The sequence below is a fragment of the Lithobates pipiens genome, unplaced genomic scaffold (assembly GCF_037356315.1).
Source record: "Lithobates pipiens isolate NorthernLeopardFrog02 unplaced genomic scaffold, aLitPip1_a1.2 Scaffold_13, whole genome shotgun sequence".
Classification (NCBI taxonomy): Eukaryota; Metazoa; Chordata; class Amphibia; order Anura; family Ranidae; genus Lithobates; species Lithobates pipiens.
Genome location: NW_027507718.1, coordinates 403538651 through 403682829, shown reverse-complemented (window position 1 = coordinate 403682829; position 144179 = coordinate 403538651). Strand labels below are relative to the sequence as shown.

The following is a 144179-nucleotide window of genomic DNA, read 5'->3' as shown; positions in this document are numbered from 1 at the left end:
CAAGACAATGTACAATGAGAGTCTTGATAAGAGAATGTGCACCCACCATTTCAGATGTCAAAAAAAGACCTGAGGTAACTATACTACTGTGAAAACTTAGAGCGGAGGAACCACTATTTCTGGGTCCTAATTTGACACCAGTAACAAACAAATGGCCCCTGCCCCACCTATAACTGGCCTTCACAGCAAGGAGCACATGAAAGGGAAAACGCATAGAAGACAAAAACAGAACATCCCATAGCTCAACTCACCAACCAGTCTGCTGACCAACTAGATTAACCTGTCCAACAGTCTGCGTTAAAAACAGGGGTTTAGTTAGCACGCATTTGCAAACGCATGCGTAAGCTGCAAGGCCTCTTCACTGAATTTATAAGCGTCTCCACAGAGGGAGACACATGCATTCAATGTATAGATGAGGGGCAGGTGAGCTATGGAATGTTCTGTTTTTGTCTTCTATGCCAGTGGTCATCAACCCTGTCCTCAGGGCCCACTAACAGGCCAGGTTTTATGTATTACCTTGGGGAGATGGAGACTAGAACACTGCAATCACTGAGCAGCAAATAATATCACCTGTGATGTATTTCAGTTATCTTGCAAACCTGGCCTGTTAGTGGGCCCTGAGGACAGGGTTGATGACCACTGTTCTATGCATTTGCCCTTCCATGTGCTTCTTGCTGTGAAGGCCAGTTATAGGTGGGGGCAGGGGCCATTTGTTTGTTACTGGTGTAAATATGGTCCAGGGACACACTGGGCACCTTTGCTGCCACTGTGCTACTACTGGGTGTTCCTGTTCCTTTAAGGGGGATTGAGCTGCCTCCAGGCCCATCTACCCCTCATCTATCCACTTAATGTATGTACTCCCACTGTGGAGATGCTCATAAATTCAGTAGCGTTTAGGATTGCAAGCATACACAGGGTGCCGTGAAGAAGCCTTGCAGCTTACGCATGCATTTGCAAATGCGTGCTAACTAAACCCCTGTTTTTAATGCAGACTGTTGGACAGGTTAATGTGGTTGGCCAGCAGACTGGTTGGTGAGTTGAGCTATGGAATGTTCTGTTTTTGTCTTCCTAATTTGACAGTCCACACTAGGCTTTGCCCTCCGGAGAGAGAAGCGGAACACAAGCCACCCTCGAGGGACTAGCCGACTTGTACATGCTGATTACACCTAGAGCCAGGGCAGGCTCGTGAACATGTGAGTGTAACTGCTTTTCCTGCTGCTGCTGTTTTTTTATTACATTTATTAAAATACTACAATATGAGACTTTTATCCATGTCTCCTGTGGAGTCATTTTTTACCTCCTAATTCCATCTTGAGCAGCCATTGGAGTGGAATTGTGCTGTCAGTGGAATCAATCTGGTATTCCAAAAGCACTTGAAATGGATATTTTATAGATAGGCAACTCCTATCCTCATATTGATTAGTAGTTCCAAATTAACATATAACCACCAATCAATACAGTTCGATTAAGGGGAGTAAAATAGGTAACCTTTGTCCCGAAAATGCCTTACCGATCAAGGAAGTCTGATAACTCAAATGTAAGCAAAAAGCTTACCTCAGCCGGCTGATTATCAGAAATTCCCGGATTGTCTCAAGCTCCTCGTTTCGGATACTCAGGGTCACCTGGTAACCCCTGCTGGCCAAGCTCGCCACCTGAAATGGATATTTTATAGATAGGCAACTCCTATCCTCATATTGATTAGTGGTTCCAAATTAACATATAACCACCAATCAATATGAGGATAGGAGTTGCCTATCTATAAAATATCCATTTCAGGTGGCGAGCCAGCCAGGAGGGGATACTCAGGGTCACCTGGTAACCTATACCCTCTTGCCTCTAAAACAAATAGTACAGCAAATCTGCAGATTTACAAGAAAAGTCTCCACTTATCTACGTGAAGAGAAGAGACAAGGAGGGTCTCTTAATGAGTGTTTTGTCTATTGTCATAAACCCCTTCTATCCATGTAGATTAGTGGAGACTTTTCTTGTAAATCTGCAGATTTGCTGTACTATTTGTTTTAGAGGCAAGGGGGTATAGGCACAAGTAGAGAAGACTGGCCAGTCATTATGGGCATTAAATTAAGTAAGGGAATGAAGGGAGAGAGGCCTTCAGAAAATGCCCAGCGCAAGATGAGCGCTAGAGAATATATGAACCGAAGGTACAGTTCCGCCTATACTAAGCCCCTAGATAAATGGGTACAAGAGGAGGGTTTCTTAACCACTTCAGATCCGCGCTATTGCCAAATGACGGCATTAGCGCGGACCTACATTTTCAGGACTACGTCTATTGACGTCGTCCTGGTTACGAGCGGCCTGCGCGCCCCCTGAGGGGCGCGCGCGGCGCGCTCTGTGATCGGCGAGTCCGTGAGACTCGCCTGATCACCGATCCGTGTAAGGGGTCGATCCCGACCCCTTATCACGTGATCAGCTGTCAGCCAATGACAGCTGATCATGTGATAGAACGGAGCCGGTAATCGGCTATTATTCCTCCTCGCGCTGACAGCGCGAGGAGAGAAAAAAAAAGCCGATCACCGGCGGCCGTGATCGGGACATCAGTCCCGATCACGGCCATCAATACAAGGGACCACCTGCCACCTGCCTGTGCCCACCTGCCTCCCGCAGTGCCATCCTGAAGTAAAATAAAAGAAAAAGTAAGTGCCCCCCGTCAGTGCCCCCTGTCAGTGCCCATAGTGCCCACAGTGCCACCCACAGTGCCACCCACAGTGCCACCCCACAGTGCCACCCACAGTGCCACCCAATCTGCCTCAAAGGTGCTGCACCCCAGTGCCGCCCATCAGTGCCCAGCAGTGCCGCCCATCAGTGCCCAGCAGTGCCGCCCATCAGTGCCCAGCAGTGCCACCTATCAGAGCCACCTATCAGTGCCACCTATCAGTGCCCATCAGTCCCATCTATCTGTGGTACCTATCAGTGCCCATCCGTGCCACCCATCCGTGCCACTTATCCGTGCCACCCATCCGTGCCATCTTATCTGTGCCCATCTTTGCCCATCAGTGCCGCCTTATCTGTGCCCATCGGTGCCGCCTTATCTGTGCCTATTAGTGCCGCCTTAACTATGCCTATCAGTGCCCACCAGTGCAGCCCATCAGTGCCCACCAATGCAGCCCATCAGTGCCCACCAATGCAGCCCATCAGTGCCCACCAATGCAGCCTATCAGTGCCGCCTAATCAGCGCACTTCAATGAAGGAGAAAAATGACCCGTTTGCAAAATTTTATAACAAACTATTAAAACATGATTTTTTTTTTTTTTTTTTTTGCATCTTTTTTTGTTTGTTTAGCAAAAAATAAAACTCCGAGCTGTAACTAAATACCACCAAAAGAAAGCTCTATTTGTGGGAAAAAAATGATAAAAATTTCATTTGGGTACAGTGTTGTATGCCCGCGCAATTGTCACTCAAAGTGCATCAGCGCTGAAAGCTGAAAATTGGTCTGGGACTGAGGGGGGTTTAAGTGCCCAGTAAGCAAGTGGTTAATGAGTGTTTTGTCTATTGTCATAAACCCCTTCTATCCACGTAGATAAATGGAGACTTTTCTTGTAAATCTGCAGAGTTGCTGTACTATTTGTTTTAGAGGCAAGAGGGTATAGGCACAAGTAGAGAAGACTGGCCAGTCATTATGGGCATTAAATTAAGTAAGGGAATGAAGGGAGAGAGGCCTTCAGAAAATGCCCAGCGCAAGATGAGCGCTAGAGAATATATGAACCGAAGGTACGGTTCCGCCTATACTGAGCCCCTAGATAAATGGGTAGAATGGACAAAGGGAACAGCTAAACCTTTAAAATCTGAAGGGACTTTTGATTTACAAGTATGGCAAACTTATCTGCACGATTATGGCCCACTACTGTGCAGTGAAGGAACGTGGAGAATAGCTTGCACATGGGAGACAGAAGCTAAAGTAGCAAATCAAACTGGATTGATGGAGATGTTTAATAAAAGTACTGCACAAATTTACTACGTTTGGCCAGAAGACTCTATAGAGGAGGACCCCCACCTTATGTGGCTGCCAGTTTGGCTTTAAGGGGGACACGCACAAAAGCAAAATAATTAGATTACATGGAACACACAAAAGATGAGCTGGGCAATATAGTAGAGAGCAGAGGTTTAACAACCCCATATCAACCTACAAAGAGGGATTTGGCTTATATCCTAGAAACAGATAATTGGCATAAATCCAAAGGCACATATGCAAAACTAGATCTCTTTGAACTTAAGGCTTTGGCCAGAGAAAGAGAGATAGAGTCTGAACTTCCGGATAAAAACATAATTTCCACATTATGGCAGCAAGATGAAGAGAGAAAGAAAGGAGATGCCACCCCTTCTGCCCCGGTCACAGAGCAATCTGTTGCAGTTTATCCTGTCAGAACCCAATTCGTTTTTGAAGGTAATGCTGTTGACAGTAATTCTCAAATTAAATGGCATGTACCTTTTAGTCCCCAAGATATGAGATCCATATTAGAGGGATTGGGAGACCCTAGAAAGAATCCAATTGGGTTTGCAAACAAACTTAGCGCTGCACATGAAGCATATGAGGCTTCTGCTACTGACATTCATCAGCTTCTTATTAAAGCAGTGGGAAGCAACATGTCTGGCTATATACTTAAAGAATGTGGTGTAGATGTCAAAAATCTAGGTAAGATGGTTAGTGAAAGGGAGGTTTGTGAAAAATTTAAGGAAAAATTGCCCCAAATATATGGACAACCCAGACATGCTGAATTAATGAATGCTAAGCAAGGGCTTATTGGAGGAGGTTAAATGATATGGCTGAGGAAGCAGGCATTAAAATAGAGGAAGATAAGGTGGGAGAAACTGCAAGTCCATCTACTGAACTGGTGAAACAAAGGTTTCTTGATGGTTTAATACCCCAGTTTAAAGAAAAGTTGTTCACAGCAAGGCCTGAGGCAGGCAATATGTCTATTCGAGACGTCCTGCCTATCCTGTTATCCATAGAAAACAGGATTAACCAAAAAGACAGAAAACCCAAGGTTATGTACGTGATGAAGCAGAGAGGAAGAGGCAAAGCCAATTTCAAAAATTGTGGCAATTGGGGACCAATTAAATGCCACAATTGTGATGGGGAAGGTCACATAGCCAAATTCTGCCATCTTCCTGACCGTAGACTGGACAAGAGCTTAGAGGCACCTCATGCTGATCCCAGTTCTCTGCCAAAAGCAGTGGATCAATCATAGGAAAATGGCATGCCAGTATCAATCATGTTAAATAGGGGAGATAATGGTCCCGAGGCCAGAGTAAAAGTATTTTTACAAGAACTCCCCTATCCTGGAGGAGAAACAGAATTAACCTGTTTAACCACTTGCTTACTGGGCACTTAAACCCCCCTCAGTCCCAGACCAATTTTCAGCTTTCAGTGCTCTCACATTTTGAATGACAATTACTCAGTCATGCAACACTGTAACCAAATGATTTTTTTGTCCTTTTCTTCATACCAATAGAGCTTTCTTTTGGTGGTATTTGATCACCTCTCGGTTTTTTATTTTCTGCGCTATAAATGAAAAAAAAACGAAAATTTTGAAAAAAAATGAATTTTTCTTCGATTCTGTGATAAAATTTTGCAAATTAGCAATTTTTCTTCATAAATTTTGGCCACAATTTATACTACTCGACATCTTTGGTAAAAATAACCCAAATTATTGCATATTATTTTATCTGTGTGAAATTTATAGAGTCTACAAGCTATGGTGCAAATCATAAAGATTTGCAAAAAAAGATAACATCTGATGTACTAAGGCCTATCTCCATTCTTGAGACCCTAACAAGCCAGGAAAGTACAAATGCCCCCCAAATGACCCCTTTTTGGAAAGTAGACATTCCAATGTATTTAGTAAGAGGCATGGTGAGTTATTTTAAGTTGTCATTTTTTCCCACAATTCTTTGCAAAATTAAGATTTTTTTTTTAACAAAATTTTCATTGTAATAGCTTATTTCTCCCACACGGAATGTGCATACCACAAATAACACCCCAAAATACATACTCCTACTCCTCCTAAGTATAACGATACCACATGTGTGAGACTTTTACACAGCCTGACCACATACAGAGGCCTAATTTTGAAGTAGCACCTTCAGGCATTCTAGGAGCATAAATTACACATTTTATTTCTCAACCACCTATTACAGTTTTGAAGGACCTGGAACACCAGGGCAATGGAAACGTCCATAAAATGACCCCATTTTGGAAAGCTAACACCCCAACGTATAATCTATGAGGCATAATGAGTCTTTTCAATGGTTATTTTTTTTCCAGAAGTTTTCGGAAAATGTGGAAAAAAATGAAAACGCATTTTTTTTTTACACAAAGTTGTCAGTTTATAAGATATTTCCAACACATTGCATTTACATAGCAAAAATGGCACCCCAAAATACATTCTCCTACTCCTCCTGAGTATAACGATACCACATGTGTGAGACTTTTACACAGCCTGACCACATACAGAGGCCTAATTTTGAAGTAGCACCTTCAGGCATTCTAGGAGCATAAATTACACATTTCATTTGTTTAGGTGGCACAGATGGGCGCTTTTGAGGTGGCACAGATGGACGCTTTTGAGGTGGCACAGATGGGTGCTTTTGAGCTGGCACAGATGGGCGCTGTTGAGGCGGCACAAATGGGCACTGATGGGTTGGCACAGATGTGCACTGATTTATTGCACAGATGTGCAGATTTATTGCACAGATGTGCACTGATGAGACAGAAGATGTGCACAGATGGGCACTGCTGAGGCGGCACAGATGGGCACTGCTGAGTCGGCACAGATGGGCACTGGTGAGTCGGCACAGATGGGCACTGATGGGTCGGCACAGATGTGCACTGATTTATTGCACAGATGTGCAGATTTATTGCACAGATGTGCACTGATGAGGCAGCAGATGGGCACAGATGGGCACTGCTGAGGCGGCACAGATGGGCACTGCTGAGGTGGCACAGATGGGCACTGAGGCGGCACAGATGGGCACTGCTGAGGCGGCACAGATGGGCACTGCTGAGGTGGCACAGATGGGCACCGATTGGTACAGATGGGCACCGATTGGCACTGGCGGGCACTGGCAGGCACTGGCGGTGCACAAATGGGCACTGGCGGGCACTGGCGGTGCACAGATGGGCACTGACGTTGCACAGATGGTGCACAGATGGCACAGGTAGGCACAGGTGGGCCCAGGTGGCCACAGGTGGGCACAGGTGGGCACTGGCGGGGTAGAGATGGGCACTGGCAGGGTAGAGATGGGCACTGGCGGGCACAGATGGCACAAAAAACATTTTTTTTTTAACTCACGGAATCTCTCTCCTCACACGCTATCTCTGTGTGAGGAGACAGATTCGGCAATGGGTGATGATCTCATTTGTTTACATTTGAGATCATCACCCATTGGAGGCGGCGATCGCGCTGTAAACGGCCGCTGTGATTGGCCGTTTACAGCGATCTGTGATTGGCTGTGTCCAGGGGACACGGCCAACACAGATTTTCCCCGATGCACGCTCCCGGGAGCGCGCGGGGAGCCATTAAAGGGGACAACATCAATAGACGTAGTCCCGGCATTCGAGATCCGCACTGTAGCCGTCATTTGACTATAGCGCGGATCTCAAGTGGTTAATAGATACTGGTGCAAGCCGAAGAGGACTTACCTCCAGGATTATTATCTACAAATGTTATCTCTGGTGTTGGCCTGATTTGGTTGAGTCCAAGCCACTTAAACTCAGGCTAGGAAAGCAAACAGAAATTGTCACTAAAGTGTTCGTTTCAGACACAGTTCCTACCAATCATTTCGGAGCTGACATTTTGAATCAAATTTTAGCAAACATAGACAGGAGTCCAAGTGGTCAGTAGTCTGTCAGGAGATGTTTTTAATACTGCGTGTGGAGTATTTTTAATCCAAGACTCCACTCCGCCATTTCCACCAGAATTGAAAGTGATTCCTGCTGAATTATGGGCCACCAGCAAATATGATGTAGGTCTGCTGGATTGCACCCCAGTCATGATAAAAAGTAAACCAGGAGCCCATCTCCCACAGATTAAACAATACCCACTGAGTATTGCTCAGATTGAGGGGATAAAGGATTAAATCACTCAACTGAAAGCAGCAGGGGTTGTTGTACCAATTAAGTCCCAAGTCAATACACCCCTGTTCCCAATTGCAAAGAAGCCAGACAAGAAGGGTGGGCAGGTGACATACCGCATGGTGCATGATGTGAGAGCAATTAACAATATAATTGAGGCAGATACCCAGATCGTGCCCAATCCCCACACTTTACAAAGTGTAATACCTGCCTCCAGCACCTGCTTTACAGTGATTGATCTTGCAAATGCTTTCTTTTCGGTGCCCCTGCACCCAGATTGCTGGCACCTTTTTTCATTTACCAATGATGCCCAAAAATTTGCATGGACAAGACTGCCCCAAGGCTGTGTGAGTAGCCCCTCTGAATATAATACTGCGTTAAAGCAAGTATTGGACCAATGGTCCCCCTCACACCCAAACACAGTCTTGCTTCAGTACATAGATGATTTGCTTATTTGTTCTGATACAAAAGACATTTGTAGCAAAGAAACAGTAAGCCTTCTCATGTTTCTCTATAACAATAACAACAAAATTAGCAAAGATAAGCTACAATACTGCCAAGAGAAAGTGATCTTCCTGGGTCACTGCATTTTACATGGAATCCATCACCTAACCCCAGATAGTGTTAAAACTCTACAAAAATGTGAAAAGCCAAGAAATGTATGGCAACTACGTGCCTTCCTGGAGTTAGTGGGATATTGTAGGGATTGGATTCCAAATGCAGAACTTATGGCTCCTCTACATGAGGCTACCACTAGAAACCCTTTCAAACTCACATGGGACAATGAATTTCAGATGAAGGAGCTTATTAAAATTTTGTCTGAAGCTCCTGCCATTGGACTTCCTGACTATACTAAGACTTTCTCGTTGTTCTGTTATGAAGTCAATGGATTTGCTGCAAGTGTACTCACCCAGCTACCTGGAGACAAACAGAGGCCTGTGATGTATGTATCAGCCTCATTAGACCTTGTCATCAAAGGCTCCCCCAGTTGTATGCAAGCCATAGCAGCCTGCATTTTGCTGCTAGACAAAGTAACTAAGTTTGTACTAGATTCTACTCTGATCCTGTATGTGCCAAATGCAGTACAGGAAATCATGAATCAAGTAAATACCAGACATGTGTCTGCTAGTAGATTTGACAAGTACCAGTCTGCTCTTTTTGCTTCATCGAATTTAACAATCAAATGGTGTGTTACTTTAAATCCGGCTACTCTTCTTCCTATAACTGATGAGGAAGATGCAACAAATGGTACTGATGTAGAATCAGTGAGTTTTTCTCATGATTATATGGCTCTGATGGAGGTAGAAAGGGCCTCTGTCACACCAGCAAAAGATGAGCCTTTATCAGATTGTGACACACACTTATTTGTAGATGGTTCCAGATTTTACACCGATGATGGTCAGCCACACACAGGTTTTGCTGTAACCACTACAGACACCATTTTACATCAGGAAGCATTGACACCCCAGATGTCAGCACAGGAAGCGGAGTTGTGTGCTGTAGTCAAAGCATCTCCTAGAGAATCAAAGGGGAAACATTTACACTGACAGCAGATATGCGTTTGGAATCACTCACGATTTTGGGTCTATTTGAAAAGCACGGAATTTCCTGACTAGTGCAGGGAAGCCAGTGAGACATGCAAATCTCATAGAGTGGCTATTTGAGGCCTTTCAGAAACCAGCAGAAGTTGCCATCTTGAAGGTAAAAGGGCATGCAAGGGGAAATGACATGACAGCCAGAGGAAATGTTTTAGCGGAACCAAGCGGCAAAGGTTGCTGCCCTTATGACATTTGGAGTCACAACCACTGTAGGGGTTGCCCAGGTAGTGGGGACAGATTCCCCTCATCAAGAGCAGTGGGATGTATAAACTCTAATTCAGTTGCAGAACCAGGCACCTGATGAAGAGAAGGATAAGTGGATCAAATGTAATTCTACCCAAAATCAGCAGGGCCTGTGGAGCGCTGACAACAGGTGGTGTCTACTCAGGAGTTTGTAACCAGTTTTAGCACAACTGGCACATGGCGTCAGTCATCTTGCTAAGGGCGCGATGGTGGCACATACTGACTGCTATTGGATAGCACCTGGATTTAGTGCATTTGCAGCCAGGTTTTGTGCTTCATGTCTCACTTGTGCTCTTTACAAGGGAGGCCTGTCCATGTTCCCCAAAAGCATTCTCCTAAGCCAGATTTCCCTTTCCAAAGAATTCAAATAGACTACATTCAGATGCCCAGAATAGGCACCTATGAGTTCGCTTTAGTTTGTATTGACATGTTCTCAAGCTGGCCAGAGTGCTGGCCGGTAGCTAAAGCAAATTCAAAAACAAGAGCAAAGAAAATTTTGAATGAAATAGTTTGTAGATATGGAGTTCCTGAAACTATTGAGAGTGACAGAGGAACCCATTTTACTGGGGAAGTAATGAAAGAGGTACATGGAAGCCCTTCACATACAGCAAGCTTTCCATACACCTTATCATCCACAAAGTAGTAGTAAAGTTGAGAGACTTAATAGAATTTTGAAAAAAAGATGTGCAAAAATTAAAACAGATACAGGAAAAGGATGGGTGGAAGCTTTGCCATTAGCCCTATATTCTGTAGGAACTACCCCTAAACAACCACATGGGCTGTCCCCCTATGAGATTTTATTTGGAGGGCCACCCAAAACAGGGCATTATTTTCCCCAACAGTTGCAGGCTTCTCACTCTCGTCTGTTAGAATATGTTCAGATTTTGCAAAGAACTCTGAATAAAATACATGAAGGTGTTTATAAATCTATCCCCGACCCAGATTCTGTTTCAGGTATTCACAGAATCCAACCAGGTGACTGGGTGGTGGTCAAGCGACACGTCAGAAAGCCGTTAGAACCAAAATTTGATGGACCACATTTGGTGCTTTTGACAACTGGTTTCGCTGTCAAGTTGGAAGGAAAGCCCACCTGGATTCACGCCAGTCACTGCAAGAAAATCCTGAAGTGATGATATCCTTTGAAAAAATGATGATGTTGTTCCTTTTCTTTTTGTTGTTTGTGAGAACTGAGACATGGAAACATAACCCTTTCATCCAAATGTTAAAATTGTATGTAACCCATAGCAATGCTAGTGACTGCTGGGTGCGTTCTCACTTACATCCCCAAACAGGAACAATACCCATGATAGTAATGCCTCTCAAATTCACTGATCTAAACAGGACCAGAATAAATGGCTCATACATCGTCTCCACAGCTAATGAGCACAGATCAGTAATTTTGATGGTTACAAAACAGATAGACACTCCACAGATTTGTTTAAACATTACATGCCCATTTAACACTAAATGTACACGGTTGGGCAATTCAGATTGCACCGGAGCAAAGATTACAGTTTATGGAGGAAACCATGGTCAATATTATTATATCCCAGATCCTGAACTAAATAGAACCCTTGATAGTACAGATTGCTCACAGTTCCCAATATGTGAAAATATCGGTTACCTGAGATTCCATGTTATTGCTTCCAGTTTTTTAGGCGCAGGCATACCGTCCATACGTAGAGGGTTATATTATTTATGTGGAAATAAAGCTTACGCCTGGCTTCTTACTAATGTTACAGGTATGTGTTTTATTGGGAAGTTAGCACCTGCTTTGGCTGTTCGCAAAGATACAGTGCGAGCAGATCAAAGTCCGGAATACCCTTTAGTGTTCAAAAGAGAGCTGTTCACTGAAGGTGACATGGCATGGTCATGGTTCCCTTCCTGGACAGGATGGGGAATTGAAGCAATGAAAAGAATAAATAATTACACTAGAATTGTAGATGAGATTATTAACCTTACTACCACTGGTAGGTTTATTTAGTGAAGAAATGGCTCAGATTAAAAAAGTAGTATTAGAGCACAGATAAACGCTGAATTTTCTCACTGCAGCTCAAGGTGGGATGTGTAAGTTATTTCGCACCGGCTGTTGTATATACATTTCTGATAATGAGGACATTATTAAAGGGCATCTTGCTAAGATAAGAGAACTACAGAATAAGGCCAGAGATATTGCTAAAGATGGATGGAACCCCTTTAAGGGTTTAGGAGGTTTTGGTGACTTTTTATATGGCATAGCAACATGGTTACAGAAACTAGGCGCTTACATTGTGATGTTCCTATTTCTCATATTTGTTATTTACTTCCTCATCAGGCTGTGCCTCTGTGTGACTACCCGCTGTACCAACAAATGGTCCACCAGCCCTGATGAACCCATTATTGTGAGAAAGTTAGGAGAGAGCTGAACAGGATGCCGTCTCTCTGCGCCAATGTAACAGGAGTTACCAGCAATCGGCTGAATGTAACGCAGAGAAGAATGGTGTCAAATAAACAAAAGGAGGCAAATGACATGGACATTCACTGTACTGTTCATTTAAGCACAAGAGACCCCATTTTGTTCTCGCTGCTGAAATGTGTTCTGCAACCTTCACCTAACACACAGAAACATCTCCAACTAAACACTCTCTACTCCCCCCTCCCTTCTCAATGTTTTACTTTTGCAATTGTTCTATTCGCTAGCTTTTAATAATATATTTCTATTTGTTAGCTTTTAATAACATATTTCTATTTTTTAGTTTTTAATAACATCTCACACCACCCCTTTCTTATCTATGTATAAAATAACATATAATAATAAATTTTGACAAGGAACGGACATTTTAAACACAGTGATTGAGTCCGGTGAATCTGTTCCTGCAGCTGCAGTATTAACTTTATTTTAGAGTCCCAATCAGAAACTAGTCATAACACACTTTTTGACCATTGTGTAAAAAGGGGTCAACCATCTCTGGTGAGTGACCATCTTCCCATTGAGCACTCGTAGGAAGAACTAGGAGTTTTATCTGAGAGCACTTCATTCTGGTGTTGGGATTTATCATATATGGACTTTTAGCTTCCTACCCACACAATTTATTTCAGCTGTGTCACATTTATTTGTTGGATGTTATTATTTTAAATATATTTTTTTCACAGCCATTCATGGTATTCACTGAACATTTATAGTGCCTCATCCTTCCACCACCTCATCATAATTTTTTTTTATTCACAAATTTGGTGAGTCGTTCACTCTTAAAGGGGCAGCTGTGTTTTGTATTTGTTCTTATTCTCACAGAGCGCCATTCCTGGTTTATATATTTTTTTTCATGAAAAATTAGATGGTGAAATGCACAAAAAGATACATACAACCCAGGAGATGAGAGCTAATGTAATTAAAATCATTATACAGACAGGAACAGTTGATGGCAGTAAATGTAAATACACAAAACACCCTCAACTCGAACATTTGCGCCATAGTTGTATAAAAATATGGAGATCCCAAAGCACAATACATCTAGAGATTACAATGACAAGTACATAAACGGGTACATAAAAGACAAGACATATGTTATGCTCTGTTATATGTTGGACAATATGCTCCATATAATTCATGCAGACTGGAATGTGGGATGAGGAGCAGGTGCAATTGAGGGCCAGTTCACACTGGTCTGATATGCGCTCCGTCTTGCAGAGCATAAGTCGCATGACATGTCAAAATCAATGGTTCCCTATGAGAGCCAACTTAACTGGTCCGACTTGTGTCGAGCCAACTTTGAAAACGCTCCCTGCACTACTTTGGTTTGACTTGGGCATGATTTCAGCCCATTGATTTTAATGTAAGTTGCATCCAGGTTGTATCATCATCTGAAAACTAATCTGATTGTGGCATGCGACTTGTGCTCTGAGGATCTTGAAGAGGAAACACTTTATAACACTACACTTTTTTTTTGGCGAATGAGTAAGTGTACAATGTATCCCATACTCATTCACTGAAGGGTCTGGTATGGTCATGGAGGGGAACACCACATGTTATTTTAGGTGTGGGGTCCCCCTAATGACCATACTAGACCCTTCGGTGAATGAGTATTGGGTAAAATTTTTCCCTACTCATTCACCCCCAAAAAAAGTGTAGTGTTACAAAAAAACAAGACAGTTTTGGAAAAGTCTTTTATTAAAAATGAAGAATGTCCCCTGTCATAGCGCCATGTCTTCTTCCTCCGGTCTTCTCTGCTTCTGGTATGGTCATGTGGGGGGGCTGGTATGGTCATGGGGGAGGGGACCCCACACCATAAAAAAACATGTGAGGTTCCCCCCATGGCCATACCAGACCCTTCAGTGAATGAGTATGGGGTACAATGTACCCCATACTTACATGGGGGGGAGAGATCTCGGGGCACACTTGTTAAAGGGGCTTTCAGATTCCGATAAGCCCCCTGCCCAAAGATCCCCACAACCACCATTTAGGGTTGTCGGGCAGGGGCCACTGTCCTAATCAACATAGTCACAAGGTGCTTTGGGGTGGGGGGCCCAGAGCTCTCCTGCCCCAAAGCACCTACCCCCCATGTTCAGAGAATGTGGCCTGGTATGGTCAAGGAGGGGAGGGGCACTCTCTCATCCCCCCCCCTTTTCTGACATGCCGGGCTGCATACTCGGATAAGGGTCTGGTATGGATTTTGGCGTGGAATTCCCCCTCAAGATGCAAACCAGACTCAAAGTCGGATCCCGTTCATTTAAGTTTCATGGAAGTCGGACATTAAGTCGCAGGGCAAAGTCAGATCAGAAGTTGTGCAATATTTACCATTTTCTTTTTTTTCTAATTTAAATGCCACTAAATAGCATTTCATTCAACTCTATGCACTGCAAGGTGTTGATGTGCCCTAGATTGCACTGCATAAAAATGCAGACATGATTCCTCTTTATGGCATGTACTGCAACACAGTTTTAAGGTTTTAACAGGGCACAAAAAAATGATTTTTTTTTGGTCTTGTGTTCTTGTGTTGATCCTGATCAATTCAGATCAACATTGCTCAATCTGGTGTAAACAAACCCTTATGCTGCGTACACACGAGCGGAATGTCCAACAGAAAAAGTCAGACGGAATCTTTTCATCGTATATTCCGATCGTGTGTATGCCTCATCTGACCTTTTTTTTTCAAAAATTGTGACGGATCTAGAAATAGAACATGTTTTAAATATTTCCGACGGAACTAATTCCTATCGGGAAAACAGCTTGTCTGTATGCTGTTCTGACGGACCAAAAACAACGCATGCTCTGAAGCAAGTAGGAGACGGAGGCTATTGGCTACTGGCTACTGAACTTCCTTTTTCTAGTCCTGTCGTATGTGTTGTACGTCACCGCATTCTTGACGGTCGGACTTTGGTATGGTCGTGTGTACGCAAGACAGTTTCAGCGGAACTCCGTTGGAAAAACCTTCAGAGTTTATTGTAATGGGAAAACCAGTCATGTGTACGCGGTATTAGGTATGAAAGTATACAATATACGGATAAAATTATGTTATATGTTATAATTTAAGTTTTTACAGTTATATATAGTATATTTAATTAATAAAATGAAATCTGAACTTTTGATTAGATGTAAAATTGGATAATGAAATTGGGCTAGTATTCTGTTATTATATTGTATATAATTAACTGGATCACCTTATCAGGGACAGGACCCTGATGCTGCTATGTGTTATAATGAAACATCTGGCTATTAAACTGATCCTAATACGTTTTTTCTTAATTAGGAGGTAATTAAGTCTTATCTGCAACCAAATAAAAAAAAAGAAAGTGTTTCTAAAAAAAATAAAAAAATGAATTGCTATTGTATGAAAAACATAAAAAAAAATGTTTTAATTAAATGTATTCTACTCTATGTTAAGCATTTGGAAATCCACTTATTTAGTATAACCTTGAGTTTAAATTCAGGCAATTCAAAATAAACTAACAAGAAAAATATGCAGAGGTAATATCCAGTTAAGGCCCCTCTGTCAACTCATATAAGCAGATAAATCTATATACAAATCATGTCTTATCCTACCTCTTCCCACTGTTAAGCTTTCTTCTTTGGCAATAAGATTACCCATTACATTAAAGGGCCAACAGGCAGGCACAAGTGGGCTGAATCAAGGAAATATTAAGATTTGCATATAACATCAACTTCTCATATCTGTGGATTGCCTAATTGGTTTGACATCGGTAACCTTTGCATAGTTCATTTTTTTTTATCGTATACTGAATTGTCCAAGTTCTTGATGGGTTTATTCTAATGCTATCATGTATAAATGGTATGCCAAATACTTAACATGGTTTCCATTTTTGACCAGGGGCGGACTGACCATTTGGCCACGCGGCACTGCCCGAGGGCTCTGGGTCACTAGGGGGCCCCATCAGAGTTGCCAGCCTCAGTAAAACCAGGGACAGTATGTAAAAATCTGTGTTTTTTTTTTTTTACATCTGTCTCTGAAATGCCCCTTACCAACATCCTTTTGGTATAAAAATCCTGAGATTATAGCTGCCCCACCTCTCCAGTACCTTCTCAGCCAATAGAAACATGTCTGTGTATACTGTGTGTACATGTATGTGTATACTGTGCGATTATATACTGTGTGTGTGTATACTGTGTGGCCCCATAATATCTGATTGCCTGGGGGCCCCATAATCTCCTATTGCCTGGGGGCCCCATGAGTTGTCAGTCCACCCCTGCTTTTGACACAGTTTATTTATAGATTTAAGGAGTCTTTTCGCTTTCCTTTCTATTGATAACATCCTCTGTGCTGGCCATTTCCGTACACTGAACAAACTGCATTAACAGTTTCCTGGAAGACTTTCTATAATGAACACAGTGCTTATATAGTACTGCATTCGGAATTTCAGATTTAGTGCTTATATAGTATTTGAATTTTCAGATTCAGTTCCAATTCTACAAGTCAACAAGTAAGTTAGCTTTTGTTCTTCATTAGGATTCTATACATCAGTATTTTTGTAAATAAGAGCAAAATAAGCTTTAACATTGATAAAGAGTTTATTATATATTTGACAATAAAAATGTTACAACACAATTCTTTTTGTCACTGCACACGCATTGGAAGGTGACATCTCTGTGACATCTAGCAGCCATACAATTCATCTAATGAGCGCTATCATTCTTGTTATACTGAATTTCCATTAGACCCACAAATATTATTATGCAAAACAAGAGCTCTGGATTCATTAAATATCTTTCTAGCCATCAGATGTAGAGGGGAATAAACAAAAGCATATACAGTGAAACGTGCCTGGGAAGATAATAATTGATATAGGAAAACTTCCAGCTATATAACAAAAAATTGACCCAGGATATTTATACAACCACAGGTTTATATTTTAGCTAGTACCAAGATAATCAGATTATAGTGTAGAGTGAGCAGTCAAGTCAATGGAAGTTACAGTGAAAGGGCTCAGATGTTGACATTGAAAAGGTGAGCATTTGTCTTATAATTTGGTACACAGAGGGGGATTTACTAAAGGCAAATAGACTGTGCATTTTGCAAGTGCCATTGCAATAATTTTTCGCAATGCTTATGTAGTGCTATCCTTGCAGGAGCCACTTGAATCTTTGTGCCCAGGTCTCCCACTGATTAATCCACAGCCAGTTACATGGTATTTTCACACAGCCAGGTACACAGGAGGACTTGGATAGGAGAAGGGTTTGAGTAGGATACCCCAAATTAACTATTGACAATTGAGGACAACTTTCTCAATAGAACAGTGTAGCGTTTGGCAGTAGAACTATGCAGCAGGCTGTACAAAATAAAGCAAGTCCCTTACCAGACCCTTCAGTGAATGAGTATGGGGTACAAGGTACCCCATACTTACATGGGGGGGGGAGAGATCTGGGGGCACACTTGCTAAAGGGGCTTTCAGATTCCGATAAGCCCCCTGCCCAAAGATCCCCACAACCACCAGCCAGTGTTGTTGGGAAGGGGTCACTGTCCTAATCAACATAGTCACAAGGTGCTTTGGGGTGGGGGGCCCAGAGCTCTCCTGCCCCAAAGCACCTACCCCCCATGTTCAGCTCGCTCATGCTGACTTCTAGCACCAAGAGGGGGATTTTAGCAACAACATTCTCTAAGATCCCTTTAGGGGGGCTGTACTCACAAGGCCCTGGCCACAGGTCAACTTCCTCTGTGATGATAACAGACAGGATCCATGGACATCCTCCCTCAATCAGCTTTAACGTGAAGCATGGGTTGCAGCTTCGGTGTTTCAGGCCCTCAGGTCGACCACCTGAAGCCACATGGTAGCCTGTGCTGGGGAGAGGCAGAAGCACCTTCCTCACCTGGACCTCTTTCTTCAGAGGAAGACTGGACGATGAGCCCATGTGCTCTGCAGATATAAATACGGGTACACAGCATGTCTTGGGGCACATCTCCTTCTAGGGGGGTGCTACATGTACTAAATGTGATAAAGCTTCACTTTGTAAAGAATTTTCAACCAGGTGCAGTTACATAGGTTGAAAAAAGACACAAATCCATCTAGGTCCCTGGTGCCCAACCTGCGGCTTGAGGGCAGCATATGGTCCTTTGGTATATCATGTGTGCCCCTTGAACCTCAGCAGTCTGCAGTGGGAACTTTGATTAGGGTAACAGCATTAATCTCTACTAGTCTCCTATAACATGTCCCCAGTTTCATATTGTCTTCTGCAGCATACCCCCAGCCAGAAATGTAGCATGGCCACACATTTTCAAGCATTATATATATGTAGCACTAACCCCCGAATGAGGTGCTGGTTATTTTTAGGCTTACCGTTACCTTCCACTTCTCCTTGTTGCACATCTAGGGGATGTCCCGTGGTAGATGACCCAGTAACTTGAGACTGACAATAGATTCAGTTGAATGGATTTTATTTGCAAACTATCAACCATTGAACAGTCTTTCAACTTGGGATCAGAGGGTTGGAAAGGAATCCAGGTACTCTCAATGTCAAAGTCTATAAACGTTTAGGAACTTGCTTACTTTGACTACATCCAGAGAATAGCCATTCGCAGCTGGATGAACACTCAGGTTGGACAGTCCCTCTCTCACAAGGCCTATCAGCCAACAAGGTGCTTACTCAGGAACAAAGCCTTTGTCACAGACGTTGTTACAGAACACGTGGGAAACTAAGCTGTAGAACACTTGTAGGATACCTGGATCTTTCAGCCTGCTTGGCGATATCCACGAGACCGGATTCTCTCGGTTACTTCAGCCCTTCCAGGCTCTTGTTAAGAAAACCAAACTCACACATGGTGTTCTTCTAAAGAGTCCTCCCCTGGAATGCTCGAAGTCCAATGGGTCTCTCCCGGACCGGAGACGGCACTCATCCACCTCAGAATCCTCCTCTAGTTTCCATGCCTTGGGCTAGCCAGCCATGGGTGGAACCGCACCCCAGGCCATAGCCTTCCTGGGGACTGGTCAGGAGGACCAAGACCATGAAATCAGCACAGCGTACTGGAACGGAACCCCAAACCACGTGACGTCCGCATCTTAAATACCCTCTCCCAGAGGGCACAGCTAGAGGGCCACTCCCACTGACCTGACTCTTAGAGAGAGTAACTTATGCGCCTGACCAGACCATAGTTCCACGCCTGCCACCAGAGACAGTGCCCCCTGTGGCCAGGCTGAACATCTTACAGTCCAGTCAGACTGACACAGAAGTCAAATTTAGACAAATAGACCCAAACCAAACTGTAGTTTGGGTAAAGTTTTAACTTTGAAAAACATAGCGTGTGCTCTTCAGGAGCCCGCCGCTACATATATATTGAATGTTATGTCCTTTGGTAATGTCAGGGACTGCATTTGAGGTCCCCTTTATCTCATAGGTTGCCAACCACTGATCCAGTCCATCCAATAGAGGAAAATAAAAACAAATGATTAGAAAACCAAATATTAGCTGGTTTCTGAGCAACTGGCCGAAATTCTGTACATGCTTGGCTCTGTTGGCAGTCTTCTCCCTGGCATCTTTCGACTGAAAAATGAAAGGAGTTGGATGAAAAATGATTGTCCTTACAGCAATGCATACAATCAGATGCAGCAGTTGCCTAAGTATTCTGGCAAGCGTTCAGACTATAGTAGCCACAGTGCGAGATTCCTTTATTCATGCTATATAGCCTAGATGGGGAATCTGTTTGGATATTTTTGTTCAGCTTGCGGGTATAAACTAAAATAATCTACTGTATGTACTAGCCTAGGATGTCTAGGGTACGTCATCTGGGGTACATTATCAGACCACTCTGGGCTCAGATGAACATGCTGCCGAGACTAGCACCACATCATTAGATAGCTCAATTCTCCACAACATTCAGGGATTACCAAGTGCCAGAGGAAGAAGAGGAGGAAGAGGACATGTGCAAATTAAGAAGACCACAGACATTGCTTTAAGTTTTCTTTTAGCTAATATTAAAGTATAACAGTTCTGTTCATGGAATGGGACTTTTTTTTTCAATTATCATGGAATGCGACTTTAATATGACTTTACACCTCTGGCACCTCTGGTAGCATCAAAGTAGGCTAGTATCAAAGTAGTGCAGGAACCTTTATGTGTCCAAAGTCACTAGGGTTAGGGATAAATATTAGGATTAGAGTTAGCTGTAATTAGAACGCTAATCCTAACAATTACTGCTAACTCTAACCCAAACAATTACCACTAGCCATAACTCTAACCCTTAACTCTAAAGCCCAATACACACTATCAGATTTTCTGCTGATTTTTTCCTTCAGATTTACCAAAACCGTGTAGTAGAAGGGCCTGCCTGATTGCATACACATTGAAAATCCTAAAGGTTTGACCTCATATTATATGGCTTTGGTAAATCTGAAGGAAAAAATCAACATAAAATCTGATATTGTGTATGGGGCTTAACTCTAAAATTGACCCTAAACCTTAACCATAACTCTAGCCCTTAATCCTAACCCTAACATTTAACCCTAACCCGTAATCATAACCCTTACATGTAACCCCAGCCCTTAACTCTAACCCTAACATGGGACTTTGGACACATAAAAGTTCCTGCACTACTTTGATGTGACTTTGATGTTACTTGACTGTCAAAGAGTGTAAAGCCACATCAAAGTCAGACTTCATGAACAAAACTGTCATACTTTCCTATTAGCCAAAAAAAAACCACATAATGCACCTCAAAACATGCCATTGGATATGTAGTGGGGCTTTTTTACTTTAATTAAGAGAAATTTAAAGTTGAACTATAGGAAAAACTTTTTTTTTTCATTTTGGACAGAGCAAGGGATGGTTATAACTTCTATCAGATTTTTTTTTTTCCATCTGCGTCCCACTGAGATTTTCCTTCACTTCCCATCCCATAGCCAAACAGGAAGTGAGAGGAAATCTCTGCAAATTAAGGTAATTCAACGGGGATCCCCAGGTCACCAGAACTAGATTTTCCCACTATTACTTTTCTGGGGACAACCGAAAATTTGGGATTATCTTTTCATCTTTTTATATTTTACAGAAAATGTGGATATTGTCTTGTTTTTTCTTGTGTATTATTTTATATTGAAAATATACATTTGTCAAACAGTTGCCTAATATTGTGCAACATACAAAATTGTAACTACTATCTTTTAAATCATTGGGCCCATTTGGGTTTTATGTGGGCATTTGGGTTTTTACTCATTAACCACTTGCCGACCGCCCACCGTCATTATACGTCAGCTGTTTGAAGAGGAATATCGTTGTTATGGCAGCAGCTAGCTTCCATAACCCCAGTATCCTCTTCTTCAGCGAGCGGTTGGCTTTCAGATAAAAGTAGTCTCTCCAGTGGATTTATGGCAAGATCACTTTTATCGGTGGCGGGATAGGGCCCCCCCTCCCACCGCGCTCCGGTGCTCTCTGCCGCTTACCGGAGCCGTCGATAGAGGCGGAGGCGAACGGATCCTTCTCGGTCTGTTGTATGAAGCTGACTGAGGGGAAGATGGCTCCTGCTCAGCTCCATACCATTGCAGGGAGGAAGCAACGTCAAAATGTCACTTCCACCCATAGTTCTTAAAGGGCCTTTTTTTTCATTGCATTTTAGTGTAAATATGAGATCTGAGGTCTTTTTGACCCTAGATATTATATTTAAGAGGTCCTGTCATGCTTTTTTTCTATTACAAGGGATGTTTACATTCCTTGTAATAGGAATAAAAGTGACACTTTTTTTTTAAAAGAACAGTGTAAAAAAATAAATAATTTTATTTATTTTTTTTTCCAAAAAAAGTGCACTTGTAAGACCGCTGTGCAAATACGGTGTGACAGAAAGTATTGCAATGAACGCAATTTTATCGCCTAGGGTGTTAGAACCCCCAAACATTATATATATTTTTTTCTAAGTAATTTTCTAGAAAAAAAAATGATTTTAACTTGTAAACACCAAATCTCAAAAAGAGGCTTGGTCCTTAAGTGGTTAAAAAGTGCCACAAATGTTAGCATGTGTGCGTTCCGGCAGCATAAGGGTCAGGTATTCTGATAAAGCAAGAAGAAAAAAGCAGGTGTACTGTTTAATGAATCTACCGTTCACACCTATAATTTTCACATACCAAAGGATTATATTACACCACGACAATGACAGAACTGCCTAAACTGAGCTGGGATTACTGCATGAACAGCAGCTATGTCATCTTTAACTATTCTGAATATATACTCATATATTTATTTATATTGTATTCCTGCCATATTTAGATAAATGATGATATAACTACACCTCATAAAAATAGTCTACCCCGACCTCAGGTAGACAGGTCTGGACTGAGGCCAAAGAGGCACCTGCCTTGGCCCGGCATTCTCCCTGCCTCTGCATCCCCTCTCCACCTCCTGCACTGTACAGAACTAAACTGTCAAACTGATAACTCAATCCTGCAGATTTATCATGTAGATCATTTCTCTCCCTGTGCATCCAGTGCAGCTCCCCTCTGAACCAGCCCCTGCATGTCTTGTTTAGGTGGGTAGAAAGAGGTGGTAAAACCGTAGCTCAGTCGCTTGCTTTTATACCTCCTGGCAGCCCATGTAAACAAGCCCTTAGTGTGACAGCTCCACATTTTTTTTTAAAACAACCTTTTAGTCCTTAGTGAGCCATTTTAAATTTTGTTCGATTTTTTTTTTTTAGGTACAATCCCTTAGCATTTTGTGCTTTTGCTTTTCTTTTGCTGATTTTTTTTTTGTTTTTACGGTTATTCATGTTTGTAACGGCATAAAAAATGCTTAGTACCAAAAACCTGATTCTAGTGCCTTTTATAAAAAGGGAAAATCACAGATTAAAATCTGTAGCTAAGGCAGAGTTCCACTAATTTTTGTGTTTATTAAAAGTCAGCAGCTACAAAAAGTGCAATATAAACACACACTGTCCCGGGATCCAGGAATGCGACTGCCCAAAGCCTCACTTCTCTCCTCTCTGCGGTGCTGGCATTGCAAATGTGGGCACCCGGTTGTGACAGCTTGCGGCCTCCTTAATTTATACATGCACTTGTCCATAGAATCTGTGATCTGCTGTTTTTCAGGTGCTACAACTTGGTTCCCACACCGCCATCTACCTTTCTGATGTCATCAGGAGCCAGCCGCCTCTTTTGAACTTAGGGGGTTGGCCTCTGATGGCCACTGTGTGTCCTGGTTCCTGCATATCCCAGGAGGCCTAAGTGAGGAGGATACGTCACTCTAGGGCCCTCTTTAACATTGATTGGACCCTGGGCAAAACTTTTCTTGCCCCCCCCATGTAGTTTTGCTCTCCACCTGCTCTGAGACATACAATAAATAGCAGCTAGACTCAAAATCAGTTTACTGAATCAGATCCGGCAGCTATTGTGATTGGTTGCCAGAGGTTACAGTGTATCATTACCGCTCACTGATTGGTTGCTAGAGGTTACAGCACTCATTACAGCTCACTGATTAGTTACTAGAGGTTACAGCACATGATTTCTGCTTGTCGAGATTACTGTACAGTAATACTGCTCACTGATTTGTTGCTAAAGGTTACAGCACATCATCTCCTCACTCCAGGGGTCATGCTATACATATGGATGTCGCCTTTATTTACATATCTATGCTGCCGGATGCAGCTATTTACATATGAATGCTGGTTATTTACATGTAAACACAGGGTCTGCAGGTGAGCCATCTGTACATAGCAGTAGGGCAGAGCTGGGCAGCATTAGTAGCAGCACTTCACACTGAGATATCAGGACACAGCAAGAAACTGGGATAGTTGACAAGTATGAGGCAGTTGCTTTGGGCCCCACAACAGTGACAGGGCTCAGGGCAGCTGGCCCTTTTGCCCTGCTATAAAAATGGCCCTGCATCACTCTCGCCTAGGTAAGAATGGCGACCAGGCAGTGGGGCAAAAAAAAAAGCAAAATGTCAACATTTATTTTGATTGCAGAGGAGGGTAGGAGTGCAGTGATGCCTAGTGCAGACCCAGAGTGGGTTTAGATTTTTTTCAGGCTAAATACTCAAGAACATTCTCCTTGCTATGAGGTGTGCACATCGCTGCTCCTGTGTGCACAAGCCTGCAACCGTGTGCTGAGGACCAGAGTTGCTCCAGGCAGATCCAGAAGTAATTTTACATCTGAACAGAGGGACCCTTGTGGCTGTATCCCTGGGACTGGTGAGAGGACACTGCTGCCATTAACCTGTTTCTGCTAGCAGAGGCCAAGCACATAGAGACTGGCCATCTAACTAGCAGCATTATTTACTGCATGCAGATTTCACTGGGACTGTGCTCATGTGCACCACCATAAAGACTGGGCCCCAACACTATCAGTCTGAAGAACTAGGGTCAAATACTGCTCAGTCAGAAAGCTGCTTCACTAGAACATTGACTATTGTCCATATTAAGAGGTACCTCTTTAGGAAGTGTTAAATATCATCTGGAGTGTACTCTAAAGTGGATATAGCCTACTGTTTACAGAGGAGTTATCGCAGTATTGATTATCGTTGCCGTTAATCCTTTTTAATGCATTACTTATTGTTGATTTTGATTACCAGGTTTACTCTAATTTAGCTGCATGGAACTCCATTCTATGCTGCTATAGGCTAGTGACCATATTGTCTAGTGAACTGTGATTGACCTAATCCTTTACTTACTCATTTATGTGCATACTACTATTCACTGCAACCCATGACAATATATTGAGTTCATTAACCACTAACCAGTCTGATGTTTGCTTTTTGATACGGAACCATCATTGTGTGCAGGGTATGTATATTTGTGTTCCTAGTAGCAGTGCAGTATGCATTTGCTTAAAGATTAAAGCATGCATACCTCCCAACTGTCCCTGATTTCGAGGGACAGTCCCCGATTTGGAGCAATGTCCCTCTGTCCCTCATTCCTCCTCATTTGTCCCTCATTTTGGTCTGATCTATATAGCTGTGTATAAAATGCACTTTTTATCTGTCAAAAAGTGTTTCCCAGTGCTAAACCTTTCATCTTATTTCTAAATTGCTGCATTTGTAAAATTCCAAAAGCCAATATAAAGGAATAGTAATGGTAAAAAAAGCACCTTTGTGTTTATCTGTTTTTTTGTACAATTCTCCTTTAAGGGGGTGTGTCCTATTCCTGCATACTTTTACTGATAGGTGTCCCTCATTCCCATCTCAAAAAGTTGAGAGGTATGAAGCATGTTTGCCCCAAGTAGTGGGGCTGTGCCCTCATTGCATGGGTTAACTGCTCGTTTTTGTTTAGGGCAGGGGTGTCCAAACTTTTTTCAAAGAGGGCCAGATTTGATGAAGTGAACATGCACGAGGGCTGACCATTGAACCATTAAAATTCGGTCTTAAGCCCCATACACACGGTCGGACTTGTACAAACTTTTCCGTGGACTTTTGTACAAAGTGTGTTGTCCACAAGTTTGTATTGCATACACACGGTCGGACTTTTTGACAACAAACACGAACGTGGTGACGTCACAACGTACTGACGCCGCTTCAAAAGAGGACGTTCAATGACTCCAGCGCCACCTTTGGTCAACTTCTGTATTGTAGTCTGATCGTTTGCAATGGTTCTGAGCATGCGTGTTTGTACCTTGTACAAAAGTCCGATGCTTTTGCATACACACGGTAGGACTTTGCTCCATCGGACTTCTGTTGTCAAAAAGTTTGTCCGTTCGCAGAGCCAACAAAAGTCCGATGAAAACAGAAAAAGTTTGTCCGATGGAGCGTACACACAGTCGGATGTTGCTCCAAAACAGCTAATTTGCATGTTTGTTGTCAAAAAGTCCGACCGTGTGTACGGGCCTTAAGTGTGTTCATCCAAGCACTAATACACTGCCCAGGAAGAATTCTCTTGCCTTTGTCATGCTCGCTCCCGACACACAGACGAACGCTCTGCTCTTTAGAGGTACCGTTAATTCTTAATGGAAAACGTGGGGGGCTTTTGGTGCAGTGCAATTAAAAAAAAAAAAAAAAAAAGCTCGGGGACTTCTTTCCCTTCATTTTTGTGGGTAGGGATCCCATTGAAATGAATGGGCTGCCCTACACGCAGCATGCAGCCACGCAGATGTGAACCAAGGGCTTGTTCACATGTCAGGTTGGAGGGGCAGTAAAACTACATGGTTAAGCTGTTTTTACCACCCCCAACTTCTCCCCCTTTAGCTGCAGAGGGAGCAGATGGGGGTGTACACATGCTGTGGCTGCAGATGGAGGTATACCCAGGGTGAATGGGGATGCACTTCAACTACCCAGCCACTGTGTGGATTGCACAGTTGTGGTATAGTGATGCTGCATTTATGGGCTTAAAACAGGTGGTGATGAGGTAACATGATGCCTCATAAAAAGAGAAAGGGTTTAGGACTTTGATTGAAGCATGCAGCTGGAGAGCAAGGAGGCACTAAAGGTTATCAAAATTCATTTTATTCCATAAATACAACATACAATACAATACATTACTGGAACAGAGATACATTGAGACCTGCAAGCCATCTAAAGTTGAGTTGCATAATTTATAATATGCGATATAAATACGTAAACATAAAATACAATTGTATTTGACGTTCCCATACAATAGTGGTAAAATAGTCACTGACTGTAAACATAAGGTAGTAGCATTGCTGGCTCAAACAACTGGATGTATAACCATGATTGTAGCATCTATATCTCGACGCGTTTCGTGACTAACTGTCACTCATCAGGAGAAGACGCTGTAGGGATGTCTAAAATATTGAAAGGTGAACAGTGAGTAAACTGAACACACATAAGATGGGGAAGGGGGAATGATGGAACATTCACCCATACTTACAGGTCAACAATGAACGTGGAGTGCGGCGGTGGATGCCAAGACGAATCTGCGGTCAAGAGTCTCCCACGGGAGCAGAGGTGGCAAAAACAATAGAAAAGCAACGGGGAATCCTGAAGGGTGAAGTGTGACTGGGGGAGAGGACCCCACCAAGATCCATGTGTGTGCATGGTTTGTGAATGAAAACATCTGTAAATGAATATAAAAGTGTGTATGAATATATGAGCACTATGTGAGATATTATTATATTACTGGTGAAGCAATAATCCAAATGTATTGTAAGAAAGTGGTAAAAGATGTGGGAAGTAAACGTAAATGTGGAATAGAATGTGAAAAAAAAAAAACACACACACTATAAAGGAAAGACCAATATTGTTGATGTGCCTAAACTAAATGAGATGGGTGAAAAGATGAATGGAGATAAAAAACTACAAATGCAAAAAAACTAAAAAAGCAGGGATGAAAGATGAAAATGACCTCTTAAGTGGATGTGCACGTATGTGAGATAGCCGTGTATGATAACCCAGAGAGCACCAGCCCAAACAGAGAGTGCCCGTTCAAACAGTGAAAGTATGAATACTTCACTGCAGCCATTATTTGCCACCAACGTCACGTCGGCAGATATGGGAGAGAGGGAAGGTGTCAACCCGAGCGATAACCGCCCAGCGAATGGCGCCATACACACTCACTCATCCAAAACGCTGGATGTAAAGCCCAGGAAGCCAGCACACCGACGTCAGATTGACGTCATGCACTCATGTCTGTATGCGTGTGTCTGTATGTATGTCTGTATGTATGTGTGTGCATGTGTCTGTATGTATGTGTGTGCATGTCTGTATGTATGTGTGTGCATGTGTCTGTATGTTTGTATGTATGTGTCTGTATATGTGTGCGTGCATTTGTCTGTATGTGTGTGTGCATGTGTCTGTGTGTATGTTACTTTTAATCCGGACCCCCCCCCCCCCCCATTCCTGTACCATCAGAACTGCTTTTGTAGGGCTTGTATGTGATAGCAGCCAGGACTGCTGCTCCTCTGCAAAGCAATCTATGCACAGATCGCATTTGAGAGGCGGTAAAGAGGCATCATGTGAAAAAGAAAAAGAGTTTGGGACTTTAAATGAGGCCTCTGAAGTAGAAATCAGAGGTACCTCCATCCTGGCTTTTGCGCAGCAAAAAAAGAGAAAGGGTTTAGGACTTTGTTTGAAGCCTGCAGCTGGAGAGCAAGGAGGCACTAAAGGTTATCAAAATTCATTTTATTCCATTGGCTCCTGCTGCTATCAATCACAGCCAGCAAGCCAATGAGGAGAGAGCGGGGGCCAAGCAACGGCTCAGGATCTAGCATGCATCAGTGCCCCCACAGCAAGTGGCTTGCTATTGGAGGCACTGGTCAAGGGGGAGGACTGGTGGGGGACCCAAGAAGAGGAGGATTTGGGCTGCTGTGTGTAAACCCAGGTCTCTTGCATGCTGCAGCTTGAAAAAGCTCAGTACAGCCTTTTTTTTTACTGAGCTAAAATACAGCCCATTAACCACTTGTCGACCGGCTCACGCTGCTGCGTCATCCACGGCTATTGGGCCCGCGTACTCGATATCTGCCGGTGGCCCCATGATCATGGCACGAAGAGGCAGAACGGGGAGATGCCTATGAAAACAAGGCCTGTTCTGCCCAGTGATCCAGAGCAGTGATCTCTGTCATGTTCTAGTGAGCCCATCCCCCCTACAGTTAGAACATGCTGAGGGAACAAAGTTAACCCCTTGATTGCACCCTCGTGTTTAACCCCTTCCCTGCCAGTGACATTTACACAGTAATCAGTGCATTTGTATAGCACTGATCGCTGTATAAATGACAATGGTTGTGAAATGAATTGGGAGTGATGTCACCCATAGACTTACTATGGGTCTTCCATTGTCGGATGTGTCCTCTGCACAGCAAAGCCGTGGCTGACAGCTCAGCGTGGGATCGGATCGGATTGGCTACAGAAAAGGTATGTATATGGATTTCTTCTTTACAGGGCTAGATAGGTTAGTGTTAGATCGTGGATGTCCGTAGAGGCAGGGATTTTAGTGTTAGCATGGACTTCTACTTTAAGATGAATTATGTATAAATTGTGTTTAACCACTTGCCGCCCACCCTCCATCAAATGGCGGTGGGCGTGTGGCTCTCCTTCTGGGACGCCCTCATATGACCGCCACTCTGCGACGCCGCTCTCTGTAAAGAGCCACAGCCCTTTAACCATGTGACCAGCTGTGTCCAATCACAGCCGGTCACATGTAAACACGGAAATGCCAGTAATCGGCGCTCCTCACCTCACACTTAGAGTGTGAGGAGAGCCGATCAGTGGGATCTCTTCACAGAGGACATCTAGGTATGTAATCAGGGTACTGATTACACTAAAGCCCTCACAGTGCCAGCAATCAATGCCCACCAGTGCCAGCAATCAGTGCCCATAAGTGATGCCAGTCGGTGCTGACTATCACTGCTGCCCATCCATGCTACCCACCAGTGCCATCCATTGGTGCCCACCAGTGCCACCTATCAGCGCTCATCCATGCCACCTATCAGTGCCCATAAGTGCTGCATATTCATGCCTCCTCACCAGTGACCATAAGTGCAGCATATTCATGCCTCCTCATCAGTGCCCATAAGTGCAGCATTTTCATGCCTCCTCATCAGTGCCACCTCATCAGTGCCCATAAGTGCAGCATATCCGTGCCTCCTCGTCAGTGTCACCTAATCAGTGCCCATAAGTGCAGCATATTCGTGCCTCCTCATCAGTGCCACCTAATCAGTGCTCATAAGTGCAGCATATTCGTGCCTCCTCATCAGTGCCCATAAGTGCAACATATTCGTGCCTCCTTATCAGTGCCGCCTAATCAGTGCCCATAAGTGCAGCATATTCGTGCCTCCTCATCAGTGCCCATAAGTGCAACATATTCGTGCCTCCTTATCAGTGCCGCCTAATCAGTGCCCATAAGTGCAGCATATTCGTGCCTCCTCATCAGTGCCCATAAGTGCAACATATTCGTGCCTCCTTATCAGTGCCGCCTAATCAGTGCCCATAAGTGCAGCATATTCGTGCCTCCTCATCAGTGCCCATAAGTGCAGCATATTCATGCCTCCTCATCAGTGCCCATAAGTGCAGCATATTCGTGCCTCCTCATCAGTGCCCATAAGTGCAGCATATCCGTGCCTCCTCATCAGTGTCGCCTAATCAGTGCCCATAAGTGCAGCATATTCGTGCCTCCTCATCAGTGCCCATAAGTGCAGCATATTCATGCCTCCTCATCAGTGCCCATAAGTGCAGCATATTCGTGCCTCCTCATCAGTGCCCATAAGTGCAGCATATCCGTGCCTCCTCATCAGTGTCGCCTAATCAGTGCCCATAAGTGCAGCATATTCGTGCCTCCTCATCAGTGCCGCCTCATCAGTGCCCATAAGTGCAGCATATCCGTACCTCCTCATCAGTGTCGCCTAATCAGTGCCCATAAGTGCAGCATATTCGTGCCTCCTCATCAGTGCCGCCTCATCAGTGCCCATAAGTGCAGCATATTCGTGCCTCCTCATCAGTGCCCATAAGTGCAACATATTCGTGCCTCCTTATCAGTGCCGCCTAATCAGTGCCCATAAGTGCAGCATATTCGTGCCTCCTCATCAGTGCCCATAAGTGCAGCATATTCATGCCTCCTCATCAGTGCCCATAAGTGCAGAATATTCATGCCTCCTCATCAGTGCCCATAAGTGCAGCATATCCGTGCCTCCTCATCAGTGTCGCCTAATCAGTGCCCATAAGTGCAGCATATTCGTGCCTCCTCATCAGTGCCGCCTCATCAGTGCCCATAAGTGCAGCATATCCGTACCTCCTCATCAGTGTCGCCTAATCAGTGCCCATAAGTGAAGGAGAAAAATTAAAAATATTTACAAAATTTACTAACAGAATCTAAGAATTTTTTTTTTTTCGTTTTCGGTCTTTTTTTGGGGGGGGGGGGGGAATTAAAAAAGCCAGGAGTGATTAAATGCCACCAAAAGAAAGCTCTATTTGTGTGAAGAAAATGATAACAAATCTCACATGGTTACAGTGTAGGAGGACCGCACAATTGTTATGTACAATGCGACAACACTGAGAGCTGAACAATGGCCTGGGCAGGAAGGGGGGGCAGTGCCCAGTATTGAGGTGGTTAATAAATAAATGGTCATGTCATTCAGATTGTATAAAGTGATTTTTGATTGGCTCCTGAGGAAGTGGACCATGTCGAGGAAACGCGTAGAGCCTGTATAATTAGCAGATATGGAGAAGATAAAATAAAGGGATGAATTGCGCCCGATCTCCAACCATCTATTGCAATATGAAAATGTTTGTGTCGTTCTTCTACATTTTAGTATGAAATGAACACACGTTGTATTTCAGGATGTTGTGATCCTTCTAGGAGTTTTTGGTGGATTCGGTTGAACACGGAGGACCACACACACACAGATCTCAATGTATCTGCTTCATCACGGACTTTCCATCGGTCGTGTACTTACCTTTAGGCTTTTGGAGCCATTGATTTGTGGTAGTGGAGGAGGGGAGTGTAAGGACACATTGTACAGACATGACACGTGTGACCTCAGGAAGGTGATGTGTGTGGAAGGTGTGACGTCATGTAGTATGGGCACACACGGGCCGATGTGTGTTGGAATGGACCTGTCACGTCCTGTCACCTTGTAGAGCTGATCATCACACAGGCAGGAAAAGAGAAGCGAGGTCACATGAGCAGCCCTCCCCTCCCCCTCCTCCCCGATCGGCTGTGTGATGAAGCTGGGACTGGAGGAGACACATCTGGACCGAACCTCGTCCATCCGACACCGGCCACAGCCTGACCTTCATCCGTCCACCGAGCTATGGAGGGGCCACCTAGCCATCCGTGCGGCCACTGACCGTCCAAGCCATCCGCCGCAGGTAAGTCACAGCCCCGGCTCCTGCTGATCTGGATGGGGGATGAGGACACATACCGGACCTGGGATCACACAGCACCGCACGGCACCCCCAACTTTTCATTCATTTCCCGGAGTTGATGAGCTGTGCAGGACACGGCAGTTCTCTGTGCCGGGGATCACATAGGGATCATCACATAGGGATCATCACATAGGGATCACTGACCTTGTGATCACATAGAGATCATCACATAGGGATCATCACATAGGGATCACACAGGGATCATATAGGGATTACTGACCTTGTGATCACATAGAGATCATCACATAGGGATCACACAGGGATCATCACATAGGGATCACACAGGGATCATCACATAGGGATAATCACATAGGAATCACTGACCTTCGGATCACATAGGGATCACTGACATAGAGATCACATAGAGATCATCACATAGGGATCACTGACCTTGGGATCACATAGGGATCATCACATAGGACATAGGGACCACTGACCTTGTGATCACATAGGGATCATCACATAGGGATCACTGACCTTGGGATCACATAGGGATTACTGACACAGGGATCATCACATAGGGATTACATAGGGATCACTGACATAGGGATCACATAGAGATCATCACATAGAGATCATCACATGGGGATCACTGACCTTGGGATCACATAGGGATCTTCACATAGGGATCATCACATAGGGATCGCTGACATTGGGATCACATAGGGATCATCACATAGGGATCGCTGACATTGGGATCACATGGGGCTCACTGACATTGGGATCATCACATAGGGATCACTGACATTGAGATCATCACATAGGGTTCACTGACATTGGAATCGCATAGAGATCACTGAAATAGGGATCACATAGGGATTATCACATAGGGATCACTGACAGGGATCACATAGAGATCGCTGACATAGGGATCACGTAGAGATCACATAGGGATTACTGATTACATAGGGATCACATAGAGCACTGATGAGCTCCAATCCTGGGGGAGGAGCATGGAACTCTGGGTATTTCCATCAGATGACAGCTGACATACATCCCCATCCAGTGACATTCTAAATATGAAATTGCCCCGTGTGTCACTGGTAAGTGCCCATGTTTGGATGTGTGCCCCGGGCAGAATTAGATTAGAGTGTAAGCTCTTTTGAGCAGGGCCCTCTTAACCCTCTTGTATGTTATGGTATTGTAATTGTATTGTCTCCCTTTTTACATTGTAAAGCGCTGTGTAAACTGCTGGCATTATATAAATCCTGTATAATAATAAGAGCTGACATACATCCCCATCCAGTGACATTCTCAGTATGAATGTGTCATTGGACTGTCACTGTGTTTGGATGGACCCTCCGGGGTGTCCATTGAGATGGGAAATGGAACGACTGTAATGGGACGATCGCGGTGAGCAAATGTCATTTATCTGCCTTGCCAAATTCTAAAGGGCAACATTTCCACTTCCAGTTAATGAATTTATATTCTATATGTTATCAGATTTATTGACCCTCTAACATGTTTCAGCCCCTTCATTACCCGGCCATGCATCAGTTTTCACTGCTGTGATACCTTGACTGACATACAACACTGTACCCTAATGGACTTTACCTTATTTTTTTGAAACACGTTCTCATAGAGATCTGCTGAGCCCCAGTTCTGGGAGAGCAGCATGGAACTCTGGGTATTTCCATCTGATGTCAGCTGACATACATCCCCATCCAGTGACATTGCCATATGTGTCATTGGAGCGTGCGTGCTTTTGGCTCTTTTCCCCCGAAATGCGTTCATTGAGATGTGAAATGGAATGAGTCCAGTCTAAAGGGAAAAGATCATGGTGGGCAAGTGTCATTTATTTACCTAGCCATGTCATAAAGGGCAGCGTTTAGAGTCCCAGTGAATGAATATGTTATCAGAATCAGGGCCGGTTCACACTGCAGGCGAGGCGAGGCGACTCCGACTTGCCTCGCCGCGACCTGCAGCGGCCTCGGCGGCGACTTGCAAATGACTTCTGTATAGAAGTCAATGCAAGTCGCCCCGAGGTCGCCCGAAAGTAGTACAGGAACCTTTTTTCTGAGTCGGAGCGACTCGAGTCGCTCCTTTCAGAACGGTTCCATTGTACAGAACGTGGGCGAGTTGCGGGAGCGAGGCGAGGCGAGTCGTGTCGCCTCGCATCGCCCGCTGTGTGAACCGGCCCTCATTGACCATCTCCGCCATGTTTCACCTCCTTCATTGCCCGGCCTTTGAGGGGTTTTCTGCACTCTTATACTTTGACTTACAATTACTCAGTCATACAACACTGTATTCTAATGGAGTTTATATCATTTTTAGAGACACATGGAGCTTTCTTTGGGTGGATTATAACCACCATTTGTTTTTGTTTTTTTACTTTTTAAAGAAAAAAAAAGACAAAAATTGAAAAACGCGGTGTGAAAATATCAGGACAGTACAACCCCGCCCCCTCCCCATAGCAAATGAAAATGCCAGGACTGTACAACCCGCCCCCTTCCCCATAGCAAATGAAAATGCCAGGACAGTACAACCCCGCCCCCTCCCCATAGCAAATGAAAATGCCAGGACTGTACAACCCGCCCCCTTCCCCATAGCAAATGAAAATGCCAGGACAGTACAACCCCGCCCCCGCCCCCTCCCCCATAGCAAATGAAAATGCCTGGACATTACAACCCCGCCCCCTCCCCATAGCAAATGAAAATGCCAGAACAGTACAACCCCGCCCCCTCCCCATAGCAAATGAAAATGCCAGAACAGTACAACCCCGCCCCCTCCCCATAGCAAATGAAAATGCCAGGACAGCACAACCCCGCCCCCTCCCCATAGCAAATGAAAATGCCAGGACAGTACAACCCCGCCCCCCTCCCCATAGCAAATGAAAATGCCAAGACAGTACAACCCCGCCCCCTCCCCATAGCAAATGAAAATGCCAGGACAGTACAACCCCGCCCCCTCCCCCATAGCAAATGGAAATGCCAGGACAGTACAACCCGCCCCCTCCCCATAGCAAATGAAAATGCCAGGACAGTACAACCCCGCCCCCTCCCCCATAGCAAATGGAAATGCCAGGACAGTACAACCCGCCCCCTCCCCATAGCAAATGAAAATGCCAGGACAGCACAACCCCGCCCCCTCCCCATAGCAAATGAAAATGCCAGGACAGTACAACCCCACCCCCCTCCCCATAGCAAATGAAAATGCCAAGACAGTACAACCCCGCCCCCTCCCCATAGCAAATGAAAATGCCAGGACAGTACAACCACGCCCCCTCCCCCATAGCAAATGGAAATGCCAGGACAGTACAACCCGCCCCCTCCCCATAGCAAATGAAAATGCCAGGACAGTACAACCCCGCCCCTCCCCCCATAGCAAATGGAAATGCCAGGACAGTACAACCCCGCCCCCTCCCCATAGCAAATGAAAATGCCAGGACAGTACAACCCCTCCCCCTCCCCATAGCAAATGAAAATGCCAGGACAGTACAACCCCGCCCCCTCCCCATAGCAAATGAAAATGCCAGAACAGTACAACCCCGCCCCCTCCCCATAGCAAATGAAAATGCCAGGACAGTACAACCCCGCCCCCTCCCCATAGCAAATGAAAATGCCAGAACAGTACAACCCCGCCCCCCTCCCCATAGCAAATGAAAATGCCAGAACAGTACAACCCCGAATTGAGCCCTTCTTGGAAAGTAGACTTTGATTGGTCTTACTATGAAATGAAGAACTGTGCTGGTATTGAGGGGCTTCAAACACGACGCTTGGTAATGGTGATCTAGATACAGTAAAGTGACACTAAATGATACCCTTATTCTCCAAAAACAATCCATACACAGCCCACTAATGGCTCTGTAATCTATTTTTTCATGAATTGTTTCTTACTGTATACATTACTTACCTTACATACAGTGGGGCCATAGAGAACGAACGTAGCCACCTTCTACCAGGAATTTGGATAACAGCAGAAAAAAATAACGAATTGAGAGATTTGGAGTTAAGAATTTATATACAGGGCCTTGAAAAAGTATTCATACCCCTTGAAATGTTACACATTTTGTCATTTTACAACCAAAAATGTAAATGTATGCTTTTGCAAAGAAGAATGGGCAAAAATGCCACTCTCTAGATGTGCAAAGCTGGTACAGACATCCCCAAAAGACTTGCAGCTGTAATTGCAGTGAAAGGTTCTACAAAGCATTGACACGGGGGGGCTGAATATACATGCACGCCGCAATTTTCATATACTGTATTAATTGGCGTATAACACGCACTTTTTTCCCCCCTACGATCAGGGGAAAATCGTGGGTGCGTGTTATACGCCAGATCCCCGCCGTCTCTGAGGGGAAGAGGAGCGAGCACCGCCGAAATACACATAGCTCGCAGTCACGCCCAGTCCCGCCATTGGACCTGGGTTATGTCCATCATAGGAGCCGAGCCAAGGGGCGGGACTGGGTGAGAGAAGCCAAGTACACAGGACATCCGGCTCTGTCTATCTCGGCGGTGATAATTTTAAACGATCTTACTGCAGTGACACTGGGCAAGGCTTCAATGACACTGGGCAAGGCTGCGATGACACTGGGCAAGGCTTCAATGACACTGGGCAAGGCTGCGATGACACTGGGCAAGGCTTCAATGACACTGGGCTAGGCTGCAATGACACTGGGTAAGGCTTCATTGACACTGGGCAAGGCTTCAATGACACTGGGCAAGGCTTCATTGACACTGGGCAAGGCTTCATTGACACTGGGCAAGGCTTCAATGACACTGGGCAAGGCTTCAATGACACTGGGCAAGGCTTCAATGACACTGGGCAAGGCTTCATTGACACTGGGCAAGGCTTCATTGACACTGGGCAAGGCTTCAATGACACTGGGCAAGGCTTCAATTACACTGGGCAAGGCTGCAATTACATTGGGCAAGGCTGCAGATGGACACTGATCGTTCTGCAATGATGGACAAGGATGCAGATGGACACTGATAAGGCTGCATTGATGGGCATTTAAATGTACGTTTTTTTCCTTATACTTCCCTCCTAAACTTGGGGTGCGTGTTATAAGCTGGCGCGTGTTATACGCCAATACATACAGTATTTATTTGTAAAAAGATGTTGAAAAACATTTATCATTTTGCTTCCACTTCACAATTATGTGCCACTTTGTGTTGGCCTACCGCGTTTCCTGGAAAATAAGACCTACCCTGAAAATAAGACCCACTGTTATTTTCCAGGAGGGCTGCAATATAAGCCCTACCCCGAAAATAAGCCCTAGTTTAAAATGCTTGTAAAATCCTATAATCCACTCTATTACAGTAGTATATAATGTACAATGTGTGTGTTTCTATAATATAATTGTCCCAAATACCTTAGTTACAGCTGACCTCCAGCTGCTCTCCTCCTCTTATCCCAGCTGTCAGCAGGGGATCTCACCCCCCCCCCCCCCCCCCCCGCAGTGCTTGGAGCAGGGACGGCGCAATAACAGGTATTTGGCACAATTATATTACAGAAACATGCACATTGTACGTTATATACTACTGTAATAAAGTGGATTATAGGATTTTACAACCATTTTAACTTGGTTCATTCTGGGAATTCCTGACAGGCAGGGCGGGAGAGGGGGAGAGAAGACGTCACATTACAAGACCTACCCTGAAAATAAGCCCTACAGTGTCTTTTGTTGGCGAAATTAATATGACCCGGGCGTATTTTCGGGGAAACACGCTATCACATAAAATCCCAATAAAATACATTTACGTTTTTGATTATAACATGACAAAATGTGGAGAATTTCAAGGGATATGAATACTTTTTCAAGGCACTGTACTTAAATAGATATTTTTTGTTTTTGCAACCAGAGTTTATTGTCACTTTAAATGTACAGTTCATGCGGCCTTATTAGGTCAATGATGTCACAAGCAGGGGGCGGCCCGGCCATTAAGGGCACACAAGTGCCGCCATCCCCCCTGCCCATCGCCGCCTCCCCTATTCATGCATCCGGCCCCTTTATGACACCGGCGCATGGATACCAATGCGGAGAGGCTGTTTTTTTTTGAAGCACCGATTAGAGCCACAGGCTCTAATAGGCTTCAATATAGGGTGGGCTCAGGTTGCAGATGGGTGGGTTCGGAGCCCACCCAGGTGTATTACAACAGCGAATCAATATTCACTGTTGTAACAATGATTTTCCTCCCGGCCAATCAGAAAGCGGATTTTGACACTGGTCACCCGATTGGCTGAAAGGACAGGCAATCCGCTTGAAAAATACATTCTGCAGCTGCTCTTTTCAGTGCTGATCCAGATGACTATCCTACATTTCAAATAACATAGGTCAGAATGTCATTCTCTAATAGAATAAGAAATGTCAGGATAGTGGAATGCAGAGTGTTCACCATTGGATATATTGTGACCATGTTAGTGCATGTCTTGTATTATACCTTCATGTAAATATGGTACAAAAAACAAATGTATCCATAACATCTAAGGATTGATGAGCTGCAATATATTACATTTTTGTTTTTGGGTTTAATGCCACTTTAACCACTTGCTGTTCGGGGCAATTTTTTATTTTTTCACACATGTTAAAATCACAATTTTTTTCCTAGAAAATGATTTAGAACACCCAAACAATATATATTTTCCGAAGGCAGAAGCAGTTTATCAAGCGCAAATTTTCAGGAAAATATACACAAACATGTATTTTATTGTACACAAACACAATATAATACCCATTTTTTTGGTAAAATATAAGATAATGTTGTGTTGAGTGAATAGATACCTAACATGTAAATACTGAGAGTTGCGTGCGCCCAGGAAATGGCGTCAAACTACAGTACCTACATTTTTTCATGGCGACGTTATCATTGGAAATCTTGGCCCTAGAATTATTGCTATCACTCAGGCGTTTTCAGTGATACTTCACCTGTTGGGTGCAATCGCTGTTTAAATACTGCGTGTATTTGCATTTGTGTGTATGGACAGGGGTGCTTTAACCACTTCAGCCCCGGAGGATTTTACCCCCTTCCTGACCAGAGCACTTTTTGCGATTCGTCGCTTTAACTGACAATTGCGTGGTCATGCGATCTTGTATCCAAACAAAATTGACGCCCTTTTTTTCCCACAAATAGAGCTTTCTTTTGGTGGTATTTGATCGCCTCTGTGTTTTTTATTTTTTGCGCTATAAACAAGAAATAAAAACAATTAAAAAAAAAATGCAATATCTTTTACTTTTTGCTATAATAAATATCCCCCAAAAATATATAAAAAAACTATTTTTTTCCTTCAGTTTAGGCCAATATGTATTCTTCTACATATATTTGGTAAAAATAAATTGCAATAAGCGTATATTGATTGGTTTGTGCAAAATTTATAGCATCTACAAAATAGGGGATAGTTTTATGGCATTTTTAATTTATTTTTTTATTTTTTTTATTAGTAATGGCGACGATCTGTGATTTTTATTGGGACTGCAACATTATGGCAGACAGATCGCACACTTTTGACACTATTTTTGGACCATTGTCATTTATACAGCAATCAGTGCTATAAAAATGCACTGATTACTGTGTAAATGACACTGGCAGTGAAGGGGTTAAGTGTGTCCTAGGGAGTGATTCTAACTGTGGGGGGGAGCTTGGCTTCAACACACAGGACAATGATCACTGCTCTCAATGACAGTAGTGATCTCTGTCCTGTCACTAGGCAGAATGGGGAAATGCTTTGTTTACAAAAGCATCTCTCCGTTCTATCTCTCCATGACACGATCGCGAGCACCCGGCGGACATCGAGTCCGTGGGACCCGCGGTCACGGTCACAGAGAACGCTTCTTAAAGGGGGCGTACCTGTAAGCCCCTTCTGCCAACGTAAATCGGCGTGTGCTGGTCGGCAAGCGGTTAAAAACATTTTTAAAACAATTTTTATTTTATTTTTATACATTTATTTTTTTTACACTTTTTAAATTTTTTGTTCAATTTAACTTTATTGCTTTCACAAGGGGGCTAACAAATGCACAGGTGTCAAACTGGCTGCCCTCCAGCTGTTGCAAACCTATAAGTCCCATGAAGCATTGCAAGGCTGGCAGTTACAAGCAGGACTCCCATAGGCAGAGGCATGATGGGACTTGTAATTCCGCATCAACTGGAGGGCTTTGAGCAGGTGACAGGTACACTTTATGGAGACATAGAGGTCTATTAGAGCTCTAAAGTCTCCCCTGCTCTCCAAAGCAACTAAAGAAGCACCGATCATGCTTGGTTAGCTGTAACAACCAGGGAATGACAGCTCTGAAACCTGAAGTAATAAAATTGTTACAAGACCAATCTCCTGCGCTCAGGAGAAGTGCCCTGGCCAAAGACAATCTGTAGTCTTCAGGAGATCCAAATTTTGCACTGGTTTTGCTGCCCCCTGCAGGCCGGGGAAACCTAAAGGAAATACGGCAAGAACAAGAAACTGGGGGTGCACCAACCTAGCACATTACCTTTGTGATAGCTTTATTCAGTTTTTTTTTTTTTTACACAAATAAAGGTATCGCAAAGGTAATGCGCTAGGTTGGTGTGTTCATTGTTTTTGGAGTAACAAAATCATTGTCACTTCCGGCTTCATTAGTCAAGGAGGAGATGAGGGAATGGATGTTCCTCCATCTCCTCCGTGTGAAGCCGTCCTGGCCATATAGTAATGGGAGGTGGTAGGAGGAGTAGGGAGCCCACAGTTCTCAAGGAGGGCTTATTATTGAATCATAACAGGGCAGATCTCATACAGCGAAGGTGTGGGAGCATCGGTGGGCCGCCACACAACAAGAAAGAAGAAGCTGTCTGACGATTATGTCATCTTCTGAAAATGGTGGCACGGGCCACCGGAGGGGAAAAAGTGCCACACTAACATGAGGCCACACAGAAGGAAGAAGCAAGCTTTGAATGTGTTTATATATTTACAGTATAGTAGTGGTGTTAGTAATAAATAGGAAGGGTCCACTTTAAGGTCTTCCAAACATTTTGCATTGGAGGTTGTTTTGGGGAGTACACTGCTGTACAATTCAACAAATATAAGGCAGACAGTCTATAAAAAAAATTAAAAAAAAAGCAATACTTACCTTTAGTTTGGAGATGCCCATATGCAGTAGCAGCATTGTTTAATGTACTTTCTCTGACCCCACGCTGTCATTTGCCCACACCAGCCTGTAACTGGACAGTGAAAAAAGAAGCAGCACAGTGATGATCTCATCTCCCAGTCTCTCTGTTTTTTCCTCCCATCAGCATGCTCCTTGTCAATGCATGAGCTGATTGGCTCATTGTGCTGCTTCTCCTTCTCATACTCTGAACTCTGCTATACAGTGATTGCCTGCTTGCCTTTAGAAAGTACATTTAATGATGAATTATTATTATTTTTTTTTAAATCTGCCTAGAATTTATCTTTAATAGTACATGCAATACTATCACTATGTACTGTGTGTATATATAATATATAGTATATGTATATATATATATATATATATATATATATATATATAATTTTTTTTTTAATTAAAATATAAATAAAGCTTGTCAAAATATCAGCTCGTATTTGCTATTTGCTATTTAGCATTTCGTTTTTCTAAGCCTCTGTGTCTGGTGTTAATGGTATGTACTATTAAATCCCCAACTAAGAAGACTTCTCTTGTGAGGACAAACAAGGATTAGAGATTCATGCTGCCAGCATGGAGCAATTTATCTTTCATGTTCTTCTTCTATAAATATATTCTACTTTATCTGCTTCCTGCATGTCCCAGAAATACATTAGGGCCTGAGAAATGCCTCTGAATGACACATAGGTTTTGTTTGCTCTGTCACATTTGAGCAATCCATTTAGTATTGAACAATTTATTGTTTGGAGGTAAGCAGTGTGTTTGACAAGATACAAAAAAAAAAAAAAACTGTTCAAACAAAAGCCTATATATGGAAAAGCCAAGCACACCATAGAAGATGACTTGCGGAAAGTCATAGCAGGAGGATGGTGTGCACTATGTAACTTTATAACCTTCTCAGTTGTAGAAAGCCTGGTGTCTCAGTGCTGGTAATTAAAACTCACCCCAGAAGACTAATTGTGCCCTATATTGTAAGACATGGTCTTGATGCTATTATTCGCCCAGCTCATTCTCTCTGCACTTTGTCTTTTTCCATTGAATTTATATTCTCATTATATGGAAGCTTTAGGTGAGCTGGTTCGCTGGTCCTGCATAGTTAAGTTCCGATAATTGGCTCTTCCGCTAAACCCCAAGAGATTTGGTCTACATACCTAAAATAACCTAAGAAGGTGATATGCGGAGAGTAGATAAATCAATTTGAAACAGCAGCTCATTTGTAGGGAAAAAAAACCTTCTTTTAGTTCAAATCTCATGTTTGTGCTATGACTCAGATTTTAGTATATACTGTATATAGTAATTTTCCAATTATTTTGCTTGTCAAATTTTAGTGTGCCGCCTTACATCAGGCAACCCCATCAGAGTGTCCCCTTACATCTGGCGTCCCCATCACAGAGCCCCCTTAAAACAGACATTCCCATCAGATTGCCTTCCGTACACCAGGTGTCACCATCATAGCCCCCCCCCTTACATCAGGCATCCCCATCGGAGTTTCCCCCCCTTACATTAGGTGTTCCCATCAATCCGCCACCTTTATATCAGGTGACTCCATCAGAGTGCCCTCATACATCAGGCGTCCCCATTAGAGTGCCCGCTTACATCAGGAGTCCCCATCACAGTGCCCATTTATATCTGTTTTTTCAATCAGAGTGCCCTTCTTACACCAGGTGTCCCCCATCAGTCCCCCCCCCACATCAGGCACCCCCATCAGACTACCCCCTTTACATCAGGTGTCCCCATCAGAGTGCCCTAATAAATCAGGCGTCCATGTAAGAGTGCTCATCTTAAATCAAGTGTCCCCATCACAGTGCCCTCATACAGCGGGTGTTCTCATCAGAGTGGCCCCTTAAAACAGGCGTTCCCATTAGAGTGCCCATTTTTATCTGGTTTTCCCATCAGAGTGCCCTTACAGAACAGCCTTACAGTAGGCGTCCCCATCAGAGTCTTTCCCCCCTCTTATAGTAGGCATCCCCATCAGAGTCCCCCCTTTACATCAGGCACCCCTTCAGAGTTCCATCCCCCCTACATCAGGTGTCCCCGTCAGAGTGCCCCCCTTATATCAGGTATCACCCATCAGAGTGCCCCCCTTATATCAGGTGTCACCCATCAGAGTGCCCCCCTTATATCAGGTGTCATCCATCAGAGTGCCCCCCTTACATCAGGTGTCACCCATCAGAGTGCCCCCCTTACATCAGGTGTCACCCATCAGAGTGCCCCCCTTACATCAGGTGTCACCCATCAGAGTGCCCCTGTACCTTTTGCTGCCAGGCTGACTAAAGACAGGAGGCAGGGCAGGCTGCATATCTGGACAGGGGAAGTTCAATTTCTCTCTTCCTGTGGTGCTGATGGTGGTGGCTAACTGGTGACTGGCTGGTGGTCCACATAGAACTGTCTGCGTTCAGGGCCACTCACCCACATCCATATGCTTATTACATTAGGATGAGCTTCTGTGCCCATGCAGCACCTGAAGCCCTAATAGACTTCAGTGTGCTGCCTGCATGCATGCAGCACTTACATTGGTTCTAAATGCATTCTATGCATTAGGGTAAAAAACCTTATTCAAGCAGATCCCCTTTGCAAAAAACGGGCTATATGGGCACCATTGCCAGTGTGAATGAGGCTTTTAAAGCATTTGTAAGGGAAAACAATAACAAACATGTTATACTTACCTGTTCTGTGCAGAGGTTTTGCACAAAGCAGCCCTGATCCTCCTCTTCTCGGGTCCCCCGCCAGCACTCTGGGCCCTTCCCCCCTCACTCCTGAGCCAGCACTCTGTGTATACAAGGCAGAGTGTGGCTCAGCCCCACCCCACCCCCACTCCTGCCTCACTGGTTGTTATTGACAGCATCAGGAGCCAATGGCTCCTGCTGCTGCATCTCAGTCAATGAGGAGGGAGTTCCTCGGTTCTCGTGCACAGCACTGGATCGAGACCGGGCTTGGGTAAGTATTAGGGGTTACAGAGGGGAGAGCTGCACATTTTTTTTTACCTCCATGCACAAAGGTAAAAAACCTTTAGCCTTTACAATCACTCTAACTGTTTTGTGGACCAAAATGATTTTCACGTTAGGTAAGTTTATAAAAATACTTTAAAAATATTTTTAATATAATATAAGCAGAGAAATGAACAAAAATGTAAAAAAACTGCAGTTTTAGTTTTCTTTCTGTGGGGAAGTAGTAATCTCTCTGCAGAGATCCAACATGCTCTTCGGAGTCAGAGCTCGCCAATAAGAATAGATACATAGTTGGTGAGGTTAAATAAAGACACCAGTGCTTCCAGTTCAATCTGTGTGGGTGTGTGTATATCCCATATCCCTGTATATTGCATTCGTTAAGATGGCCATCTTAGCCCTTATACACACGGTCAGACATTCCGACGGAAAATGTCCGATCGGACCGTGTTGTCGGATAATCCGACAGTGTGTGGGCTCCATCGGACTGTTTCTGTCAGAATATCCGACGGACAAAGTTTTAGAGCTGGGCTATAAAACTTTCCGACAACATGATCCGATCGGACTTTGTCCGATTGTGTGTAGAGAATTCCGATTGGACAAGGTGCCACGCATGCTCAGATCAAATTCCTAGACCAAAGCTATTGGCTACTAGCCTGAACGTAGTCCCATCGTAACCAAATAACGCCATCATGTTACTTACGATCGGATTTTCCGACAACTTTGTCCGACCGTATGTATGCAACACAAGTTTCGGACAAAATCCGTTGGGATTTTGTTGTCGGAATGTCCGACCGTGTGTACAAGGACTTAAAGTTTTTTTTTTCTTTAAACTATCGAGACTTCCCCCTGACACCACTGATCGTGGAAGTGAGTCCCACAATCTTACCGCTCTGACAGTAAAGAACCTCCTACTCAGCTTAGGGTTAAACTGCTTCTGCCTTCATATCTTCTTTAAAGCAGTAGTAAACTGGAATATTTAAAAAAAAAATAACCTCACCTGCAAAGCAATGTTCTAATGTGCTAGTATGCATCACATACTAGCACATTATGTGAAACTTACCTTAAAATGAAGCCCTCCAGCGGGTACTGTCACCACTGACAGGGCTTCCATCTTCACCAGGTCTTCCTTCTGTGTTTTCGGTCCTTTGAATGGCCAAGCTGCAATTAAGTTACTCCATGTGTGGGAGTCCCTATTTACCACATAGAGCACAGGTATGCCGTTCCTTCAGTGCGCATGCACCGGTAACGTCACTGGCTGCAACACAAGTAAATATCTCCTAAACAGTGCACGTTTAGTAGATATTTACAATACCTACAGATAAGCCTTATCCTGTAAGTAAAGCATTAACAATAGGACTTTACTACCATTTTAAAGTGGAACTTTACTCTATCAATCAACATTGACTATTGTTAATACTTATTCTGCATTAGTAAATAGATAGGAAAATATATCATATTCACTTGTTTTAAACTTTTACATTTCTTCAGTTACTTCCTGGTTTCCAGGCCTAGGCATATGATGTCATACATCCCAGGAGTCTTCAGGAGGGGAGGAGGAGTTTACCCTCCTGCTTGCATACCCTTCTGCCTGCATGCCTGCCTGAGCTAAGGGCAGATGGTTCCAGGAAATAAATGCTACTTGAATAATCTGCCCTTACTCAAGATGGCCACCGCTAGAAATGCTAGAGGATGTTTTTCAAAGTATTTTCTCGGCAATGAAGACATGGATGGATGGGAGAGTTTGCTTTAAATATTAAAAATTATTTAAATAACGGTTTTGGTTTGTGGTGCTCAGATTTAGCCACTTGACGAATGGTGTGTACAGTGCGGACGGCTAGTTCTGGTAGGCCGTCATATGTAGTCATTCCTCCTAACTGAGATCCTCCAGTCCCTCTAGAGCATGGGTCTTCAAACTATGGCCCTCCAGTTGTTCAGGAACTACAATTCCCATCATACCTAGTCATGTCTGTGAATTTCAGAGTTTTACAATGTCTCATGGGATGTGTAGTTTCGCAACAGCTGGAGGGCCATAGATTGAGGATCCTTGCTCTATTGGCTTTGTTGCCCTTCTATGGGCTCTCTTCAGTTGTGTTGCTAATTGGATATCTAAAGGGCTGACACAACAGGGGGTATGTCAGACCTTTGCAGAGAGACCACTGCTTCTGCACATAGGAAGGGTGCCATTCTGGCTAGGAACAGGCTTCTCAACTTGGATTGTAGCTGCCACAAAAAAGCAAATATAGTGTAAGACATTGAAAACCTTCTGTTTTAATGCACCTGAATGCATTTAGCTAATTTAAACAAGAAGGGCCAAAGCACTTTTGTCCCTAGAGCTCCTGTAGGTCACAGGAGTGCAGAATAAATTGCATTCAGCCAATAGTGGGCTAAAGTCCGCTGTTGTCTGATCTCGCTTCAGCCAGTCCAGATTCTGGAGAGATCCCGACTTTAATGTCGGGATGCACCCAGATGTCTAACCCGGGAGCTGGCTCATCCTCTTAGCGCACCGCTGAGAGCCTGAGCCAGCCTCTCCAAGAGTGAGTACTGGAGGGGCAGAGGAGGGAGCCGGCTGATCAGCTCTCTGCTCACTGAAGACTGATAACTGAGCGATCAGTGGTCTTTGAATGTTTAGTTCTCGGTCTTAGAGGCGGTGGGGGATAGATGCATCCAGCTAGGTCAGTATGTATGTTTATTATTTCAAAACCCACACTTCTCTTTTAAATTTAACATAGAATAGATACTATTATATTATATATATTACAGTACAATAATTTTTCTACCTCTGGCCTTCCTGTGAAATAACTGATGCGTGATCTTTATTAGGACCATAGGGGCTGCCTAGCTGCTCTGAATACCTCTTGGCATTTTAGTGTGCCCAGTAAGGACAGGTGCAGCCTCCAGCCCCACTGCCTACATTCTGAAAAGGCCTATGGCAGGTACTGAACGCTGTGCCCAGTTGTACCAGTGTTTGTCCCTACACTTTCAGGAATGTATGCCCAGAATGCAGAAGAACTGTGTGCCATGCATTCCTCTCTGAGCGCATAAAGCCCTAAACATGAGTACCACTTTGTACAGTGTTCAGCCCTGTCCAGCTGCAGCTGGATCCTCAGATATTCATCACTTTTGGATTTTTTTAATAGAATGTTAAGTTTTTTTTTTGGTGGTAAAGCACAATGATGCACGATGATGTCTAAGTGTAAGATACTTGTGTGCTGCTATGTACTTCAAAATGAAAAAAGTGACAAAAGTATAGATAAAGTTGGAATATCCTTACTGCAACTGAAATAATTAAACACCTCAAAAAGAAAAAATCAAAATATATGTTATATGGTGACATTTATTGTCACCTTTTTTCAAGATAAACAGCTGCAACTATTTAATAGCGAACTCAAACATTAAAGGACAAGTAGTAATGTGAAAAAATTGGTGCGCCTGTTCTGAAGGGAACATATATAGCAATCAAAACAATATTAATGATATAAAAATGTGCTAAAAAAAATCCAAACATGAGTACTTAGTCCAACACTGTTGCTGATAAGTATAATAAAAAAGTTCATGTGGTGATAAATGGGTGAACTAAAACCGCCACCTGTAGGTGAAATAGCCTCTTAACTTACGAGCTGACCAAAAAGGTCAAAATACATCTTTAAAATAGACAATGGGGTCTTCAACTCCTGATATATATTACATTATATAGGATTATATTATTATCCATTATATTGGAGGAGAAGGAGTAGGTGAATATGCATTTACACATTTGTAATGTAAAATGGCATATAACAAAAAAAAAAATATTATTTTTTAATACCTTTAAAAAATATTAGGCAGAGAGGTCATTGTCAGCATTGCAACACTACAAGGAATGCAATAAGAAATGTAAAAGCACACAAAGCACAATAGACCACAAGAACCACATATCGAAGGAGAGTGAAAAAAATTCCCCCCAAAATTTTTAATATATTAATAGTAAGAATAGCTAGGCCAGAGAAAATTGGCTCGTAAAGGGTGATCAGGGGAAGGCAACTGTAATAAATGTATTCTTCCTAATTTTTACAAAGGAAAAGGAGGCGTATAGTAATTAAAACTGTGTTGTTAGTAACACATCACTGAATGTACCCTTACGGCTAACAGAAGCCAGTGTCCGAAAAATAATTGAAAAACTTAAGGCAAATAAATCATCAAGACCAGATGGCTTACACTCAAGAGTCATTCAAGAACTTAGCTAGTTAATAGCCAGGCAGTTATTCCTAATTTTTATGGACAGTTTAGTGACTGGAATGGTAGCAGCTGATTGGCAAAAAGCCAACTAATACCAGTATTTAAAGAGGAAGTAAATTTCCTCTGCTGACATTTATTTATAGGTAAGCCTATGATAAGGCTTACCTATAGGTAGTGTAAATATCTCCTAAACGTGTACCGTTTAGGAGATATTTACATTACATGCAGCCAGTGACATCACTGGCACATGCGCTCTGAAGGAACGGCCACGGGTGCGGTTCCTTCCGAGCCCTGTGCTGTGAATGGAGGCTCCCGCACATAGAGTGACATCATTGTGGCTCTGGCCAATCACAGAGCCAGAGCCCGCGTACCCGGAAGTAAGATGGGTGAAAATGGAAGCGGCTGACCCTCCGTGGGTTGCGTGTGTGTGGTATGTCTCTCATTTTGCATAATAAAAGGAGCTGTTTTTATTCTTTGGACATGCCGCCATCTCTTTATTTTCTACCTGCATATGAGGTTTGCAGACCCAGGCAGGCACGCAGGATTTTATGGCAGCTGAAGATCTTTTGGAGTGATGCTCACCCCATTTTCCTTTCAAATCGCTGACATTGTTTCACCTAATGTGCTAGTATGCCACATTATGCCTTTGCCTTGCAGGAAGAAAAAAACTAAATACCCTTCAGCGGTAATTAACCACTTTAAAAAAGGGCAGAGGTATATACTGTTCCTGGGAACTACAGGCCAGTCAGTCTAACATCAATAGTATGTAAACTATTGGAGGAGACTATATCCAAGAATTTGCTGATAAAAACAGTATTATTAGTAGCAATCAGCATGGATTTCTGAAAGATCATTCTTGCCAGACTAATCTGTTAACATTCTACGAGGAACTGAGCTGCCATCTGGATAGAGGAAGGTCTGTGAATGTAGGGTATCTGTATTTTTCAAAATTGTTGGATACAGTTCCCCATGAGCGCTTAATTTACAAATTGAGGTCTGTTGGCATGGACCTCAGGGTATGTACATGAATAGAAAACTGGTTACGGGGGCACATTCAAAGGGTGGTGATAGATAGTGTGTACTCCGAATGGTCTGTAGTGGCAAGTGGGGTGCCCCAAAGCTCTGTCCTGGGTCCAATTCTGTTTAATTTATTCATAAATGATATAGAACTTGGCATAAATCATAAATAGCTCAATCGCAGTGTTTGCTGACAATACAAAACTAAGCAGGGCAATAACTTTACAACACAATATAGAAACTTTACAAGAAGAACTAAAAAAAGGTGGGGGGGCAACTACATGGCTTTAGTGAGCTTTACATTGGGAAATTTGTAATCTACTGTCAATATGATCTGCTCTCAACAAGCACATTCATTTTCTCCTCTGGCAAACAATTTTGGTAGTCGGGGGGTTGCAGCAAATTCAATTTTACATCTGTATTAGTCATAAGCAAAGTTATTTGGTAAAGGCTCTTCAGTGCTCATAGATGTTTGTGACTTTGGTTTCTACCTTTAGACTGCCTTTGACATCTAATCATTTCAAGTCTATAAATGTTTTAATGTGTGAAACGAATCCCCTGCTTTCTGTTGTTTTGGGTGTTATGATAAAGATTTGTAGGGAAATTCACACATTTTTATGTAAAAGTATGAATAACGACACAGTTCCTAGTTATTTGTAGCTTTCCATTATAAAGTGCTATTATCTTAGTCATTTTTTTCCAGGGGCATATTTTAATTTTGTTCAATGTATATAGTATAGAAGCTTACGTATATCATCTCCCAGCCAGATGCCCATGGGTATGTGTCAGAAACCATGAAATCAGGCCCGAGACAGAAGTACAATTCAATGAAAGTAAAAAGAACAAACATAGTAAAAACATAGCCAAGGTTCAGTAACTGGAAAGGATAGTCAGCCAAGCCAGAAGTCGGGTATCAGTGTAGAGGAACAGCAAGCAGGATCTGGAGCCAGAAGGGATGTCAGCAAAGCAAGTCTTAAACAGGATCACAGTAGATAGTTTCTGTGATGTTGACCAAGGCAAAAGCAGAGATCCTTTGGGCTGGATGGCTTAAGTAGGCAGGACTGAGAGATAGGAACTGGCAATTAGCCGACAGGTGAGGGGCCAGCTCTGAGAAGGAAGGGGTGAGCAGGTTATGGGTGCCAACTGAAAGGATGAATGGGAAAAATCTAAGTAATGTACCGGTTAATTCTTTTTCCAGTAGTCTTCCATGATAACAGGTATAGCTGCTGACTTTTTAAGAAGGATACTTACCAGCCCATGGAGTCCAACACAGTCAATTTTTTTGCTGGGATGACCCTCCCTGGCACCACCATCTTGGATTTGGGATCTGGCTGTGATTTTCTGATGTCTCCAAGCCGGCTCCCCACTGTGAAAGCGTGAGGCACATCAATGATGTCTTGCAGGCTCCTAGAACATGTCCCAACATGGGCAGGGAGGTCATTCCAAATGGACATCATTCTTGCCTAGGCGAGTATTGAAGAACCACTTGACCCCTGGAAGATTTTACCCCCTTCATGGCCAGAGAATTTTTTGCTGGTCAGCACTGTGCTATTTTAACTGGAAATTGTGCAGTCATGCAACACTGTATGCACATGAAATTTTATGTACTTTTATTTCACACAAATAGAGCTTAATTTTGGTGGTATTTGATCACAACTGGGTTTTTTGTTTTTTTTATTATAAAAATAGACCAAAAATTTTGAAAAAAATATATACTTTCTGTTATACAACGTATCCAATAAAATCAGATTTTTTCATTATTTTTGGCCAAAATGTCCTTCCATGTAGATAAAGTCGGGAAATAGGTGAGGTTGAAAATAATTTCTTTATTTCACCCAAGGAGTACACGTGTTCCAAACAGAGCCAACACTAGTTTTGGCTCTGTTTGGGACATGTGTACTTCTTGCATGAAATAAAGACACATTTTATTCATCCTCACTATTCATCCTCACTATTCATCCTCACTATTCATCCTCACTATTGTGTTGCAGGATGGAAACTGCAAGTTTGGCACGGTTAGTGGAAACAGAGAGCTCTTGCCAGCGCTGATTGCATGATTGGGTTGCAGTGCCATTATATTGCATGTATGTTTAGGCAAAAAGTATTCAGCTACATGTCTGTTAAAAAAGAATCCCAATTAATGTACAATAATTGGTTTGTATGAACGTTATAGAGTCTACAAACTATGGTATTTAACAATTGATTGAGCCTGATGTACTGGTGACCTATCACATTTCTTGAGGCCCCTAAAGTGCCAGGACAGTACAAATACCCCCCAAATTACTCCTTTTTGGAAAGTAGACAGGCTGAGGTATTTAGTAAGAGGCATGGTGAGTTTTTTGAAGTTATAATTTTTTGTTCCAATTTTTTGGAAAATGAAGTAGTGGGCGGCACAGTGGTGTAGTGGTTAGCACTCTCACCTAGCAGTAAGAAGGGTCACTGGTTCAAATCCCAACCACGACACTACCTGCCTGGAGTTTGCATGTTCTCCCTGTGCCTGCGTGGGTTTCCTCCGGGTACTCCGGTTTCCTCCCACTATCCAAAGACATGCAGGTAGGTAAATTGGCTTCTGTTCAAAATTGGCCCTAGGATATGAATGGGGACCTTGGATTGTGGGCTCCTTGAGGGTAGGGACCAACATGAGTGTGCAATGTACAGGGATAGGGACAATTGTAGACACTCACTCAGGTTGAACTGGATGGACTGGTGTCTTTATTCAACCTAACTAACTATGAAACTATGAAACTATGAAGTAATTAAATAATAAAATTTGGGTTTATTTTTATTTTTATTTTTTTTACATACCATCACCAATGCAGTACAAGGTCATCATATCACTGATGTGGTGGCTATCAGGGATACTGACTGGTGACAGTAGGTACAAAAAAACTATTAATTTTTTATTTAATTTTTTTAAAACATTTTGTTTCTTTTTTCTTCACATCTTTTCTTCTTCTTCTTTTTTTTTTTTTGCTATTTTTTTTACATCCTGTCATCGGAGTAGTTTAGTGTCACCATAGTGGCATGGTACTACTCTGAGGGGGTAATAAGGTTTTTTTCTTTCTTACACTGTTATAAGCAATAATTTTATCTGTCTTGACTGGGTTAACATTCATGACAGCTTAGTTACTTTTACTGTTGACATGCTGTGATTGGCCACAGCTAATCACATGGTACAGATAGCCAGGTACCATATGATAGCTGTGAGCCAATTGCAGCTTCACAACTCTAAACAATAAGTCATGAATGGAAACCATTCATGACTGTTTTGTTTACATTGGTCATGGTGATCACATGATACCCTGGTCGCTCCAAGCAGCCAGGTACTGGTAATGGTAATCCAGTACCCCAGGGGGCAGGCACAACTGGCATACATGTATGTGACTGTATCTGCTGCCCGCTCGCAGTATAATTACTATGAGCCGTTGGCAGGTGGTTTAAGGCCCCTTTTAAATTTGTGGTCTGATCAGATTCATCTATCATTTTCTCAGGTGGATCTGAACAGAAGTTCCTTATTTTAGTCCATGGGCAGGCAGATGGGCATCCAAGTACTTTCGAGTCCCATCTTGGGCCAGAAAAAAAAGCAAAAGGTCTGGATACTTTCCTGTTTTATCGGACATGGCAGATCTGAGATAAACAGATGTAAACAAACATGCATCTGTTTACATCTACCTTCCCATAAACCTAACATGTGTCCGTTATGCTTCAGGAGGTAAAAACTGAAGAGACATGGATTTCATAAAAGTGACTTCTGTACTGTCTAGCTTGGAATCAGCAGGAGATCTCTTTTCAAATCCCTCGCTAATTGAAACGGACACGGTTGGTACGAATAGAACTTCATGCTGTTATTTGTATTGTGTATGGAGGGTGTAAGGAAAAGTATAACAAGGTTAATACAATAAATGGGAAATTCATCAGTGAAGTCCTTGAGCCTGAGTTCACAGTTGTGCGGTGCGGGACACATCACATGAGATGTCTGTGTGGTGTGATTTGAGCCAAGCTTTTTGTATGGCTCAGATTGCATCGCGTCCGCACCTTTTTTTTTTGCACCTGAACCTGTGAACACCCATGCGATGCAATTCTGGCAATCGCACTGCATTTTGCAATCTGTTTCGGGATATTGTTAATCTGACACCCACAGTGCGATGCGGGGAAAGGCAACGAATCTTGTGCGTTTCCCTCATCGCATCAGTAAAACCTAGGAAGCACGATTTGCACTGTATATACTGCATTGTGATTCTGTTTTGTAAATACATTTAAAGATTGTGCGTGAAAGATACAAGAAGTGACATTCCAATGCAGAAAGAGTGAGATAGTATGTTGTTCTTAATACAAAGACATACGCATTGTCCCTACAAAGACATGCATTAGAGGGATGTGAGAGAAGGGTGGATCAGGCTTTGCTTCTCATGTCTATTTCAGGCAGGCTTCAGTGGGCAGCATGCTTGCTAATGCCCGGTACACACGATAAGGTTATCGGATGAATGATCGTCCTTTTTTGCATGATAATCGCAGATCGAATATGATGAGTTTACTGATGACAGGAAAATTCTCGTATGACAGAATAAAAATTCGTAAGTGATTGTATTGCATTTTCGAACGACAGTTGTACCAATTAAATGAAAATTGTGTGATTTGGCATCGTACGGAAAAAAAATGTGTTCATGTCCGATAGAATAATATCGGATGAACTGCCATGATCGGCTCTCGAAAGCACTGTACTAACGATCCAATTATCGTACGATCACTTCAAAAGCGGTATTTCTCATACGATTTTCTGATCGTGTGTATACGGGGCTTTAGTGATTAGCACTCTTGCCTTACACTGGGTTCATTTCATGATCTCTGCATGGAGTTTTAATGTTCTACCTGTGTTCTTAAAATTTCATTTGTGTTTTTTTTTTTTTATTCGCTCTACATTTCCCGGCCCTCCTACTATAGTGTTTACCCAGTACGGTACCAGATTTTACACATGTACACTGGTTCCTAGGTCTGCTGGATTTTACCATTGAAATAAACTTTTTTTTTTTTTTGTGAAAATCCTCTAACAGGTGTACCTTTTCTTCTCTTTGAAATATTATAAGCTATACAATTCTAGAACTCAAAGGTAAGTTAATCTGTTTCTGACTAATTTGGCGCCAGCGTTCTGTTGTTGGAATTTTAGATTGTAAGCTCTGATAGGGGCAGGGACTGATGTGAATGGTTCTATATATGACCAAACCTCTTTAGGACTAGGGAGAAAGGCAGGTGCATTACTTAACACCTATCAGTAAGGATTAGCTCAAGCGTGTTTGCATGGAACACGTGCAGAGCCCGCCAGGAAGTTGGCGCAGCGCAGCGCTAATCACAGGCAGCGAGACATTGCCCCGATGTACGGCTGCAGAGATTGGGCAATGTCTCACTGCCTGTGATTAGAGCAGCACTGCGCCAACTTCCTGGCGGGCTCTGCACGTGTTCCATGTGAACACGCCTGAGCTCATCCCTACCTATCAGCTCTGGCAAATAGTCAATTGAAAAGTTTTTCCAGTCTTTTCAGTTGCTCCTCCTTCTGAGATTCCTCACCCAGCGTTGGTGATCAAAGCCCATAGACATGGTCTCAAATGTGAGATGGAGATCAATCAGTGCCTATCCCAAAAGAAATATAGATTTAAAAAATGTAAGTTGGCAGGGATGTTAAAGGGCAAAAACACACAAATGATTATAAAAAAAGAGAACTACTTTATTAAACGTGTATTAAACTAAAAACGCATAGAAAACGCTTATAATTAAGGTGTGAACAATAACGAAAGGCTCAAAAAGAGATAGTTGACCATATGATGTAATACAGAATCCCGTAATGTAGCAGAGGCTGGGGAATTGGTTATAATAATTTTGTTCCTGTTGCTGATGATATTGTTTGCTCCCGCAGCTCCCATGGATCTCTGTTGGCGTCGCCTGGTCCTGCCTGTTGGCTCTTCCTCGCTGTTGGCTTGATTGAGCACATGCGTATCACATAGGGTTGCCTCCTCATCCCTTTAAACCCGAACACATATTAAAGAGGAAGTAAACCCTGATGAGTTTACTTCCTCTTTCATTCCCTGCAAAGGTAAAGCATAATAGACTACTGTGCATCGCATAGTAGTCCATTATGTGTCACTTACCTGACACAGGAGCCAGCGAAGTCACCGTTGTCCCCTGTAGTCCGAGCGTCCATCTTCTTGGAGGGTCTCGCTGCTCCGGCGCTGTGATTCGCCGGAGCAGCGATGACGTCACTCCGTGCACACTCGCAGCATATCGCCGAGATCTGCGGCTTACACAGTGTGCCTGCGCGCCGCTGTCTACGGCGCATGCGCCGTAGACAGCGGTGGCTGTCTTCAGGTAAATATCTCCTAAACCGTATAGGTTTAGGAGATATTTCTTGGACCTACAGGTAAGCCTTAATCTAGGCCTACCTGTAGGTCAAAGTGGTTTGTAAGGGTTTACAACCACTTTAATTACACAGGTTTTGAGTCTGGTTAAAGTGGTAATTAAACTCACTTGGTGCCTTATCTGCATTAAATTAGCCTCAGAACCTGTGTAATTCATATGTGTTTGGGTTTAAAGGGATGATGTGGCAACCCTAGTATCACACAATATGCGTTTTTTATATATAGCTCTGGCTGTGTATTTAGGGTGGTTATCATGTTGGAAGGTGAACCTCTGCCCCAGGCACAAGTCTTTTGCAGACTCTAACAGGTTTTCTTCTAAGATTGCCCTGTATCTGGCTTCATCCATCTTGCCATCAGCTCTGACCAGCTTCCCTGGCCCTGCTGAAGAAAATCACCACCATGTTTCACAGTGGGGATGGTATGCTCAGGGTGGTGTGCAGTGTTAGTTTTCTGCAGTTTGCTTTTAGGCCCAAAAGTTACATTTTTGGTCTTATCTGACCAGAGCACCCTCTTCCACATGTTTGTTGTGTCCCCCACATGGCTTCTCGCAAACTGCAAACGGGACTTCTTATGGCTTTCTTTCAGCAATGGCTTTCTTCTTGTCTCTATTCCTAAAGGCCAGATTTGTGGAGAGCACAACTAATAGTTGTCCTGTGGACAGATTCTCCCACCTCAGCTGTTGATCTCTGTAGCTCCTCCAGAGTTACCATGGGCCTCTTGGCTGCTTCTCTGATTAATGCTCCCCTTGCCCAGCCTGTTAGTTTAGGTGGATGGCCATCTCTTGGTAGGTTTGCAGTTGTGCCATACTCTTTACATTTTCGGATGATGGATTGAACAGTGCTCTGTGAGATGTTCAAAGCTTGGGATATTTTTTTATAACCTAAACCTGCTTTATACTTCTCCACAACTTTATTCCTGACTTGTCTGGTGTGTTCCTTGGCCTCCATGATGCTGTTTGTTCACTAAGGTTCTCTAACAAACCTCTGAGGGTTTCACAGAACAGCTGTATTTATACTGAGATTAAATTACACACAAGTGGACTCTATTTACTAATTAGGGGACTTCTGGAGGCAGTTGGTTCCGTTGGATTTTAGTTAGGGGTATCAGAGTAAAGGGGGCAGAATACAAATGCACCCCACACTTTTCACATATTTATTTGTAAACAGTGTTGAAAACCATTTAGCATTTTCCTTCCACTTCACAATTATGTGCCACTTTGTGTTGTTCTATCACATAAAATCCCAATAAAATACATTTATGCATTTGGTTGTAACATGACAAAATGTGAAGTATGAATACTTTTCTTTAAGGAACTGTATATAATATGGCCAACTGGCTCTTTTTGATTGTTTGGGTATTGTTCACACCTTAACTATAAGCCTGTGTTTTCTATGTATTTTTAGCTTAATACATGTTTAACCACTTCCCGCCCGTATGATGTCATATGATGTCCTCCGGTTAGAGTGGTTATACCGGGATGATGCTAGCACCTGCAGGCATCATCCAAGTATAAAATCTTTCATCCGGTGCTTCCCCTTACAGCAGAAGTTTATCGAGAGGCTCAATAGCAACTCAATCACTTCTGCAGGCAGCTAAAGGGGGTGCTGAAGACATTCCTCCCTCTCTGTGACCCTGGAAACCAAAAGTGACAAGGGTTTCATCACTAACGGTTTTGGCTCTTTGTTTACCTGGCTGTTACTGGCAAAGGGAGCAGCTGATCCGACCGATCTGTTTCTGATCTTCTGCGTTGGATGCCAGAGAAGACATTTGGGGTCTATTAGACTCCAGATCTCTTCATAAAGAGGACCTGTCACGGCCCATGCTTTCACAAGGTATGTTGTAAATCCTTTGTGAAAGCATTAGAGTTGATCAAAAACAAGAGACAGTGTAAAAAAAAGTTTTAAAAGAAATAAATAAAAATAAAAAAATGTATAATTAAAGTGCCCCTTCCCACCGTGCTTACGAGTACATGCAAACACATACGTAAGTCCCGCACGCATATGTAAACGGTGATCGTACCACACATGCAAGGTATGGCCGTGAACATCAGAGCGAGAGCAATAGTTTGATCTCCAGACACCCTGTGTAACTCTAAGCTGGTTACCTGTAAAGGCTTTTAAAGCATCACTAATAGAGATTTTTAGGTACTGTAGTTTGGCGCTGTTCCATGGTACGTAATTTTAAAGTGCGACATGTTCGGTATCTATTTACTCGGCTTAACATTATCTTTTATATTTTAAGAGAAAATTGGGTATTATATGGCGTTTGTGTGCAAAAACAGTTCATGAAAGTGTATTTTTTCTCCAAAAAAATTGCGTTTGAAAAATCGCTACACAAATACCGTGTGACATAAAAAATTGCAACACCCACCATTTCATTCTCTAGTTTGCTAAAAAAAATATATATAATGATATATAATGTTTGGGGGTTTCTAAGTAATTTGCTAGCAAAAAAATACAGATTTTTACATGTTGGAGAGAAATGGCAGATTAAGCCTAGGTCATGAGGAGTCATGAGATGACCATAATTTTAAGCTGTATCAGGCAATGAATATAGTAAAACCTTGAATTGCGAGCATAATTAGTTCCAGAAACATGCTTGTAATTCAAAGCACTTGTATATCAAAGCGAATATCCCCATAAGAAATAATGGAAACACAAATGATTTGTTCCACAACCATTTATTCATAAGTCCTTTTGTTTATAGTCCATATAAAAAGATTATAGCAATGTAATAGGTTGTGTAACTATAAAATGTCCATCCACAAATGGAAGCCTCCACAAGGGGATTAGAAGCAGGAGCTACAAACTGTAAAAGAGAAGAGAGGCACCTCTAAGCCCTTGTACTCACGGTTTGACATTCTGACGGAAAATGTCCGATCGGACCGCGTTGTCGGATAATCCAACTGTGTGTGGGCTCCTTCTGACTTTTTCCGTCGGAATGTCCGGCCAACAAAGTTTGAGAGCTGCATATAAAATTTTACAACATGATCCGATCTGACTTTGTCCGATCGTTTGTAGAGAGTTCCGATCGGACAAAGTGCCACGCATGCTCAGATCAAATTACGAGACCAAAGCTATTGGCTACTAGCCTGAACGTAGTCCCGTCGTAACGAACGAACGTCGCCACGTTCCGAACGATTGGATTTTAAGACAACTTTGTCTGACCGTGTGCATGCAACACCAGTTTCGGACAAAATCCATCTGAAAAAATCAGACGGATTTTGTGGTCGGAACTTCCGACCGTGCGTACAAGGGCTAAGTGTAGCAATATCTTGTACCTTCATTAACTGTAACCATATTGCTACACTTAGAGGCGCCTCTCTTCTCTTTTATACTAAGTTATGACATGACGCTACTTGTATATAAAGACATCGCTTGTATATTAAGTCAAAATTTATTAAAAAATGTTGCTTGTCTTGAAAAACACTCTCAAACCAAGTTACTCTCAAACCAAGGTTTTACTGTACATGTTTAGAGTCTGATTGCATGTTTGGCATTCCACTTTCCATGGTGTTTGGGGAAAACAATGTAAGTTCCGTTCACCTGGATCTCTTCTTCAGTGAAGGTCCTCACAGATGGATTGATCATCTTAGCCCTTGTACACACGGTCGGAGATTCCGACGGAATGTGTCCGATTGAACCGTTTTGTCGGATATTCCGACTGTGTGTGGTCTACATCGGACTGTTTCCGTCGGAATATCCGTCGGACCAAGTTTTCCAACTTGTTTGTAAAATTTTCCGACAAAATGCTCCGATCGGACATACTCCGATCATGTGTAGAGAATTCCGATCGGACAAAGTGCAACGCATGCTCAGATCAAATTCCTACATCAAAGCTTTTGGCTACTAGCGTGAACGTAGTCCCGTCGTAACGAAATAACGTAATCACGTCGGATTTTCCGACAACTTTGTCCGACCGTGTGTATGCAACAGTTTTGGACAAAATCCGACGGATTTGGTTGTCTGAATCTCCGACCGTGTGTACAAGGGCTTATATATGAAAACTCCATGCAGTTTGAGCAATGATCACCCTGTCCAGTGTGCAGGATATAAGTGAATCGGATCCTTTAGTATCCAGTTCTTGTAGCTATTTGACAGACCACAAAGACCTTTCTTTCAATGACAATCCAGTGAATTATTCTACATGTATAATTCCTGTGAAGAAGTAACACGGGAACAAGGTCAACTGAATTATGTCATATCACTTCACAGCTGTCAGTCGTGCCGTCCCTGGGGCATATATGCATTTATCTTGCAAATACAGGAACGCGTAAAGGAAAAAGAAATCAATATTGTGCTGTTTGTGTAGGATTCGGAGTGCTTTGCTTGCCACAGCTATTTGATCTTGCAGGACACGGCTGTCCAAGTGGAAGTCCATCTGTCTGATAAAGCTGTTATACAATTTTCTGTCAGGTCCTTCCTAGCTATAACATTTTTCAGAATGATAGCCATTTTCTTATATTAGACCTATAAAAAAAAAGAGAAAGAAAACGAGACAGAAAAAGGTTAGAAGACGCATGTGTATTTATTTAAATGCATTAGTATTTATAGATACTTTCAAGTATACTAGGCATAGGAAAAGGTGAATCATTTGTCTTTCACCAGCAATAATAAAAAAAAAAAACGAAATAGTTCACTCTGTACTATCAACTAGATTTTATTTGGGACCCCATGTGTTACGGCGGACATGAACTAAAAAAAGATAAAGCTTTATTATCCTATAAGGAACATCTAAAAATTTTCCTTTGCCTACGCAGTACTCTAAAAGATTTACTCTTCAATTCCTCCTAAAAAAAGACCGGATTTTTCGATGGATTAGGTCCGACAGTCTTCCCGACTGACTTTTGGCGGAGTTTCGAATGAACGGGCTTGGCCACACACAATCACACCAAAGTCCGACAGATTCGAACGTGATGAAGTACAACCAGACTAGAATAAGGAAGTTCATAGCCAGTAGCCAATAGCTGCCCTAGTGTCGGACTAGCATGCACACAAGCGGATTTCTTGCACAAGCGGCACACAAGGCCGTATTATCCGCCAGACTGCGATTCCGGTGGACAAATTTTGATGCAAAACTACTTTCTAAGTCCGCCGGAGTTTTGGGTAAAAAAAGTCAGCCGGAGCCCACACACGGGGGGGGGGGGGGATTGTTTGGTCGTGTGTACGCGGCATAACGCTTCCTTCTTAGATCAAACGCAAACTTCTGTGTGTAAATAAAAAATCCAGGCAGTCTGCTAAGTTTTTAAACAACTTGTAAATGCAGGAAGTTTAACCACTTAAAGTCTAAATCTTTTTCTGACACTTCTTTTTTAAGTTAAAATCAATATTTTTGCTAGAAAATTACTTGGAACCCCCAAACATATATATTTTAGCAGAGACCCTAGGGAATAGAATGCAAATTGCTGCAATATTTTATGTCACACTGTATTTGCCCAGCGGTCTTTCAAATGCAATTTTTTGGGAATAAATTCACTTCAATGAATAATAATAAAAAAAAAAAAAAGTTAGCCCAATTTTTTTTTTGTTTTACTATCAAAGATGATGTTACGTGGCGAGATACGTGAGAGAATCATGATCTATCTTCTAAGCAAAAAAATTGTGATTCTCATTTTAGCCAGAATCTGAGCAAGTGGATAACAGGTCTGTGTCCGCTACGCTTATGCATAGCAGCCGCAGACACAGCTCACTCTACTCTGTGGGCGGTTGGATGTAAACGTCTGTCCGTTTAGACCCGACTGCCAGCTGATCCGATCTGCTGGATGGAAGGGGAGCGGATCCCCATCTGTCTGTTTGGATTGGATGGCAGATTGGATTGGATGTAGGTGGCTCTAGATCAGGGGTCTCCAAACTTTCTAAACAAAGGGCCAGTTTACTGTCTTTCAGACTTTATGGGGGGCCGGACTGTGGGTAGAAATTATCCTGGTGTCAGTGGGATTAAACAATGCATCTTTGGCATTAGGGGAGGAATAGTGCCTTATTGCTGGTGTGAGTAGGATAAATTATGCCCCTATCATTGGTGTCAGTGGGAGGAATAGTGCCCCAACATTGGTGTCAGTTTATGGAATAGTGCCCCATCATTGGTGTCAGTTTATGAAATAGTGCCCCATCATTGGTGTCAGTTTATGGAATAGTGCCCCATCGTTGTCAGTGGGAGGAATAGTGCCCCATTGATGGTGTCAGTGGGAGGAATAGTACCCCATCATTGGTGTCAGTTTGAAAAATAGTGTCCCACCATTGTTGTCAGTGGGAAAAAGTGTCCCATCATTAGTACCAGTGGGAGAAAGAGTGTCCCATCATTGGTACCATTGTTGGTGTCAGTGGGAGAAATAGTGCCCCATTGTTGATGTCAGTGGAAGGAATAGTGTCTTGTATCAGTAGAAGGAAAAGTTCCCCAAGGGCCAGATAAAGGCAAGCAAAGGGCCACAGTTTGGAGACCCCTGCTCCAGACACATGTCCATCTACACCCACCGCTCCATAAAAGAGAATAGAGGTTCCAATCAGGTCTGCCTGAAAAATGGACGGGCGGACCCGATCATAACATTCGTGTGAAAGCAGCATTAGATTGCTTTTGTCCATCCCGCAGGCTTAACAAAAAAAAATCTAAAAGTGTATGGACAGCTTAACTGTTCTCCTGGCTGTAGGGGAAGCTATAGCTGGGGACATGCAGTTCAAGAATTTACTTGCTCCACCTGTCATGCTGCTTTCTCCAGCCTCGGAAGGTTTACCCCCTTCATGACCAGATCATTTTTTTGCAATATGTCACTGCTTTATTTTTACTGACAATTGCGTGGTCGTCCGACACTGTACCCAAATAAAATGTATGTCCTTTTCTTCCCACAAATAGAGCTTTCTTTTGGTGGTATTTGATCACCTCTGTGGTTTTTATTTTTTCCGCTATAAACAAAAAAAGACAGAAAATTTGGAAAAAAACAAATAAAATGTTTTGCTTTATGCTATAAAACATTCCCAATAAAAAAAGAAATTAAAAAAATCAAATGTATTCATCATTTTAGGCCAATATGTATTCTGCTACATTTTTTTGGAAAAAAAAATCCCAATAAGGCCGCGTACACACGGGCGGACTGTTCGCCCAACTTAGTTTGTCAAACAATCCGACAAACAGTCCGCTCAAAATTTGCATGAGCGGACTTGACCACACACGATGAATGAACAGTCCGCTGAAAGCGTGCGCGATGACGTGAACGGCACGTACGACGGGACTAGAAAAACGACGTCCTATAGACTGCAATGCAACCTTCGGCGTGTAAATCCTTTCTGAGCATGCGCGGAACTTAGTTTGACGAACAAGCCTACACACGAGCGGACTGTCCGCTCAAACCAAGTTTCAGCGGACTGTCTTACGGGAATTCCGAAAAACTTTGTTCGTCAGACTGTCCGCTGAAACTGTCCGCTGAAGCCCACACACGAGCGGACTGTCCGCTGAAACACTGTTCAGCGGACAAAGTTGGGCGAACAGTCCACCCGTGTGTACGCGGCCTAAGCGTATATTGATTGTTTTGCGCAAAAGTTATAGCTTCTACAAACTATAGGATATATTTATGGAATTTTTCTTTTTTTATTGTTTTTACTAGTAATGGTGGCGATCAGCGATTTTTTTTATCAGGACTGCGACATTGCGGTGGACAAATTTGACACTAAGTGACACTTTTTGGGGACCAGTGACACCAATACAATGATCAGTGCTAAAAAAATTGCACTATCATTGTACTAATGACACTGGCAGGGAAGGAGTTAACATCAGGGGTGATCAAAGGGTTATATGTGCTCCTAGGGAGTGCTTTCTAACTGTGTGGGGATGCTTTGACTGGGGGAAGACAGAGATCCGTGTTCCTGCTTAGCAGAAACATAAGATCTTTGTCTTCCCCTCTCACAGAACGGCAGTCTGCCTTGTTTACATAGGCAGACCGCTGTTCTGCCTCTCCTGAGAAGGATTGCGGTGTGCTGGTGAAGATCGGGGTCCGCCAGACTCGCTGACTGGCTCCCGCTGTGTCCAATCACAGTGAGAGCGGGTCGCTGGTGGCATGCGTTCACGCCTCAGACTCAGTGCTCGAAATCACATACAGGTATGTGATTTCATGCAGGAGGGATGCCCTTCCGCAGTATATCTGTGTGGGGTGGCCCAGAAGGGGTTAAATATTAGCATACCAGTAATCAGATTACCAGTTATCAGGGGGCAAATCTGACACGAGGAAGCAAAGCCCTGCTTCTACCAACATGGCCGCCTCCACATGGATTCATTGTGAAACATGGCATGGTGAGCCAGTAATTGGTGAAAAGCAGGTAATTCTGGTGAACAGTTGCTTACCTTCGCCTTGTCATTTTTAGGTCCAGCTTTCACAGTTCAGGTCCTCGTTATTATTCCTCTGGTGGGCACATGGTTTACCCTGAATGTGACTCCCAAAAGGATTTCACAGAATTTGTGCCATTTTGGTAATGAATAAAGAAAAAAATAAATACAATAGTTTAAATCTTACTATTGATCATGTCGTAGGTGATTTAGAATCTTTCTTGATACTATTAATATTGAAGCCACCAACACCTACGTCACTAGGGCTCGATGTCTGTGAAAGCTGTGCCAAGTATGCCAGCGGTGATACCCAGTAATATATTCAGCGCAGCAGGTTCTATTTCCATTCTTGGCTCTGTCACAGATTCTGAGGTTCATAGAAATAATAGATTTTGTTTATTCTTTCTTATTCTGATCTCAAAAGTTGTCAAGGTAGCACTCGGAGGGTCATCGGTTGAATGCATTAAATAGGACATTTTCTCACCATGATATATGCCATTGTTCTGGATTTTTGGGGATTTTTGTTTATAGGGGGCGTTTCCTGTGGAATGTTTTGCTCATCTGAGCTTCTCCACCAAAAACAGATTGTGGAACCTTGTGATACCAAGTGAAAGGAGCATGTGGAGATAGATCATGGATCTTTATAAAATGTTAATGTTTAAGTTAAAGCGGAGTTCCAACCTGGGGGGAAAAAAATTACCTGTAGGTACAAGTGGTGTAACAGGGTTTACAACCACTTTAAAGTGATTGTAAAGTCAAATTTTTAATTAAAAAAAAAACATATTATACTTATCTGCTGTGTACAGTGGTTTTGCACAGAGCAGCCCCAATCCTCCTCTTCTCGGGTCCATCTTCTGTACTCCTGACACCGAAGGGGGGGGGAGGGTTCAGAAAAGCAGAGGTTCCATTTTTGTGTGAACCACCGCTTTAATGCATTAAGATGCAAAACCTTCTGCCTATACAACCACTTTAATGCATTTGTTGCATTAAGGTAAAAAATGCTTAGGCATCAGTATCCCCCCTAACACCCCCCCCCCCTCTCTTTTTACATACCTGAGCCTTTCATTGGATCCAGCGCTGTACCCATATGCAGCTCCTCTCTCCCCTCACTTGCTTATCTCAATGGCTTCGCCATTGGCTCCCATTGTTGTCAATCAAAGCCAGTGATGAGGAAGCAGGGGGCAAGTCCCGCTGTCTGTGTCAATAGATTCAGACAGGGCAGCTCAGGAGTGAACCCGCATGAGTGCCCTCAAAGAAAGTGGGTTTCTATAGAGGCACCAACTGGAGGGGAGGAGCCAGGAGCCATTGTCGGGGGACCTGAGAAGAGCAGGTTTGAGTCACTCTTTGCAATTCCATTGCACAGAGCAGGTAAGTATAAACCTGTTATTTAAAAAAAATAAAAAGAGACTTTACAATCATACAGTTATCCTTCTTACATTTTCACAAGGTTAAAAAGTTCTGTCAGATGACCGTGCATCTCTACTTCCTGATAGTGGGGGGTGGGGTTACAGGACACTGTGCAGACACACACTCTGCATGTATTCCATAGTCTGTTCAATCTGAGGCAAGATGCAGGCTATACTTGAGCAGGGGGTGTGTTCAGGAGGTAGACTGAATTAAGGGGGGGTTTAGGCCAGAGTCAGGCTGTGATTGGTTGGGCATGGGAGGCTGAACAAACTACCCAATACAGGCATGCTGAGTTTCTGTACAGTGTCCTGTGTCTCTGAATGACCAGTCAAAAGGATGAAAACGGACCACGCTATTAAAGATAAGCTTGTGTGCTTTCTGTGGTCAGTTTAGAACAAGGAAGAAAGGTGGCTGGCAGAATCAACCGGGTACTATAGATGAAAGACTTGCATGGAAAATATAGAGACTAGGAGCCCTGGTTCACACCAGTGCAGCTTTGAAATTGCACTACTTCATTTTGATTCCAAAGTTGCAGATCTCCAATTTCATTGCAGCTTGCGACTTCATTTAACAGAAGTCTGTGCAAGTCACAATGAAATCCCAAAGAAATAGTGCAGGAACCTTTTTCCTAGTCGCAACAATTTGAATGGCTCCATTGCTGGCATTGAGGTGTGAATCGCAAGACAAATCCACCAGGGTGAACCAGGGCTGATTTATAAAATAAAGATATGTGAACGAACACATGGGAAAAAATATATTTCAAGTAACATACAGTTTAAACACAGCCATTGGGGTTGATTTAGTAAAGGTCTGTACACCCTGCAAAGTGCAGTTGCTCCAGTGCTTAAATAAGTAAATAAGCAGAAGCTCTGCTGACTTCCATCATCCAATCATGTACAAGCAAAAATGCATTTTTTTTATTTTCCTTGCACATGAATGGGTATTGTTTGTGAAAGCCATACCTCATTTACTAAGCTCTGGAGCAACTTTGCAAAGTGCCGTCTATTTGTCTTTGGTAAATCAACCCCATTGTCTCTTGGTTCTTTAGCTCAATAATGAAGGGTGTTTCCAGAAGCACATGCATGATTTACCTTTAGCCCTGATTCACACTGATGCGATGTGGGAAACGCACGCGATTCACTGCGTTTTACTGCTACAGGGCCACATCTGCGCACCAGATCACAAATATATGTGATCTGACACTTCCGGGTAGGGGGTGCGCATGCGCTTTGCGGAAGCTGATCGGCAGGAGCAGGGTACCCAATGTCCTCCGCCACCCGCCGATCATCAGGCAGAGACAGAAGTACAATCTGCCTTAGAAAACAAGGCAGATCACCGTTCTGACAGGAGGGAAGGGATAGGATTTGTGTCTCCGCAAAGCAGGGACAAAAAATTCCATCTCTTCCCCTAGTAAAAGCACCTCCCACAGTATAGTAAAACATTGGCTAGGCACACTGTTAACCCTTTGAATGCTTCGGATGTTAACCCCTTCCCAGCCAGTGCCATTAGCACAGTAACAGTGCATTTTTTGCACTGATCACTGTACTAGTGTCACTAGTCCCCAAAAAGTGTCAGTGACAGAATGCCTGGACAAATATCGCACTCCTGCTATAAGTTACTGATCGTCGCCATTACTAATAAATAAAAAGATCTCATAGTTTGTAGATGCTATAACTTTTGCGCCAACCAATGAATATATGCTATATGTAGCAGGATACATTCTGGCCTAAATTTATGAAAAAAATCGATTTAAAAAAAAAAAATTAATTGGATGTATTTTAAGGCCTCTTGGACATTGCAGCTTGAAAAAGCTCAGTCCAGCTTTTTTTTTTTTTTTTTTTACTAAGATGAAATACAGCCCATTCATTGTAATGTGCCTATGCACAAAGGCGTGCAAACAAGTGTCGTGCATTCTTCAGTAAAAAAATAAATAAATAGAAAAATTTGCTTTTTTGGTCAGTAATTTAAGCCTCATGCACGAAAATGACCATTTACATATTGTGCAGAACGAGAACGTGAGAATACGTTTTTCATGCAAATGCACGAGTGTGCGCGAAAATGTGTGATCGCATATATGTAAAATACATGCAAGTACATAAAAAAAAAAAAAATCTGACAAAGTAGATGCTCAAACAGGAGTATCATGTGCAAGAGGCCTAAACCAGAAAGTAAAAAAAATATATAATTTTTTTTTCAAATCTTTGGTCTTTTTTTTGTTTATAGCGCAAGAAATAAAAAACGCAGAGGTAATCGAATACCACCAAAAGAAAGCTCTATTTGTGGGAAAAATACAGCAATTTTATTTGGGTACAGCGTTGCATGACCACACAATTGTCAGCTAAAATAACGCAGTGCTGTATCGCAAAAAAATGGCCTGGTCATTAGGGGGTAAATCTTTCGGAGGTCAGGCGGTTAATGACAGCCCGAAACAGTGTGAACACCCATGCAATGCGATTCAGGTGCGGAAAACAAGAGGGTCCTGCACCATTTTGGTGCGGATGCGATTTGAGCCATACAAAATGTATGGTTCAAATCACACTGCACAGACATTGTAAGTGATGTGCACAGGAATGAGGTGCGATTCCTGTGGGAATCACATGCGGTATCTGCAATGCACAATTGTGAACCCAGGCCTAATTGTAGCTTTTTTGAGGCAGGATGGGACGTAAATCATGTGTTTACATATTAAGCAGAAAAAAAGGCCATCTTGAAGGTGTTTAGCAGAGTACTTTAACCACGGTGCCATGCTGAATAAATAAAGAAGATCGTGAACAGTGCTAGTATGTCAAAAAATGAATCATGATCTGTTTATTCTATGTGCTAATTGTGCATCCTCTTCTTGATGTCCTATAAAGCTCTCTGTGAAGGTCAAAGCCTCCTTACATAAGATGAGTATTCCTCAGTGTGCCTTGATTAGAACTTTACTGGGGACGTTTTATTCAAGTAGAAGAAGTTTATTGATTTTATGTTTCTGGAAGAAAAAAAATATTCTCCATGGAGTACACCGCAGGTTTTACCTTTGTAGACTTACGTTCCATTCTTTTTGAAATCATTTAAAAATATGTGATGCTGGCTAACATCTTTAGAAAGAATGCACAACTTTTGCCAATTCAAGAAAAAGTGACAGGTTCTCTTGTTAGGGCACTTTCCTGACCCACTGGTCCTAACGTTTGGTGCCACCCCCAGGACATAAACAGACATTGACAGATAGCTGGATTAGCATTATTACTGCTCTGTTACACCCAGTGCCTCATATCTCTCTGTTACAAGCAGTTTCCTTCTATTTCATGCAGTGTCTTATACCTCCAATTCATGCAGTGTCTTATACCTCCAATTCATGCAGTGTCTTATACCTCCAATTCATGCAGTGTCTTATATCTCTCTTTTATGCAGTGTCTTATACCTCCAATTCATGCAGTGTCTTTTACCTCTCTTTTATGCAGTGTCTTATACCTCTAATTCATGCAGCGTCTTTTACCTCTCTTTTATGCAGTGTCTTATACCTCCAATTCATGCAGTGTCTTTTACCTCTCTTTTATGCAGTGTCTTATACCTCTAATTCATGCAGCGTCTTTTACCTCTCTTTTATGCAGTGTCTTATACCTCTAATTCACACAGTGTCTTATACCTCTAAATCACGCAGTGTCTTATACCTCTCATTCATGCAGTGTCTTATACATCTCATTCATGCAGTGTCTTATACTTCTCATTTATGCAATGTCGTAAACCTCTCTTTCATGCAGTGTTTTATACCTCTAATTTATGCAGTGTCTTATACCGCTCTTTTATGCAGTGTTTTATACCTCTAATTCATGCAGTGTCGTATACCTCTAATTCATGCAGTGTCTTATACCTCTAATTCAGGCAGTGTCTTATACCTCTAATTCAGGCAGTGTCTTATACCTCTAATTCAGGCAGTGTCTTATACCTCTAATTCATGCAGTGTCTTATACCTCTAATTCATGCAGTGTCTTATACCCCTAATTCATGCAGTGTCTTATACCCCTAATTCATGCAGTGTCTTATATCTCTTTTATGCAGTGTCTTATACCTCTCTTTCATGCAGTGTATTTTACCTCTATTTCATGCAGTGCATTTTACCTCTAATTCATGCAGTGTCTTATACCTCTAATTCATGCAGTGTCTTGTACCTCTAATTCATGCAGTGTCTTATACCTCTATTTCATGCAGAGTCTTATACCTCTAATTCATGCAGTGTCTTATACCTCTAATTCATGCAGTGTTTTATACCTCTAATCCATGCAGTGTCTTATACCTCTAATCCATGCAGTGTCTTATACCTCTAATTCAGGCAGTGTCTTATACCTCTAATTCATGCAGTGTCTTATACCTCTAATTCATGCAGTGTCTTATACCCCTAATTCGTGCAGTGTCTTATACCTCTATTTCATGCAGAGTCTTATACCTCTAATTCATGCAGTGTCTTATACCTCTAATTCATGCAGTGTCTTATACCCCTAATTCATGCAGTGTCTTATACCTCTAATTCATGCAGTGTTTTATACCTCTAATCCATGCAGTGTCTTATACCTCTAATCCATGCAGTGTCTTATACCTCTAATTCAGGCAGTGTCTTATACCTCTAATTCATGCAGTGTCTTATACCTCTAATTCATGCAGTGTCTTATACCCCTAATTCGTGCAGTGTCTTATACCTCTAATTCATGTAGGTTCCTATGCCTCATGCCTCTACTGCATCTATACAAAGTTGTCTTATGCTTTACTACTACATTCAGTGCCTTATGCCCTTCTACGCAGTGCCTTAAAGTGTTATTAAACCTAGGACCCTGCATGCACTATATCTGGTCTCCCACAGTACACAGAACATAGAAATATATATATATTTTTAAATATTTATAAACCGCTAAATACCCTATCTGATCAGCAGTATATAGCACCCTTTTGACTTCTATCAGTTTCTGGCTGAGCACTGAGCTTGTAGGAGGAGTTTTTCATTCTCCTCTGACTGTCCTATGAGTCTGCATGACCCCTGACCCTCTGTCTGGACAGTGTTGATTGGCCCTGTGCCGATCACATGCACCGTCCCAGAAAAAAAAACATCTCTCTAGCAATACACACTAAACTAAGCAAGTGCAGAGTGGCACCAAGGGCTCTGTACAATCAGCAGATAGATTGAGGACTATGGAAAAAGGGGAGGATCAGAGAAGACCAGATCAAACAACTTTTTTACACTATGCGCAGGATTAACCTCTTAGGTTCCACAGTGAGCATAACAAGCATGCTTTACTGCATATACAGTCTGATTTTACTGTTGTGGGTTTGGTAACACTTTAAGCTGGGTATACAGTGAAGCAGTACCCCCACAGGGGCTACTGAAAGTTGTGTCCAACCTGTCACCCTGCGCAGCCCGGCATTCACTACCCAATCACCTTGGAGACAATGAACAGTATGTTTGTTTTGTTATTTTATTGAGGGACTTGAACTTGGATGGGGATAGGAGTATATGGGATGCCCAATAGAACGAACAATTGGTTGATTGTATTTTCAATCAGTTGAGACACTATACACTTTACAGCTCCAGTCTCCTCCAGCACAACACTTGCTTGCAGACTGTTTCTCTCTCTCTCTCCCCCCTGCACAACACTTCACTTCCAGGTCCAGCTAGCACATGGTTAGGCCCAACACTGACTCAGTCAAGCCCTAGAAATTGCCATTTGCAGGCATGGACTGCGGGTCCCCTTAATGTAGCGGAAGAATAGGACTTTTTTCTGACCTATGGTGGACTACTGCTCCCAGTAATCCCTCTTCAGGCCCTCCTGGCTGCAGTTGCCCTACTCCACTACCCGTGACATTGCAGTACTTACTGGCTCCACACCCAGCTCTGTTTCCTGCCAGTCCTCTCTGGCATGCCTCTCCAGTCCTCCCGACTGCCCATGTCACTCACTAGCACTCCTGGCTGTACACACCGGTGGTTCCCTCCTAAAGACTTGCCCGACAGTACTAGCTCCTGCTGTCCTCTCTCTGACTCCTCTCTGTGCCTCCTGTTCAGATTCTTCATGTGTTCTTGAAGGGATCCGGTCTGCAAACGGGTCCCAGGCCCAAGGTCATCCCCCCAGAATGGGGAGCGCCATCAAAGGCCCCAACAGCCTAGTGCGCCATCCTCCATTCTTCCACCCGACAACTCCTCCCCAGCTGGGCTGACTCTGGGTATATCAAGGAAGCCTACCCCCTTCTAATCCTAATCAGGGATTGGTCAGGGCTCCCTGAGACACCCCAACAGCTTCACCTCTCTTCCTTGCCTCTCTTCTAGAATCCTCTAGAAGGAAAAGGGAGGTGACGATGAAGTGATGCTGTCTGTGAGTCACCAACCTATCCTGAGCCAGTACCAGCCCACACAGATTAAAACAAACAGGCCTAGCTCCCAGCCAGACCTGCCTAAATTTACCTGCACTCACCAAAAATAGAGTAAAAAAGTAAAGCCATAAATTAATTAAAATGTTGGCCAGCTCAGCAGGGACTGGCTAAATTTCAATCCATGTGTAGCCGTGCCACTTGACAGAAGTCGATCGTCAGATTGACTTCTATAGAACAGGCATGTTGGAGGAGTTCCATCGATCCAACAGAGATATAATGCACACCACAGGAAAAAAAATCACAAATCACCCTAATTTCCATCGCCACCCCTGCAGGGCACACCAGTGCATGCCGTCAGGCAAGAAGGCGCACCGTCGCCAATCACAACAACATTCTGCGCAATAAGTAGCAGGAGAAAATGGCTAAAAAAGGCGCCGGTTCTCCACAGCCTGTACAGTCTCCTATAACAGCATGCAACCGTCCACAGGAGTAAGCTTCCACACAAAAGAAAAGCTGATTTAGATCTTAAGTAAGATTTATGAAAAACTCGCAAATAAACTACAATATGAGCTCCAAAAAACAAGTGCACTCACACAAGAAATAGCAACCCCGGGGGGGGGGGGGGGGGGGGCCCACAGATGATCTAGAAACCAAGCATGATAAGCTATCACTTGCACATAATGATCTTGGAAAAGACTTTGAACTGCTGGCGGAAAACTACTCATATTTACAATCACAGGTGGAGGATTTAGACAATCAAAATCGCAGAAACAATCTAAGGATTCGTGGCATCCCAGAATCAATCTCTGACCTGATGCCTGCAGTTCCACAATCTCCTTCCTGAGTCACCTCCATCATCATTTGCCTGTGAAAGAATTCATAGAGCCTTGCATCCTAAACCACCTCCAGACAAACCTCCACGGGACATTATTCTGCGCATGAAGGATTTCATCACAAAAGAAAGCATGTTAAGAGCATCCAGAAACATGCACAACATTGAATTGGATGGCACAAAAATCCAAATGTTTTCTGACCTCTCCCAAGTTACCCTGGAAATCAGCTCACATTAGATACCGGAGGGGATTTCTATTTAAATTAACAGTATCGCACAGTGGCTTTATCTATACAGTCTTCAATGTCTCGGAAGATGAACATCTGGTAAAGTTGGGACTTTTTGATCCTGTAGCAGATGCAAGACCTCCTACTACTCCATATACTTCACCTATCTGGGCTACCCCGGCCACACGTTGGGATCAAAGAAGGTGGCGACAATCCTTCAGAATTATGGACGCCTGAAGAAGAAAATGGCTCATTCCATCGGCTAACATGGTTTTTCATCTTTAAAAATACAACATCAAGGAAAGATGGGAATTAAAAGGAAACATTGATCAAAGTTTTCCACTTTTTTCATCAAGCTCAAAGAAAAGTTATTATGGTTTTGAAAAGTTGCAAGTTTAAATGACAGCTCAAAGTAATCAATTGATCTACTCCTTTAAAAAGGACACTAGTTGGTATACAGTGGGGATCGAACAACTCTGTGTCTGTTCTTGAATGGCCCAGCCAGAGCCCTGACATAAACCCAATTGAGCATCTCTGGAGAGACCTAAAAATGGCTGTCCACCAACGTTTACCAACCAACATTTACCATCCAACCTGACAGAACTGGAGAGGATCTGCAAGGAGGAATGACAGAGGATCCCCAAATCCAGGTGTGAAAAACTTGTTGCATCTTTCCCAAAAAGACTCATGGCTGTATTAGATCAAAAGGGTGCTTCTACAAAATACTGAGCAAAGGGTCTGAATACCTAGGTCCATGTGATATTTCAGTTTTTCTTTTTTAATAAATCTGCAAAAATGTCAACAATTCTGTTTTTTTCTGTCAATATGGGGTGCTGTGTGTACATTAATGAGGAAAAAAACGAACTTAAATAATTTTAGCAAATGGCTGCAATATAACAAAGAGCGAAAAATTTAAGGGGGTCTGAATACTTTCTGTCCCCACTGTTTGCCCTTGGTCTGACCATCACATTGTTTCTTTCACTACATCTCAGCAACTCTGTGTGCAACTCCGCCTCTGCCATGTTTGCTAGAAAGCTAAAACAATCTACAAACCCCCCACATGTCTATAAATTACGCAATTCCAACGAACATTTAGCCTCTCACCCCAAAGAAGTTATGGAGATTTTCTCTGACTTCTACAACAATTTACTTTCAGACCCTCAATCTTCACCAAGGCAGTCTTCTCTGGATTGGCTTGGTGATGTTTTGCTTCCCACTCTGTCTGACCAGCAAATTTAGAAACTAAACGCACCGTATACCGCTATTGAAATAACTGAGATTATTAAGTCTCTAAAAACCTCCACAGCACCTGGTCCTGATGCGTATTCTACTTTGTATTATAAAACAATTTCCCATATTATGGCCCCTCACTTATCCAAATTATAAAATTACATTTTACAAGGCAATAAATTCCCAGAAGAAATGCTTCTAGCCAATATGTGTTTATTACCCAAGCCCCATAAAGATCACACCTCACCACAGAACCTGCGCCCAATATCAGTTATAAATAATGATCTCAATATTTTTGCCTGTTTGCTGGCGGACTGAGTGGCAGCGGTCATCACCTCATTAATCCACCCAGACCAAACGGGTTTTATTCCAGGCACACAGATTACAGACAATTTAAGGCTTGTCACAAATATAATACAGGACGCTAAAACCCAGTAGTTATTCTCAGCCATGATATCCACAAGGCTTTTGATCACGTCAGTTGGTCGTACCTGGAACTACTTCTCCCCATATACGGGTCTTTGCAATGAATTCATGCATGGTTTTAGAGCTTTATATCAAAACCCCAAAACTATAATTAGACTTTCAGGAGGTTGGGTAGAGGAACTAGACAGGGGTGTCTTTCCACTCTCCTTTTTGCCCTGGCCGTAGAACCCCTTACATGTACCACTCAAAATAATGTTAATATTAAAGGATATTCCAAAGGCCTTAAAGACTTCAAACTGAGTCTATACGCTGATGACATTTTGCTGTTCCTTTCAGATCCCTTGATATACCTTCCAAACCTTATCAAAGAGTTAGAAACACTTCAAGATCTCACCGGCCCAGGCGTTAATTTATCCAAATGTACTGTAATGCCTATAAATATTCCAACATTGTCAACAGCATCTTTGCAGGAGAGATTTTCTTTCACCTGGACCTCAGAATCGTTTAAATATTTGGGCATCCTCCTTACCGCATCTTATAAAACTCTTTTTCAAACCAATAACCCACCACTATTCACAAATATCAAAACACTACTAAAATTATGGTCCAATTATCACATCTCATTTTTGGGGAGAATAACAGCTACCAAAATGGTGATTTCACCTAAACTACTATTTTATTTTAGAGCTTTACCCATACTGATCACTAAAAGCACTTCAGACTCCCTTCAAAAGAAATGAACAAATTTGTATGGCTAAACAAAAATACGAGGCTTGGTTACTCTCTTATGCACAGATCTCATTTAAATAGTGGTTTAAGCCTTCCCAACTTATGGGTTTATTATCTAGCTGAAAGATTTACACAGTTCGCTCAATGGTTTGCTCCTTCAAATCAAGTGTCTTTGTTACATTTTGAAGAACAGTCAATTATACCATTCCATCTTCAAGGTATTTTATGGTCCAAGTCAATTCAACCCAGAGAGATCTTTCCTTTAAATATGGTGGTGGCTCATTCATATCAATTGTGGCACAGATATAAAGATAAATTAGATAAAGATAACGATAAGCATCCTTTATAAGAGACCCCCGCTTCTCACTGGCCTTTAGTAATAGCAACACTTTTTATATATGGAAACTACATGACCTCACTACCTTGAAATCCCTATCCCTAAATAATACATTTCGCACTTTTTCAGATTTATGTGAACTATACAATATCCCAATGTCAGAATTATCCCATTACACTCAAATTGAAAATTTCTACCAAAAATACTTCTCTCTAACATTACATCCCCCTTATTCCCAATTCGAACAAATATGCATCTCTACCGATAGATAGGGCATTGATCTCTCGTATTTACCGCTGTTTAAATTCATTTTCTCTTTTGGAAAAGTCAAAACCATTGCTTCAATGGGAAATTGACATGGACCAATCTTCTACACTACCGGAATGGACCACTAGGATCCAAAACCTACTGAAATGTACTCGCTCAATTTCAGCGAGAGAAATAGCCATGAAGTTACACACCAGATGGTACCTAACCCCATACAAAATAAACTCATTTTATCCATCAGTACCTTCCACATGTTTTAGAGGATGCAGATCAAGGTACCATCTTACACACATTCTGGAACTGCAACATTTTGAATCCCATATGGCTACAAGCAGCTACTAAGATTGAACATATTATAGGTAAAAAAAAATCCCCTCACCCTAATGATGTGTTTATTGTTTGCACCTATACCAAATATACCCATACAGCATATTAGACTAATACATACACTGTTTAACTCAATCCACTGGATGATAGCTTTTAATTGGCATTTATCAACACTCCCTTGGTCCAATGTATTGAGTAGAATGGATCAAATAAAACTCTCATGCACATTAAAACAAACAAAAAAAAATGGTCCCCTTGGGACACACCACTTCCTTAAATATTTTCGAATAAAAAAATAAGACAACAGTAAAGTTAGCTCAATTGTTTTTATATTGTGAAAGATAATGTTATGCTGAGTAAATTGATACCCAACATGTCACGCTACAAAATTGCGCCCGCTCGTGGAATGGCGTCAAACTTTTACCCTTAAAAATCTCCATAGGCGACGTTAAAAAAATTCTACAGGTTGCACGTTTTGCGTTAGGCCGCGTACACACGCAGGAACTGTTCGCTCAACTTTGTCCGCTGAACAGTGTTTCGGCGGACAGTCCGCTCGTGTGTGGGCTTTCAGCGGACAGTTTCAGCGGACAGTCTGACGAACAAAGTTTTTCGGAAATTCCGTAAAACTGTCCGCTGAAACTTGGTTTGAGCGGACAGTCCGCCCGTGTGTAGGCTTGTTCGTCAAACTAAGTCTCGCGCATGCTCAGAAAGAATTTACACGCCGAAGGTTGCATTGCAGTGTATAGGACGTCGTTTTCTAGTCCCGTCGTACGTGCCGTTCACGTCATCGCGCACGGTTTCAGCGGACTGTTCGTTCGTCGTGTGTGGGCAAGTCCGTCCATGCTAATTTTGAGCGGACTGTCCGCTGAAACTGTTTGACGAACAAAGTTGAGCGAACAGTCCCCGCGTGTGTACCCGGCCTTACAGAAGTGGTTTAGGGCTAGAATTATTGCTCTCATTACCTCACATGTGGGGTTTGACCAACGTTTTCATATGCGGGCGCTACTCACATATGCATTCGCTTCTGTGCACAAGCTCGTCGGGATGGGGCGCTTTAAAAAAATAAAAAATCTCACTGTTTTAAAAAAAAAAAAAAATGTGGTCACTTTTATTCCTATTACAAGGAATGTAAACATCCCTTGTAATAGAAAAAAGCATGACAGGTCCTTTTAAATATGAGATCTGGGGTCAAAAATTCCTCAGATCTCATATTTGGACTTAAATGCAATAAAAAAATTTAAAAAAATTTGTCATTTGAAAAAATTACAACAAAAAAATTTCCCTTTAAGACGTATGGGCGGAAGTATCGTTATGACATCGCTTCCGCCTTGCTATGGTATGGAGACAGGTGGGGGCCATCTTCCCCTCACTCATCTCCATACCCCGCCACAGACAGTTCCCGATCACCTCTGCCGCTGCCGAGGGCTCTAGTAGGTGGCGCAGGGTGCATGAGAATGGCGGAAGGGGGTTGTCCCTCTCCCGCCGCTGATAATGGTGATCTCTTGGTAAATCCGCTGCAGAGACCACCATTATCTTAAACAGATTTGCCAACCGAAAAGATGGATACCTTGGTTGTGGAAGCAGCTGCTGCCATTACCGAGATATAGATCTTTAAAGTGTCGACGTATATATGTATAGGAGCCGGTCGGCAAGTGGCTAGAGTAGTGTTTCTCAACCTTTTTTCAGTCAAGGCACAAAAAATTATGCAAAATCTTGAGGGCACTCCTTTCTAAAATATACAAATATAAATAGTTTTACACAATGCATCTGTGACGGATCCGATCCCACAATCCGATTGAGTGCTTCCGTCAGTATGCCGCTTCCTAAGTCTGAATATAGATATCAGATATTCCAACCTCTCACAAGCACAAAACAAGATGACACTTGCTTAGCTGCTCAACATGGACTGATCTATTAGAACCAAAATGACAAGTATTTATAATACAGTAGAAGACTAAAACCTAACATAATTAGCATGAGCTAATTATCTAATCATTGACCCAGACTAGTTGTCTGAGAGATAGGACTTTTCAGGGTAAGATTTTGTCTCCTAGCTCACTGATTGACTATTCAATACACATTACCATAAACATAAACACAGGGTTAATTAGCACAAACAACAATGTGTTGAATACTCTTACAAGCCAGACTAGACTCATTTACACAACAGACAGGTGGCTGGAGTTGATAACATTAGCATCTAACAGTTTGTGTCCCAACAGTGTGATTCAGTCTATTGCTAATATGGCAAATACATATCCAGAGTCTGTGTGTCTTGGAGGGGGACATGGATCTGAATCCAAGTAACACCATCTCAGGGGTCACAAAGAGCACCGTTCCCCCAAATGCGAAGGCCCATAATCGCAAGGCAAGAGGCTCGCATTCTGTCCCCTCCAACAGCCTCTGTCCCGGCTAGGGCTGTCACAGCATCAACATCCACACACATAGGACACCCAACGTTAGAGGTGATTTATTCTTCCAGAGCAAACACACATTTGCACACTGGTACTGACTAGCATTCCAATGTTTTTCTTCTCCCTCACTTAGCTAATGTGACCCCAATGCTAATAGCAAGCGTAGGAGAGGACCAAACAAGGAATGTTGTGCAGGCGCCCAACGTCGTTCTCATCAACTGATGACATCGTTGGTTGTTTGGGTGCTAGCGGGTATAAGGTTCTAATGGTGTACAAGGAAAACCTGTGGCTTTGTGTACAATTTGTTGGCAGGTTTTATGCATTTTGCCAAGGCACCCCTGAAGAAACCTAAAGGTGCCCCAGGGTGCCTGGGCAAAAAGCTGGCCTAGAGTATATCTTGTACAGCATAATGTATAAATGTGTCTCCTGCATGTTCCAAGTCTCTGTAATTCTTCACTTCACATTGCTTTAACAGCTTCTTACTTCTGGCTTTTTTCCCTCGATGGATTACCATTCTGATGGTATACTTACACAGTGATGCTTCTTAAGATGCTCTCCTGGCTCCCTCTTTACGTTTGTGCTCATAGGTTCTCTTCAACAATCTTATAAATCATGGATCACTTAATTGGTTTACTCCTCGAAGCACTCTATGTCTATATTATATCACCATGCAGTTTTCTGACTCTAGCGTGTGTGTGTGTATGAATACTTAATATATGTAGTGTAATAACCATTTATATAGGTAGAGAACATGCATCCTAATCATTTATATATTTTGTGCATTCTTTTTTAATATCTTTTGTTTTAACCACTTTCAGACCGGACCATTTTGCTGGTCAATGACCAGAGGTCTTTTTACACTTTGGCACTGCGCTGCTTTAACTGGTAATTGCGCGGTCATGCAATGTTGTACCCAAACAAAATTTGCGTCCTTTTCTTCCCACAAATATAGCTTTCTTTTGATGGTATTTGATTGCCTCTGCGATTTTTATTTTTTGCGATATAAACATAAAAAGACCGCAAATTTTGAAAAAAAATGATATTTTCTACTTTTTGTTATTAGACAAAATCCAATAAACTCAATTTTAGTCATACATTTAGGCCAAAATGTATTCAGCCACATGTCTTTGGTAAAAAAAAAGTCAATAACTGTATATTTATTGGTTTGCGCAAAAGTTGTCACATCTACAAACTAAGGTAAGTTTTCTGGAATTTACGCAGCTTTTAGTTTACGACTGCCTATCTCATTTCTTGAGGTGCTAAAATGGCAGGGCAGTACAAAACCCCCCCAAATGACCCCATTTTGGAAAGTAGACCCCCTAAGGAAATTGATAAGTGGCATGTTGAGCCCATTGAATATTTTATTTTTTTGCCTCAAGCGATTGAATAATGACAAAAAAAAAAATTTTTTTTTTTTTTACACAAAGTTGTCACTAAATGATATATTGCTCACACATGCTATGGGCATATGTGAAATGACACCCCAAAATAAATTCTGCTGCTTCTCCTGAGTACGGGGATACCACATATGTGGGACTTTTTGGGAGCCTAGCCGCGTACGGGGCCCCGAAATCCAAGCACCGCCTTCAGGCTTTCTAAGGGCGTAAATTTTTGATTTCACTTCTCACTACCTATTACAGTTTTGAAGGCCATAAAATGCCAAGATGGCACAAAACCCCCACAAATGACCCCATTTTAGAAAGTAGACACCCCAAGCTATTTGCTGAGAGGCATGTTGAGTCCATGGAATATTTTATATTTTGCCACAAGTTGCGGGAAAATTACAAACTTTAATTTTTTTTTTTTTTTTTTTTCACAAAGTTGTCACTAAATGATATATTGCTCACACATGCCATGGGCATATGTGAAATGACACCGCAAAATAAATTCTGCTGCTTCTCCTGAGTAAGGGGATACCACATATGTGGGACTTTTTGGGAGCCTAGCCGCGTACGGGGCCCCGAAAACCAAGCACCGCCTTCAGGCTTTCTAAGGGCGTTACAGTTTTGAAGGCCATAAAATGCCAAGATGGCACAAACCCCCCCCCCCCCCCCCCCAAATGACCCCATTTTGGAAAGTAGACACCCCTAAATTTAGGGGTACACTAGTGAGACTAGGTAATAAATGGCGGGTGCCCTGAAACTATAAAAAAATAACTAACCAACCAGCGTCACCTGTAACAGTTATATGGTGATCACTGGTGAAAGGGTTAACTAGGGGGCAATCAGGGGGCTTTATGCGGTAGTATATGGGGGTCCCTGGCGCTATAAAAAGCTGCGGCGAACCTAAATACCTACCTGCCTAACTAGCGTCACCTGTGACACTAATACAGCGATCAGAAAAACGATCGCTTATTAGGCTGGGTTCACACTGGAGCGATGCAGGAACGCCACGAATCCGCGGCGGATTCCCGCATCGCATGCCTCCCGGCGGCAGTTCACACTGCCCTATGCGAACTGCTGGGAGTGTCAGTGAAATGTTAATGACACCCCCAGATCAGTTCGCATATCGCAGTGCGATCTGCAAACTCGGATCGCATGGTGTGAACACCCATGCGATTCTGCTGCGGACCAAAAAAGGGTCCCGTGCGAGTTTGCGGCGGGTGCGACACGAATTCAGCCATACTATCTGTATGGCTGAACTCGAATCGCACAGAGATCAGATGTGATTTGCACTGCAGTGCAGTGCAAATCACATCCGTTCTCATAAACCGCTGCAATGTGAACCCAGCCTTAGTGACACTGGCGACGGGGGGTGATCACGGGGGTTAAACCTTTATTGGGGGGGGTTAGGGGGGTACCTTAGAACTAAAGGGGGCTAACCCTAACTGCCCTAACAGTTATTACAGTCACAAATGACACCCGCCGGGTGATCAGGGGGTTAAACCTTTATTAGGTAATAAATAGCGGGTGCCCTGAAACTATAAAAAAATAACTAACCAACCAGCGTCACCTGTAACAATTATATGGTGATCACTGGTGAAAGGGTTAACTAGGGGGCAATCAGGGGGCTTTATGCGGTAGTATATGGGGTCCCTGGCGCTATAAAAAGTTGCGGCGAACCTAAATACCTACCTGCCTAACTAGCGTCACCTGTGACACTAATACAGTGATCAGAAAAATGATCGCTTATTAGGCTGGGTTCACACTGGAGTGATGCGGGAACGCCACGAATCCGCGGCGGGTTCCTGCATCGCATGCCTCCCAGCGGCAGTTCACACTGCCCTATGCGAACTGCTGGGAGTGTCAGTGAAATGTTAATGACACCCCCAGATCAGTTCGCATATCGCAGTGCGATCTGCAAACTCGGATCGCATGGTGTGAACACCCATGCGATCCGATTCTGCTGCGGACCAAAAAAAGGGTCCCGTGCGAATTTGCGGCGGGTGCGGAGCGAATTCAGCCATACTATCTGTATGGCTGAACTCGAATCGCACAGAGATCGGATGTGATTTGCACTGCAGTGCGGTGCGAATCACATTCGTTCTCATAAACCGCTGCAATGTGAACCCAGCCTTAGTGACACTGGCGACGGGGGGTGATCACGGGGTTAAACCTTTATTGGGGGGGTTAGGGGGGTACCTTAGAACTAAAGGGGGCTAACCCTAACTGCCCTAACAGTTATTACAGTCACAAATGACACCAATGCAAAAAAAAAAAAATGCAATTGGTGTCACTGTGACTGGGGGGGGCAGGGGTAATTGGGGGGGGGTGATCGGGGGGTGAAGGGGGGGTGTGAGTGTGCCTGGCATGTTCTACTGTGTAGTGTCGTGTTGGTGCAACTCACCGATCCTCTCTCCTCGGTGCCGGAACGAAAACTACCGACACGGAGGAGAGATTACATCACTTCCTCTCCTGTGTTTACATTACAGGAGAGGAAGTGATGTCACGGAGCATTTCTATTCGTCGGGAGCGATCGCGAGGGGGTGGCCATGAATGAATGGCCGCCCCCTCATCCCGGATCGCTCCCGAACGAATACCGACCGCCGCAGGCACCGGGGGGGCTCGATCGGGCCCCCCACCCGCGGGAAGGCAGGGACGTATATCGTCGTGCGGCGGTCGGCAAGTGGTTAATCCATTTTTCTATTTTATTTATTTTCTGAACTTTTGCACTGTTAAAAGGGGGCTGACGTGACTAGCCTTATTTGACTGTAGAGGCCTAGATTCATGATGCCTGTTCTGCATCCAGCCAATGCTGATTGGAGAAACAGAGCCCCAAACTCTAATTTTCATGTGAAACATTTGCTTCCCTTTCCCCTGGGTTTTAATGCATATACTGTATTTGTGTGCTTCTCTGGACCAATGGTATTTCTTTTCCATCCCTGCTACTTTGTTGGCTTTTTAGTAAATAAGAGATAACGAAGAAAACCTATGTGTGAATCTTGTGTGAAAACATTTATAAATATACCCCTATGAATAGCTAGTGTGCTAGTACTGATGCTGGACTGCAACATATTTCATGATTAAAAGGTGGCCCCGGACTGAGATCATTTTTATTCATGCAGGTCTCCCTAAAAATGTGTAACATGTCACTTGGCGTGTTAAGCCTTTTAGAGCTTATGTCTGGATTCTGTCTTTTTTCCGGGAGAGAACTTAAGAGCATAGCCTTCTAAAAGACATCACGATGATCTATATTTAGAATGAATGGAAAGAAATCTTTTTTTTTTTTTTTCTTTTTATGTCAGTGGTGCATTAAAATGAGTCAGAAATATTTAACAAAAAAAGAAAATGTCAGGAAGGACAAATACACATAAGCTTCAGGCAAGAAAAGGAGGCAGCAGAAATTGTATATTCTGAGAGGATGCATAAAAATGAAACCTGACCCATTTTTGAAGGAGTGGGAAGAAGATGTGAGGATGATAAATTTTATCTGAGCTATGTCTGGAGGAGAAGAGAGAGAAGGAGATGAGAAGAAGACAAATGACACCTGACCCATATCTGGAGAAGAGAGGGAATGAGATGTGAGGAGGACAAATGACATCTAACCCATATCTGAGCAAAAGAGAGAAGGAGATGAGAGGAGGACAAATGACACCTGATCCATATCTGGAGAAGAAAGGGAATGAGATGTGAGGAGGACAAATTACATCTAACCCATATCTGGAGCAAAAGAGAGAAGGGGATGAGAGGAGGACAAATGACACCTGACCCATATCTGGAGAAGAAAGGGAATGAGATGTGAGGAGGACAAATGACATCTAACCCATATCTGAGCAAAAGAGAGAAGGAGATGAGAGGAGGACAAATGACACCTGACCCGTATCTGGAGGAGGACAAATGACACCTGACCCATATCTGGAGAAGAGAGGGAACGAGGTGTGGGGAGGACAAATGACATCTAACCCATATCTGGAGCAAAAGAGAGAAGGAGATGTGAGGAGGACAAATGACACCTGATCCATATCTGGAGGAGAACAAATGACACCTGACCCATATCTGGAGGAGAAGAGAGAAGGAGATGTGACGAGGACAAATGACACCTGACCCATATTTGGGAGAGAAGAGAGAGAAGGAGATGTGAATAGTACAAATGAGACCTCACTCATATCTGGAGGAGAGAGAAGGAGATGTGAGGAGGACAAATGACACCTGACCCATATCTGAAGGATAAAAGAGAGAAGGAAATGTGAGAAGAATAAATTACACCTGACCCATATCTGGAGGAGAAGAGCGAGAAGGAGATATAAGAAGGATGGGTAACTTCTAGAGGAGGCATGAAAAGGAGATGTGAGGAGGATTAATGACATATGACCCATGTCTGGGGAAGGGGTGGAACCTGATCCATGTTTACAGAAGAAGTGACACCTCACTCATATCTGGAGGAGAGAGAAGGAGACGTGAGGAGGACAAATGACACCTGACCCATATCTGGAGGAAAAGAGGGAGAATGGGACGTGAGGTGGACAAATGACACCTGACCCATATCTGAAGGATAAAAGAGAGAAGGAAATGTGAGAAGAATAATTTACACCTGACCCATATCTGAAGGTGAAGAGCGAGAAGGAGATGTAAAGAGGATGGGTAACTTCTAGAGGAGACATGAAAAGGAGATGTGAGGAGGATTATTGACACATGACCCATGTCTGGGGAAGGGGATGGGAGGAGGACAGGTGGAACCTGACCCATGTTTACAGAAGAAGTGAAAGAAGAGATGTGAGGTGGACACAAGTGACACCTGACCCATGTCTGAAGGACAATGGGAGAAGGAGATGTGAGCAAGATTAGTGACACCTGACCCATATTTCAAAAAGAAGTGAGGAACAGTGACGGCCGGTGCTCAATATATTGGGGGGGGGGAACTAACACCAAACCCCCCTCCCACCATGGGAGAGGGCTGGAAATGCGGCGATCGCACACCCCAACCCCCTCTCCAGAGATGGACGGGAATGCGACGATCGTCACCCCCCACTCCTAGGAGATGGATGGGGTGGTGGCGATCAGGGCATTACCTTTGGAGTCAGGGGGAGTGAAGAGCCAGGCCGCTGATTCTCCTCCTGGGTGAACAGGAAGTGTGTCCTGAGACACAATTGGCCAATCAGGTCACAGGAACTGCTTCCTGATGTGGCGGGGAGAGAATCAGGTAGACAATAACCAATATTAATTCACTATTGTCACACAACTGGGTGGGCTCGGGAGCAGTGCTCTGCCCTTCCCCTCCCCGAGCCCACCCTTTTTTAAAGCCAATTAGACCCTCTGGCTCTAATCACGTGCTTCAAAAAAAAAAAAAAACATTAGAATCCATGTGTCCGCTTTTGAAAGGAATGAATGATGGGGGTTAATATTGTGACCCTTGAGAACATATCAAAATGACTAAAAAGGTTACATAAGTGCCTGGCTCTTCAGCATTCTTCTGTGAGCCTGAGACAAGGCTTGACTGGGATAACACACCCTCATAAGACTCACAGGACACGGGAAAAGGACTGGGGCAGGACCACGTAGGATGTTGGAGGGTTGGAACAGAGATTGTGTGTAGTGTTTTTTGACTTTTCAGAAAGACAGGAGGGGGTATCTACAAAAAAAAAAAAAAAAGTAAGCTGGGCTTTTTAGCTGATGTTTCCCTATATGGAGCAATAAGTATTTGGAGCAGCTCTCATTAAATGGCAAACCGTCGACCGTCAACCCGCCAGTCTGCAGAGCCTGATCCCCGCTGCTCAGCAGTCAATAATTGATCGGACCGCTAATGTCCCAGCAACCACTGATGTCATATGTGCATCCTGCCCCCATAGTAACGGGCACATATGATGTAACGGAGCATTATGATGGGCACAAATGATATAAAGAGGCACTGTAGGGTCAACTCATATAAAGGGGCTCTGATGGAGACATTTTATGTAAAGGCGCATTCTGATGGATAAATATGTAAAGGGAGCTATCTAATGAACACATATGATGGAAAGGGGCACTCTGATGGGCACATATGATGGAAAGGGGCACTCCAATGGGGACAACTGATGTAATGTAAGAATGTTATAACTGAAACTTGACAATAAATATTGTTGAAATGCTATGAAAATTGTACATTTCTCAGTTTTTGATAGATATACAGTGACTACAATGTTTCTGAGTCATAGCACAAACTTGAAATTCTGACCTCCTTGTACTTTGTAGTTGTAGTGAGCGGACCTCCTTGAAATTTAATTCAATACCCCTGATTTTGTAAAGCTTAATTAAAAAAACAAAAAACAAGAAAACAAACATTTTACCTTCTCTGTGCAAGGGTTTTGCACAGAGTGGCCCCGATCCTCCTCTTCTCGAGTGCCCTCACGGAGAAGCGTTTTCCATAGGGGCACTCGCGCGGATGCGCTTCCGTGTCCTGCTGCGTCCATTGACACAGACAGCAGGACTTGATCCCACCCCCGGCTCCCGCGTCATTGGATTTGATTGACAGGCGTGAGCCAATGGCTGCTATCAATCTATCCAACAAGGTCCCAAGACAGCGGCTGGAGCTGCTGTGCTCACCCCCGTCGATGGAACGATCAGGTCAGGTAAGTAAAAGGGGGGCTCTGCGGGGCTGCTGCACTACAGCAGGTTTTTCACCTTAATGCATAGAATGCATTAAGGGGAAAAACCTTTGGGGGTTTACAACCACTTTAAGTTGTAGAGAAGACACAATATGGTCAGTAGACCCCATTGCTCCTGTTTTTCATATACAGAGGGTTGGTCCATGACACAGAGGACATTGGTTTTGGAGTAATGTATATGCAGACAAAGAATTATGTTTATACTGGGCAGGACTAATGCTGGGGTTAGAGGAAGGGTTGGTGTGAGGCTACTATTGGTAGGGCATTGCAGCCAGAGCTCCTCTTATTAAAAAAAACATTAGCGCCAGTCTCCCAAAATGCAGTGTTTGCTACCTTAGAGGCTAGTTGCCAGGGCGGAGCACACTCAGGAGAGGGCATTGGGAATGTATAATTGGCTGCAAACACCAATTTTCAGAAAGTCAACCTTTTCTCGTCAGCAGTTTATAGCAGTTTTGTGAGTTCTGTCAGTGTCTGGTTAAAGCTTGTAGGAGTTTGCAGTCTCCTCTGACTGTCTTTTGCGGCTGCATGACCCCTGACCCTCTGCCTGGACAGTGCTGATTGGCCCTGTGCTGATCACATGCACCCTCTCTCTAGCAATACACACCAAGCTGAGCATGTGCAGAGTGCCTCCTAGGGCTCTGTGCTATTAACAGATGGATTGGGGACAGTAAAAAAAAGGGCTAGATCAGAGAAGACAGGATCAAACAGCATTTTTACACAATGCAAAGGATTAACCGCTTAGGTTCCACAGTGAGTATAACAAGCATGGTTTACTGCATATACAGACTGATTTTACTGTTGTGGGTTTAGTAACACTTTAAAATGGAAGTAAACCCTTCCAAACAACTTTGACCTACAGGTAAGCCTAGATTAAGGCTTACCTGTAGGTCCAAGTAATATCTCCTAAACCTATATGGTTTAGGAGATATTTGCCCGAAAATGGGCACCGCTGTCTACGGCGCATGCGCCGTAGACAGCGGCGCGCATGCGCACTAAATGCGGCAAGTCCAAGAATGGATTTGCCAAATTTGTCGACTCCCGTGCGCATGCGCGGGAGTGACGTCATCGCGGCCTCGCCGTATGACAGCGGCGGAGCTGCGAGGCGCGACTCCCGTGCGCATGCGCGGGAGTGACGTCATCGCGGCTTCGCCGCTGTCATTGGTCGGAGCTGCGAGACGCCACCAGCAAGATGGACGCGGCGGACTACAGGGATCAGCGGCGACTTCGCTGGCTCCTGTGTCAGGTAAGTGACACATAATGAGCTACTATGCGATGCATAGTAGTCCATTATGCTTTACCTTTGCAGGGAAAAAAAGAGGAAGTAAACCCATCAGGGTTTACTTCCTCTTTAATGATTAAAATCCAACTCTTTATCAGTATATGATTTTTCTTTTCTGCTTCCAGTATTGGTGTCTGTGAAAACAAATGTCTGAACATTGTGCCAAACAAGTCAATGTAATTAGTATGACTTTTTTCTGTTTAATGAAAGGGATTATTTTGGCTGGTTTTGGCAGGCGTGCTGTAGATGAGATGTATTTATCTATGATGTTGCTGTTCTTGCCTTCTCTTTCATACTTAAACTAAGCGGTGTTTGGCTGTTCTCTTTCAGCATGGACTATGAAGCTGCCCAGCTGGAAAATCAACATGTGCACAGCGTCTATGAGAGCACAGCTCCGTACTTCAATGAAGTGCAGAGTAAAGCTTGGCCGAAGGTTCGACAGTTTCTACTGGATCAAAAGCCAGGCAGTCTCATTGTGGATATAGGTAAGGTTCTCACTGTGGTATTGCTACAGTAAATGTATCCTGCCAAAGGATTTCGATTTTTGTTCATGGGGTCCTGGGATTTATACAGCACTGCCACGTGACACAGCATTGCCTGGCAGGGCTGCATTGGGACACAAATTTGGCCCTGGACTTCATCCAGACCAACCCACTTTAATTTTGCAAACACGCACAAAAACAGTAAACTATACGCAATTGCGCAAGAAAACATAAGTAAAAACATTCCACTGTAAGTAAAAAACACAGGTCACTGCACTATGGGTGAGCAGGGACTTGGGTATCTGTGGTGTCACGGAAAGAAAAAAAAAATTCCCTGCATTGGTGGCTTCATTGGAAGGACAAATGTCCTTCTGTCCGTGTTGTCAATGGAAGAAATAAAATTGTCCCTGAATCCATCATATGGGATGTCCACCAGTACATTTAAGGAGGTGGGGTGGTAGGAAGCTGGTATTGGGGATGGGGTGCTAGGAACCTGGCATTGGGGATGAAGATGACAGGGGTGGGGTGGTAGGAAGCTGTCAATAGGGATGAAGATAACAGAGGTGGGATGGTAGGAACCGGACAGGGGGATGAAGATGACAGGGGTGGTAGGAAGCTGATGGGGATGAAGATGACAGGGGTGGGATGGTAGGAAGCTGACAATGGGGATGAAGTTGACAGGGGTGGGGTGGTAGGAAGCTGTCAATGGGGATGAAAATGATAGGGGTGGGGTGGTAGGAAGCTGACAGGGGGATGAAGATGACAGGGGTGGTAGGAAACTGACAGGGGGATGAAGATGACAGGGTTGGGGTGGTAGGAAGCTGGCAATGGGGATGAAGATTACAGGGGCGGGGTGGTAGGAAGCTGGCAGTGGGGATGAATATTACAGGGTTGGGGTGGTAGGAACCTAGCAATGGGGATGAAGATAACAGGGGTGGGGTGGTAGGAAGCTGGCAATGGGGATGAAGATGACAGGGATGGTAGGAAGCTGGCAATGGGGATGAAGATGACAGGGGTGGGGTGGAGGGAAGCTGGCAATGGGGATGAAGATGACGGAGTGAGGTGATGTGGTGGGAAGCTGAAAGGGGGATTAAGATGACAGACAAAATCTGTGGAGAATAGCTATTAGGACATCTTTAAGCACTTAAAGAGGAAGTAAACCCTGATGGGTTTACTTCCTCTTTCATTCCCTGCAAAGGCAAAGCATAATGGACTACTATGCATCGCATAGTAGCCCATTATGTGTCACTTACCTGACACAGGAGCCAGCGAAGTCACCGCTGTCCCCTGTAGTCCGGCGCATCCATCTTTTCGGTGGGGTCTCGCAGCTCCGCCGCTGTCATTCGGCGGAGCCGCGATGACGTCACTCCCGCGCATGCGCACGGGAGCCGTCACCCGCGGCAGCTCCATTGTTGGAAATGCCGCGCTCAGTGCACCTGTCTTCGGGAAAATATCTCCTAAACCGTATAGGTTTAGGAGATATTTCTTGGACCTACAGGTAAGCCTTAATCTAGGCTTACCTGTAGGTCAAAGTGGTTTGTAAGGGTTTACAACCACTTTAAGCCCCGGACCAGGCCCCTTTTTGCGATTCGGCACTGCGTCGCTTTAACTGACAATTGCGTGGTCCTTTGATGTGGCTCCAAAGCAAAATTGACGTCCTTTTTTCCCACAAATAGAGCTTTCTTTTGGTTGTATTTGATCACTCCTGCGGTTTTTATTTTTTGTGCTATAAACAAAAAAGAGCGACAATTTTGAAAAAACGCATTATTATTTACATTTTGCTATAATAATTATCCCCCAAAATTTTGAAAAAAACATTTTTTTCCCTCAGTTTAGGCCGATACGTATTCTTCTACATATTTTTGGTAAAAAAAAGCGTTTATTGATTGGTTTACGCAAAAGTTATAGCGTCTACAAAATAGGGGATAGTTTTATGGCATTTTTAATAATAATTTTTTTTTACTAGTAATGGCGGCGATCAGCGATTGTTGTTGTGACTGCGACATTATGGCGGACACGGACAATTTTGACACATTTTTGGGACCATCGGCATTAATACAGCAATCAGTGCAATTAAAAATGCATTGATTACTGTAAAAATTTCACTGGCAGTGAAGGGGTTAACCACTAGGGGCCAGTGTAGGGGTTAAGTGTGTGTGTGTTTTTTTTAACTGTAGGGGGGCGTGGCTTGGCGTCTGACGTCACTGATCGTCTTTCCCTATAACAGGGAACAGACAATCATTGACAGGCTCAGTAGGAAGCACGAGGAGAGGTTTGTTTACACTTACCTCTCCTCATTCTTCAGCTCTGTGACCCGATCGCGGGACTTCACCGCGATCAGGTCCGCAGGTCCCACGGTCACGGAGCTCAGGACCCTGGTCGCGAGTGCGCTGCCGCCGGCGCGCTCGCGACCCACGGCTGGGCACTTAAAGAGCAACTTTGTCCAGCCGTGCCATTCTGCCGACGTACATCGGCATGAGGCAGTCCTTAAGTGGTTAAAGGTAGACTGTTGGGATTGAAATATGGGATTTTCCATCCTGGCATGCTTTTAGAAATTCTGTTGTCAGTCACCCACCCAAAAATATGGCCAGAACAATTCCCTTCAAAAGTAAAGGTTGTGTGCTTACTTCTCCGGAGCTCTGTGCTTCCTTCTTTCTCTTCTCTTTCGGACTCATCAAATCTGTTCAGGACTGGAAAGCTACAGTAAGTATTCCACACACCCTGTGGGACAGTCCAGACAGCCATGGGCCGTGCGGGTTTCTCTGATCTGTCGTGGGTGGGACTGGAGCCTGGAGGAGGGGATGACATAATGTTGAGGTGGGCGAAGTGGCGTGCCTGCGCTCAGCACTTCATTGGACTTTGGGTCCTGCACACTGAACAGCAGCACATTAAGCATAGGCACACACACAGTGAGTGACACTCTGGGCTGTCAGAGTCACTCAGCACTATTCCAGTTGAGCCGCGCCGGCTGAGCTGTCAGAAAACAGGGTGGAGAGCTGAAGTTACACTCTGCAGAGCTCAGTGAGGAGAAATCTGGGAGCTGATTGGAAGGAAGAGACACACCACCCTTCACACAGCTCACTGGAACAGTTAATTTACTAAAGGCAAATCCAGTTTGCACTACAAGTGCACTTGGAAGTGCAGTCGCTGTAGATCTGAAGGGGACATGCAAGAAAAAAAAACAGCATTTTAGCTTGCACATGATTGGATGATAAAATCTGCGGAGCTTCCCCTCATTTCAGAGCTTCCCCTCACATCTACAGAGATTACAGTGATTGCTAGCGCCGAGTGGATTTGCCTTTAGTAAATCAACCCCTATGTGCTCTTAAGTGAGACGAGTACACACTATAAAGGGATATGCTTTGTTCATATTTTATGTCTGAGGTTTACAACCACTTTAAAGTGACACTAAGCTCTGTATTTTTTTAAATCTTTTCAAGTATATATTCCTAACTCAAAGTGCTTGCCTTCTATTACTCTCAGCCTCCTCCAATGAATCTCCCAATTCCATTTTTTTTTTAAGCTGTTGTGATCCGACTTCCTACTAGAGGGTGGCTACATTCATTCTAAAGTGTCCAGCGTTATGTATGAATGTAGTCACCTTCTCTTGGTCACCCAAGAGATGGACTATGGGATTTTTATAGTGTGCTTAGAGAGGCTGCAAATAAAGCTCTCTGCACATTTATAAAACAAAAAAAAAGTAAAAAAAAAAAGAGGTTCTGGAGCTCACAGAGGATATTACAGGGTAGTAGAAAAAAAAACAGTAAGAACATGGACGTGTATGGATTATTTTTGGAAAATAAGGATATTGTCCAGTGGCACTTTAGGTAACACTTTGAGATTGTGTTCTGCAGTAGTCCATGGTGGATCATTTTTTAGAGGGCTGTTCGCCAACTATTTTAACCTTAAAAAAGGCCGAACCACCATGCCGCAACTGTGTGCATTGCTGCAACGTGGCTGTGGCATGGCCCTATTATATTTAATAGGATGGCAGTGCCCCCCCCCCCCCCCCCCAAATATTGAACACCAGCCACCACCACATACTTAATGATGTATTATAGCTGGAATGAATTTCCGCTCCTGGCCTCATGACTTTATACTGTTCTAGTTACGCTTTGGGGTAGGTGGCATGAATCTTAAGCTGGTCATACAATTTTCTTATTCAATTTACTTTAGTGTTTAGGTCTGACCTAAGATTATATGGTTTTGGTAAATCTAAAGGAAAATTTTAATTTAAAATGTATGGCCAGCCTTACCAGCTGGTGTTCTGAAAACACAAGACCACTAGCAGCCAGGGGCATAGAACAAGGGATCTCAGTAACCATGCCCAGGACTGGAAGTGCAGCAAAAGCGGACAGCTTTTAATTGCCCCTTAATTGCCCCTCGCAAGACGTGGAACAAGAAGAGTCCCATACAGTGACCAGTGCAGTAATGCTTCCCCATGTGTTCCCTACATTTGCTCATTGTGACTTCAAAGCGGATCTTCGCTGCATCTGAGCACCACAAACCAAAAACACGATTGAATTCATTTTTAATATTCAGAGCAAACTCCCCTATCCATCCATGTCTCCATACTTTATTTTGTTGGCCATCTTCATACCTCCCAACGTTTTGAGATGGGAATGAGGGACACCTATCAGCAAACGTATGCAGGCCTAGGACACACCCCCTTAAAGGAGAATTGTACAAAAAAAAAAAAAATTTGTTAAACCACCAATTGCTTTTTTTTACAACTACTATTCATTTATATTGGCTTTTGGAATTTACAAATGCAGCAATTTAGAAATCAGATGAAAGGTTTAGCGCTGGAAACCACTTTGTGATAGATAAAAAGTGCATTTTATATACATCTATTTAGATCAGACCAAAATGAGGGACAAATGAGGAAGAATGAGAGACAGAAGGACATTGCTCCAAATAAGGGACAGTCCCACGAAATCAGGGACAGTTGGGAGCACTACATCTTGAGTAAGGGCAAATAATTCATGTAGCATTTAATTCCTGCAATCCGTCTGTCCTTAGCTCAGGCATGCATGCAAAAGAGTGTGCTTAGCTGGAAAACCCCTCCTCCTATCCTGAAGACTCCTGAGATATATGACATAATTTTCCTTGGCAAGAAACCAGGAAGTAACTGAAGAAATGTAAAACAAAAAGTTTAAAACAAGTAAATATGATATACTTTCCTATTTACTGATGCTAGCAGCATGAGGATGAAAAATAATCAGTGTTTATTGGGGAAAATTAAGTTTCACTTTAACTGTGATGTCACATGACCAAGTAATTGGAAAAGTATTCCTGCACAGCTTTCCCATAGGTGATCTTTTTGTTAGGCCGGGGTTTTGTCAGATTTTGTAACGGAAGTGACGTTCCATCGCCGCCATCTTGTTACACCCGGCACTCGTCCACAGTAAGGATACAGTGAGAAGGCGGCAAGCGGACATCTTCTTACACCCATCGGAGTTTTGCAAATTTACACTTATTTTTAACAGTAAACTAAGCCTATATAGTAAAATACAGTATTTAATAATTTGTCTGTCTTGATGTTGAATTTTAAAAGCAGCGGCAAGCCTGTTGATCTCACAGGTTTGCTAATCTGACAGAACACCGCTGCTTTGAAAAATCAACATCTAAACAGTCAGACAGATTTCAAAATACTGAATTTTACTATATAAGCTCAGTTTACTGTTAAAAATAAGTGTGAAATGCAAGACTTCGGTGGGTGTAAGAAGATGTCTGCTTGCCGCCTTCTCACTGCATCCTTACTGCGGATGAGTGCAGGGTGTACCAAGATGGTGGCGACGGAACGTCACTTCAGTTACAAAATCTCATGGGTTGCCTAATCTGACGAAACACTGGCCATAGATGGAGCAAATTTTCTTCCTGCAGCGCAATTCCCCCATCAACACAGACAGTGTTGACAGAGGAATCCCTCCAGCCGAGACATTGTATCCTCCTGGCGGGTGGGTGGGGGAAGCCATTCCCACCAGGAGAAGACAGTGATTATTGCTAGTGGCTATAACAGCCGGTTGTACAAAAGTTGATTAATCAAACAAATTAGGTACATTCAGCCTGCCCATACAGGGTTTGAATCCTGGCCAGTTCCTGCTGAACCGGATTCGAACCATCTATGGCCAGCTTTACTGCTTCTTTCTTCCAGGTGTGGTTTGGTGTTAACAAGGGATAGAGCGTCAGTCCAGAGTATGGACGTAACTATGTAAAAAAACTTCAGTTCTCCCACAGTAACTCATAGACACAAAGCCAAACATTATTAATGTACAAAAAAATCTTTATTACCATGATTGTATCCTGCATACCCCCCAATTAAAATGATATTAATCACATTACCAGGAACTGATGAGTAGAACTGCAAACTCAGCAATAATCAAAGAATTCCAATAATAAAAAGAAATGTGATTTAAATTAAAATACTGTAATCCATATGCATAAACATGATTTTCCTTACTGCAATTTATTTCTACTAAATGAGTGGACAGTCTGGACACGGCCTCTACTTTGGATGGGGTGAAGTTTAACCAACCGGCTCCGGTTATATGGCTTTAACTTGGCGTTGAATAGTTTCCTGTTACAAGTTTGATGGATAATAACTGCTGTATACTTGGGTGGCATACTCTGTTTATCCCTTGCATCATGAGGCTTCTCCTAGGTATGTGACCTGCATATTGTTTCATTATTGAGTTATCAGCACACCTCCAATACTGCTGTAACAAGTTGACTGTTGCCTATTTATCATACAGCCGCTAATCACACAGTTCTAACCCTCTGGGGAGGTCTGTTTGCTAATTAAGTGGGTTCATCTGGCTCATTATGTATGCACAGAATATGGAGTGATACCTCGGTGTGATGGCTGTTATTGAATGCTCTATTTGGAGCATGCTTCTATGAGTGTATTTTCAATTATTCCTGCACTTTATGTGCAAACCATGCAAGTATACAATCCATCTTGGGTTTGTTTTGTGAGATCTAAACCCATGTTTGCCAGTTGAAGGAACCTATTTCAATGATCGTCTGTTAGAATTATCATTGATATATAGCTTATTTGCACCCCAGAACTTCATTGCATGTAATATTCAGTTATGCTGTGTACTCAGTATTTATTAGGTCATTGATTCCTTGAGTTTGTCCTCAGATTAAACCTTTGAACAGGATCACTACATTGCCTTATTGTAATCCTATATTGGTATTTCTTGGCTACTACCTTCTACTTGGAGAGGAACTTACGGTGAACCTATTTTTTTGTGCTCAATCTGACTTAAAGTGGTTGTAAACCCTTACAAACCACTTTGACCTACAGGTAAGCCTAGATTAAGGCTTACCTGTAGGTTCAAGAAATATCTCCTAAACCTACACGGTTTAGAAAATATTTACTAAAAGACAGTCACGGCGGTCTACGGCACATGCGCTATAGACAGCGGCGCACAGGCGCACTATCGCCGTTAGCGGCGATATGCCGTTAGTGGCGGCTCCCGTGCGCATGCGCGGGAGTGACGTCATAGCTGCTCTGGCGCTGTGAGTGGCCGGAGCAGCGATACCCTGAAGGAAAATGGAAGCTCCGGACTACAGGGTAAGTGACACATAATGGGCTACTATGTGATGCATAGTAGCCCATTATGCTTTACCTTTGCAGGGAGACAAAGAGCAAGTAACACCCATCAGGGTTTACTTCCTCTTTAAAGTGGAAGTCCATGCAAAAACTAAAATCCCTGCATCTATAGACACCACTAATATAACACTAACCTCTCTATCCCTGTAAAGAAAAGACAAGTATACATAAATTTTTGGAAGCCGATCTGACCCACTCCGACATGATCTCCAGCTCTGCAGAGGACACGGCCGACAACGGCTGTGAAATGAATGGGAAGTGACGTCACCCATGCACTTACTATTGGGCTTCTGTTGTCATCTGTCTCCTCTGCATCCAGAGAAATCGCGGCTGACAGCTCAGCGTGGGATCCGATAGAGAGGTTATTGTTAGATCGGTGGTGTCTATAGATGCAGGGATTTTTGTTTTTGCATGGACTTCCTCTTTAATATATTGAGTGTGTTTATGTATTACAGTACTTTGATTGAAACATTTTTTTTTGTTTTTTTTTATCATCATTTTTTTTATGCTGAGTTTGCAGTTCTACTCATGATTCCTTCCAAGGAATATGGTGCTATCATTATATTTGCACAAATGTACAATTAATTTACTTTATACTCCTAAAAAAATTATGCCTTCAGAACAACACATACAACACTTCACAATATAAATCAAATACATACAAAATAATTAATATCATATGAAAACAAAAAACTTAACCCTCTATTTAAATTAAATGAGTACCGGTATATAAAACTCTCAAATAATAACTGTTTAATTTAAACAAGATGGAATGCTAGCTTGTATTAGGGAAACCCCCAGTAAGTTGGCTACAGGGGCTTCGACTATACTTCTAGACACCCCATCAGGACCCAGTAGCCTTTGGATTCACAGTACTAAGCTAAGCACCATGTTCTTTGAATGTACTAGCGGCTTCACAGTGCCCCACTGCACTTTAGCAAATACTCAGATAAATCACAGTTTTTTTGCGGGTTAGCTGCACATTCGCATAGACTTCAATTATGTCCCGTGGTATTGGTGCGCTGTCAGAAAGTGCATCAACTACAGAACTCCAAAAAGTGCATTCTTGGATAAGGGTCTAATATTGATTTTTGGGGAGGACCCCGTGCCATTTGAAAAAGTTTTGGCATGGAGTTCCCATTAAAATTTATACAAGACCCGAAGGGCCTGGTATGGATTGGTGGGGGACCCCCACAATATATATTTTTTGAAATTTTAATTCCGGCACTTCCTTGGTTTACATTCTGCTGTCAATGGAGAATTGCGCTTAGAGCAGATAAGTCATGTTTGTTAAGGACGTGGCGGCCAGTGGCTCCTTAACAAACAGTTATTCACTGGCTGTTAGAGACGCGGGCATCAAAATACCACATCACTTCACAAAATAGCTCATGCGGTATTTTAGTAGAATTTTTTGAAAAATACATAGAGGTATTTTACCGCAGATCTTAAAGCGGTAGATATCGCTTTGGGAATGGCAAAGGTCTTTAAAGAGTAACTCCACTTTTGTTGAGAAAAAATAATCCCCTCTGGGTGATCAAATGTACTTTGTGAGGAATTTAACAAACTTTGATGCAGATTCTCGCCTTGCTCTGCTCTGGAGAAATAGCTGGTTGTTTCATAGAGTCATATGCTGCGTACACACGTATCAGCCTATCCGGCGTACTTAGTCTGGCGGACAAACCGCCGGACTTTCCGAACGAGCTACCTGCCCACACACGGTACTTTTGCGGCGGACTAGTTCTAGACTAGACTAGGGGATGCTGGGATTGTGACATCATAATGGGCGGGGACATCATCCAGCGATGTCTCTATATAAGTCGCCACACGCCGCGTGCCTGCTATTGTGGCCAGAGACACCGACGAGGCAACAGCTCAAGAAGAGAAGAACAGAAGGCGGCGAGAGCGCGGCGACGGAAGACCGGGCCACCACTTGTAAAAGAGCTAGAAGAAGGCACGGAGGCCCGGCAAGAAGAACCGAAGAGGGGGACAAGACCTTCGAAGTCGGAAGAAGAACCCCGGGCGGTGACAAAGAAGAAAGCCAGGCTCCTCCGCTAGTAAAAGAGCTAGCAGAAGATAGCGGAGGAGTCCAGTGAGAAGACCCCCCAAGACGGAAGACCCCCGGAGCAGTGCAATAAATTATTTTTAAACCTTGTGTGTTGGGTTTTTTTTTTTTACTTTTTTTTTCATAGGTGAATGGGTAGGGGTACATTGTACCCCATACTCATTCACATAGGGTAGGGGGCTGGTATCCAGGGGCCCCCTTATTAAAAGGGGCTCCCGGATTCTGATAAGCCCCCCGCCCGCAGACCCCGACAACCAACGGCCATCAACATGGGGACAAGGTGCTTTGGGGTGGGGGGGCTGCGTGGCCCCCCTTCCCCAAAGCACCCCCGATGTTGAGGGCACGTGGCCCGGTACGGCTCAGGGGGGGCGCTCGCTCGTCCCCACCCCCTTTCCTGGCCGGCCGGGTAGCGTGCTCGGATAAGGGTCTGATATGGACCTAGAGGGGGACCCCCACGCCATTTTTTCGGTGTAGGGCTTCCCCTTTAACTCCATACCAGGTGACGGGGCCAGCGACGCCTCCTTCACTGACCCTGGCTGCCTGGAGCTGCGCTCAAAATGAGCGGACTTTTCTCCGGGCGGGAAAAGTCTGTTCATTTCAAAAGTATGGTGGACTAGCACACGCACGGCCATATTGTCCACCGAAATGCAAGTCCGGCGGACATATTTAGGTGCAAAACTAGTTTCTTAGTCCGCCGGACTATTGGGTAAAAAAAAGTCCGCCGGAGCCCACACACGGTGGGGATTGTCCGCCGGACTTTTCCACCGGATTGTTTGATCATGTGTACACGGCATTATGCAGGCAGAATCTGAATGGAAGGGTCTGGTTCATTATAATCACCTGGCGCACTCTCCATGTTCTGTTGAGAAAAGATGCAGTGTCAGCTTCCCTTTTACTCCTCGGGGAGTATCTCATCAAAACTGACATTCCTATTGCAGGAAATGCCTTAAATGTGATTTTGTATCTTAGTGCAGACTGCTGTGAAATTAAACAAGCACAAGCAGGAAATTACATTTCTGGGAGCATTCTGTACAGAACGCATCTAGGTAGGCATATTGCATTGAATTTTACAGAAATTTACAGGGCCTGTAGATTGAAATTTAAAGGTAATGTTTAATAACATTAAATTACAGGGGTGAGGCGCTAATATACCTGCCCATTGGGAGAAGCGGCGACGATTGATTTACAAGGAGTGTTGCGTGATCTTCAGATGTATCATTCTTATGCTTTTAATTTTTTAGTGAGCTTTTTTATTATCAATACATTTTAATCACTTATTATAGTAATGCACTATGAAAGCTTTTTCTGATATTTTGTGGAATTTATGAATGGGGAGTATTGGAAGTACGTGAAACATCCAGGAACCAGATGAAATATTGGGACTAGTGTTTTATTGTTTTCTCTTATATTCACCGACCGACACAGCTTCTCTCTTAGCCATTGGGTTGTTACGCCACCTTTAGGAGAATACTAGGCATTACATGTTATGTAAAACACAGAACTTTCCAGTTCTGCCCAAGTGGCGGTCCCTTAGGTAACAACCCCACAGCCTGCCATGCTGTCATCAGTTTTATTTTGTCTAGTGAAGGAGAAGGACCTAGGAACCCTGGTGGGGGGTCTGTCTTTTTTTCTGCAGAAGCTTGGCTTTTTGCACAAGATGAAAGATCCTGTGATCTGCTATCAACAGCCAGCTGGGTGACAGGCTGGATACCCTTATCCTTGTAGTCTCCCCACCCTGGCCATTGAGCGTGTGCAGGTCGCAGCTCCAGAGGTGGTCGTGAGCTTTTATGCTTTTATGCTCCGGGGTGCACATATGACTGGGCTACTGATGTCTGTGTCACAGTGTGCCGAGGCCAACAGCCACCCTGTACTGATCAGAGAGTGGATCTGTGATGGAATGTCTCCAAGCTCTTCAGGACTGGTAAGTACAGCTCTCCCTGCCTTGGTGGGGCTGAGTAGCTGGGCATTCCCTGGGAGGTCGATTCGGAGGTCCTTCACCTCCCTGTCTTTTTTCCCTGTTCCTATCTTCCCTCCCCCCTCCCTGTGGGGGATGCTGCATGTGGCTGCTGAGCGGTGTGTGTGTGTCTGTACAGGGGCTCTCCGTGGGGGGCTCTCACCTGTGGGGGGGCTGCGCTGGCTGGCTGTGTCCTGAGTCCTGTTTCTCATGTCCCTGGAGGTGCCTGTGTCCCTTGCAGCGCTGATCACCGCCATTTTTTCAGCTCTGTCCCTCAGGGTTTCAGCATCAGCGGCCATCTTAGGTGTGGGCAAGGGAAAGCATGCTCTCCTGGGCTTCGGTGGCCATTTTCTCTGTGATTAATCCTTATACTGGACACCGGCAGCCATTTTTTAGAAGCCACGTTTTTCAGCTTTCTCTAGCGGCAGCATGTGCTCTGGTGGCCATTTTCGCACTGTTTTATGCCATACTGGACGCTGGGTGGCCATTTCCTTTGAGCCTGAGCACATTGCAGAGCGGTTTCAGTGCCATTAGCAGCAGCATTCACTGACACAGAGCGGATTCCTCTGCACCTGGGAGCCAACAGAGACCACAGGCACTACTTGCTGGATAGCACAGAACCTTTCAGGGTGGTGAGTCCTGCGGGAAAGAGCCCCTCAGCCAGCAGCAGTAAGGAGGGTGGGACTGTCACTGTCCTAAGCCCACTTCAGGTGGCAGACAGGGTAGGGTCAGCATGGCTTCAGAAACTGGTGTTTCTTCCCTCAAAATCCTGGTAATTGCAACCGGTTTGCCTGCGGAATGCGCAGTGCCTTTGAACACCTTGTCGGTGCTCCTCAATTCATTCGTTGCCAAGATGGAGGCGGTGCGTGGGCGCAAAGGTGCTGAAAACCGGCCCCTGCCCCCCGTCCCCCCCGTCCTCTGGGGAGAGCTCTGACGCAGACTCGGGCCCTGCTGAGGCTGGGGACTCCTGCTCTGTCGTTTCAGATGGCGCTGACCAGGACCTTTCGGACAGTGAGGATGAGTGCCCGTCCGGGTCCGTGCGTGACAAAGCGCTTGTTGGAGCACTTATCACAGCTGTGCGTGATACCCTGAAGAGGAGCCAGCAGATCCCTCTGCTGATGTAGCGGTCCCTTTTGGGTCCCGTAAGCCAGTACGTTCACCTAAGGTCACAAGTTCATTTACAAGGAATGGGGTTGCCCGCAATGGACCTTTTCGGTCCCCAAATACATGGCGGTGCGTTACCCTTTTGAGGAGAGCCTTCTCAAAAAGTGGTCGGCTCCTCCAGTTGTGGACCCCCCCCAGTATCTAGGTTAAATAAAATAACCGCGATCCCGGTAGAATGGACTCCTGCATTTAAGGATCCCACAGACAGGAAGGCAGAGGCAGTGGCTCGTTCCTTGTTTACGGTTGTGGGGTCAGCCGTGCGACCAGTACTGGCATCCGCATTTGTGTCGCAGACACTAACTGAGTGGGCAAAACTGTTGCACCGCGAATTGGGAGAACAGCAGGCTTCTCCTGTGTGCGTGGAACTAGCAGAACAACTAGTGCAAGGCCTTAAGTACGTCTGTGACGCGGCCCTGGATACTCTTCCCCTGTTGTCCAGGGCTTCAGTGTCAGATTTGGTTAAAACGCTGGTCTGCTGACCAGGCATCCAAGAAAGCCCTGACCGATCTTCCCTTCCTTGGCGACTGGCTCTTTGGAGCCTCTTTGGATGACATTATTAAAAATGCCACAGGTGGTAAGAGTACACTACTCCCACAGGCCAGGAAGGCTAAGGAGCCACGCCGTAGGCAAGGGCCCTCATTTTTCGCTCACAAACGGCTTTTCTGTCCGCCCAGAGCTTCGGCAAAACATCCCCAGCCCGACAGGGCGACCACAGAAGGACAGAAACGTCCCTGGAACCGCAAGCCTAACAAGCCTGCGAACAAAAGTGCTACCTCATGAAGGTTTGCCTCCACCCATGACTCGGGAGTTTGCAGCCCGGAGCGACGAAACGTACGTCGGAGCGGTACCTGGTCGCGCTTTTCGACGCCACTTCCGGCCCTCTGGTTTTGTCGGTCTGAAGGCATGGAACGCACGCCAATAGCGAATGCGGAAGGACTGTTTCGTCCGGTCGGAGAGTGAGTTTTTCGGTCAAGGCGAACAGCCCCAGTGCCGGGTCAGGCACACAACCACGTAAGGAGCCATTTGGCTGTCTGTTTTTACATACTTTTTTATTAGAGTCAGTATTACGCTATGGATCCTTTTGTATTATTCTTTCATATCTACCGCCTGAGTCTGTGAAGGGGACGTATCATCCATTGTCATTTCCATCATTATCCATATGAGCAGGCATTACCTGTATAGGTGCTGTTTGACTTACTTTTTAATTAAAGTGGTCAAACGAATCTGGTAAGCAGTTTGGACTTACATCTTCACAACTGGTGTATTGCTGCGTGTTTGGTGGAGGGAGTCGCAAGCCTTTCCGATTTACCACTATATCACGATTATATTATTTATTTCTACACTTGGATCTGCAGAATTTTTCTATGTAGAGACACATTATTGGGACTTTATCTTATGATTGGTGGCTCATCAATCTTTCAGTTTATTTTATTTATTGTTATTATATTTTTTTCTATATGGTGATTAGATTATTGTAATTATTTTTTACCAATGTCACTTTGTTATTGATATTGGTTGATTAATTTTTCACATATAGAATATTCTAGAGCGCCCCTTATTATTCAGGCTACTGTGCCTGCGATGGGCCACACCAGACGTGGATCTCCTAGCCTCCCGTCTCAATCAGAAGGTGCCGAGATACGTTTCCAGGACAAGAGATCCATGGGCAGATGCGTCAGCCGCGTTGGTGGCTTAGTGGGATCAGTACTAGCTGATCTACACCTTTCCTCCACTAAAACTGTTACCACGTCTGCTTCGCAGAGTGTAAGTCGAGGGGATCCCAGTAATTCTGGATGCCCCAGATTGGCCTCAGTGTCCTTGGTACCCAGACCTAGTGCGCCTGGTGGCAGACGCCCCGTGGTGACTGCCGTTGCGAGAGGACCTTCTGTCTCAAGGTCCAATTCTCCATCCTGCTTTACCATCGCTGACTTTAACGGCATGGCTATTGAGAGCCAGGTGTTGAGGAACCGGGGTTTGTCGGACTCAGTGATCCCTACTATGCTGAGAGCACGGAATTCTTCTTCTCAGAAGATATATCATTGTACCTGGAAGGCCTACATCTCCATGTGTGAGGAGAAAGGATGGCATCCGCGCTCCTTTTCTATATCCAGGATCCTGCTGTTTCTTCAGCAAGGGGTGGACCAGAAATTGGCGTTAAGCACCATTAAAGGACAAATATCAGCCTTGGCTGTCTTTTTTTCAATGACCTTTGGCATCTTGGTCACTAGTGAGTACGTTTGTTCAGGGGGTGCGACATGTAGTCCCTCCGGTGCGTCCACCGTTACCCCCGTGGGATCTGAATCTGTTGTTATCGGCGCTTCAAAAACTGCCATTTGAAATTATCAGGGAGATTCCCCTGTTGTGTAGTACAAGGCTACGCCTTGAAGGGGCAGGTGCCCCCCTTTCCGGTCACGGCCCACTCCACAAGGGCAATCGGAACGTCTTGGGCCTTCTGACACCAAGCGTCTGTCGCTCAAGTGTGTAAAGCAGCGACCTGGTCGTTTACCAAGTTCTACAAGGTAGAGGTCAGTGCATCAGCTGATGCCTGTTTTTGCCGCAAAGTTTTGCAGGCGGCTGTACAGTTGCAATTGTGTATGATATAATTCAATTTTTTCCATTTTTTTGGGATAAAAATGCAGTACCTTTGAGTTAATGTGCTGTTGCATTAATTTCCGCAGTTTGTGGTGCGGTTGTGGGTAGTCCCTTTTGTTGAGGGTACCCTGGTTTTGTGGTGTTTTTTTCCACGCACTGTTGTTTTTGTGGGTAAAGTTACACTAGTTCCCACTTGCCATGGTGGATGAAGTTTTATGCTGTTTTCCCACCCCTCGTTTGGCACTGCTTGGGGACGTCCCAATGGCTAAGAGAGGAGCTGTGTCGGTCGGTGAATATAAGAGAAAATAGGATTTTTTGTAAATCCTTTTCTCTGTAATTCTCCGACGACACAGCACCCGCCCCTTCTGTTTTTCCTTACGTTATACTGCTTGTTGACATACTGATGACTGCATGGCAGGCTGCGGGGTTGCTACCTAATGGACCGCCCTTTGGGCGAAACTGGAGTATTCTCCTAAAGGTGGCGTAACAACCCAATGGCTAAGAGAGGAGCTGTGTCGGTCGGTGAATTACAGAGAAAATTATTTTACGGTGAGTACAAAAAATCCTATTTTTATTACGTTTTATTTGCTGAGCATTTCTATGTGTTTGGTGAGTTATTCAAACAAAAAGGGGGTTCGATGGAGCACTTTGGGTGACTTTTGAAGAGCGAGATGTGCACGTGGGATTTTATTTGACATTAAGCTTCATACACACGATTGGATTTTTGGCAGGAAATTGTGTGATGACAGACTATTTGCCTAAAATCCCACCGTTAGTACGTCTTTCAGACAATTGTGCAACTTTCGACCAACAAATGTTGGTTAGCAGGCTAGTACATTTTCAGCGTACAACGGTCTGTTGTTAGATATCGTGTGTACACAAATCCGTCACACAAAAGTCCAAAGTACAAACACGCATGCTCGGAATCAATGCTCACCAAACACAACATTAGCAGAAGGTGCCCAAAGGGTGGCACTCAAGAGCTGAAATTCCACGTAGTATGTCACTGCGTTCATGTTTGTTGATTGACAATTGTGTGCCATTAGTAGGCAAGACAATATCCAGGCACACGCTCTTTGGACAAAAGTCTGGCGCTTTGCTGAAAATCCAATTGTGTGTACAAGGCTTAACTTCACCACTCTTCATTTCTTGTTTGGCACTTAGCATATAGAGAAACCTTGATATACAGTACCTCTGAAACCTATGAACTTTAACCACTTGCCGACCAGCCCCCGTCTTTATACTGCAGCAGCTCAGCATGATCCCGCGTGTCACGGTACTACTTACAGCGAACCATCAGGCGAGCAGGTGACACGGGATCCCCCAGGGCGTGGAATCTAAGAGTCAGCCGGTGTTCCGCCAGTGACCCTCTCACGAAGGTTTGGACTTCGTGAGAGGTCACGACCCCCGGGTTCACCCTGCTCGCTAGGAAGGTACCAAGAGACACTGTAGACAAGGATGGATGGATGAAGCAAGGAAAGCCAGGTAGTGAGCCAAGGTCAGGGCGGGCTGCAGAGAACGTAATCAGAACAAGCCGGGTCGGTACACAGAATATCAGATCACGAGAAGTCAGGTAAAACAGGTTACACAGGGGAGCTTCAGGAACAAACGATGCTCAAGCAACCAGTAGCAGGTTTGAAAGGGATTTAAATAGAGAAACACATAAGGGCTGGACAGGAAGTAGCAGGAAGGAATCATATATTAGGCAACAGGTGAAGGGCGTCGACACCCATAGCTGGAGAGTGCACAGAGCTGAACACCAGACAGTGGACAACAGATGCGGACAACAGATGCCAGCCAACCCACTGCAGTAAAGGTGAGACACAGATCAGCTCCGCAGCTCTTACGAGGCCTCCCTACACATCTGGGGGCTGGCTTGGAGGGAAATTTCTGATGGAAACTGGTCGTGGGGCACAGACATCAGTGGCAGGGACCCAAGACCTCTCCTCTGGGTCATAGCCCTTTCAATCAATGAGATAGAATAACTTCCCCTGGGAGTACTTGGAGTCCAATATTACTTTAATCTCATACTGATCTGAGGTATCAGCCACAGGAGCAGGGTGAGAAGAAGGGCGAGAGAAGCGATTGAGGACCAGTGGTTTGAGCAGGGAGACATGGAAGGTGTTGGGTATCCTGAGATGAGAGGGTAGCCGGAGCTTGAAAGCCACTGGATTGATCTGGTGGAGAATAGGAAATGGACCAATGAAGCGAGGGGCAAATTTCATCGAGGGTACCCAGAGTCGGATGTGCTTGGTAGAGAGCCAAACTCTATCGCCAGGCAGGAACTTAGGAGCTGGACGGCGATGGCGATCTGCCGCCATTTTATGCCTGGAAGCAGCTAGATGAAGATTCCCAGAGACTTCTTTCCAGATAGAGTTGAAGGACCTTTGGGTCTCGGCTGCTGCTGGTACCACAGGAGAAATGGGAACAGGAAAGGGAACAGATGGATGCTGCCCATAAACTGTGACGAAAGGGGATTTCCCAGAACTGGCATTGGCGTGATGGTTTAAGGCAAACTCTGCCCAGGGCAAAAGGTCCACCCAGTCATCTTGGTGAGCAGAAATGAAGGCACGGAGAAAACGCTCAACATTTTGATTGACACGTTCCGGTTGCCCATTGGACTGGGGATGAAAGGCAGATGAAAAATCCAATTTTTACTACCAAAAATATGTAGAAAAATACATATCGGACTAAACTGAAAAAAAAATTGGGATATTTATTATAGCAAAAAGTACAAAAATGTTGTGTTTTGTTTCAAAATTGTTGCTATATTTTTTTGTTTATAGAGCAAAAAATAAAAACCACAGAGGTGATCAAATACCACCAAAAGAAAGCTCTACTAATGGAAAAAAAGGACGTCAATTTTATTTGGGTACAACATCGCATGACCGCGCAATTGTCAGTTAAGGCAACACAGTACTGTATAGCAAAAAAAATGGCCTGGTTATTGCGCAGCTAAATCTTCCGGGGCTGAAGTGGTTAAAGATTTCTTGTTTTATTAAGATTAAAATACAATATGGATTGTTTAGCAATTGTATATGCTATATTCTTTTTTTTTTCTGTATTTATTCCATGAAAGTGTTTCCCTTGCCTGATTAAAATCCCCAGCATTAATAATAACTCAATCAGGATAATCCTGTGTTTGTTTGTGGTGTTACATAAGTGGTCAAGAGCTGCGCTAGAATTAGCGTCTGGGGGTGTTTATTTAGAGCTGTTACAATTACTACTGTCAAAACTCTCAGCAAATAGAATGATCTACACTACAATGTTCTACTGACAGAGATTCTAGATAAGCAAAAAAATTTTTACATTTTACTATCCATATGTCGGTCATTTAACATACAAATACAACCCCACCCCTCCACTCTTTCCAGAGTCTTTGTTTCTTTCCTGTAATTGTTCCCTCTAATGTAACTTTCTATTGTTGGTTACCTTTTGCCCACATTGTACCAACTCTTTTGGTTCATCAGGAAACCTGCAATATAGTATGAATTCTGTTGAAGGTTCTCATTTTCCCTGGAGCCACAGAAAGTGAAGGAGTGTGCCAGGCTGGCATACATTAAACTATTGGCATTTTTGGATAACAGTTCAAAAACAACATTTCAAGGGGCATCCACACTTTTTTTTTTATATAAATTTATTGAAAGTTTTTAAAGTGCATGTGCAAAGCTTGGTCAAACAGCATGGTCAAACAAACTAGCAGAAAACATTGTTAAATGCGACTAGTACAGCATAGTCCTCATAATAAATTGAAATAAGGCTATAAAAGAAATTCCAGTAAAGAGACCAGAGCCATCTCCAGGGTATAAAGAGCAAAAGCATCTGTTTCAATAGATCAGTCAAATTAACCACAATGTATTGTGAAACGCAACCGTAAGTAGTGCAAAAGGATTAATCCTAGACAGTAGAGGCAGAGTTAATCCAACCACTCTTATTAAACTTGGAAGTTACACCTCAATTTGAGTATTTGGCTCCATAAATAGGAAGAGCTCTATTCACCAAGACCTACCAGGCTGCAAGAGTAGGCTCAAATGCCTTCTTCCAGGACAGGATAATGAGTTTCCTTGTGTAGTAGAGTAAGCCCTTGTATACACAGTCGGACATTCCGACAACAAAATCCGTCGGTTTTGGTGTTTGTCCGTGGTGTTGCATACACACGGTAGGACAAAGTTGTCGGAAAATCCAATCATTCAGAATGTGATGACGTTTGTTCGTTACGACGGGACTACGTTCAGGCTAGTAGCCAATAGCTTTGGTCTCGTAATTTGATCTGAGCATGCGTGGCACTTTGTCCGATCGGAATTCTCTACAAATGATCGGACAAAATGTGATCGGATTATGTTGTCGGGAAAATTTTATATCCAACTCTCAAACTTTGTTGGTCGGACATTCCAATGGAAAAAGTCCGATGGAGCCCATACACAGTCGGATTATCCGACAACATAGTCCGATCGGACATGTTCCGTTGGAATTTCCTACCGTGTGTACAAGGGCTTACAGTGTAAGCAAAGTACAAATGATTATAGTAGATGCCATAGTGTCTACCAAGCTTAAGAGATATACCCCAATAGAGAGAGGAAGAGAAATAGTAGTATTTGACCGTATATAGGCCAGTACATCGACCCAATACTGCTGGATAATTGGGCAGTCCCAGAAAATGTGAATGAGATTAGCATTGGCATGAGAACAATGCCAACGGGAGGAGGATCGATCCCGGTAAATTCTGGCCAGTTTAGCCGTGGTCAGGAAGACTGCAGAAATTTATAATAGATAAATTGGTCTCTAGCTGATACTAAACAAGTAAAGTGGGTTTCCCATAATTCATCCCAATCATCAACAGTTAATTCAGGGACATCAGCCACCCATGTTGCTCAGTGCTGCCCATACCTGCAGCAGCCTACCTGGGAATAATTGTTTTTTTATCGTAGACAATGGCTTAGTAAGGCTATCATCCCTCAACATTTGTTCAAGATTGGTTGGCTGAAAGGAGACCAACCTGAAATGAGATAACAAAAGAAGTGAGAGGGAGCTGGTATAAGGATTTCAACGCAAAACAAAGGACGTAAAAGCACCATTGCACTAAAAAAAAAAGAAAAAAAAAAAAAAGAAAGGAAAGAAATTGCGCTGTCTAATAATATACTAAAAACCATATCCACTTTCAGTGTTGAATGATCTACATACACACAACATCTTCCAGCGTCTTAATACAAAACCTAGTCCATAAGATAGGAGCTAAATAATTGTAAAAATGGTGCAAGCTAGGGTTTGTTCACAGTGGAGAAAATTAGTGGGAGCCACCAAACACCATCCCATAAACCACTTTCCAAGCTCTAATAAGAGATCTCATGGAGCAGGTCTGAGTTTGTGGAGACTTCAGGCTCCTATATACCAGATTTGTCTGGTCTTCATAGGAACCATGCCGATTCATCAAAAGGAGTGGTTAGCCATCGATGGGTGAAAACCAGTTGACCAGCTAGAAAGTATTTATGAAAATTAGGTACTGCCAGACTTCCTATCTTCCAAGGTTGCTGCAGGACTGCGAGTTTGATCCTGGGAGTACCCCTTTGCCAAAGAAAGTAAAATATCAACTTATTCATTGTTTTAAAAATAGTCTTTGGAATTCATACTGGGGAGTTGCAGAGAACATAAAGAAAATGGGGAAGAATTTTCATTTTGATAAAGTTGATTTTCCCAATTAGCAAGAGTGGAAGACTGCTCCAGGCATTTCGTTTAGAAAAGAGAGTAAGGGGGAAACATTCAAAGTAATAAAGTCAGAGACTAATCTGGTGAGGGTGATACCAAGGTACTTGATTTGAGTTATCCACTGAAGAGGGGCAATGGAGAGATTAGTTGTGTGTGTGTGTGGGGGGGAGGTTCAGTATTGCCAAGTGGGTAAATTTTTGATTTGTTCCAATTGATATGGAGGCTCGAGAAAGTAGCAAAGTTATCAAAAATAGACAGGGAAGCTGATAGAGATGACTTGGAATGATCAGGAAATAGAACCAGGTCATTGACATATAAATATATATTTCCTTCCACACCGTCCACCTAAATACGCTGAATTAAGGAGAATGTGTACAGTGCCAGGGCAATGAGTGCCATCATTAGGGAAAATAACCCTGGTGACAGGGGGCAGCCATGTCTGGTGCCCCTAGATACTTGAAAAAAATACTGTAAAAAATGCAGAGAGCATTGGGTGGGAGGGTGATAATATAAGTCCAATCTACTGAGGCAAAGGCTTTTTATAGCTCCAGACATGGCAGGACTCCTCTGTCAGACTCAACAGAACCCTACTGTGTGTATATAAAAAAAAAAAAAAAAAAAAAAAAAGGTTAAGTTCTTTGTCTTTTTGGAGCATAAAGCCCAGTTGATCCAAAAATACTAAAAGGTGGAGGACAGCAATGAGTCTAGTAGCCAACATTTTGGTGAGGACTTTAAGATCCATGTTGAGAAGGGCTATAGGCCTAAAAGAATTACAAAGCAGGGGATTCTCATCTGGCTTGGCAAGCAGTACCACATGGCCTCATAGAAGGATAGGGGCAATATGCTATGTTCTAGGCACTTCAAGTAAAGGTAAATCGCCATTTACATACACATGCACACCTTGTTCATTCATTTGCACTTGTGGGTGTGCACAGGGAGCTTTCAATTTGTATCTATTATTTTTTAAGTTAATTTATTTTCTACTATTTGTTTAGTTTTTTTAATGATTTTTTTTTTTTTTTCATTTAACTTTATTGCATTGAAATGAATGGACTGTGAATTGTCATGCAACTCAGTGTGTCCTAAGTCACATGACAAGTCGCACAAGTGGGAACGGATGAAATAATCCATACACATCTATTACTTAATGACTCTGTAATCTGTGTTTCATTAAATCATTTCTTGCTCTAAGTAATTAAGTAGGACCATGAAGAATGAAAGTAACCACCCTCTAACAGGGGGTCGGATCAGAGAAGCAAAGAAAGGCATTTGGAGGAGGTGGAGAGAAATAAAGGTAAATTTTTAAGCTAAGAATGCATAATTGCTTTCTCTTTCTCATCCCCTGGTCCTTGTATGGACGATCCGTCCCACGGAACCACTGCTCTTCTCTGGTTGTGTTGCCTCCCCTCTTTCCATGACTCTTAAAACTTGTCAAAAGGGCGTGTGCCAGGATATTGTCTTGCATATTAACGGTACACAATTGTCATGCCACAAACATGAACGTAGTGATGTACTACGAGGAATTTCAGCTCTTGAGCGCCACCCTATGGGCCCTTTCTTGTAATTTTGTGTTTGATTCCGAGCATACATGTTTGTACTTTAGACTTTCAGCATGGCACATGTGTCAACTTTCCCTGTCGGCGGACAGGAGATTTGAGCCATTATCGAACACCACCATTCCTGGCTCCAGCTGGCATGGTTTGAACCACCTCTCGGCCTATCCCTGCAGAGCTGCAAGAACCTCTGCTCCAGTGTGGTTCCCATCCCCTGAAGACATTAGCTGAAGCACTGCATGGCACATTTTAGCCTGACTCATGGAATAGCCCTTTGAACGCTTAGGGGGTACCTGATGTTCATAGGACAATTCGGCAGAGGAGGGCATGGAGGTGGCAGAGCAGGAGGTGCAAGGGGTAGAACTCACAGTTCTGGCATCGTCACCACCAGTTGTATGGAGATGTGGGGGCACAACAAGCTGCAGCACTGAGCCCTGCATCCTTTCAAGTTGCAAGCACCGATACCGAGTGTGGTGTGAAAAAAATATATCGTCCCTGCCCATGCTTGCTGGACCACGTGTCAGCAGTAAGGTGGATTTTGCGGCTGACTGCCTGCCAGTACATTCCCTTCCATGTGATAGTGGAGAGATGGAACGGCCTTATGTCAAAAGTAGTAGCGACTGGGAACCTGTCATTGTGGTACAGCACATTGTGCGAATTTACGGAAAGGGGCAGAATTCACCAGGCTGAAAGGCAGAAGATGGAGAACCAACAGCTTTGACAAGCTTGCATTTAGATGCTGGGCATGTGGGTTATCAGGGACTGTATTTATTTTCCCGCTGCAGCAGATGGGGCAGAGACTTTTGCTGGCTACAGTCTATAGCTGGTGGCGTGCTGCTGGCAGATGTGCTGCTAGGACTTGGGACAATCTGTTATATGCCATGATCTCTGTCGGTGGAGGCTGCTGAGAGGTAATGACTCGGTATAGCAGGGGCAGACTGAAGTGGGTAAGGAGGAGGGATTTGTGCCCCTTTTGTGTGGCTTTTAGGTGCTCTTGCCAACGGTTGAATGTTAAATGCCTTGTTAAGCATGTGGTACCCAAATGGCTGGTGTTTTTGCCACGTTTGATGTGCCTGAGACACAGTATGCAGATAGCAACAATGCGATCTGCTGCAGATGTGCTGAAAAAGGCCCAGACAGCTGAGCTTTGGGGAGTGGGCTGGAGATAGCTGCAGAATGTGATGGAATAGGGTGGCTGCTCTCTACTCTTTCTTGACATTGGCCTCTTTGGGGTTGTGCCGCCTCACCTTCAGTTTCTTCCTCTGCTCTATCTGGCACCCAAGTTGCATCAGTGACCTCATCATCATCATCTCCATCTCCTCCATCATCATCATTACCACTGGTGACAACTTGGCAATACATTGTGGCTGGGGAAACATGAATGCCAGTTTGTCTACCAGTGTTCCTCCCTCTCTCTAGGCTCATGTTCCTGTCATCCTCAACCTCAGAACCAACATCTGAATCCAATAATGGCTGGGCATCATGGAGGACCAAGTGGCTGATGCTGTGGTCAAATAACTCAGCTGACTCCTCCATGGCTGATGTTGGGGCTATGACAGGAATAGATGTGGACAAGTAGGCAGGTTTATCCACTCTGGCAACTGCAGGGGACTGCATACTTGTCTCTGCTTGCGTGACAGAGGATGAGGAGGATGAGGAAGGTTTAGTAAGCCAGTCCACCACCTCCTCTGCATGCTGTTGCTGGATAGCTACTAAACTCACTAAACAGAGGAAATGATGCCCTGCCTGAGGACTGACCACCTTTGCCTGCAGACACCTTTGTTGCTGGCCCCCTTACAGTACCAAGGGAACGTCTGCCCCTCCTTGTTGTCCTCCCTGACATTATTGGGAGGGAGGTGGCGGTGTTTATAAGCAAATGTAAAGAAGAAGTGGAAATCTGTATGTAGATGCACTTTAATCAATGAATTTGAGTACTCACACTACACAGACACACCCCACAGATACACTATAATATACTGCAATATAATGTGCCAAACATACAGTGACACACAGAACTATATGGCATTAAACTTGCAGTAACGCACACAGAAATAAATGGCGTTAAACTTGCAGTAACGCACAAAACTATGTGGCGTTAAACTGGCAGTAACGCACACAAAACGATGTGGCATTAAACTGTCAGTAACGCACAAAACTATGTGGCGTTAAACTGGCAGTAACGCACACAAAACGATGTGGCATTAAACTGGCAGTAACGCACAAAAAACTATATGTCGTTAAACTGGCAGTAACGCACAAGAAACTATATGGCATTAAACTGGTAGTAATGCACACAGAACTATATGGTGTTAAACTGACAGTAACACACACAGAACTATATGGCGTTAAACTGGCAGTAACGCACACAGAAATGGCGTTAAAGTGGTGTTAAACTGGCAGTAACACACAAATAAACTATGCGGCATTAAACTGGCAGTAACACACAAAAAACTATATGGCGTTAAACTGCCAGTAACGCACAAAAAATGATAAGGCGTTGAACTGTCAGTAACGCACCAAAAATATATGCTGTTAAACTGGCAGTAACGCACACAGAAGTAAATGGCGTTAAGCTTGCAGTAACGAACAAAACTATATGGCGTTAAACTGGCAGTAACGCACAAAAACCTTTATGGTGTTAAACTGGCAGTAATGAACACAGAACTATATGGCGTTAAGCTGGCATTAACGCACACAGAAGTAAATGCCGTTAAACTGGCAGTAACACACACAGAAATAAATTACGTTAAACTTGCAGTAACGCGCAAAACTATATGGCGTTAAACTGTCAGTAACGCAATCAGCTGTCACTACATTGAAACTATCTGAGCTGTCCCTACTCTAGCTGCACACTATGCAAATCTGAATGATGGTCCTCCTAACTACATTCACACTATCCCTAGACTGACACTAAACTAATATTCTACAATGACAATTGAAGCAAAATAGCACAGTATAGCACACTAACTAACTAATAGCACTGAACAGAGCCCTGTTCTATCTCTCTCCACGCCAAAATCACACTGAAAATGGCTGCCATTGAAAGAATACTTTTATACTGTGGGCGGGAATGAACCATGATTGTATAAAGTCATGATGTCCAATCATGACACTGACAGTGCTCTGTGCCCTGATCAGCTGAAGCTGGCAGGGCTTGGAATGCACTGTTCAGCACCGCAGTGCATTGTGGTCGGTTTCAGGGGGCGAATGACCTGTTTGTTCAGATGTTTGCCGAAGTTTGAACAACAAAAGTTCGGCCCTAACTTATGCTGGGACCAAACCGTTCGCCCATCCCTAAAAGGAACAATTTAAAGGTTATAACGATAAACTTGTCAGACAAATTCTCCCTCTTACCTGTCAAATAAGGCCTGAGAGGACAGAAACTATTATCTACTGTATCCCAACAATCACCCAACTGTAAGAGGTACAAGATTGAGCCCACAAGCAAAGTAAACTGGAGCCTTTCCTCTGCAGTGCCCCCTAGTGGCAGAATGCATATTTCTCCTTTGAGCACTGCATTGAGAAGTACAGTGTTACTTGAACTGTATTCCAGGATTTGCTTGTTTTCAGCTGTGAGAACTTGCAATAAATGTATTTAGTAAAAATGTACATAAAGTCTCAGAAATCTTTTATTATATAGTTTGAACACTATGTCATAGATCTATAATTTCCACTGTAAAAGAACATATATTCCACACTTTTTTCTTTTTTCTCCAATTTGTTTGTGAACAAAAAATAAGCAGCTTTGGACAAAATGTGAAAAACTGTTTTCTTTTCCCAGTTTTTCAGATTTTTTGCAGGCCTTCCTAACCCTAGGTGGGGACACCCTTGCGTAGATTTTTTTTTTTTATAAGCTTACTGGAGTTCAGATTTAAAATGAAGCACCACAAGCCATATGCTTGTCCCCTGCCTGATTCTTGTAATCAATGACATGGACAACGCATAAAAAGTTGGCAGCATATGTTTAAATACATAATATGCATTCTTAGTAAAGTTCTTCCATTCTGTAAAAATAAATGGACGTAATTTGCACAGTGACATGAAAATGAAGATCTCATAAAGCAAATAGTGCTAATGAGTGTGATGATTTTTATAGCCTTGCATACTTAACACTTCAATATATCAGCCTGTGTTCATAGGAATTCTCTATTAAAAGCCTCCCCTGTATTAATCGTCTCCCACAGCCCTGCAGAGACTTACTAGGTCTTTTACTATTAATGGATTTTGGTTTCTTCACATATTGCTTTTGTTTCCAATTAACATAACTTGGGTTAAAGTGTTTTAAACATCAATTTTCAGTTTCAGGGTTTTATTGGCCATTGATTTTCATTTATGATTTATCAGTGGCAGTATACTGCTAGGGGTGAATAGGGTGTGTATAGGGCTTTTGTTGAGGTTATTAGGGTTATCTACTGCATTTTGCTCAAGTGATCCTGACACATAATGAATAGGCTTCATGTAGAATTATCCTAGAGAAGCTTATTGCTGCCATCTACAGTAAATCACTTACTGTAAATAATACAATACTCAGTCTCTTTCTGCATTATACTCTTCTCTCTCAATAATTGTGTTATAATGTATCATTCTCTAAAGCAAGGCTAACAGAATGTTAGTCCAATAATTGACACGTATAAAAAATGTGTACATAATAAGAAAAATATACATCTATTGCTATAAAAAGATGATATTGTCTACAAAAAAAAAAGCATTCTGCAAAATAAATAATAGCTGCATGGCAGGCAGTCACTTCTCTCTTTGCTACCTTGCAGATGTCTATGTCTCCAGCTGTGTGCTGTACTTATGTACACTGGCCACAATGCCATCCTGTGCCCTTTTAATGTGCCTGGGCTGTGTGAACCGGGTTGTCTTCTGTAACCCATGTTACATGTGTTTGTGCACTGCGGTGTCATTAACTGTTAACGGCATCCTCACACACCTACTGTGTGTAGTCTTGCGCTGCACTATCAAAAATACTGTATGATTGATTTTTGGTCTGTTGCAATGCATTGGGCAGCCCATTCAAATTAACGGGTGGGGTAACACGCACTTGTAAACTGACCCTGATTGTACATAGTGCTAACCTGCTGTCTACAGGAGACTGGACACTGCCAAATGAGCTGTAAGAATACACAGAAATAGGGGTAGAAAATGGTTGCACGGAGTGCTCATGCATAATATAATGTTATTGAATGTGAATAAACCAACTACAGCTTCCTCATCAAAAACGCCCCCCCCCCCCCAATATATATTAAAAGAGGGCAACATTGTCAACCTACCCCCAGCATTGCATACCAACACACATCAACCACACCAGCACTGGTACTATAGTAATGTGCAGTCTGAAAAAGTTACCTCTGCTCTAGAGCACAGGCTAGTAGTAATCCTCCAGAGTGGCACTGACAGCTGTATATAATATATGCTAGGCAATAAACATACAGCTGCTTCATAATCAAGCTATGATGACTGACTCCTAGGCTATGGACAGCAATAGACTCTGAATTAGGGTTGTCACAGTTTTTCCTGGCAAAACGCTTTAGGGGTGCGCGTCAATTTTTTTTGTAGTATACACTATATGATTGCAAAAGACTTGGGACACTTTGGGTGCCCCAAGGACAGTAGTAATGTATTGTGTGTAGCGCATCACAGCAAATGGTGGGCATGGCTAAATTGCATTAATAGTGTGAGGGGCTTAAAGGGGCTTGGTAAAGTAAAACAAAACCCATAAAATATGCTTAGATTAATAAAACACATGTCACTGATAAAATATGATCTTGGCATACTTTAAAAGTGGACAGTGTCAGTAGGGCAGTGGATGGTGTGTGGACAGTGTCAGTAGGGCAGTGGATGTTGTGTGGACAGTGTCAGTAGGACAGCGGATGGTGTGTGGACAGTGTCAGTAGGACAGTGGACGATGTGGATGGTGTGTGGGCATCAATAGGGCAGTGGATGGTGTGTGGGCAGTGTCAGTAGGGCAGTGGATGGTGTGTGGACAGTGTCAGTAGGACAGTAGACGATGTGGATGGTGTGTGAACAGTGTCAGTAGGACAGTGGACAATGTGGCTGGTGTGTGGACAATGTCAGTAGGACAGTGGATGATGTGGATGCGGTGTGGACAGTGTCAGTAGGGCAGTGAATGGTGTGTGGACAGTGTCAGTAGGACAGTGGATGATGTGGATGGTATGTGGACAGTGTTAGTATAGCAGTGGACATTTTCCTCCTGCGGGCTCTGAATGCCGACGGGAAAGAGAGGAGGAGAAGCTAGATTTCAGCGGCCACAAGAGGAAAATACAGCCAAATCGGTTCTAGTAAATGCCAGCCCTGACGCCCCCCCCCCATCCAGGTGTGACAGGGAGGGCACACAGGCCCCCTGGGGCATGGGGAGCCACAGTCTGTTCTGAATAATTTGTCTGGGTTTCAAACAAACTGAAACCTGGACACATGATTGAAAGCCCGGACTTCCAAGTGAATCCCAGACACATGGCAACCCCTGAAGCATCCAAAAAAGTAATGCACATGACAGAGGCAAATAGCTTATAACAGCTCTGACAGCAATGTGAGTTCAGATCAGCAAGGCATAGCACTCCAATAAGCAGAAACAGACAAAGGTAAACAAGAAGGAACACACAAAGCCACTAGAGCAGGCAGGCAGAGGCAGAATGGCAAGGCAAATACAGGAGCATTGCACAGACACTAAAGACTGCACAGTGTTGTTTCCCACACGCCTCCGTTTTTTTGCTAGTGTCCTAGGAGAATGGACATCTTTTGCTTTTGCCTAGATTATTATTTTTTTTCTAGGAAGGTGCTCCTCTAGGCATCCTTGATTCAATGTACTGAGTTAGTAACAGAGTGCTTCACAGGTCCAGGGCAGTTGTCCACCCGTTCAAGGGAACCCAGCCAATGAAAATTCCTTTGGAATTATGCCCACCAGGAGGGTGAAGACTACTGGATGGGCAGGTTCCCTGGATCTTGCATATCTACCTGATGCAATGTCCAGTGGCAAGTGAGGGAGCTACAACATAATTTTGAATTTTGGTGCCCTTTTACTGGTTTACTGTCTGTGCGTACCTACTGAACCTGCATAACCTACTTTTGGTTGTTTGTGCTGCACATTCATGTGCCATTTTGGACTACACACATGAACCGGCTCACTCTCACCCACTATCTGCTTAGTTACTCCAGTACTCTCTTCCTCCATCACATGATTGGGCTTCCTGCTGCCTACAGTGACGAGTCACAGATGGCATTACCCTTCCAGCTTTGGCAGTGGGACTTTGAATGAGGCAATTGACTTGTGGAGGTAGAGTGGTTGGTAAACATTATTCTTGACAATAGTATGAAACAATTAAAAAAGTAATTTCATATATATATATATATATATATATATATATATATACGTACACATGCATACACGGCTGCATGGACATAATGGATACATCGATATGTCAGCTTGGCGGCACATGAGAAGTAACTTATATTGATAAAATGGTATAAATACATGCATACATGTCATAGAAACAGCATTTGACAATAATATGAATGATATCACTCTTGAGCATGTTTTATTGAAAATATAGATATTTCCTATTAACAGGCATTGGTACACCATATGCATCAGAGCTGCTGTAAAAACAGAGGAAGCTACACATACACATTAATAATTACATAGTACTCAATGAATTTTGAATGTATAAAAAGTATATATGGGCCAGTGAATAGGTAATGAGCCAGACTTGACTGAGCACCCCATGTGAACTCAATGCGTTTCATGGCTATATGCCATTCATCAGGAGTTGGGTACAGAGATAAACTGTAAATACAAATGGATATGTAGTATTAGTTTAATCTATTCTACCCCTAAGGGGAGAGAAGACCTCATGGGGAGAAAGGGGTCTATACTCACAGGTCGGCTAAAACACTGTGCTTGGCTAGCATCGAGGAAGATGGAACCCCAAACTGGTTGTCTGTTCTGGAGCTGCGGCAAGGTACCCCACCCTGGCCAAATAAAACCCATCCAAATTAGTAATAATATATGAATAAATAAATGTAAAATACAGTGCCTTGCGAAAGTATTCGGCCCCCTTGAACTTTTCAACCTTTTGCCACATTTCAGGCTTCAAACATAAAGATATAAAATTTTTATTTTTTGTGAAGAATCACCAACAAGTGGGACACAATTGTGAAGTGGAACAAAATCTATTGGATTTTTGAAACTTTTTTTAACTAATAAAAAAATGAAAAGTGGGGCGTGCAAAATTATTCGGCCCCCTTGCGTTAATAATTTGTAGAGCCACCTTTTGCTGCGATTACAGCTGCAAGTCGCTTGGGGTATGTCTCTATCAGTTTTTCACATCGAGAGACTAAAATTCTTGCCCATTCTTCCTTGCAAAACAGCTCGAGCTCAGTGAGGTTGGATGGAGAGCGTTTGTGAACAGCAGTTTTCAGCTCTTTCCACAGATTCTCAATTGGATTCAGGTCTGGACTTTGACTTGGCCATTCTAACACCTGTAAACGTTTATTTGTGAACCATTCCTTTGTAGATTTTGCTGTATGTTTGGGATCATTGTCTTGTTGGAAGATAAATCTCTGTCCCAGTTTCAGGTCTTTTGCAGACTCCAACAGGTTTTCATCCAGAATGGTCCTGTATTTGGCTGCATCCATCTTCCCCTCAATTTTAACCATCTTCCCTGTCCCTGCTGAAGAAAAGCAGGCCCAAACCATGATGCTGCCACCACCATGTTTGACAGTGGGGATGGTGTGTTGAGGGTGATGAGCTGTGTTGCTTTTAGGCCAAACATATCGTTTTGCATTGTGGACAAAAAGTTGTATTTTGGTTTCATCTGACCAGAGCACCTTCTTGGCTTGTGGCAAACTTTAGACAAGACTTTTTATGGATATCTTTGAGAAATGGCTTTCTTCTTGCCACTCTTCCATAAAGGCCAGATTTGTGCAGTGTACGACTGATTCTTGTCCTATGGACAGACTCTCCCACCTCAGCTGTAGTTCTCTGCAGTTCATCCAGAGTGATCATGGGCCTCTTGGCTGCATCTCTTATCAGTCTTCTCCTTGTCTGAGCTGAAAGTTTAGAGGGACGGCCAGGTCTTGGTAGATTTGCAGTGGTCTGATACTCCTTCCATTTCAAAATGATTGCTTGCACAGTGCTCCTTGGGATGTTTAAAGCTTGGGAAATCTTTTTGTATCCAAATCCGGCTTTAAACTTCTCCACAACAGTATTACGGACCTGCCTGATGTGTTCCTTGGTCTTCAAGATGCTCTTTGCGCTTTCAACAGAACCCTGAGACTATCACAGAGCAGGTGCATTTATACAGAGACTTGATTACACACAGGTGGATTCTATTTATCACCATCAGTCATTTAGGACAACATTGGATCATTCAGAGATCCTCGCTGAACTTCTGGAGTGAGTTTGCTGCACTGAAAGTAAAGGGGACCGAATAATTTTGCACGCACCACTTTTCAGTTTTTTATTTGCTAAAAAAGTTTAAATTATCCAATGGATTTCGTTCCACTTCACAATTGTGTCCCACTTGTTGGTGATTCTTCACAAAAAATTAAAATTTTATATCTTTATGTTTGAAGCCTGAAATGTGGCAAAAGGTTGAAAAGTTCAAGGGGCCGAATACTTTCGCAAGGCACTGTAAATACACAAATAACTAAAAATCATCATAAATAAATATGTAATAATAAATAATAATTAACCCCTAACCTTAAAACAATTAAATTAATTATTATTATTAAACATATTAACATTATTAATAATAATAAACACCCAAACCCGAACCATTTTTTTATAATAATAATTTTTTTATTATTATTATTAATAATTATTTATTTTGTGCTAGAGTTTGGGTTTATTATTATTATTTTATTATTGTTATTATTATTTTTTTAAGAGTTAGGGGTTAATTATTTCTACATTTTTAAATTTTATAAATAATAATAAGACAATAAATAAAATATTAACACCTAACCTTAACTCTAACCCCTTACCCTAACAAAAAAATAAAAATAAATGAATAAAAATGATAAAAAAAGAAATAAAAGCTGATACAAAAGCTGAAAAACCTAGCAACAAATGATGGAACAGATGATAGTTTTCTCTATTGGCTAATAAAAAAACGCTAAAAAACGCTGTATAGAAATACGCATAAAAACGTGGCAAAAACGTGCATTAACCACTTGTCGACTGCGCCATAGCGGAATGACGGCTACAGTGCGGTCATCTAGTTCTGGGACACCGTCATATGATGGCATCCCATGATTGTGCCCACCGCATGGCCGCTGCTGGGTGTGGGTGGCGCACTCTGTGATTGTAATGTCCTCCGGACACTGCCGATCACAGACTGAGGTAAAGAGCCAATCAGCAGCTCTTTAACATGTGATCAGCTGTGTCCAATCACAGCAGAGGTAAACAGTAGGGGTTAACCGATTATCGAAGTAGCTAATTATCTGGGGCGAATATTCACATTTTTAAAATTATTGCCATCGGTCAGAAACATACCAGTATTACTGATATTGGTCAGAACTCCTCCCCCTGTACCCGTGCGGTGCTCGCTGCAGTCTCTGCCAGTCTCTGTCAGTGGTGTGGCAGGTAGCAGAGAATGACATCTCTCACTGCCCGCCTCACATCACCACTGTTCTGCCCCTACAGCAGGGCCTTGAAGGCCACTCTTGACAGAGCTGCAGCCGCCGGCGACCAGAGAGATAGTAACGTTATCTCTCACCACTTGTTTCGTTATCAGTCCTGAAAAAACAATATCGGTCAACCCCTAGTAAACAGGTGCCGGTTATCAGCACTCCTTTCCTCATGCCCACAGCATGAGGAGAGGACAAGAGAGCCGATAACCAGCTTCTCCAAAAGGGACATCTACACTGATAATCAGGGCACTAATTATTGTCCTGATTATCAGTGCAGTGCCAATCAGTGCCCATCAGTGTTGCCTATTAGTGCCACTACCTGTGCCTATCAGTGCAGCCTCATCAGAGCCCTTTAGTGCCTCCTCATCAGTGCACATCAGTAAAGGAGAAAAACTACCTGTTTGCAAAATTATATAACAAACTATGGAAGCTTTTTTGTTTTCCAAACTTTTCTGTCTTTTTTCATTTATTTAGCAAAAAATAAAAAACTCAGTGGTAATTAAATGCCACCAGAAGAAAGCTCTATCTGTTTAAATATTTTTTATAAAAATGTTGTTTTGGGTGCAGTGTTGCATGACTGCGCAATTGTCATTCAAACTGCGACAGCGCTGAAAGCTGAAAATGGGCCTGGGAAGGAAGAGGGTAAAAGTGCTCAGTAGGCAAGTGGTTTAAAACACTTGAAAAAATTCTCAAAGACGCTACGCTCAGATGTAAATGCAGTCTTATGCCCTGTACACACGAAAATGTGCGATCGGATCGTGTTGTCGGAAAATCCGATTGTGTGTGGGCTCCATCGGACTTTTTCCGTTGGAATTTCCGACACACAAAGTTTGAGAGCAGGATCTAAAATTTTCCGTTAACAAAATCTGAACGTTTAAATTCCAATCGTGTGTAGACAATTCCAACGGACAAAGTGCCACGCATGCTCAGAATAAATTAAGAGACCACAGCTATTGGCTACTGCCCGTTTATAGTCCCGATGTACGTGTTGTATGTCACCTCAACTTTGTCCGAACATGTGTATGCAAGACAAGTTTGCCAAAAAAATCTGATGGATTTTGTTGTCGGAATGTCCGACCGTGTGTACAGGGCATTAGAAATGGTTGGGGCATGCTGTACAAAGAGCTCCCTCTTAAAAAGGGGTATGATACACCTTAAATTGTTGGGGTTCTGCACCTCTTATTCCAGACTTTCCCTCGAGAAAGAGGTGTGATACACACTGAAGTATTGGGGTTCTGGAGCTTTCATCCTTGACTATACTGCCACTGATTTTAATCTCTTTTGTGTTTATGCATATGCCCGGGCTGATGTCGAATATATGTTTTTTAATTAATTAATTTTGTTTTTTGTATATTTTTTATTGGTACATATGCATTTAAGATGTTATTGTTTTTATTCTCCGGAAAGTGACAGATTCCTACTAAACTTGCACTGCTCAGGACTTGGATTTTTTTCGACAATGGGGAAACTTTTATTAAATGTGCTGTACTTCTGTAAAGATTTTATTTAAAAAATATTTACAGCAAAAAAAGGGATGTACTGGAAATGGAGCGAGTACAAAGAAGGGAAACAAAGCTAATAGAGTCTGGAGGATATTAGTTATGAGGAAAGATTGCGAGCACTGAACTTATTCTCTCTGGAGAAGAGACGCTTGAGAGGGGATAAGATTTCAATAAACAAATACCATACTGGTGACCCCACAATAGGGGTAAAACTTTTTCGCAAAAGTGAGTTTAACAAGACTCGTGGCCACTCATTAAAGAAGAAAGAGGTTTAACCTTAATCTACGTAGAGGGTTCTTTACTGCAAGACCAGCAAGGATGTGGAATTCCCTTCCACAGGTGGTGGTCTCAGCGGGGTGCATTGATAGTTTCTAGAAACTATTAGATAAGCACCTGAACGACTGCAACATACAGGGATATGAAATGCAATACTGACATATAATAACACACATAGGTTGGACTCGATGGACTTGTGTCTTTTTTCAACCTCACCTACTATGTAACGATGTAATCTGGTAAAACGGTCTCTATAAGGAGCAGATGATTAGTTGTGGGTGCTGACATCTCATCTCAAGAACGTTGTCATTCTATGTACTGAGTGACAGGGGGTGCTCTTGTCTACTTGTTGGGAATTTACATTATGATGTGATTCTTTTCGGCAGTCAAGTATTTGAGTCAATACGAAGCATTTCTGGACTGTTAATACAATGCCCCCCACACACTTAACTTTGTGATTCTTATTCTTAATTTGAAAGATAGTTTTTAGCCAAGCCAAGTTTTGGAAACCTCTGATTGAAGCAGACATTTCCTAACCTAGAGGTTATTCACTTTATTCAGCGTGAATTGGTATAGGATTACTTCACCAGCAATGATTGCTTCCATTAGAAGCTTCTGAGACTGGTCTTCTCCTTGTGACAGGTCCTTATCTTCCTGGCAGACAAAACACAGACATACATTTATATGTAGACAGCCTATTGCATTAGGGTGTGCACCTCAAAGCTCAAGCACATACTGTATGTGTGTGTGCATGTGTATATATACTGATGGTGTCAGTAGAGCAGTGGACAGTATCAATAGGGCAGTGGTTGGTGTCAGTGGTTATTCTTTTTATTATTTTTTCCAATTTTTTTTTTGTATTATTTTTTTACAATTTTTTAGGAGCTCTGTCGGGGGCTTTAGTGAAATATCAGGGGTTTAAACGGGGAATCTGCGCCACATACGGTGATTAGGCTATGCCCAGGCACATCCAGCACACCCATGTGTGCACACCTATGGATGTAGAGCTGAAGAAGACTGCTGTATAAATCAATCTATTTGATGCATCCAGTCTGTAAAGTAACACAAGAAACGTTTTCTCTTTGCAGGTTGCGGTACAGGCAAGTACCTAAGTGTGAATGCCGAGACGTATAATCTGGGCTGTGATTACTGTGAACCTCTAGTGGAGATTGGTGGGAATAACAACCTTGAGGTCATGGTGTGTGACAACCTGAATCTGCCTTTTAGAGATCAGTGCTTTGACACTGTTATCTCCATTGGAGGTAAGTCTAACACCTTTGTCTCCATTTAGACTGGATTCTTTCCATTTGGACAGATTTTTGTCATTTACATTAATTTATTTTCAACTTGTTTGGAAATATTCCCTGAAGCTGTTGCACAAGGGAATTGATGTAGAAATATAATTAGTGTTCCAAGCAAAAAAACAGTGGTGTAGCGTGGGTTGTCAGCACCGGGGGCAGGGCAAGTAATTTGCGCCTACTAACTTGCGGACTTTTAGCACTCCCCAAGTCCTGTCCCTTCCCTTCCTACAATAGTACTAACCAACCGGATTCCTATACTGACCACTACACTACACTATCCACTACACTGACCCCTCTACTGTCTAGACACTACACTCACCACTATACTGTCCACTACACTGACCACTACACTGACCACTACACTACACTGTCCACTACACTGACCCCTCTACTGTCTAGACACTACACTCACCACTATACTGTCCACTACACTGACCACTACACTGACCACTACACTATACTGTCCACTACACTACACTGACCACTATACTGTCCAATACACTACACTGGCCACTATACGGTCCACTACACTATACTGTCCACTACACTGACCACTATACTGTCCACTACACTATACTGTCCACTACACTACACTGATCACTATACTACACTGATCACTATACTACACTGATCACTATACTGTCCACTACACTACACTGACCACTATACTGTCCACTACACTATACTGTCCACTACACTATACTGACCACTACACTACACTGACCACTATAATACATTGACCACTATACTGTCCACTACACTACACTGACCATTATACTGTCCACTACACTACACTACACTGACCCCCCCCCCCCGCCAGCAACAGGACTCATGATCATGAGGGAGTGTCACCTTCTCTTCTTTGTTCTCCATTGGTCCGGAGGGGAGGAGGAGGTGGAGAAGACAGCGGCGGCTCACAATCTAGATTTCTTGTGTCCCGTGCTCTCCGCCATGTTCAGACTCCGGCTCCCTATGATTAGGCGTATGGGGGCGGCGGGGCTGGCCTGTTAACGATCACGTTTGCTCCTGAAGTCCCGCTGCCGCACATGACCCCATACGCCCAATCATAGGCCGCCAGAGACTGAACGTGGCAGCCAGAGCGTGGGGACACAGGAAAGTAAATTTAGGAGGAGGCAGCCAGAATTTCGCCCCCCCCCCCCCCAAATTTTGCACCCGGGGCCACGGCCCCCTCCGCACCCCCCACGCTATGCCACTGCCCTTGAATATAGATATTTATGAATCAGATGACAAATAATCGCTGTGGGCCAAGTATCTGCACTGGAAGGGTGAGAGAGCATCTTAGTGCTGCACACAATCAATGATACATTGTGTGCCCACTATACATATAGATATACATATAGTGTTGGTAAACTAATGCAATAAACTGCACTGATGGATCTGTTTAGATTTGGTAGTGGTTTTCAGAATAAGAAACAGTCATAGTCATTGGTGTTACTAAGCCATGTTATTTCTGTTATTGGAAACATAGAATTGGTATTGTCTTTGCCCCTTGAGTTAAAATAAGGCAGGTCTTCTAAAAAAGAGAAATAATATAGAGATAAAAATATATTTATATTTGAAAAAGGAGTTTAAAAAAATTACAGAGATCGCAGTACTAACGTCAAAACTATTAGTGTGTACCAGGCTTAACCCTTCCCCTTTGTTCAAAGTGTTTGCAGGCTTCATATACACAGAAGCCAAGGTGCTAAAGAATAAAGCAGAATCAGCAATTATAGCTGTCAAGCAAGAACAGTAAGGAGTTCTCCTTGGTCCTATAATGTACTTCCCAGGTGTTTCTATTAATGGTTTTTGAGAGAAAACCAAGAGGAGAGGGCAGCAACAGTGATCGGGGGAATGCAGATATCACATTGCTGGAGTAGGGCACTTTGAAAGGCAAGTTTACTATAATGTGCAAGTCTGCTTTATACACTTGGGTATTATGTAATGAGCCCTGGAGACCTGCAGTAGCATAGTTCCGCCTTAAGAAGCATTTTTATATATTTACTCCAGGGAACTAATTAAGCTTCATGTGACATTAGAGTGGCACAGGAAACTGTCAGGAGTGACATGCAACACCTTAATGAAGCAAATAAACCCATTTCAGATCTATCGGCACCACCTGCCCCAGTTCCCAATTGTGAGTAGAATAGAAACTAGTGCTGCCCCTAATTAACAGAGGGAATACAGCAGTTTTCCATGTAGAAGCTGCCAACAGAGGCTTACATTCCCCTCTCTGCTCGTGCAGTGATTACACAACAGGAGCAGAGTCTGCAGGGTTAAAGTGATTGTAAAGGTTTTATTTATTTATTTATTGTGAACAAACATGTTATACTTACCTGCTCTGTGCAAGGGTTTGGCACAGAGCGACCTCAAACCTCCTTTTCTGGGGTGTCCCAGAAAAGGCGCTCCTGGCTCTTACTCTTCATTGGGTGCCCCCATGGAGAGACGCTTTCCATGGGGGCACCCGTGCAGGCGCGCCCCTGAGTCCGCCGGACTCGTGCCGTCCCCAGCTCCCGTGTCACTGGATTTGATTGACAGCAGTGGGAGCCAATGACTCCTGCCGCTATCAATCTATCCAATGAGGACCGAGACAGCCGCTGGTTCCTCTCACATACACGGCAGAAAAGAGAACTAATCAATCCTAATTAACAAAGGGGCTTCCACCTCTTTTGTTAATTAGCAATAGCATCTGCTCCATTTTATATGTTTAGAAGAAAGAGTGCTTGCACCACTTTTTGTTAATTCCTCCCAGTATGTTTTACAGAGACATATTGGCAGAGCTCCTCTAAATGCTAAACTGTCTTGAAAATAACAGACATTTAAATTTTCATTTCATGGTACTGTCATTGGCAAGTATATGTCATCATTTACTACCTGTTACCCACAATTTATTTTTTATAGTGGTTGCTTTGACAGCACAGTATTCTACATTACATTTCTCTCCTACTTCTTATTTCTGTCCTGGTCTGTCACTAAGTTTGCTAGTTATCTCCACTGTTCTTTATACTGCTGACTTATTGCAGAGGATTCAAGTATTGTCACTCTTCATAATGTGCATGAAGGTAAGCAATTTGACAGTTTGCTGGTTCTCCCCTGGGAAGATGGCTGATGTCAGTGCTGATGGTTATGAAATGTTACTGAATTGTCCTTCAAATAAAGATTCAAGTTCTATTTTGTATAGTAAAAATTTATTGTATACAATGACAGTGAATAATTTGTCTCACCCGGGTAAGATTTGGGCACATATTAGAATTGAAGAAGCTGTTTAGATAAGCAGCAAATAGCTTTATCATTACAGAAGTTGTTCATTTCAATTTGACTAAAACTAGCTGCAGAAAATCTAATAGTTTGTATGGGGTCTAACTCTACTCTAATTTCCTCAGCAACAACTTTGACTACCGACCTCAACTACTCCAGTCCTTAGAACAGCTACAGTAGGGAAAGGCCTCCTGTTACCACCTGTGAATCTGGGGTTTCCCACTCTGGCGCATAAGTCCTGGGAGCACCCAAGTACAGTACTAGCAACACACATAAAATGGCTTGGAAAAGTGGTAGCTCACTTGCACCTGTGGTTATCAGCTTCAGCTGATAAGACTGCAGTAATGCTGTCCGATGGCCAGGTTTACACTGCATGTGATGTCACATGGTCACATGGGGTGCAGGAGGAAGCTCTGAGTGATTATGAAGTCTCCTGGGATTTCAGTGGTGTGCCGTAGGAAGTCCTGATAATAGATAGACAAATACACAGAGCGTGCCGTAAATCATGGGTCTACAAGCAGTGTTCATTAGGGTTTTTAATGCTGATTTACATGGGGCAAAGTTGTGGGGGAGAGTTTACAACCACTTTAAACGATAAATGTAATTATTGCAGCTATAATTTGAACTAAGAAAATGGTAAAAAAACATTTGCTAGTCAGTTCTTAGTTCACAATGTTCTCATGTTGTTAAGCGATCGAGAAAAAAAGATTATATTTTAAAAGCAAAGTGAAGAACATTTAATAAGAAGTTGACAGATAATGGTGGTTTCTGTTTTTTGTTCTAGTTATTCATCATTTTTCCACCAAACAAAGAAGAATCCGTGCAATAAAAGAAATGTCCAGAATCCTGCTTCCAGGTGGTCAGATAATGTTATATGTATGGGCCATGGAACAAAAGAGCCGCAGGTTTGAAAAGCAAGACGTGTTTGTGCCGTGGAACAAAGCATTGCTGCCTCGATGCACCTCTGACACAAGCCAATGTGAAAGCAGACAGAACTTTTCTTTGAATTCAAAGCAGCACAACACAGCCTTGAAGTCAATGAGAGAGAATGAGACCATTAACTTACATAATCTGAAACAAACACTGGAATCTAAACAAGCACACAATTCTGGCAACTGTATAGCAGCTGAATCATGCTGCATTAAGTTTTCTAATGAAGAAACAAGACTCTACAGTGCCATAGGAAAATCAATCAGGTCCTGGTTCTTCTCTCGATCCCTTGACGAGTCCTCCTTAAGGAGGCAGATTGACAAAATGAAGTCTCTGAGTCCCGTCAGCGGTTGGGTGAATAGTGCTGTATCTGTGCAGCCTTCTCGGCACTGCAGTCTAGATCTTGGACATCAGAGATTAATACTCAAGGAGCACAGTTTTGATGATGATGATGTTTTCATTAAAAACAGTTCCCATGAAAAGCAGCAGTGGTTCCTAACTTTAGATTCCTCAAAAACAGGAAATGGAAGGCACTGTGAACTGGCTCAGGATGGCACAAAGCAAGCCGGCTTTCAGACAGATTCCAAGCACTGCACTTGCATTTGTAGCAATGAGAGTGATAAGTGTACCCAAAGCAGAGTTTTAAAGAGAACATCTACGACTGAGTCCAGCGATTCAGTTCTGGATGAAACAGTAGCTGCCAGCGATCAGGAGGCTGATACTTTAGACTCCAAGGAATTTTTGAGATATTACCATGTGTTCCGTGAGGGAGAATTACGGAGTCTTTTGGAGAGTGATGTCCCAGAACTGCATGTTATCAGTTGCTGCTTTGACCATGGCAACTGGTGTATAATTGCAGAAAAGAAGTTATCTTGTGTTGCAGACAGCTAATATTTACCAAGTTAGCTTGAAGGGAATATGAGATCACTCATTGCTGAATTGCTTTTGGAGGTCCAGTACATGGTCCTGGGATGTCATCCTTATCCTCCCTTGTGTGACATTGATTAATTAGCATAATTTAATGTTTAAGCAATCACTTAAAATGTGTATCTTTAGCATTCCCCTCCTCTTCCAGCCTTAGCCCTTGTACACACGGTCGGAGATTCCGACAACCAAATCCGTCGGATTTTGTCCAAAACTGTTGTATACACACGGTCGGACAAAGTTGTCAGAAAATCCAACGTGATGAAGTTTTTTTTGTTACGATGGGACTACGTTCACGCTAGTAGCCAATAGCTTTGGTGTAGGAATTTGATCTGAGCATGCGTGGCACTTTGTCCGATCGGAATTCTCTACACATGATCGGAGCATTTTGTCGGAAAAATTTACCGACATGTTGGAAAACTTAGAATATCCGACAGAAACAGTCCGATGTAGACCACACACAGTCAGAATATCCGACAAAATGGTCCGATCAGACACATTCCGTCTGAATCTCCGACCGTGTGTACAAGGGCTTACAGGAGGCTATTATGCAAATTGCTGCAGCTGCTCAGCCTACATAAACTAATGACAGACTAACACTGGTTGCTGCTTTTTGTAGCTGCACACCAAGCATTTACCTGCAGACATCCGCTGTCAGCCTGTCATTAATGTATATAGACTGGGCAGGCGCTGTTATTTGCATGACCTGGTCATTCCAGCTGCAAGGATCTGCTGCTGGTATCCAGAGAATCAGTGGCGGCTGATGGTTTATTTTTGGGGGGGGGTTTAAGTGGGTTGTTTGCTACCCCCAAAAGTAAAACACCAGCCGCCACTGATTCTCTGGATACCAGCAGCAGATCCTTGTTCTGTTCGGTCAGGTCACGGACAGAATGGAAGTTCCACTGGTCGGCCATGTCATGGGGATCACGGGTGGCACCACCCCCGTCAGTCAGTCACTTACCCCATCTTGCGGGCAGCGCTCCAGGTGGCAGCGGTATCTCTCCAGGCTGTGGGCGGCTGCTGTCTCGGTTCCCCAGCATCTGCTCCATCCTCCTCCTGGTGGGCAATCCGATCAGATCTCCTTTTGGCCAATCTAGTGGCGGCCTCATGACCCGCTTCAATATTGACCAGGAGGACAATCCGCATTACAACAGCGTGAATATTTATTCGCTAATGTCACATAACTGGGGGAGTCCACCCTTTTTTGAAGCCTATTAGAGCCCCTGGCACTAATTACATGCTTCAAACCCCCCCCCCCCCCCATTGGAATCCATGTGTCCGGCACCTTGTATGTAGATCAGGGGGCCGGGTGCATGGATAGCGGGGGTGTGTCCCTACTGGACATGCTGCCACTCCAGAGAATACACCTAACCAGCCATGTGAAGGAGGCCTTATACTGATGGCATCTACAGAGGGCCAGATTTTGGAGCAGAAATCATAGCTTGTGCCAATATGGTGGTCTGCACACAGCAATGCAGATTAAATGACAACGTGGGCAATAAAGCATCTGCAGTGTGCTTACTGTAAATGCTATATCATTCACAAATGACATGCCTCATACTGTTTGAAGGATAAGGTTGATTAGACTAGGTCCATTTTGTGGTGTCCCAACACTTGATCTATACCTGCTTTTTTCCAAGTCAATGACTAACCAAGTAGTAGGAAGAATAAAGATGACAGCCCTGGACCATGTTCAGATATATCTATATCATCAAGACACTAAACAGGTTCTGTTTAACGTGTCATTAGGTCAGCAGTTTTTGAAAATGTGTAAGTGCCGACATCCACAGTAGAAAATTGTCATTTTTGGATCATAAGCTGCTGTCATTAATTCATTTTGACTTCATCCTGCTGATCCAATTACATTTTAAGCTCATTTGGAGCATACAATGGCATACCTTCATTATCCCCTAAACACTCTGGAGGTATCTATGGTACATGGCTTCAGGTATGGTCAGCCCATATCAAATTGATAGCTTGTGAGAGATTTCTTTACTTCCCTCTAAAGGTGCAGTTGGTATGGTTCATCTGAACTCAATTTTATAGTTTACCTGAAGGCGAGATCTCATGCTGCTGCACAATCATTGAGATACAATGTTATTCTACTGGCACAGTTCTATGTGAAGACTGGACTTCAGACCACCAAGCAGTGTAAACAATCCCTTCACTTGCAAGTGGTCATTATGATCCATGGACCGCTCTGTCACTGTACAGGTTCGGAAGCAATCAACAGACTTTAGTTTACCCCACAAATAGTGTTTTTAATAACTGTAAACCTGTCTTTTGTTTTAACATAAAATCAAAGATGAGTATTGGTTCTGTATTTTAATGTATTTTGTTTTTGTATGGTAACATCACTATTTTGTTATTTATTTAATTTGCTATTAGTGCATACAACAATACTTGAAACTATTTTATACAAATTAGCCATTTGCTCATTATCCTATATTTTTACTATGCATGTTTCTCTACTGTAATTGTTAATTTATTTTAATACAAAAAAAATGAGTATTAAAGCAATACTATGTGTGAAAAATATTGTCATTCTCATATCCACAATTGTAACTTAATATTAGTTATGGTGGTTTTGTCCAGACTTATAATGTGTTCAACATAACTACAGATGCGTCATTTGAATACAAGTTAATTTGCTATTATGTATTAGGTATTTTAATTTGCTGAATATTCAATAATTAAAGTGGATGATGTTCATAACTATCAGCATTGCTATATTTATTGCATGGCGTGTTAGTATAATATTCAGGTAGGTAAAATTAATTAATTTACGGAATAATAATTTTCCGATTAAAACCTGTAAAATATGGCTGCCCTCTTTTTGAAAATGCTAGTTGCCTGGCAATCACTAACAGTAATCATTTCAAAATCTCTGATGGGGACTAAGTATGCAGTAAATGATACATTTAATTCTATATACAGTAAAATAAGCATTGAAGACATCACCATTTTTCTAGGTAAATATATTTCTAACGGTGTTATTGACATGAAATATTCACCACGTCGGTAACAGCCCATGTAATAAATTCATACAACAAAACCAAAACAAATAGGTTCAGAAATGAAGTTATGTGTAATAAAATGGAATGACACAGGGACAAAGTATTAAACACACAAACTGAAATTTATTTAATCCTTTGTACAAAATCCTTTGATGGTAATGGCAGCTTCAAGATGCCTCCTGTATGGAGAAACTAGTTACATGCATTGCTCAGGTGTGATTTTGGCCCATTCTTCCACACAAATAGTCTTCAAATCATGAAGGTCCTGTGGGCATCCTCTACGACAGGGCTCGACAAACCCCAGGCGCCAGGTCGCCAATGCGACCAGAAATCGCAACATGGCGCCTAAGGTGCCACCAGCCCACTCACTATTGATGCCTCAGACATGCAGCGCATGAACACTGACCGCCGTCCTCCTCCCTCCTCCACACTCAGCGGCGCCGTGCTAAGTGTGTGAAACTGACAAGCAACGGAGAGAGGAGGATCTGTCAGATTTCAATTTGATGTCGGGGTGGGCGGGACCCGGCCGGGGTGGGCGGGACATGGTCAGGGTGGGGGTGGGACCCAGCAGCTATCAAACACCAGCCAATGGGATCCTGGCGGGCCGCTACGTGGATGTGGCCCCGCCCCTTTTCTTAAGCAGCCCAATTGTTGGCTGGTGTTTGATAGCTAAGTCCCGCCCACCCGGCCAGGCCCCGCCCACCCCGCCCGGGTCCCGCCCATTCCGACATTAAGCTCAATTCTGACAGCTCCTCTGTTACATTTCAGTAACAGTGCTCCGTGTGAAACCTGCCAGCGCCAACCAGTGCCATCTGCCAGTGCCACCACCAATCAGTGCCACCTGCCACTGCCAATCAGTGCCACCTGCCAGTGTCAGTGCCACCACCAATCAATACCACCTGCAACCACCAACCAGTGCCACCGCCAATCAGTGCCACCTACCAGTGCCACCTGCCAGTGACAATCAGTGCCAGCTGCTAGTGCCAACCAGTGCCACCTGCCAGTGCCGAGTGTCACCGACAATCCGTGCCACCTGCCAGTGCCATCTGCCACCGCCAATCAGTGGCACCTGCCACCGCCAATCAGTGCCACCGCCAACCAGTGCCACCTGCCAGTGCCACCACCAATCAGTGCCAACTAGTGCCACCACCAACCAGTGCCACCTGCCAACACCAACCAGTGCCACCGCCAATCAGTGCCATCTGCCAGTGACAACTAGTGCCACCACCAACCAGGGCCACCTGCCAGTTCCAAACCAGTGCCACCTGCCAATCAGTGCCACCTGCCAGTGCCAATAGTGCCACCTGCCAGTTCCAAACCAGTGCCACGTGCCAGTGCCACCTGCCAGTGCCAATAGTGCCACCTGCCAGTTCCAAACCAGTGTCACCTGCCAATGCCAACCAGTGTCACCTGCCAATGCCATCTGGCAGTTCCACGTGCCTGCCAGTGGCAACCAGTGCCATCTGCCAGTGCCACCTGCCACCGCTAATCAGTGCCACCTGCCAGTGCCAACTAGTGCCACTGCCAATCAGTGCCACCTGCCACTACCAATCAGTGCAACGTGCCACCTGCCAGTGCCACCGCCAACCAGTGCCATCTGCCAGTGACAACTAGTGCCACCGACAACCAGGGCCACCTGCCATAACCAACCAGGGCCACCTGCCACTTCCAAACCAGTGCCACCTGCCAATCAGTGCCACATGCCAGTGCCACCTGCCAGTTCCAAACCAGTGTCATCTGCCAGTTCCAACCAGTGTCACCTGCCAGTGCCATCTGGCAGTTCCACGTTCCTGCCAGTGGCAACCAGTGCCACCTGCCAGTGCCAGCCAGTTCCATCTGTTGCCAGCCTTACTCTGTAACAGCATTTCATTGGAGTTATTGACTTGTGAGTTAGGGATAGGGGGTGAAAATGAGTGGCCTTACCCCGGGAGCTGACAATCCATACCACTCTAAAAAAAAAAATAATAAAATAAAAACTGGCTCCTAACTTTTTTAACCGACTCCTAAATTTAAAGAAAATTTGTCAACCCCTGCTCTACAAACTTTGATCTTTAGTTCTTTCCGTAGATTTTCTATTGGATTCAAGTTAGGTGATTGGCTGGCCATTCTAGCAGCTTTACTTTCTTTCTTTGAAACAATTTGAGAGTTTCCGCGGCTGTGTGTTTGGGATCATTGTCATGAATCTGCAGTAATGTTTCCTGCCGTGTCTGTTTGCTCACTGATCTGTGTATCAGCTTAGGGACCGTGCTCTCACACCTGTATGTTTAAGAAATATTCTCTTAACATGGCTCCACCCCAGGAACAAGAAACACTATTTAATTTCATGCACTGCAAGCTAGCTTTGCCCAAGCAACAGTTGTGTTTAGGCTTCTGGTGTGGCGTCCTGCTGTATGTTATCTCTGACTTCCATGTACCGGCTGTGGCATGTCCTTCTGACCTTTCCTGTCTGCTAGTAACCCGACCTTAGTTTGCCTTCTGACCATTCCTGTCTGCTATTAACCGTGACCTTGGCATGCCTTCTGACCATTCCTGTCTGCTAGTAACCCTGACCTTGGCATGCCTTCTGACCATTCCTGTCTGCTAGTAACCCTTCCTGATCATCCCTGTCTGCTAGTTTCCCCCGACCTTAGCTTGTTCTCCTGTGCTTAACCCTGAACTGCTGCTTCCGCTCTGTCCTCCAGGGCCAATCCATGAGCATGAGCTGAGAGACACCGGGGGCTGCGACCTGCAGTCATCTGCAGCCAAATCCATCCTCACCACTAGATGTTCCGGTGAATACTTGCTGGCTCTTAAACTACGCGCCCTGGGGTATATTATGCTCTAGCTTCCTTCTTGTTCCGTGTCAGTGTTCAGATGGAGATGCTTTCCTGAACCACCAGAGCTCCATCCACAGCAATCAGCCATATGTTCCACAACCTTAGTGGTGTGCTCCTAACTCCAGTGGTGTGCATCTGTCACATGGCCTCAGGTGACCTGACAATCATTGTCTTGCTGAAATGTCCACCTTTGTTTCATCTTCATCAACCTGGTAGATGGCAGCTGATTTTTATCAAGAATGTCTTGGTATATTTTTCCATTCATCCTTCCTTCAATGATATGATGTTTGCCAGTACTGTATGCTGAAAAACAGACCCACACCATGATGTTCCCTCCAAACTTCACTGTTGGTATGGGGATGTTTTGGGGGTGATGTGCAGTGCCATTTGACCTCCAAACATGGTGTGTATTATAGCATCCAAAGAGTAACATTTTGGTCTCATCTGACCAGACTATATTCTAAAAGACAAAAACAAAACATCCCATAGCGCAACTAACCAACCAGTCTGCTGACCAATCCGATTAACCTGTCCAAAAGTCTGCATTTAAAACAGGGGTTTAGTTAGCACGCATTTGCAAACGCATGAGTAAGCTGCAAGACCTCTTCACAGCACCTTGTGTATGCTCGCAGTCCTAAAAGCTACTGAATTTAGGAGTGCCTGCACAATGGGAGCACATGCATTCAATGGATAGATGAGAGGCAGGTGGGCCGGAAGCAGCCCAATCCCCCTTAAAGAAACAGGAACACACTGGACACCCGGCACGTAGCACAGTGGCAGCAAAGGTGCCCAGTGTGTCCCTGCACCATATTTACAGTAACAAACAAATGGCCCCTGCCCCCACCTTTAACTGGCCTTTACAGCAAGGAGCACAAGGAAGGGCATACACATAAAAGACAAAAACAGAAATTCCATATCTCAACTCACCAACCAGACTATATATCTAAATGTTGTGCAGCAAACTTTAAACAAGCTTCCATATGCTTTTTCTTCAGCAAAGGAGTCTTGCGTGGTAAGCGTGCATACAAGCCATGGTGGTTGAGTGCATTTCTTATTGTTTTCTTTGAAACAATTGTACCTGCTAATTCCAGGTCTTTCTGAAGCTCTCCACAAGTGGTCCTTGTCTCTTGGACAACTCTTCTGATAATTATTTTTACTCCTCAGTCAGAAACCTTGCAGGGAGCACCTAGTCATGGCCGGTTTATGGTAAAATTGTGTTCTTTCCACTTCTGGATTATGGCCCCAGCAGTGCTTACTGGAACATTAAGAAGTTTAGAGAATCCTTCTGTAACCATTGTTATCAGTATGTTTTGCAACAATAAGAGTGCAAACATTTACATATATATTAGGGCTGTGGAAATTTAAGATTAATTCCTTGATTAATCGTTAATTTTTTTTATCAATCAAAATTCTTTTGAATCGGTACTCACCTCTCCGCCGGCTTCCATGTCTTCGGGGAGTTCCATCAGAGATCCAGTGACATCACTGGACTCCTCCCCCCTTCCCCAAGTGCCTCCGCCTGCTAACGAAGGGAAGGGGGGAGGAATCCGGTGACGCTGAAGTTCTGATTGAACGTAACGTGTACGGGGGAAGAGCTACGCATGACGTCACCCGCTGCTACCCTATGGAACTAACACGATTGTCTGCTTTACATGCTGTGTTTTTATCATCTTTATGTGAGTAGTTTGTGTTTGAACACAAAAATGTAATCTTATACTTAAGCGGTGAGCACTTAGATCTTTTCTTTCTACCCATGACCCGGCGTCCTTGCTGAGATCTAAGGAGACGTGAGAGAAGTTTATGGTCCGTGTTAACCCTTTTGATACCTGCTTGCATGACCACCTGTTTGCACAGGGGCCCATGCCATAAGGTGAGAGTGATTAGTTAGACCAGAGATGGAGGGATTGGCAGGCTATTGTGGAAAAAAAATGACTTACGCCAGTTCTACAGTTTGAATTTAAAATGTATTTGTGTGAACTGTGAAGTTAAGTCATCGATTGTGGAAACTAGTGTTGGGTGATTGTATATAGTGTATACCACATTTACCACTGACTAATGCAGAGTTGCAATGCAAGGAGATCAGCTAAAAGTAGTTGGATCTGTATGTGCGTTATAATTAATCGAAATTAGTCGATTAATCAATTAAAAAAACAAAACGATTAATCAAACATGAAAATTTTAATCAGTAACAGCCCTAATATATATATACTTTTCTGAATGAAATTGATACTTATGAGCATCGCTGAGGCACGATTTCAGGAGCACTAGGCACTTTAAGTAGAGGATTTTGTGCATTCTTAGCAAATGTATTGTGGATTGCTTTTAAACATAGTGCATATATATATATTTTTTTTTTTTTTTTGTAAATTTTTGGTCTTTGATTCAATATAACAGCGAGTCATATAGAGTGTCACATCAGGCCATGTAATACTGCACCCCAGAACAGTGCCATACCTACCCCCCCTCATTTTATATTGCATTTATATTGCACTTAGGTGGTTGTATCAGTAGGGGCAGCAGTTCTCTCTCTCTTCATTCAATTCTGTAAGTGCAGGTCCATCAACATATATTTTTTCTTTGCTTTTACCCATCACGAGATGTTTTTTATGTGACATCTTGGTAAATGAGACAAGTTTTTATAGGCCATCAGTTTAGACTGAGCCAGATGATATTAATTTGCACTGGCAAGGAGCATGATTGCTTTCTATTTACAGATAGATTTCAGCTGGTGTCTTTCCTTTCCATGCCTTTTTGCACCTCCCTTTCTTTATCTGTTCAATACTTTTTTCCCTGTGCCACGCCATTTTATTACACATTACTTAATTTCTAAACGTATTTGTTTTGGTTTCTTTGTATGCCAACATGTGGTGGGAATTTCACGTCAATAGCACCTTTAGAAATAGATTTACCTAGAAAAATGGTGGCATGTTCAATACTTTTACCTGCTGTGTATATGTATGTATATATATGTATATATATATATATATATATATATATATATATATATATATAAATTATCCCCTGTTTTAAAGAAAAATTAATTAATTAAAACCGTGCTCTCTATAACGTGTAACTACAAAATTGCAAGACGAGTGCAAGTGCATTAATTATATTAATTTCTTACCACCAAAAAAATCAATATATATGTAGCACTGACCCCCGAAGGAACGGCTCATTTAATTGGGCTTACCGTTACCTTCTTCACCTCGTGTCTGTCTAGGGGTTTCCTGAGGTAGATGGCCCACCAAGAACTGCAGAGACTGACACCAGATCCACTTGAAGGGATTTTTATTTGCAAAAGAAATAATTAATGGACACAGTCTCTCAACGTAGGGTTAGAGGGTTTAGGTGGGAAAAGTCCAGGTACTCTTAGTGCTAAGTCAGTATGAAAAAAACACGTCTTTCATATCAGGAAATCCAGAGAATAGCCACTCACAGCTGGATCCTCACCCTTATTAGATAGTCCTTCTCTCACCAGGTCTAGCAACCAACAAGGTGTTTAAATCAGATACAAGTCTCTGCCACAGACTTGGTGTAGAACACTTTGGTAAAACTGAAAAATTGTAGACAACTTGTAGAACCCTCGTATGATACCAGTGTCTTGCAGCCGGTTCGGCGATAGCACACGAGATTGGATTAACTTGGGGTCTTCCAACTGGTCCAGGCTTTTGTTGAGAAGCCAACCCTTGCGTGGCATTCTCCCAAAGAGTCCTCCCCTAGAAACCTTCGCAGTTGCTGGGCCTCTCCACCAGTCGAGACGGCACCGGACCACCTCTGAATCCTTCCTTCAGTTTCCTTATCTCGGGCTAGCCAGCCCCGAGGTTTGAAGTCGGTGGATCTGCACCTCAGGCCATGGCAGTCCTGGGGGCTGGTCAGGAGTACCAGGACCAAACAGTCAGAAAACACTTCTGGACCGGAACCCCGAAACACGTGACATCCGCACCTTAAAGCGGAGTTCCACCCTAAAGTGGAACTTCCGCTCATCGGAACCCTCCCCCCCTCTGGTGTGACATTTGGCACCTTTCAGGGGGGAGGGGGGTGCAGATACCTGTCTAAGACAGGTATTTGCACCCACTTCCAGGAATAGACTCCCGGAATTTCCAATCTGAACTTTTTCCGACTGAAAAATTGAGAACATGCTCTCAATCTTTTGCTGGCGGAAATTCCGCCAGAAAAAGTCAGATGGAGCATACACACGGTTGAATTTTTCGACCAAAAGCTCTCATCGGTCTTTTGCTGGCCAAATTTCCGATCGTGTGTACGGGGCACAAAAGTGTCCAGTACAATTCCAGGGGGAAATGTGATACTCACAATTACTATTGCATCAGCTTCTTCTTAGTTCCCATTCTGGGGCTACCTATCCCTTGAAGGTTAGAACACACACCCAGCTTCTCTTCTACTTCTTGGGTACTCTCTTGCTTCAACCTCCCACCTCTAAGTCTCACCCATACCAAAGAACTTTGGGAAACCTCTCTCTTTGCCTACAGGATGGATTTTACAGTGGAGGGGAAATAAACCTTTCCTACATGTTGGTGGGGTGTTTTGCCAGTACAGTTGTAGTTGAGGCTTGTCATAAATTAGGCTATATCTTATATAGAGAAATACAATAATTTTACATTACATAATCTTTTATCCTGTATAATATAAAAATAGAAAATTGCATTATGGGGGTTATTTACCAAAGGTAAATCCACTTTGCACTGCTGGTGCACTTGGAAGTGCACTTAGAAGTGCAGTCGCTGTTAATCTAAGGCCGCGTACACACGCGGGGACTGTTCGCCCAACTTTGTCCGCTGAACAGTGTTTCGGCGGACAGTCCGCTCGTGTGTGGGCTTTCAGCGGACAGTTTCAGCGAACAGTCCGCTGAACAAGGTTTTTCGGAATATCCGAAAAACTGTCCGCTGAAACTTTGTTTCAGCGAACAGTCCCCTCGTGTGTAGGCTTGTTCGTCAAACTAAGTTCCGCGCATGCTCAGAAAGGATTTACACGCCGAAAGTTATAATGCAGTGTATAGGACGTCGTATTTTTCGTCCCGTCGTACGTGCCGTTCACGTCATCGCGCACGGTTTCAGCAAACTGTTCGTTCGTCGTGTGTGGCCATGTCCGTCCATGCTAATTTTGAGCGGACTGTTCGCTGAAACTGTTTGACGGACAAAGTTGGGCGAACAGTCCCCGCGTGTGTACGCGGCCTAAGGGGTAGAGCTGAAATGAGGGGAGGCTCTGCTGATTTCATCATCCAATCATGTGCAAGCTAAAATGCTGTTTTTTATTTTCCTTGCATGTCCCCCTCGGATCTACAGTGACTTTACTTCCAAGTGCACTTGCAGTGCACCGTGAATTTGCCTTTTGTAAATAACGCACTATATTTCTTATCAGAAGTATTTTAGGTTTCTTACCCCATCCAGCTTTACATCATCAGGGAGCGTTCTCCTTCTCTGCACTCTTCAGTGTGGAACTCCTACAAACCTCCACCCTTGTTCTTCCCATGTTGTGTAATCCTTCTGCTGGAGCTGTGTATTTACAGGCTGCTGCAGATAGACACGGGGATATTTTACTTTTATGGAGTAACAGCACTGATTGTTCCTTCATAAGCATAAAAGAACAGTTAGCTTAAAGAGGGGACAGTAGCTCAGTGCTGGCTGTGCCTCTCCCACATAAACACCCATAAATTGGGCTTCAGAATGGGGTGGAGCTAAAGCCTGAAAAAGAGGTGCCTTTAATCCAAAATGGGGCCACTGATTGGATCAGGAGCTAGTGCAAATAAAAAAAATGGGAGAATTCTCTTGGAGTCCATGCACACTGGGCATAAAAACTGCTGCTTATACAAGTGTTTTGTGTTTTTCTTCAGCTTCTGGAAGCAGCTCTATGTTAGACTATGTGTCCATGCACATTAGGAAGGTTATGGGCATATTTATATAAAACCCCTTCAGAATTACATTTTTGGGAAGAGCTTTCGGGCAGAAAAAAACACTTAAAGTGATTGTAAAACAACCAATTCAATTTAAAAGATAAATAAAAGGCAAAACATTTTTTTATAGATATAAAACATATATAAATACCTTTTTTCCATTTTTTTTAAGTGATCACATTCCCTCGGTTTGAGCTGGGGGAGGAGGAGAAGCAGCAGTACACTGAACTTCCCAGAGAATGGCTGGGAAGGGAGGGGGTGTTAGGACAAGTCTGCTTATTGGAAGAAAGCAGGCAAAGTTCCCAGCACAGATGGAGAACTGACCGTGCTGTGCTCTTCTGCTTAGTATGGTCAGTTTTTAATAGAAAAGCAGAGGGACTGGCAGGAATGCCAGTGATTTCATACAGGAAGCAATAAAAAGAGGACAGGATACTTTCTCCTACAAATACAAGGTACAGCACGCTTACCCATGGTTGGGAAATGTTAGATGTGAGCTTGTTGTCGGGAAGTCCGACCGCGTGTATGCTCCATCAAACATTTGCTGTCGGACTTTCCACCAACAAATGTTTGATAGCAGGTTCTCAAATTTTCCTCCAACAAAACCTTGTCAGAAAGTCCGATCGTGTGTACACAAGTCCGTTGCACAAAAGTTCATGCATGCTCGGAATCAAGCAGAAGGAGCCGCACTGGCTATTGAATTAAATTTTTCTCAGCTCGTCGTACGTCTTGTACGTCACCGCGTTCCTACGTTCGTAATTGTTGGCCAAAATTTTTGTGACCGTGTGTATGCAAGACAAGCTTGAGCCACCAAAAATCCACAGTTTTGTTGTCGGAAAGTCCGATCGTGTGTACGCGGCATAACACTTATAAAGGCGGCATTTAGAAGCGTTCAACGTTTACAAATGTAGATTGAAAAATGAGCAGAGGGGAATGATTTGGAAAAAAACACTTTTAACCACTTGCCGCCCGCCCTATAGGGAATTGACGGCGGCAAAGTGGTTTCATAATCCTAACCGGACGTCATATGACGTGATTAGGATTATGAGCCGCTGCGCGCCCCCGGGGGCGCGCATCGCGGCGATCGTTGTTGCGGGGTGTCAGTCTGACACCCGGCAACTACGATCTCGGTAAAGAGTCTCCGACGGAGACTCTTTACCATGTGATCAGCCGTGTCCAATCACGGCTGATCACAGTGTAAATGGGAAGAGCCGGTGATCGGCTTTCCCTCACTCGCGTCTGTCAGACGCGAGTAGAGGAGAGCCGATTGGCTGCTCCTCTGACAGGGGGGGTCTGTGCTGATCGATTATCAGCACAGCCCCCCCGAGGATGCCCACACTGGACCACCAGGGACACCACTAGACCACCAGGGAAAAGGTAATAAAATCCATAATCCTCCCTAGACCACCAGGGATGCCAGTCAGCACAATGGGTGCCAATCAGTGACCATAATGGATGCCAATCAGTGCCCACAATGGGCATCACTGATTGGCATGCATTATTGTTTGGCACTGATTGGCATCCATTACTATAACACCGATGCCGCCTATGAGTGCCCACCTGTGCTGCCTATGAGTGCCCACCTGTGCCGCCTATGAGTGCCCACCTGTGCCGCCTATCCATGCCCACCTGTGCCGCCTATCCATGCCCATCCGTGCCGCCCATCCGTGCCAGCTATCAGTGCCAATTTGTGCCACCTATCAGTGTCCGTCCGTGTTGCCCATCCGTGTCGCCCATCCGTGTCGCCCATCAGTGCCGCCTATCAGTGCCACTTCATTGTTGCCACATTGGTGCCCATCAGTGCCACCTTATCAGTGCCCATCAGTGTAGCCCCATCAGTGCCCATCAGTGAAGGAGAAAACGTACTTATTTACAAAGTTTTGAAATTGAAACAAATAAAAACATATTTTTTTCAAAATTTTCGGTATTTTTTTATTTGTAGCGCAAAAAATAAAAACCGTAGAGGTGATCAAATACCACCAAAAGAAAGCTCTGTTTGTGGGGAAAAAATGATAAAAATTTCATTTGGGTACAGTGTAGCATGACCGCACAATTGTCATTCAAAGTGCGACAGCGCTGAAAGCTCAAAATTGGTCTGGGCAGGAAGGTGTTTAAGTGCCCTGTATTGAAGTGGTTAAAAAGCAAATGCCCATAAACTCTCCTAAGCTCTTGTGCAATAAGAGCCACTATGAGCATTTTTAATGGCGTTTTTCTTTTTCTGTTAGAGGTTCTTCCATTATTTTCGCTCCTGTGCATGAACCCTTAGTCTGGAAAGGTAAGTTTTCAGATGTTTTTATTTAAGGAAGAAACTGGAGATTATCCACAATATAAAGCTATGGTATAGAAAATGTCTCCTGTACATCTTGTGGTAACACCTGGGTGATGTGTAATAGACTGTGTCTGTCATATTAGGAAGGATTAGAATCTGAAATAGCCTAGAATGTTCCACTCGTCATCACTAGGGGCTTGACCTATTTACGGCTTGTCACTATTAACTACCTCGTTTTACAGTCTCATATAGTCTTCACTGCATTTAG

General features: G+C 43.5%; 1 protein-coding gene and 1 long non-coding RNA gene across 2 annotated transcripts in view; both read left to right on the top strand.

The window, feature by feature from the left end:
- Window positions 1–31711: 31711 nt before the first annotated feature.
- On the top strand, window positions 31712–132619 carry TRMT9B (tRNA methyltransferase 9B (putative)). Its single transcript, XM_077477433.1, has 4 exons — window positions 31712–32080; window positions 88257–88411; window positions 124580–124753; window positions 128835–132619. The coding sequence occupies exons 2-4, from the start codon at window positions 88258–88260 to the stop codon at window positions 129869–129871; spliced, it is 1365 nt and encodes a 454-aa protein (XP_077333559.1). The 5' UTR covers window positions 31712–32080; window position 88257; the 3' UTR covers window positions 129872–132619.
- Window positions 132620–144152: 11533 nt separating this feature from the next.
- The window catches only part of LOC143976139 (uncharacterized), a 2447-nt gene continuing 2420 nt past the window's right edge, over window positions 144153–144179 (top strand). The window contains exon 1 of the long non-coding RNA XR_013272533.1: window positions 144153–144179. This exon is cut by the window's right edge and continues 314 nt beyond it. This is a non-coding gene — a long non-coding RNA (uncharacterized LOC143976139).

Excerpts from the sequence above, each read along its gene's own strand:
- TRMT9B (XM_077477433.1), top strand. The coding sequence starts at position 88,258 with ATGGACTATGAAGCTGCCCAGCTGGAAAATCAACATGTGCACAGCGTC. Across the intron at positions 88,412-124,579 it reads CAGTCTCATTGTGGATATAG|GTTGCGGTACAGGCAAGTAC; the intron begins GTAAGGTTCTCA and ends TTCTCTTTGCAG. Across the intron at positions 124,754-128,834 it reads CACTGTTATCTCCATTGGAG|TTATTCATCATTTTTCCACC; the intron begins GTAAGTCTAACA and ends TTTTTGTTCTAG.